We start from the raw sequence: 143,722 nt of genomic DNA, 5'->3' as shown, positions 1-143,722 counted from the left end.
TGAAATTGATATTATACTGCATGTGAACGGGAATGTAACTCACGGCTTGGAAAAGGAAAAGAAACTCTTAACTGTTTTCAAGAGTCAGCTCTATCATTTTCCATTCCCAACTGTGATGCGGGAGTGATCCAGTCATTCCACATCCTGCCTTGCATTTGGTGGTGGGGTCTCTCTCTCCCTCTCTGGCGCATTTGGTTTGAATCACTGTGATAGGTGTGCAGTGAGAGCTCACTGGAGTTTTCATTTGAATTGCCCCAATGGCAACGTTCTATGTGGTTTCCATCTGTCTACGCTTTGGTAAAGGTGGCAGGCCCTTTACTTTTTCCCCACCCCCCTTCTATTTCCTTTTGCTAACTAGATTGCATGCTTACTTGGGGATCAAATTCTGAGTTTCCATGCTTCAGACAGGAGTCCTCTATTAGCTATGTGATTTGGACCTATTTCCTCCAAGTTGGTAGCTTGTCTTTTGGGTCTTCTTAAGGAGGTCTTTCACACGGCACAGATTTACAATTCTGATTGTTGGAGAAAGTCTAATTAATCAACTTTACCTTAGGGAAAATAATTTGATGTTCGACTGGAGGATTCTTTACCTAGCTTTCCATTCTGGAAATTTTTCCCCACATTTTCCCTATAAGATTTATCATTTTCCATGTAAGGCAGTGATTAATTTTGAGCTACTTTTTAAAATACCCTTTTTTTCTTTTTTTCCTTTGGGAGAGTGAACATGTGCATGAGCGGGCAGGGTCCTGGAGGGAGAAGGGAAAAGAGCATCCTCAAGCAGCCTCGCCAGTGAGCTTGGAGCCTGACTTTGTCCCGGGACGCTGAGAGCTTGACAAGAGCCGAAATCAAGAGCTGGCTGCCGCACAGGTTGCCTCACCCAGGCAGCCTGAGTTAGTTTTGTATAGGGTTTGATACTTACATTGTGGTCCCCGGGCACCTGGTCCTCCAACTCCTCCTCCCCTCTCCCGCTCCCTCTTCTGCTTCTCCTTCTTCTTTGCCTATGCATGTCCACTTACTCTAGCACCATTTATTCAAAACGCTGTCACTCCTCCACTGAACGGCTTTTTACCTTTGTCAAGGCCCATTCGACATATGGGTGTAGTTCTCTTTCTGGGTCCCTGATTCTGTTCCACTTATCCATCTTTATTCTGTTCCATTGGTCTAGCTCTTCACCAACACCACGCACTTTTGATTACTGTAGACGAATATCTTGAAATGGGGTAGAAGGATTCTTCTGGTTTTCTCTTTAGTTTTAGTTTCTCCTCTTTTTCTAGGTTCTAAAATAGAAAGATTATAGTTTTGAGACTCCTTTTCTTTTTAGAGAGAGAGAGAGAGATAGACACAGAGACAGAGACAGAGACAGAGACAGAGAAAGGGAAGCGGTACAGAAAGAGAGAGAGATGATTAAGCAGCCACCAAGCCCAGCACCAGCACAATGCAGGTTCAGCCTTACTATCCCAAGGTTGACCATGACCCGAGTCAAAATCAAGAGTTGGACTAACTGACTGAGCCACCCCGATGCTCCTCCTCCTTTCTAATGTATGCATTGAGTGCTATAAATTAGCTCTCTGTTGATTTAGCTGTGTCCCACCAATTTTAATACGTTGTAGTTTTATTTTCCTTCGGGTCAGTGCACTGAAATTTTATATTTTGTCTCCGATAATCTAGAAAGTTACTTTCTACGTGTTTAGATTTTGTTATGTTTCTCCCTTTGATATCTAGTTTCATTTTTAACTTTTTTTTATTAGTGTCAAAGTTTAATTCCAAGACAATGCTACATAGGGTTGCATTTTTTTCAGGTACACAATATAGAGATTCTCCTCCGCTGCCCAACGCCTGTTAGCTCCTGTTGCCAGGCACTGATTTGCGTTGGAGTCTCGGGTGCACCTCCCCCACCCCTACTCCCTTCAGCTCCTGTTGCCAGGCACTGGTTTGCATTGGAGACGGAACCCTCGTAGGGGTTCCAAGCAGTTTCTAGTGGCCGAGAGGACACTGGTGATCAGAGACAAAGCCCCCAGGCTCTCTGGAGCCAGCTGGTGGCCATTACAATGTCTCCCCACACAGTTCTGGAGCCGCTGTGGGCTCTCCGGGAACAGCTGTGGGCTTCTGGGTTGCCGATAATCGAACGTTGGCCACATGGGCCACGAGACTCTGGGTTTGGCTGGGAGACCCTCGTGTGCACTGTGTTGCTGGTGTTCATTCCAGTAAAGTGAGGACTCCGCTTAAGAGGAAGAAAGGGGCACTGTGCCCAGAATGAAGTATCTGGAAAAGACATGGAGAAGACCGACCCGGATGCAACAGCCCATGGAGCCGTCGCATCATCGGAGCACAAGGCCAGTCCTCTCCCGCTACAGATCCTTGCTCTGGCTGCCCTGAATCAAGATGTCGGGTACTTTTCTGTGGCAGACGCTACGCAACTGCTGAAGGGAGTTCGGCAAAGGCTGTTGAAGAAGAGCCCTCACCAGCTCACCGATGAAAATCCCATCTGTGGAGCAGCCCAGGACGATGGAGAACCCCCTGCGAGGAATATGCCAGAAGACTTCAAGGACAGCCCTGATCTGCGGGGAAGTGCAGACCCTCTGTCTCAGGACATTGGCAGCTGTGGGCTGAGAGGGCAGGAAGAGGCAGGGGAGGCAGGCAGGCCAGAGCTTCCTGACGGAGGTGTGCCGTGGCAGGCCCCCGCTGAGGGCCAGAGCCAACACCACACCCTCAGCCAGATCCTACTGACGGTGATGCATCTGCTAGAGCTCCTTCGAGATCATCTGGAAGGTGGGGGCTCAAGGAGGCAGGTGCAGACTGGCTCCTCCTCCACTGATCACGTGCCCCGTGGGAGCCCCCTGAATCAAGGAAAGCCATCCAGGGCACTGAAGAAGGCACGTCAGGGGAATGAAGAGCTCCCAGGAAACACAACAATCCACCAAGCTGAGCAAGTATCTTTTCACCAGCGTAACAGCCTCCTGGAAAGGGAGATTCAGAAGCTGCACCTGAAGCTCGAGGCAGAGCCTAAGCTGTGCGAAGAGCACCTCAAACACCTGGAGAGGAAGATGATGGAGGAGAAGGCACGCTGCCTGCAAGTGAAGAACGAACTCGCCAAGGTGCGCAGGAAGGTGGATGCTGCCCACTGGAACTTAGGCCTCTACAAGAAGATGGCCGACGACCTGCACCGAGAATGGCAGAGAATCTCCTCCTTGCATGACCGAGAGCGCCTCCTGGTGGAGAACAGAAGTGAGGAGAGCCAGAAGGCTGTTCTGTGGGCAGAGAGGGAGTTCCAAAGGCTCAAGGAAGAAAACCATTGCCTCAGGCAGAAGCTGGCCAACTCTGGGCCCAAGGTCCAGCCTGTCTCCGGGGGGCCTCCTGCTCCTGCTCCTGCTCCTGCTCCAGCTCCAGCTCCTGCTCCTGCTCCTGCTCTTCTGGGCACAGCCTCCAAATGCCCTCAAGGGCCCCAGGCTCCCCTGAAAGCCCAGAAGCCCAAGAAGGGAGCAAGGGTGCACTGGCCAGACTCCAAGTTCTCGGGTCCCCTGCAGGTCTGATTCCCTTTCCCAGCAGCCACCAACACTCACAACCAGAGCACAAAAGCTCCTGTGCTTCCTTACCCCTTCAGCCACACCCATTGCTCCTTTGACTGGAGATCCACCCCATTCTTGAACTGATGCTACCTATTCCCTATAGCCATGTGAGAGAGCATTTCTCATTGTTAAGGACCAAAAAAATAAAACGATCAAATTGCTGATCCTACTGCGACTGAGAATTGATTGTATGAAGGGATTCTATGCCAAGCAACGAAGGGTTTTAAGTGTCCTTTACTGATCACTTAATTGTCCCAATAACCCAGTGTGTCATATACTACTGAGGTTCAGAGAGGGGACACAACTTGCCCCAAGATCACACAGCTAGTGAATTTCAGAGCTCCCATTCCAAGCCAAGGTTGTCTCATTACCCACTGATGTGAAAATAACTACCACTCCTACCACTACGATGACTTCTGCTTCTTCATTTCTGAGAGAGAGAAAGAGCGAGGGCACACACACATGCAAGCGGGGGATGAGCAGGGAGACAGACACTCCTAGACAGCCTTCCCACTCAAGTGCACAACCAGACGCTGGGCTGGATTTCACAGACCATGGGACCACGCCCTGAGCCAAAATCAAGTGTCAGACGTTGACCTGACTAAGCCACACAGGCACCCTTCCCTTGTGCAAGGAACTTCTAGGCAAGCTGCAGTATGGATCCCAGAAGGGCTTGACAAAATTTTCCCATAGGTCACGTTCTAGTTTGGATGCAAGGGTTATGGTGATGCCTAGCTGAGGTAAAGTCCCAGCAAAGCATGGAGGGCAGCCTTTCAGGGTCTCCTACGATTCCCTTCGTGGGTACACCTCGTTTTGTGTTCCATACTCTACCACTGGATTAGAGTCAGGAACTCCTGCCTCACTTCGAAAGGACAGAATATGGCCCGAGAGATAGATAGCATGTCCCTTCTGAGGCTCGTAGACAAAGACACTGGTCTCCTCTTGGGCTTGCTCTCGCTCCCTCACCATTGGTTTCGAGGGAAGCCGCCTGCTCCTTGTGGGCTCTATGATGGAGAGGCCCATGTGGCAAGGAATGAATATTTCTTGCTCACCGCAATGGAGGACCTCTGGCTGCTAGGAGCCACCCGAGTGAGCACACAAGCAGATTTCCCGCCAACAAGCCTGGAGATGACTGAAGACCCACATGACATCTTGACTGCAGCCTTGTGAGAGATCCTGAGACACAGGTCCCTGGCTAGATGCACCTGGATGCCTGGCCCACGGAAACCATATGCGGTTATCAATTGGTGTTGTCGGAAGCCCTCTGGGTTGCGGAAAACATTCAAAAAAGACACAAGGGTGAAGCCACAGTTCTGGCTGCTGACCCACCCCCCTCTCCTGGGCTTGAAATTCCAGGGAAGTCAAGCGATGGTAGCAACCACTGAGAGATTAGGGTAAACAATGCCAGAAAGAGGTCCTCTATTCTGTTCTCCATGTATCTCTCTGAGAGGACATGCCCTCACCTGATCCACCCGAGCCAATAGGTGGCCCATGCAGGAGGAGACAACTGGCCCTGTGGTCCAAGTAGGCTGAGAGCACTAGACCCAGCGTCGCAGAGCCTCCTTGAAGCCAGAAAAAGAGCCCAGAAGTTCCCTGGTGTCCCTAGAGAAGGCACAGAAATTAGATGAGTTGAAAGCCTGGGACCTGGTCATTGGGCTTCTGGGCAAGAGGGGAGATGGCCTGTGGAAGGGACACTGCCTGCAACCCCTCTTGGACCAGACCCCACCTGTCTGCTTTGGGATACTGAGGATTAAGACGAGAGTAAACTAGTGTAGAAGAGATGGTGTTCTAATGCTTGGCAGGTTTAAAGCGATTGAAATCGTTGACATTCCTATTCTCCTCGTCCTTAGGACCACCATTAAGGGGAAGGGGCCTTCAAAGAAGCAAGAGGTGTTTATCACTTACAGCAGCCCGGGCAAGTGTCAATATCCAACCACTCCAGTCCCTTCCACCCCTTTGGCAGCCCCACTGCTTTCATAAGGACACAGATACATTCCCCTACAGGCTTTGGAGCAAACGTTAAGTTTTGATTTCTCTAAGATAAATGCCATAGTGCCATGACCTGCTCCTATGGCGGTAGCAAGTCTAGTTCTCAAAGAATCTGTGTGGAAGGGTTGAGCCACTCTATTGGACACCTGAAATTGATATTATAATGCATGTGAACGGGAATGTAACTCACGGCTTGGAAAAGGAAAAGAAACTCTTAACTGTTTTCAAGAGTCAGCTCTATCATTTTCCATTCCCAACTGTGATGCGGGAGCGATCCATTCATTCCACATCCTGCCTTGCATTTGGTGGTGGGGTCTCTCTCTCCCTCTCTGGCGCATTTGGTTTGAATCACTGTGATAGGTGTGCAGTGAGAGCTCACTGGAGTTTTCATTTGAATTGCCCCAATGGCAACTTTCTATGTGGTTTCCATCTGTCTACGCTTTGGTAAAGGTGGCAGGCCCTTTACTTTTTCCCCACCCCCCCTTCTATTTCCTTTTGCTAACTAGATTGCATGCTTACTTGGGGATCAAATTCTGAGTTTCCATGCTTCAGACAGGAGTCCTCTATTAGCTATGTGATTTGGACCTATTTCCTCCAAGTTGGTAGCTTGTCTTTTGGGTCTTCTTAAGGAGGTCTTTCACACGGCACAGATTTACAATTCTGATTGTTGGATAAAGTCTAATTAATCAACTTTACCTTAGGGAAAATAATTTGATGTTCGACTGGAGGATTCTTTACCTAGATTTCCATTCTGGAAATTTTTCCCCACATTTTCCCTATAAGATTTATCATTTTCCATGTAAGGCAGTGATTAATTTTGAACTACTTTTTAAAATACTCTTTTTTTCTTTTTTTCCTTTGGGAGAGTGAACATGTGCATGAGCGGGCAGGGGCCTGGAGGGAGAAGGGAAAAGAGCATCCTCAAGCAGCCTCGCCAGTGAGCTTGGAGCCTGACTTTGTCCCGGGACGCTGAGAGCTTGACAAGAGCCGAAATCAAGAGCTGGCTGCCGCACAGGCTGCCTCACCCAGGCAGCCTGAGTTAAGTTTTGTATAGGGTTTGATACTTAGATTGTGGTCCCCGGCCTCCTCGTCCTCCAAGTCCTCCTCCCCTCTCCCGATCCCTCTTCTGCTTCTCCTTCTTCTTTGCCTATGCATGTCCACTTACTCTAGCACCATTTATTCAAAACGCTGTCACTCCTCCACTGAACGGCTTTTTACCTTTGTCAAGGCCCCATTCGACATATGGGTGTAGTTCTCTTTCTGGGTCCATGATACTGTTCCACTTATCCATCTTTATTCTGTCCATTGGTCTAGCTGTTCACCAACACCACGCACTTTTGATTACTGTAGACGAATATCTGGAAATGGGGTAGAAGGATTCTTCTGGTTTTCTCTTTAGTTTTAGTTTCTCCTCTTTTTCTAGGTTCTAAAATAGAAAGATTATAGTTTTGAGACTCCTTTTCTTTTTAGAGAAAGACAGAGACAGAGACAGAGACAGAGAAAGGGAAGCGGTGCAGAAAGAGAGAGATGATTAAGCAGCCACCATGCCCACCAACAGCACAATGTAGGTTCAGCCTCACTATCCCAACGTTGACCATGACCCGAGTCAAAATCAAGAGTTGGACTAACTGACTGAGCCACCCAGATGCTCCTCCTCCTTTCTAATGTATGCATTGAGTGCTAAAAATTTAGCTCTCTGTTGATTTAGCTGTGTCCCACCAATTTTAATACGTTGTAGTTTTATTTTCCTTCGGGTCAGTGCACCGAAATTTTATCTTTTGTCTCCGATAATCTAGAAAGTTACTTTCTACGTGTTTAGATTTTGTTATGTTTCTCCCTTTGATATCTAGTTTCATTTTTAACTTTTTTTTATAAGTGTCAACGTTTATTTCCAAGACAATGCTACATAGGGTTGCATTTTTTTCAGGTACACAATATAGAGATTCTCCTCCGCTGCCCAACGACTGTTAGCTCCTGTTGCCAGGCACTGATTTGCGTTGGAGTCTCGGGTGCACCTCCCCCACCCCTACTCCCTTCAGCTCCTGTTGCCAGGCACTGGTTTGCATTGGAGACGGAACCCTCGTAGGGGTTCCAAGCAGTTTCTAGTGGCCGAGAGGACACTGGTGATCAGAGACAAAGCCCCCAGGCTCTCTGGAGCCAGCTGGTGGCCATTACAATGTCTCCCCACACAGTTCTGGAGCCGCTGTGGGCTCTCCAGGAACAGCTGTGGGCTTCTGGGTTGCCGATAATCGAACGTTGGCCACATGGGCCACGAGTCTCTGGGTTTGGCTCGGAGATCCTCGTGTGCACTGTGTTGCTGGTGTTCATTCCAGTAAAGTGTGGACTCCGCTTAAGAGGAAGAAAGGGGCACTGTGCCCAGAATGAAGTATCTGGAAAAGACATGGAGAAGACCGACCCGGATGCACCAGCCCATGGAGCCGTCGCATCATCGGAGCACAAGGCCAGTCCTCTCCCGCTACAGATCCTTGCTCTGGCTGCCCTGAATCAAGATGTCGGGTACTTTTCTGTGGGAGACGCTACGCAACTGCTGAAGGGAGTTCGGCAAAGGCTGTTGAAGAAGAGCCCTCACCAGCTCACCGATGAAAATCCCATCTGTGGAGCAGCCCAGGACGATGGAGAACCCCCTGAGAGGAATATGCCAGAAGACTTCAAGGACAGCCCTGATCTGCGGGGAAGTGCAGACCCTCTGTCTCAGGACATTGGCAGCTGTGGACTGAGAGGGCAGGAAGAGGCAGGGGAGGCAGGCAGGCCAGAGCTTCCTGACGGAGGTGTGCCGTGGCAGGCCCCCGCTGAGGGCCAGAGCCAACACCACACCCTCAGCCAGATCCTACTGACGGTGATGCATCTGCTAGAGCTCTTTCGAGATCATCTGGAAGGTGGGGGCTAAAGGAGGCAGGTGCAGACTGGCTCCTCCTCCACTGATCACGTGCCCCGTGGGAGCCCCCTGAATCAAGGAAAGCCATCCAGGGCACTGAAGAAGGCACGTCAGGGGAATGAAGAGCTCCCAGGAAACACAACAATCCACCAAGCTGAGCAAGTATCTTTTCACCAGCGTAACAGCCTCCTGGAAAGGGAGATTCAGAAGCTGCACCTGAAGCTCGAGGCAGAGCCTAAGCTGTGCGAAGAGCACCTCAAACACCTGGAGAGGAAGATGATGGAGGAGAAGGCATGCTGCCTGCAAGTGAAGAACGAACTCGCCAAGGTGCGCAGGAAGGTGGATGCTGCCCACTGGAACTTAGGCCTCTACAAGAAGATGGCCGACGACCTGCACCGAGAATGGCAGAGAATCTCCTCCTTGCATGACCGAGAGCGCCTCCTGGTGGAGAACAGAAGTGAGGAGAGCCAGAAGGCTGTTCTGTGGGCAGAGAGGGAGTTCCAAAGGCTCAAGGAAGAAAATCATTGCCTCAGGCAGAAGCTGGCCAACTCTGGGCCCAAGGTCCAGCATGTCTCCGGGGGGCCTCCTGCTCCTGCTCCTGCTCCAGCTCCAGCTCCTGCTCCTGCTCCTGCTCTTCTGGGCACAGCCTCCAAATGCCCTCAAGGGCCACAGGCTCCCCTGAAAGCCCAGAAGCCCAAGAAGGGAGCAAGGGTGCACTGGCCAGACTCCAAGTTCTCGGGTCCCCTGCAGGTCTGATTCCCTTTCCCAGCAGCCACCAACACTCACAACCAGAGCACAAAAGCTCCTGTGCTTCCTTACCCCTTCAGCCACACCCATTGCTCCTTTGACTGGAGATCCACCCCATTCTTGAACTGATGCTACCTATTCCCTATAGCCATGTGAGAGAGCATTTCTCATTGTTAAGGACCAAAAAAATAAAACGATCCAATTGCTGATCCTACTGCGACTGAGAATTGATTGTATGAAGGGATTCTATGCAAAGCAACGAAGGGTTTTAAGTGTCCTTTACTGATCACTTAATTGTCCCAATAACCCAGTGTGTCATATACTACTGAGGTTCAGAGAGGGGACACAACTTGCCCCAAGATCACACAGCTAGTGAATTTCAGAGCTCCCATTCCAAGCCAAGGTTGTCTCATTACCCACTGATGTGAAAATAACTACCACTCCTACCACTACGATGACTTCTGCTTCTTCATTTCTGAGAGAGATAGAGCGAGGACACACACACATGCAAGCGGGGGAGGGGCAGGGAGACAGACACTCCTAGACAGCCTTCCGACTCAAGTGCACAACCAGACGCTGGGCTGGATTTCACAGACCATGGGACCACGCCCTGAGCCGAAATCAAGAGTCAGACGTTGACCTGACTAAGCCACACAAGCACCCTTCCCTTGTGCAAGGAACTTCTAGGCAAGCTGCTGTAAGGATCCCAGAAGGGCTTGACAAAATTTTCTCATAGGTCACGTTCTAGTTTGGATGCAAGGGTTATGGTGATGCCTAGCTGAGGTAAAGTCCCAGCAAAGCATGGAGGGCAGCCTTTCAGGGTCTCCAACGATTCCCTTCGTGGGTACACCTCGTTTTGTGTTCCATACTCTACCACTGGATTAGAGTCAGGAACTCCTGCCTCACTTCGAAAGGACAGAATATGGCCCGAGAGATAGATAGCATGTCCCTTCTGAGGCTCGTAGACAAAGACACTGGTCTCCTCTTGGGCTTGCTCTCGCTCCCTCACCATTGGTTTCGAGGGAAGCCGCCTGCTCCTTGTGGGCTGTATGATGGAGAGGCCCATGTGGCAAGGAATGAATATTTCTTGCTCACCGCAATGGAGGACCTCTGGCTGCTAGGAGCCACCCGAGTGAGCACACAAGCAGATTTCCCGCCAACAAGCCTGGAGATGACTGAAGACCCACATGACATCCTGACTGCAGCCTTGTGAGAGATCCTGAGACACAGGTCCTTGGCTAGATGCACCTGGATGCCTGGCCCACGGAAACCATATGCGGTTATCAATTGGTGTTGTCGGAAGCCCTCTGGGTTGCGGAAAACATTCAAAAAAGACACAAGGGTGAAGCCACAGTTCTGGCTGCTGACCCACCCCCCTCTCCTGGGCTTGAAATTCCAGGGAAGTCAAGCGATGGTAGCAACCACTGAGAGATTAGGGTAAACAATGCCAGAAAGAGGTCCTCTATTCTGTTCTCCATGTATCTCTCTGAGAGGACATGCCCTCACGTGATCCACCCGAGCCAATAGGTGGCCCATGCAGGAGGAGACAACTGGCCCTGTGGTCCAAGTCGGCTGAGAGCACTAGACCCAGCGTCGCAGAGCCTCCTTGAAGCCAGAAAAAGAGCCCAGAAGTTCCCTGGTGTCCCTAGAGAAGGCACAGAAATTAGATGAGTTGAAAGCCTGGGACCTGGTCATTGGGCTTCTGGGCAAGAGGGGAGATGGCCTGTGGAAGGGACACTGCCTGCAACCCCTCTTGGACCAGACCCCACCTGTCTGCTTTGGGATACTGAGGATTAAGACGAGAGTGAACTAGTGTAGAAGAGATGGTGTTCTAATGCTTGGCAGGTTTAAAGCGATTGAAATCGTTGACATTCCTATTCTCCTCGTCCTCAGGACCACCATTAAGGGGAAGGGGCCTTCAAAGGAGCAAGAGGAGTTTATCACTTACAGCAGCCCGGGCAAGTGTCAATATCCAACCACTCCAGTCCCTTCCACCCCCTTGGCAGCCCCACTGCTTTCATAAGGACACAGATACATTCCCCTACAGGCTTTGGAGCAAACGTTAAGTTTTGATTTCTCTAAGATAAATGCCATAGTGCCATGACCTGCTCCTATGGCGGTAGCAAGTCTAGTTCTCAAAGAATCTGTGTGGAAGGGTTGAGCCACTCTATTGGACACCTGAAATTGATATTATACTGCATGTGAACGGGAATGTAACTCACGGCTTGGAAAAGGAAAAGAAACTCTTAACTGTTTTCAAGAGTCAGCTCTATCATTTTCCATTCCCAACTGTGATGCGGGAGTGATCCAGTCATTCCACATCCTGCCTTGCATTTGGTGGTGGGGTCTCTCTCTCCCTCTCTGGCGCATTTGGTTTGAATCACTGTGATAGGTGTGCAGTGAGAGCTCACTGGAGTTTTCATTTGAATTGCCCCAATGGCAACTTTCTATGTGGTTTCCATCTGTCTACGCTTTGGTAAAGGTGGCAGGCCCTTTACTTTTTCCCCACCCCCCTTCTATTTCCTTTTGCTAACTAGATTGCATGCTTACTTGGGGATCAAATTCTGAGTTTCCATGCTTCAGACAGGAGTCCTCTATTAGCTATGTGATTTGGACCTATTTCCTCCAAGTTGGTAGCTTGTCTTTTGGGTCTTCTTAAGGAGGTCTTTCACACGGCACAGATTTACAATTCTGATTGTTGGATAAAGTCTAATTAATCAACTTTACCTTAGGGAAAATAATTTGATGTTCGACTGGAGGATTCTTTACCTAGCTTTCCATTCTGGAAATTTTCCCCCACATTTTCCCTATAAGATTTATCATTTTCCATGTAAGGCAGTGATTAATTTTGAGCTACTTTTTAAAATACTCTTTTTTTCTTTTTTTCCTTTGGGAGAGTGAACATGTGCATGAGCGGGCAGGGGCCTGGAGGGAGAAGGGAAAAGAGCATCCTCAAGCAGCCTCGCCAGTGAGCTTGGAGCCTGACTTTGTCCCGGGACGCTGAGAGCTTGACAAGAGCCGAAATCAAGAGCTGGCTGCCGCACAGGCTGCCTCACCCAGGCAGGCTGAGTTAAGTTTTGTATAGGGTTTGATACTTAGATTGTGTTCCCCGGCATCCTCGTCCTCCACCTCCTCCTCCCCTCTCCCGCTCCCTCTTCTGCTTCTCCTTCTTCTTTGCCTATGCATGTCCACTTGCTCTAGCACCATTTATTCAAAACGCTGTCACTCCTCCACTGAACGGCTTTTTACCTTTGTCAAGGCCCCATTCGACATATGGGTGTAGTTCTCTTTCTGGGTCCCTGATTCTGTTCCACTTATCCATCTTTATTCTGTTCCATTGGTCTAGCTCTTCACCAACACCACGCACTTTTATTACTGTAGACGAATATCTTGAAATAGGGTAGAAGGATTCTTCTGGTTTTCTTCTTTAGTTTTAGTTTCTCCTCTTTTTCTAGGTTCTAAAATAGAAAGATTATAGTTTTGAGACTCCTTTTCTTTTTAGAGAGAGAGAGAGAGATAGACACAGAGACAGAGACAGAGACAGAGACAGAGACAGAGAAAGGGAAGCGGTGCAGAAAGAGAGAGAGATGATTAAGCAGCCACCAAGCCCAGCACCAGCACAATGCAGGTTCAGCCTTACTATCCCAAGGTTGACCATGACCCGAGTCAAAATCAAGAGTTGGACTAACTGACTGAGCCACCCCGATGCTCCTCCTCCTTTCTAATGTATGCATTGAGTGCTATAAATTGAGCTCTCTGTTGATTTAGCTGTGTCCCACCAATTTTAATACATTGTAGTTTTATTTTCCTTCGGGTCAGTGCACTGAAATTTTATCTTTTGTCTCCGATAATCTAGAAAGTTACTTTCTACGTGTTTAGATTTTGTTATGTTTCTCCCTTTGATATCTAGTTTCATTTTTAACTTTTTTTTATAAGTGTCAAAGTTTAATTCCAAGACAATGCTACATAGGGTTGCATTTTTTTCAGGTCCACAATATAGAGATTCTCCTCCGCTGCCCAACGACTGTTAGCTCCTGTTGCCAGGCCCTGATTTGCGTTGGAGTCTCGGGTGCACCTCCCCCACCCCTACTCCCTTCAGCTCCTGTTGCCAGGCACTGGTTTGCATTGGAGACGGAACCCTCGTAGGGGTTCCAAGCAGTTTCTAGTGGCCGAGAGGACACTGGTGATCAGAGACAAAGCCCCCAGGCTCTCTGGAGCCAGCTGGTGGCCATTACAATGTCTCCCCCCACAGTTCTGGAGCCGCTGTGGGCTCTCCGGGAACAGCTGTGGGCTTCTGGGTTGCCGATAATCGAACGTTGGCCACATGGGCCACGAGACTCTGGGTTTGGCTGGGAGATCCTCGTGTGCACTGTGTTGCTGGTGTTCATTCCAGTAAAGTGTGGACTCCGCTTAAGAGGAAGAAAGGGGCACTGTGCCCAGAATGAAGTATCTGGAAAAGACATGGAGAAGACCGACCCGGATGCACCAGCCCATGGATCCGTCGCATCATCGGAGCACAAGGCCAGTCCTCTCCCGCTACAGATCCTTGCTCTGGCTGCCCTGAATCAAGATGTCGGGTACTTTTCTGTGGGAGACGCTACGCAACTGCTGAAGGGAGTTCGGCAAAGGCTGTTGAAGAAGAGCCCTCACCAGCTCACCGATGAAAATCCCATCTGTGGAGCAGCCCAGGACGATGGAGAACCCCCTGCGAGGAATATGCCAGAAGACTTCAAGGACAGCCCTGATCTGCGGGGAAGTGCAGACCCTCTGTCTCAGGACATTGGCAGCTGTGGACTGAGAGGGCAGGAAGAGGCAGGGGAGGCAGGCAGGCCAGAGCTTCCTGACGGAGGTGTGCCGTGGCAGGCCCCCGCTGAGGGCCAGAGCCAACACCACACCCTCAGCCAGATCCTACTGACGGTGATGCATCTGCTAGAGCTCCTTCGAGATCATCTGGAAGGTGGGGGCTCAAGGAGGCAGGTGCAGACTGGCTCCTCCTCCACTGATCACGTGCCCCGTGGGAGCCCCCTGAATCAAGGAAAGTCATCCAGGGCACTGAAGAAGGCACGTCAGGGGAATGAAGAGCTCCCAGGAAACACAACAATCCACCAAGCTGAGCAAGTATCTTTTCACCAGCGAAACAGCCTCCTGGAAAGGGAGATTCAGAAGCTGCACCTGTAGCTCGAGGCAGAGCCTAAGCTGTGCGAAGAGCACCTCAAACACCTGGAGAGGAAGATGATGGAGGAGAAGGCACGCTGCCTGCAAGTGAAGAACGAACTCGCCAAGGTGCGCAGGAAGGTGGATGCTGCCCACTGGAACTTAGGCCTCTACAAGAAGATGGCCGACGACCTGCACCGAGAATGGCAGAGAATCTCCTCCTTGCATGACCGAGAGCGCCTCCTGGTGGAGTACAGAATGGAGGAGAGCCAGAAGGCTGTTCTGTGGGCAGAGAGGGAGTTCCAAAGGCTCAAGGAAGAAAACCATTGCCTCAGGCAGAAGCTGGCCAACTCTGGGCCCAAGGTCCAGCCTGTCTCCGGGGGGCCTCCTGCTCCTGCTCCTGCTCCTGCTCCTGCTCCAGCTCCAGCTCCTGCTCCTGCTCCTGCTCTTCTGGGCACAGCCTCCAAATGCCCTCAAGGGCCACAGGCTCCCCTGAAAGCCCAGAAGCCCAAGAAGGGAGCAAGGGTGCACTGGCCAGACTCCAAGTTCTCGGGTCCCCTGCAGGTCTGATTCCCTTTCCCAGCAGCCACCAACACTCACAACCAGAGCACAAAAGCTCCTGTGCTTCCTTACCCCTTCAGCCACACCCATTGCTCCTTTGACTGGAGATCCACCCCATTCTTGAACTGATGCTACCTATTCCCTATAGCCATGTGAGAGAGCATTTTTCATTGTTAAGGACCAAAAAAATAAAACGATCAAATTGCTGATCCTACTGCGACTGAGAATTGATTGTATGAAGGGATTCTATGCCAAGCAACGAAGGGTTTTAAGTGTCCTTTACTGATCACTTAATTGTCCCAATAACCCAGTGTGTCATATACAACTGAGGTTCAGAGAGGGGACACAACTTGCCCCAAGATCACACAGCTAGTGAATTTCAGAGCTCCCATTCCAAGCCAAGGTTGTCTCATTACCCACTGATGTGAAAATAACTACCACTCCTACCACTACGATGACTTCTGCTTCTTCATTTCTGAGAGAGAGAAAGAGCGAGGGCACACACACATGCAAGCGGGGAAGGAGCAGGGAGACAGACACTCCTAGACAGCCTTCGACTCAAGTGCACAACCAGACGCTGGGCTGGATTTCACAGACCATGGGACCACGCCCTGAGCCAAAATCAAGTGTCAGACGTTGACCTGACTAAGCCACACAGGCACCCTTCCCTTGTGCAAGGAACTTCTAGGCAAGCTGCTGTAAGGATCCCAGAAGGGCTTGACAAAATTTTCTCATAGGTCACGTTCTAGTTTGGATGCAAGGGTTATGGTGATGCCTAGCTGAGGTAAAGTCCCAGCAAAGCATGGAGGGCAGCCTTTCAGGGTCTCCAACGATTCCCTTCGTGGGTACACCTCGTTTTGTGTTCCATACTCTACCACTGGATTAGAGTCAGGAACTCCTGCCTCACTTCGAAAGGACAGAATATGGCCCGAGAAATAGATAGCATGTCCCTTCTGAGGCTCGTAGACAAAGACACTGGTCTCCTCTTGGGCTTGCTCTCGCTCCCTCACCATTGGTTTCGAGGGAAGCCGCCTGCTCCTTGTGGGCTGTATGATGGAGAGGCCCATGTGGTAAGGAATGGATATTTCTTGCTCACCGCAATGGAGGACCTCTGGCTGCTAGGAGCCACCCGAGTGAGCACACAAGCAGATTTCCCGCCAACAAGCCTGGAGATGACTGAAGACCCACATGACATCTTGACTGCAGCCTTGTGAGAGATCCTGAGACACAGGTGCCTGGCTAGATGCACCTGGATGCCTGGCCCACGGAAACCATATGCGGTTATCAATTGGTGTTGTCGGAAGCCCTCTGGGTTGCGGAAAACATTCAAAAAAGACACAAGGGTGAAGCCACAGTTCTGGCTGCTGACCCACCCCCCTCTCCTGGGCTTGAAATTCCAGGGAAGTCAAGCGATGGTAGCAACCACTGAGAGATTAGGGTAAACAATGCCAGAAAGAGGTCCTCTATTCTGTTCTCCATGTATCACTCTGAGAGGTCATGCCCTCACCTGATCCACCCGAGCCAATAGGTGGCCCATGCAGGAGGAGACACCTGGCCCTGTGGTCCATGTCGGCTGAGAGCACTAGACCCAGCGTCGCAGAGCCTCCTTGAGGCCAGAAAAAGAGCCCAGAAGTTCCCTGGTGTCCCTAGAGAAGGCACAGAATTTAGATGAGTTGAAAGCCTGGGACCTGGTCATTGGGCTTCTGGGCAAGAGGGGAGATGGCCTGTGGAAGGGACACTGCCTGCAACCCCTCTTGGACCAGACCCCACCTGTCTGCTTTGGGATACTGAGGATTAAGACGAGAGTGAACTAGTGTAGAAGAGATGGTGTTCTAATGCTTGGCAGGTTGAAAGCGATTGAAATCATTGACATTCCTATTCTCCTCGTCCTCAGGACCACCATTAAGGGGAAGGGGCCTTCAAAGGAACAAGAGGAGTTTATCACTTACAGCAGCCCGGGCAAAGGTCAATATCCAACCACTCCAGTCCCTTCCACCCCCTTGGCAGCCCCACTGCTTTCATAAGGACACAGATACATTCCCCTACAGGCTTTGGAGCAAACGTTAAGTTTTGATTTCTCTAAGATAAATGCCATAGTGCCATGACCTGCTCCTATGGCGGTAGCAAGTCTAGTTCTCAAAGAATCTGTGTGGAAGGGTTGAGCCACTCTATTGGACACCTGAAATTGATATTATACTGCATGTGAACGGGAATGTAACTCACGGCTTGGAAAAGGAAAAGAAACTCTTAACTGTTTTCAAGAGTCAGCTCTATCATTTTCAATTCCCAACTGTGATGCGGGAGCGATCCATTCATTCCACATCCTGCCTTGCATTTGGTGGTGGGGTCTCTCTCTCCCTCTCTGGCGCATTTGGTTTGAATCACTGTGATAGGTGTGCAGTGAGAGCTCACTGGAGTTTTCATTTGAATTGCCCCAATGGAAACTTTCTATGTGGTTTCCATCTGTCTACGCTTTGGTAAAGGTGGCAGGCCCTTTACTTTTTCCCCACCCCCCTTCTATTTCCTTTTGCTAACTAGATTGCATGCTTACTTGGGGATCAAATTCTGAGTTTCCATGCTTCAGACAGGAGTCCTCTATTAGCTATGTGATTTGGACCTATTTCCTCCAAGTTGGTAGCTTGTCTTTTGGTTCTTCTTAAGGAGGTCTTTCACACGGCACAGATTTACAATTCTGATGTTGGATATAGTCTAATTAATCAACTTTACCTTAGGGAAAATAATTTGATGTTCGACTGGAGGATTCTTTACCTAGCTTTCCATTCTGGAAATTTTTCCCCACATTTTCCCTATAAGATTTATCATTTTCCATGTAAGGCAGTGATTAATTTTGATCTACTTTTTAAAATACTCTTTTTTTCTTTTTTTCCTTTGGGAGAGTGAACATGTGCATGAGCGGGCAGGGGCCTGGAGGGAGAAGGGAAAAGAGCATCCTCAAGCAGCCTCGCCAGTGAGCTTGGAGCCTGACTTTGTCCCGGGACGCTGAGAGCTTGACAAGAGCCGAAATCAAGAGCTGGCTGCCGCACAGGCTGCCTCACCCAGGCAGCCTGAGTTAAGTTTTGTATAGAGATTGATACTTAGATTGTGGTCCCCGGCCTCCTCGTCCTCCAACTCCTCCTCCCCTCTCCCGCTCCCTCTTCTGCTTCTCCTTCTTCTTTGCCTATGCATGTCCACTTACTCTAGCACCATTTATTCAAAACGCTGTCACTCCTCCACTCAACGGCTTTTTACCTTTGTCAAGGCCCCATTCGACATATGGGTGTAGTTCTCTTTCTGGGTCCCTGATACTGTTCCACTTATCCATCTTTATTCTGTTCCATTGGTCTAGCTCTTCACCAACACCACGCACTTTTGATTACTGTAGACGAATATCTTGAAATGGGGTAGAAGGATTCTTCTGGTTTTCTCTTTAGTTTTAGTTTCTCCTCTTTTACTAGGTTCTAAAATAGAAAGATTATAGTTTTGAGACTCCTTTTCTTTTTAGAGAAAGACAGAGACAGAGACAGATACAGAGAAAGGGAAGCGGTGCAGAAAGAGAGAGATGATTAAGCAGCCACCATGCCCAGCAACAGCACAATGCAGGTTCAGCCTCACTATCCCAACGTTGACCATGACCCGAGTCAAAATCAAGAGTTGGACTAACTGACTGAGCCACCCAGATGCTCCTCCTCCTTTCTAATGTATGCATTGAGTGCTATAAATTGAGCTCTCTTGATTTAGCTGTGTCCCACCAATTTTAATACGTTGTACTTTTATTTTGCTTCGGGTCAGTGCCCCGAAATTTTATCTTTTGTCTCCGATAATCTAGAAAGTTACTTTCTACGTGTTTAGATTTTGTTATGTTTCTCCCTTTGATATCTAGTTTCAGTTTTAACTTTTTTTTATAAGTGTCAAAGTTTAATTCCAAAACAATGCTACATAGGGTTGCATTTTTTTCAGGTACACAATATAGAGATTCTCCTCCGCTGCCCAACGACTGTTAGCTCCTGTTGCCAGGCACTGATTTGCGTTGGAGTCTCGGGTGCACCTCCCCCACCCCTACTCCCTTCAGCTCCTGTTGCCAGGCACTGGTTTGCATTGGAGACGGAACCCTCGTAGGGGTTCCAAGCAGTTTCTAGTGGCCGAGAGGACACTGGTGATCAGAGACAAAGCCCCCAGGCTCTCTGGAGCCAGCTGGTGGCCATTACAATGTCTCCCCACACAGTTCTGGAGCCGCTGTGGGCTCTCCAGGAACAGCTGTGGGCTTCTGGGTTGCCGATAATCGAACGTTGGCCACATGGGCCACGAGTCTCTGGGTTTGGCTCGGAGATCCTCGTGTGCACTGTGTTGCTGGTGTTCATTCCAGTAAAGTGTGGACTCCGCTTAAGAGGAAGAAAGGGGCACTGTGCCCAGAATGAAGTATCTGGAAAAGACATGGAGAAGACCGACCCGGATGCACCAGCCCATGGAGCCGTCGCATCATCGGAGCACAAGGCCAGTCCTCTCCCGCTACAGATCCTTGCTCTGGCTGCCCTGAATCAAGATGTCGGGTACTTTTCTGTGGGAGACGCTACGCAACTGCTGAAGGGAGTTCGGCAAAGGCTGTTGAAGAAGAGCCCTCACCAGCTCACCGATGAAAATCCCATCTGTGGAGCAGCCCAGGACGATGGAGAACCCCCTGAGAGGAATATGCCAGAAGACTTCAAGGACAGCCCTGATCTGCGGGGAAGTGCAGACCCTCTGTCTCAGGACATTGGCAGCTGTGGACTGAGAGGGCAGGAAGAGGCAGGGGAGGCAGGCAGGCCAGAGCTTCCTGACGGAGGTGTGCCGTGGCAGGCCCCCGCTGAGGGCCAGAGCCAACACCACACCCTCAGCCAGATCCTACTGACGGTGATGCATCTGCTAGAGCTCTTTCGAGATCATCTGGAAGGTGGGGGCTAAAGGAGGCAGGTGCAGACTGGCTCCTCCTCCACTGATCACGTGCCCCGTGGGAGCCCCCTGAATCAAGGAAAGCCATCCAGGGCACTGAAGAAGGCACGTCAGGGGAATGAAGAGCTCCCAGGAAACACAACAATCCACCAAGCTGAGCAAGTATCTTTTCACCAGCGTAACAGCCTCCTGGAAAGGGAGATTCAGAAGCTGCACCTGAAGCTCGAGGCAGAGCCTAAGCTGTGCGAAGAGCACCTCAAACACCTGGAGAGGAAGATGATGGAGGAGAAGGCATGCTGCCTGCAAGTGAAGAACGAACTCGCCAAGGTGCGCAGGAAGGTGGATGCTGCCCACTGGAACTTAGGCCTCTACAAGAAGATGGCCGACGACCTGCACCGAGAATGGCAGAGAATCTCCTCCTTGCATGACCGAGAGCGCCTCCTGGTGGAGAACAGAAGTGAGGAGAGCCAGAAGGCTGTTCTGTGGGCAGAGAGGGAGTTCCAAAGGCTCAAGGAAGAAAATCATTGCCTCAGGCAGAAGCTGGCCAACTCTGGGCCCAAGGTCCAGCATGTCTCCGGGGGGCCTCCTGCTCCTGCTCCTGCTCCAGCTCCAGCTCCTGCTCCTGCTCCTGCTCTTCTGGGCACAGCCTCCAAATGCCCTCAAGGGCCACAGGCTCCCCTGAAAGCCCAGAAGCCCAAGAAGGGAGCAAGGGTGCACTGGCCAGACTCCAAGTTCTCGGGTCCCCTGCAGGTCTGATTCCCTTTCCCAGCAGCCACCAACACTCACAACCAGAGCACAAAAGCTCCTGTGCTTCCTTACCCCTTCAGCCACACCCATTGCTCCTTTGACTGGAGATCCACCCCATTCTTGAACTGATGCTACCTATTCCCTATAGCCATGTGAGAGAGCATTTCTCATTGTTAAGGACCAAAAAAATAAAACGATCCAATTGCTGATCCTACTGCGACTGAGAATTGATTGTATGAAGGGATTCTATGCCAAGCAACGAAGGGTTTTAAGTGTCCTTTACTGATCACTTAATTGTCCCAATAACCCAGTGTGTCATATACTACTGAGGTTCAGAGAGGGGACACAACTTGCCCCAAGATCACACAGCTAGTGAATTTCAGAGCTCCCATTCCAAGCCAAGGTTGTCTCATTACCCACTGATGTGAAAATAACTACCACTCCTACCACTACGATGACTTCTGCTTCTTCATTTCTGAGAGAGATAGAGCGAGGACACACACACATGCAAGCGGGGGAGGGGCAGGGAGACAGACACTCCTAGACAGCCTTCCGACTCAAGTGCACAACCAGACGCTGGGCTGGATTTCACAGACCATGGGACCACGCCCTGAGCCGAAATCAAGAGTCAGACGTTGACCTGACTAAGCCACACAAGCACCCTTCCCTTGTGCAAGGAACTTCTAGGCAAGCTGCTGTAAGGATCCCAGAAGGGCTTGACAAAATTTTCTCATAGGTCACGTTCTAGTTTGGATGCAAGGGTTATGGTGATGCCTAGCTGAGGTAAAGTCCCAGCAAAGCATGGAGGGCAGCCTTTCAGGGTCTCCAACGATTCCCTTCGTGGGTACACCTCGTTTTGTGTTCCATACTCTACCACTGGATTAGAGTCAGGAACTCCTGCCTCACTTCGAAAGGACAGAATATGGCCCGAGAGATAGATAGCATGTCCCTTCTGAGGCTCGTAGACAAAGACACTGGTCTCCTCTTGGGCTTGCTCTCGCTCCCTCACCATTGGTTTCGAGGGAAGCCGCCTGCTCCTTGTGGGCTGTATGATGGAGAGGCCCATGTGGCAAGGAATGAATATTTCTTGCTCACCGCAATGGAGGACCTCTGGCTGCTAGGAGCCACCCGAGTGAGCACACAAGCAGATTTCCCGCCAACAAGCCTGGAGATGACTGAAGACCCACATGACATCCTGACTGCAGCCTTGTGAGAGATCCTGAGACACAGGTCCTTGGCTAGATGCACCTGGATGCCTGGCCCACGGAAACCATATGCGGTTATCAATTGGTGTTGTCGGAAGCCCTCTGGGTTGCGGAAAACATTCAAAAAAGACACAAGGGTGAAGCCACAGTTCTGGCTGCTGACCCACCCCCCTCTCCTGGGCTTGAAATTCCAGGGAAGTCAAGCGATGGTAGCAACCACTGAGAGATTAGGGTAAACAATGCCAGAAAGAGGTCCTCTATTCTGTTCTCCATGTATCTCTCTGAGAGGACATGCCCTCACGTGATCCACCCGAGCCAATAGGTGGCCCATGCAGGAGGAGACAACTGGCCCTGTGGTCCAAGTCGGCTGAGAGCACTAGACCCAGCGTCGCAGAGCCTCCTTGAAGCCAGAAAAAGAGCCCAGAAGTTCCCTGGTGTCCCTAGAGAAGGCACAGAAATTAGATGAGTTGAAAGCCTGGGACCTGGTCATTGGGCTTCTGGGCAAGAGGGGAGATGGCCTGTGGAAGGGACACTGCCTGCAACCCCTCTTGGACCAGACCCCACCTGTCTGCTTTGGGATACTGAGGATTAAGACGAGAGTGAACTAGTGTAGAAGAGATGGTGTTCTAATGCTTGGCAGGTTTAAAGCGATTGAAATCGTTGACATTCCTATTCTCCTCGTCCTCAGGACCACCATTAAGGGGAAGGGGCCTTCAAAGGAGCAAGAGGAGTTTATCACTTACAGCAGCCCGGGCAAGTGTCAATATCCAACCACTCCAGTCCCTTCCACCCCCTTGGCAGCCCCACTGCTTTCATAAGGACACAGATACATTCCCCTACAGGCTTTGGAGCAAACGTTAAGTTTTGATTTCTCTAAGATAAATGCCATAGTGCCATGACCTGCTCCTATGGCGGTAGCAAGTCTAGTTCTCAAAGAATCTGTGTGGAAGTGTTGAGCCACTCTATTGGACACCTGAAATTGATATTATACTGCATGTGAACGGGAATGTAACTCACGGCTTGGAAAAGGAAAAGAAACTCTTAACTGTTTTCAAGAGTCAGCTCTATCATTTTCCATTCCCAACTGTGATGCGGGAGTGATCCAGTCATTCCACATCCTGCCTTGCATTTGGTGGTGGGGTCTCTCTCTCCCTCTCTGGCGCATTTGGTTTGAATCACTGTGATAGGTGTGCAGTGAGAGCTCACTGGAGTTTTCATTTGAATTGCCCCAATGGCAACTTTCTATGTGGTTTCCATCTGTCTACGCTTTGGTAAAGGTGGCAGGCCCTTTACTTTTTCCCCACCCCCCTTCTATTTCCTTTTGCTAACTAGATTGCATGCTTACTTGGGGATCAAATTCTGAGTTTCCATGCTTCAGACAGGAGTCCTCTATTAGCTATGTGATTTGGACCTATTTCCTCCAAGTTGGTAGCTTGTCTTTTGGGTCTTCTTAAGGAGGTCTTTCACACGGCACAGATTTACAATTCTGATTGTTGGATAAAGTCTAATTAATCAACTTTACCTTAGGGAAAATAATTTGATGTTCGACTGGAGGATTCTTTACCTAGCTTTCCATTCTGGAAATTTTCCCCCACATTTTCCCTATAAGATTTATCATTTTCCATGTAAGGCAGTGATTAATTTTGAGCTACTTTTTAAAATACTCTTTTTTTCTTTTTTTCCTTTGGGAGAGTGAACATGTGCATGAGCGGGCAGGGGCCTGGAGGGAGAAGGGAAAAGAGCATCCTCAAGCAGCCTCGCCAGTGAGCTTGGAGCCTGACTTTGTCCCGGGACGCTGAGAGCTTGACAAGAGCCGAAATCAAGAGCTGGCTGCCGCACAGGCTGCCTCACCCAGGCAGGCTGAGTTAAGTTTTGTATAGGGTTTGATACTTAGATTGTGTTCCCCGGCATCCTCGTCCTCCACCTCCTCCTCCCCTCTCCCGCTCCCTCTTCTGCTTCTCCTTCTTCTTTGCCTATGCATGTCCACTTGCTCTAGCACCATTTATTCAAAACGCTGTCACTCCTCCACTGAACGGCTTTTTACCTTTGTCAAGGCCCCATTCGACATATGGGTGTAGTTCTCTTTCTGGGTCCCTGATTCTGTTCCACTTATCCATCTTTATTCTGTTCCATTGGTCTAGCTCTTCACCAACACCACGCACTTTTATTACTGTAGACGAATATCTTGAAATAGGGTAGAAGGATTCTTCTGGTTTTCTTCTTTAGTTTTAGTTTCTCCTCTTTTTCTAGGTTCTAAAATAGAAAGATTATAGTTTTGAGACTCCTTTTCTTTTTAGAGAGAGAGAGAGAGATAGACACAGAGACAGAGACAGAGACAGAGACAGAGACAGAGAAAGGGAAGCGGTGCAGAAAGAGAGAGAGATGATTAAGCAGCCACCAAGCCCAGCACCAGCACAATGCAGGTTCAGCCTTACTATCCCAAGGTTGACCATGACCCGAGTCAAAATCAAGAGTTGGACTAACTGACTGAGCCACCCCGATGCTCCTCCTCCTTTCTAATGTATGCATTGAGTGCTATAAATTGAGCTCTCTGTTGATTTAGCTGTGTCCCACCAATTTTAATACATTGTAGTTTTATTTTCCTTCGGGTCAGTGCACTGAAATTTTATCTTTTGTCTCCGATAATCTAGAAAGTTACTTTCTACGTGTTTAGATTTTGTTATGTTTCTCCCTTTGATATCTAGTTTCATTTTTAACTTTTTTTTATAAGTGTCAAAGTTTAATTCCAAGACAATGCTACATAGGGTTGCATTTTTTTCAGGTCCACAATATAGAGATTCTCCTCCGCTGCCCAACGACTGTTAGCTCCTGTTGCCAGGCCCTGATTTGCGTTGGAGTCTCGGGTGCACCTCCCCCACCCCTACTCCCTTCAGCTCCTGTTGCCAGGCACTGGTTTGCATTGGAGACGGAACCCTCGTAGGGGTTCCAAGCAGTTTCTAGTGGCCGAGAGGACACTGGTGATCAGAGACAAAGCCCCCAGGCTCTCTGGAGCCAGCTGGTGGCCATTACAATGTCTCCCCCCACAGTTCTGGAGCCGCTGTGGGCTCTCCGGGAACAGCTGTGGGCTTCTGGGTTGCCGATAATCGAACGTTGGCCACATGGGCCACGAGACTCTGGGTTTGGCTGGGAGATCCTCGTGTGCACTGTGTTGCTGGTGTTCATTCCAGTAAAGTGTGGACTCCGCTTAAGAGGAAGAAAGGGGCACTGTGCCCAGAATGAAGTATCTGGAAAAGACATGGAGAAGACCGACCCGGATGCACCAGCCCATGGATCCGTCGCATCATCGGAGCACAAGGCCAGTCCTCTCCCGCTACAGATCCTTGCTCTGGCTGCCCTGAATCAAGATGTCGGGTACTTTTCTGTGGGAGACGCTACGCAACTGCTGAAGGGAGTTCGGCAAAGGCTGTTGAAGAAGAGCCCTCACCAGCTCACCGATGAAAATCCCATCTGTGGAGCAGCCCAGGACGATGGAGAACCCCCTGCGAGGAATATGCCAGAAGACTTCAAGGACAGCCCTGATCTGCGGGGAAGTGCAGACCCTCTGTCTCAGGACATTGGCAGCTGTGGACTGAGAGGGCAGGAAGAGGCAGGGGAGGCAGGCAGGCCAGAGCTTCCTGACGGAGGTGTGCCGTGGCAGGCCCCCGCTGAGGGCCAGAGCCAACACCACACCCTCAGCCAGATCCTACTGACGGTGATGCATCTGCTAGAGCTCCTTCGAGATCATCTGGAAGGTGGGGGCTCAAGGAGGCAGGTGCAGACTGGCTCCTCCTCCACTGATCACGTGCCCCGTGGGAGCCCCCTGAATCAAGGAAAGTCATCCAGGGCACTGAAGAAGGCACGTCAGGGGAATGAAGAGCTCCCAGGAAACACAACAATCCACCAAGCTGAGCAAGTATCTTTTCACCAGCGAAACAGCCTCCTGGAAAGGGAGATTCAGAAGCTGCACCTGTAGCTCGAGGCAGAGCCTAAGCTGTGCGAAGAGCACCTCAAACACCTGGAGAGGAAGATGATGGAGGAGAAGGCACGCTGCCTGCAAGTGAAGAACGAACTCGCCAAGGTGCGCAGGAAGGTGGATGCTGCCCACTGGAACTTAGGCCTCTACAAGAAGATGGCCGACGACCTGCACCGAGAATGGCAGAGAATCTCCTCCTTGCATGACCGAGAGCGCCTCCTGGTGGAGTACAGAATGGAGGAGAGCCAGAAGGCTGTTCTGTGGGCAGAGAGGGAGTTCCAAAGGCTCAAGGAAGAAAACCATTGCCTCAGGCAGAAGCTGGCCAACTCTGGGCCCAAGGTCCAGCCTGTCTCCGGGGGGCCTCCTGCTCCTGCTCCTGCTCCTGCTCCTGCTCCAGCTCCAGCTCCTGCTCCTGCTCCTGCTCTTCTGGGCACAGCCTCCAAATGCCCTCAAGGGCCACAGGCTCCCCTGAAAGCCCAGAAGCCCAAGAAGGGAGCAAGGGTGCACTGGCCAGACTCCAAGTTCTCGGGTCCCCTGCAGGTCTGATTCCCTTTCCCAGCAGCCACCAACACTCACAACCAGAGCACAAAAGCTCCTGTGCTTCCTTACCCCTTCAGCCACACCCATTGCTCCTTTGACTGGAGATCCACCCCATTCTTGAACTGATGCTACCTATTCCCTATAGCCATGTGAGAGAGCATTTTTCATTGTTAAGGACCAAAAAAATAAAACGATCAAATTGCTGATCCTACTGCGACTGAGAATTGATTGTATGAAGGGATTCTATGCCAAGCAACGAAGGGTTTTAAGTGTCCTTTACTGATCACTTAATTGTCCCAATAACCCAGTGTGTCATATACAACTGAGGTTCAGAGAGGGGACACAACTTGCCCCAAGATCACACAGCTAGTGAATTTCAGAGCTCCCATTCCAAGCCAAGGTTGTCTCATTACCCACTGATGTGAAAATAACTACCACTCCTACCACTACGATGACTTCTGCTTCTTCATTTCTGAGAGAGAGAAAGAGCGAGGGCACACACACATGCAAGCGGGGAAGGAGCAGGGAGACAGACACTCCTAGACAGCCTTCGACTCAAGTGCACAACCAGACGCTGGGCTGGATTTCACAGACCATGGGACCACGCCCTGAGCCAAAATCAAGTGTCAGACGTTGACCTGACTAAGCCACACAGGCACCCTTCCCTTGTGCAAGGAACTTCTAGGCAAGCTGCTGTAAGGATCCCAGAAGGGCTTGACAAAATTTTCTCATAGGTCACGTTCTAGTTTGGATGCAAGGGTTATGGTGATGCCTAGCTGAGGTAAAGTCCCAGCAAAGCATGGAGGGCAGCCTTTCAGGGTCTCCAACGATTCCCTTCGTGGGTACACCTCGTTTTGTGTTCCATACTCTACCACTGGATTAGAGTCAGGAACTCCTGCCTCACTTCGAAAGGACAGAATATGGCCCAAGAAATAGATAGCATGTCCCTTCTGAGGCTCGTAGACAAAGACACTGGTCTCCTCTTGGGCTTGCTCTCGCTCCCTCACCATTGGTTTCGAGGGAAGCCGCCTGCTCCTTGTGGGCTGTATGATGGAGAGGCCCATGTGGTAAGGAATGGATATTTCTTGCTCACCGCAATGGAGGACCTCTGGCTGCTAGGAGCCACCCGAGTGAGCACACAAGCAGATTTCCCGCCAACAAGCCTGGAGATGACTGAAGACCCACATGACATCTTGACTGCAGCCTTGTGAGAGATCCTGAGACACAGGTGCCTGGCTAGATGCACCTGGATGCCTGGCCCACGGAAACCATATGCGGTTATCAATTGGTGTTGTCGGAAGCCCTCTGGGTTGCGGAAAACATTCAAAAAAGACACAAGGGTGAAGCCACAGTTCTGGCTGCTGACCCACCCCCCTCTCCTGGGCTTGAAATTCCAGGGAAGTCAAGCGATGGTAGCAACCACTGAGAGATTAGGGTAAACAATGCCAGAAAGAGGTCCTCTATTCTGTTCTCCATGTATCACTCTGAGAGGTCATGCCCTCACCTGATCCACCCGAGCCAATAGGTGGCCCATGCAGGAGGAGACACCTGGCCCTGTGGTCCATGTCGGCTGAGAGCACTAGACCCAGCGTCGCAGAGCCTCCTTGAGGCCAGAAAAAGAGCCCAGAAGTTCCCTGGTGTCCCTAGAGAAGGCACAGAATTTAGATGAGTTGAAAGCCTGGGACCTGGTCATTGGGCTTCTGGGCAAGAGGGGAGATGGCCTGTGGAAGGGACACTGCCTGCAACCCCTCTTGGACCAGACCCCACCTGTCTGCTTTGGGATACTGAGGATTAAGACGAGAGTGAACTAGTGTAGAAGAGATGGTGTTCTAATGCTTGGCAGGTTGAAAGCGATTGAAATCATTGACATTCCTATTCTCCTCGTCCTCAGGACCACCATTAAGGGGAAGGGGCCTTCAAAGGAACAAGAGGAGTTTATCACTTACAGCAGCCCGGGCAAAGGTCAATATCCAACCACTCCAGTCCCTTCCACCCCCTTGGCAGCCCCACTGCTTTCATAAGGACACAGATACATTCCCCTACAGGCTTTGGAGCAAACGTTAAGTTTTGATTTCTCTAAGATAAATGCCATAGTGCCATGACCTGCTCCTATGGCGGTAGCAAGTCTAGTTCTCAAAGAATCTGTGTGGAAGGGTTGAGCCACTCTATTGGACACCTGAAATTGATATTATACTGCATGTGAACGGGAATGTAACTCACGGCTTGGAAAAGGAAAAGAAACTCTTAACTGTTTTCAAGAGTCAGCTCTATCATTTTCAATTCCCAACTGTGATGCGGGAGCGATCCATTCATTCCACATCCTGCCTTGCATTTGGTGGTGGGGTCTCTCTCTCCCTCTCTGGCGCATTTGGTTTGAATCACTGTGATAGGTGTGCAGTGAGAGCTCACTGGAGTTTTCATTTGAATTGCCCCAATGGAAACTTTCTATGTGGTTTCCATCTGTCTACGCTTTGGTAAAGGTGGCAGGCCCTTTACTTTTTCCCCACCCCCCTTCTATTTCCTTTTGCTAACTAGATTGCATGCTTACTTGGGGATCAAATTCTGAGTTTCCATGCTTCAGACAGGAGTCCTCTATTAGCTATGTGATTTGGACCTATTTCCTCCAAGTTGGTAGCTTGTCTTTTGGTTCTTCTTAAGGAGGTCTTTCACACGGCACAGATTTACAATTCTGATGTTGGATATAGTCTAATTAATCAACTTTACCTTAGGGAAAATAATTTGATGTTCGACTGGAGGATTCTTTACCTAGCTTTCCATTCTGGAAATTTTTCCCCACATTTTCCCTATAAGATTTATCATTTTCCATGTAAGGCAGTGATTAATTTTGATCTACTTTTTAAAATACTCTTTTTTTCTTTTTTTCCTTTGGGAGAGTGAACATGTGCATGAGCGGGCAGGGGCCTGGAGGGAGAAGGGAAAAGAGCATCCTCAAGCAGCCTCGCCAGTGAGCTTGGAGCCTGACTTTGTCCCGGGACGCTGAGAGCTTGACAAGAGCCGAAATCAAGAGCTGGCTGCCGCACAGGCTGCCTCACCCAGGCAGCCTGAGTTAAGTTTTGTATAGAGATTGATACTTAGATTGTGGTCCCCGGCCTCCTCGTCCTCCAACTCCTCCTCCCCTCTCCCGCTCCCTCTTCTGCTTCTCCTTCTTCTTTGCCTATGCATGTCCACTTACTCTAGCACCATTTATTCAAAACGCTGTCACTCCTCCACTCAACGGCTTTTTACCTTTGTCAAGGCCCCATTCGACATATGGGTGTAGTTCTCTTTCTGGGTCCCTGATACTGTTCCACTTATCCATCTTTATTCTGTTCCATTGGTCTAGCTCTTCACCAACACCACGCACTTTTGATTACTGTAGACGAATATCTTGAAATGGGGTAGAAGGATTCTTCTGGTTTTCTCTTTAGTTTTAGTTTCTCCTCTTTTACTAGGTTCTAAAATAGAAAGATTATAGTTTTGAGACTCCTTTTCTTTTTAGAGAAAGACAGAGACAGAGACAGATACAGAGAAAGGGAAGCGGTGCAGAAAGAGAGAGATGATTAAGCAGCCACCATGCCCAGCAACAGCACAATGCAGGTTCAGCCTCACTATCCCAACGTTGACCATGACCCGAGTCAAAATCAAGAGTTGGACTAACTGACTGAGCCACCCAGATGCTCCTCCTCCTTTCTAATGTATGCATTGAGTGCTATAAATTGAGCTCTCTTGATTTAGCTGTGTCCCACCAATTTTAATACGTTGTACTTTTATTTTGCTTCGGGTCAGTGCCCCGAAATTTTATCTTTTGTCTCCGATAATCTAGAAAGTTACTTTCTACGTGTTTAGATTTTGTTATGTTTCTCCCTTTGATATCTAGTTTCAGTTTTAACTTTTTTTTATAAGTGTCAAAGTTTAATTCCAAAACAATGCTACATAGGGTTGCATTTTTTTCAGGTACACAATATAGAGATTCTCCTCCGCTGCCCAACGACTGTTAGCTCCTGTTGCCAGGCACTGATTTGCGTTGGAGTCTCGGGTGCACCTCCCCCACCCCTACTCCCTTCAGCTCCTGTTGCCAGGCACTGGTTTGCATTGGAGACGGAACCCTCGTAGGGGTTCCAAGCAGTTTCTAGTGGCCGAGAGGACACTGGTGATCAGAGACAAAGCCCCCAGGCTCTCTGGAGCCAGCTGGTGGCCATTACAATGTCTCCCCACACAGTTCTGGAGCCGCTGTGGGCTCTCCAGGAACAGCTGTGGGCTTCTGGGTTGCCGATAATCGAACGTTGGCCACATGGGCCACGAGACTCTGGGTTTGGCTGGGAGATCCTCGTGTGCACTGTGTTGCTGGTGTTCATTCCAGTAAAGTGTGGACTCCGCTTAAGAGGAAGAAAGGGGCACTGTGCCCAGAATGAAGTATCTGGAAAAGACATGGAGAAGACCGACCCGGATGCACCAGCCCATGGAGCCGTCGCATCATCGGAGCACAAGGCCAGTCCTCTCCCGCTACAGATCCTTGCTCTGGCTGCCCTGAATCAAGATGTCGGGTACTTTTCTGTGGGAGACGCTACGCAACTGCTGAAGGGAGTTCGGCAAAGGCTGTTGAAGAAGAGCCCTCACCAGCTCACCGATGAAAATCCCATCTGTGGAGCAGCCCAGGACGATGGAGAACCCCCTGCGAGGAATATGCCAGAAGACTTCAAGGACAGCCCTGATCTGCGGGGAAGTGCAGACCCTCTGTCTCAGGACATTGGCAGCTGTGGACTGAGAGGGCAGGAAGAGGCAGGGGAGGCAGGCAGGCCAGAGCTTCCTGACGGAGGTGTGCCGTGGCAGGCCCCCGCTGAGGGCCAGAGCCAACACCACACCCTCAGCCAGATCCTACTGACGGTGATGCATCTGCTAGAGCTCCTTCGAGATCATCTGGAAGGTGGGGGCTCAAGGAGGCAGGTGCAGACTGGCTCCTCCTCCACTGATCACGTGCCCCGTGGGAGCCCCCTGAATCAAGGAAAGTCATCCAGGGCACTGAAGAAGGCACGTCAGGGGAATGAAGAGCTCCCAGGAAACACAACAATCCACCAAGCTGAGCAAGTATCTTTTCACCAGCGAAACAGCCTCCTGGAAAGGGAGATTCAGAAGCTGCACCTGTAGCTCGAGGCAGAGCCTAAGCTGTGCGAAGAGCACCTCAAACACCTGGAGAGGAAGATGATGGAGGAGAAGGCACGCTGCCTGCAAGTGAAGAACGAACTCGCCAAGGTGCGCAGGAAGGTGGATGCTGCCCACTGGAACTTAGGCCTCTACAAGAAGATGGCCGACGACCTGCACTGAGAATGGCAGAGAATCTCCTCCTTGCATGACCGAGAGCGCCTCCTGGTGGAGTACAGAATGGAGGAGAGACAGAAGGCTGTTCTGTGGGCAGAGAGGGAGTTCCAAAGGCTCAAGGAAGAAAACCATTGCCTCAGGCAGAAGCTGGCCAACTCTGGGCCCAAGGTCCAGCCTGTCTCCGGGGGGCCTCCTGCTCCTGCTCCTGCTCCTGCTCCTGCTCCAGCTCCAGCTCCTGCTCCTGCTCCTGCTCTTCTGGGCACAGCCTCCAAATGCCCTCAAGGGCCACAGGCTCCCCTGAAAGCCCAGAAGCCCAAGAAGGGAGCAAGGGTGCACTGGCCAGACTCCAAGTTCTCGGGTCCCCTGCAGGTCTGATTCCCTTTCCCAGCAGCCACCAACACTCACAACCAGAGCACAAAAGCTCCTGTGCTTCCTTACCCCTTCAGCCACACCCATTGCTCCTTTGACTGGAGATCCACCCCATTCTTGAACTGATGCTACCTATTCCCTATAGCCATGTGAGAGAGCATTTTTCATTGTTAAGGACCAAAAAAATAAAACGATCAAATTGCTGATCCTACTGCGACTGAGAATTGATTGTATGAAGGGATTCTATGCCAAGCAACGAAGGGTTTTAAGTGTCCTTTACTGATCACTTAATTGTCCCAATAACCCAGTGTGTCATATACAACTGAGGTTCAGAGAGGGGACACAACTTGCCCCAAGATCACACAGCTAGTGAATTTCAGAGCTCCCATTCCAAGCCAAGGTTGTCTCATTACCCACTGATGTGAAAATAACTACCACTCCTACCACTACGATGACTTCTGCTTCTTCATTTCTGAGAGAGAGAAAGAGCGAGGGCACACACACATGCAAGCGGGGAAGGAGCAGGGAGACAGACACTCCTAGACAGCCTTCGACTCAAGTGCACAACCAGACGCTGGGCTGGATTTCACAGACCATGGGACCACGCCCTGAGCCAAAATCAAGTGTCAGACGTTGACCTGACTAAGCCACACAGGCACCCTTCCCTTGTGCAAGGAACTTCTAGGCAAGCTGCTGTAAGGATCCCAGAAGGGCTTGACAAAATTTTCTCATAGGTCACGTTCTAGTTTGGATGCAAGGGTTATGGTGATGCCTAGCTGAGGTAAAGTCCCAGCAAAGCATGGAGGGCAGCCTTTCAGGGTCTCCAACGATTCCCTTCGTGGGTACACCTCGTTTTGTGTTCCATACTCTACCACTGGATTAGAGTCAGGAACTCCTGCCTCACTTCGAAAGGACAGAATATGGCCCGAGAAATAGATAGCATGTCCCTTCTGAGGCTCGTAGACAAAGACACTGGTCTCCTCTTGGGCTTGCTCTCGCTCCCTCACCATTGGTTTCGAGGGAAGCCGCCTGCTCCTTGTGGGCTGTATGATGGAGAGGCCCATGTGGTAAGGAATGGATATTTCTTGCTCACCGCAATGGAGGACCTCTGGCTGCTAGGAGCCACCCGAGTGAGCACACAAGCAGATTTCCCGCCAACAAGCCTGGAGATGACTGAAGACCCACATGACATCTTGACTGCAGCCTTGTGAGAGATCCTGAGACACAGGTGCCTGGCTAGATGCACCTGGATGCCTGGCCCACGGAAACCATATGCGGTTATCAATTGGTGTTGTCGGAAGCCCTCTGGGTTGCGGAAAACATTCAAAAAAGACACAAGGGTGAAGCCACAGTTCTGGCTGCTGACCCACCCCCCTCTCCTGGGCTTGAAATTCCAGGGAAGTCAAGCGATGGTAGCAACCACTGAGAGATTAGGGTAAACAATGCCAGAAAGAGGTCCTCTATTCTGTTCTCCATGTATCACTCTGAGAGGTCATGCCCTCACCTGATCCACCCGAGCCAATAGGTGGCCCATGCAGGAGGAGACACCTGGCCCTGTGGTCCATGTCGGCTGAGAGCACTAGACCCAGCGTCGCAGAGCCTCCTTGAGGCCAGAAAAAGAGCCCAGAAGTTCCCTGGTGTCCCTAGAGAAGGCACAGAATTTAGATGAGTTGAAAGCCTGGGACCTGGTCATTGGGCTTCTGGGCAAGAGGGGAGATGGCCTGTGGAAGGGACACTGCCTGCAACCCCTCTTGGACCAGACCCCACCTGTCTGCTTTGGGATACTGAGGATTAAGACGAGAGTGAACTAGTGTAGAAGAGATGGTGTTCTAATGCTTGGCAGGTTGAAAGCGATTGAAATCATTGACATTCCTATTCTCCTCGTCCTCAGGACCACCATTAAGGGGAAGGGGCCTTCAAAGGAACAAGAGGAGTTTATCACTTACAGCAGCCCGGGCAAAGGTCAATATCCAACCACTCCAGTCCCTTCCACCCCCTTGGCAGCCCCACTGCTTTCATAAGGACACAGATACATTCCCCTACAGGCTTTGGAGCAAACGTTAAGTTTTGATTTCTCTAAGATAAATGCCATAGTGCCATGACCTGCTCCTATGGCGGTAGCAAGTCTAGTTCTCAAAGAATCTGTGTGGAAGGGTTGAGCCACTCTATTGGACACCTGAAATTGATATTATACTGCATGTGAACGGGAATGTAACTCACGGCTTGGAAAAGGAAAAGAAACTCTTAACTGTTTTCAAGAGTCAGCTCTATCATTTTCAATTCCCAACTGTGATGCGGGAGCGATCCATTCATTCCACATCCTGCCTTGCATTTGGTGGTGGGGTCTCTCTCTCCCTCTCTGGCGCATTTGGTTTGAATCACTGTGATAGGTGTGCAGTGAGAGCTCACTGGAGTTTTCATTTGAATTGCCCCAATGGAAACTTTCTATGTGGTTTCCATCTGTCTACGCTTTGGTAAAGGTGGCAGGCCCTTTACTTTTTCCCCACCCCCCTTCTATTTCCTTTTGCTAACTAGATTGCATGCTTACTTGGGGATCAAATTCTGAGTTTCCATGCTTCAGACAGGAGTCCTCTATTAGCTATGTGATTTGGACCTATTTCCTCCAAGTTGGTAGCTTGTCTTTTGGTTCTTCTTAAGGAGGTCTTTCACACGGCACAGATTTACAATTCTGATGTTGGATATAGTCTAATTAATCAACTTTACCTTAGGGAAAATAATTTGATGTTCGACTGGAGGATTCTTTACCTAGCTTTCCATTCTGGAAATTTTTCCCCACATTTTCCCTATAAGATTTATCATTTTCCATGTAAGGCAGTGATTAATTTTGATCTACTTTTTAAAATACTCTTTTTTTCTTTTTTTCCTTTGGGAGAGTGAACATGTGCATGAGCGGGCAGGGGCCTGGAGGGAGAAGGGAAAAGAGCATCCTCAAGCAGCCTCGCCAGTGAGCTTGGAGCCTGACTTTGTCCCGGGACGCTGAGAGCTTGACAAGAGCCGAAATCAAGAGCTGGCTGCCGCACAGGCTGCCTCACCCAGGCAGCCTGAGTTAAGTTTTGTATAGAGATTGATACTTAGATTGTGGTCCCCGGCCTCCTCGTCCTCCAACTCCTCCTCCCCTCTCCCGCTCCCTCTTCTGCTTCTCCTTCTTCTTTGCCTATGCATGTCCACTTACTCTAGCACCATTTATTCAAAACGCTGTCACTCCTCCACTCAACGGCTTTTTACCTTTGTCAAGGCCCCATTCGACATATGGGTGTAGTTCTCTTTCTGGGTCCCTGATACTGTTCCACTTATCCATCTTTATTCTGTTCCATTGGTCTAGCTCTTCACCAACACCACGCACTTTTGATTACTGTAGACGAATATCTTGAAATGGGGTAGAAGGATTCTTCTGGTTTTCTCTTTAGTTTTAGTTTCTCCTCTTTTACTAGGTTCTAAAATAGAAAGATTATAGTTTTGAGACTCCTTTTCTTTTTAGAGAAAGACAGAGACAGAGACAGATACAGAGAAAGGGAAGCGGTGCAGAAAGAGAGAGATGATTAAGCAGCCACCATGCCCAGCAACAGCACAATGCAGGTTCAGCCTCACTATCCCAACGTTGACCATGACCCGAGTCAAAATCAAGAGTTGGACTAACTGACTGAGCCACCCAGATGCTCCTCCTCCTTTCTAATGTATGCATTGAGTGCTATAAATTGAGCTCTCTTGATTTAGCTGTGTCCCACCAATTTTAATACGTTGTACTTTTATTTTGCTTCGGGTCAGTGCCCCGAAATGTTATCTTTTGTCTCCGATAATCTAGAAAGTTACTTTCTACGTGTTTAGATTTTGTTATGTTTCTCCCTTTGATATCTAGTTTCAGTTTTAACTTTTTTTTATAAGTGTCAAAGTTTAATTCCAAAACAATGCTACATAGGGTTGCATTTTTTTCAGGTCCACAATATAGAGATTCTCCTCCGCTGCCCAACGACTGTTAGCTCCTGTTGCCAGGCACTGATTTGCGTTGGAGTCTCGGGTGCACCTCCCCCACCCCTACTCCCTTCAGCTCCTGTTGCCAGGCACTGGTTTGCATTGGAGACGGAACCCTCGTAGGGGTTCCAAGCAGTTTCTAGTGGCCGAGAGGACACTGGTGATCAGAGACAAAGCCCCCAGGCTCTCTGGAGCCAGCTGGTGGCCATTACAATGTCTCCCCACACAGTTCTGGAGCCGCTGTGGGCTCTCCAGGAACAGCTGTGGGCTTCTGGGTTGCCGATAATCGAACGTTGGCCACATGGGCCACGAGTCTCTGGGTTTATCTCGGAGATCCTCGTGTGCACTGTGTTGCTGGTGTTCATTACAGTAAAGTGTGGACTACGCTTAAGAGGAAGAAAGGGGCACTGTGCCCAGAATGAAGTATCTGGAAAAGACATGGAGAAGACCGACCCGGATGCACCAGCCCATGGAGCCGTCGCATCATCGGAGCACAAGGCCAGTCCTCTCCCGCTACAGATCCTTGCTCTGGCTGCCCTGAATCAAGATGTCGGGTACTTTTCTGTGGGAGACGCTACGCAACTGCTGATGGGAGTTTGGCAAAGGCTGTTGAAGAAGAGCCCTCACCAGCTCACCGATGAAAATCCCATCTGTGGAGCAGCCCAGGACGATGGAGAACCCCCTGCGAGGAATATGCCAGAAGACTTCAAGGACAGCCCTGATCTGCGGGGAAGTGCAGACCCTCTGTCTCAGGACATTGGCAGCTGTGGACTGAGAGGGCAGGAAGAGGCAGGGGAGGCAGGCAGGCCAGAGCTTCCTGACGGAGGTGTGCCGTGGCAGGCCCCCGCTGAGGGCCAGAGCCAACACCACACCCTCAGCCAGATCCTACTGACGGTGATGCATCTGCTAGAGCTCCTTCGAGATCATCTGGAAGGTGGGGGCTCAAGGAGGCAGGTGCAGACTGGCTCCTCCTCCACTGATCACGTGCCCCGTGGGAGCCCCCTGAATCAAGGAAAGCCATCCAGGGCACTGAAGAAGGCACGTCAGGGGAATGAAGAGCTCCCAGGAAACACAACAATCCACCAAGCTGAGCAAGTATCTTTTCACCAGCGAAACAGCCTCCTGGAAAGAGAGATTCAGAAGCTGCACCTGTAGCTCGAGGCAGAGCCTAAGCTGTGCGAAGAGCACCTCAAACACCTGGAGAGGAAGATGATGGAGGAGAAGGCACGCTGCCTGCAAGTGAAGAACGACTCGCCAAGGTGCGCAGGAAGGTGGATGCTGCCCACTGGAACTTAGGTCTCTACAAGAAGATGGCCAACGACCGACCTGCACCAAGAATGGCAGAGAATTTCCTCCTTGCATGACCAAGAGCGCCTCCTGGTGGAGAACAGAAGTGAGGAGAGCCAGAAGGCTGTTCTGTGGGCAGAGAGGGAGTTCCAAAGGCTCAAGGAAGAAAACCATTGCCTCAGGCAGAAGCTGGCCAACTCTGGGCCCAAGGTCCAGCCTGTCTCCGGGGGGCCTCCTGCTCCTGCTCCTGCTCCTGCTCCAGCTCCAGCTCCTGCTCCTGCTCCTGCTCTTCTGGGCACAGACTCCAAATGCCCTCAAGGGCCACAGGCTCCCCTGAAAGCCCAGAAGCCCAAGAAGGGAGCAAGGGTGCACTGGCCAGACTCCAAGTTCTCGGGTCCCCTGCAGGTCTGATTCCCTTTCCCAGCAGCCACCAACACTCACAACCAGAGCACAAAAGCTCCTGTGCTTCCTTACCCCTTCAGCCACACCCATTGCTCCTTTGACTGGAGATCCACCCCATTCTTGAACTGATGCTACCTATTCCCTATAGCCATGTGAGAGAGCATTTCTCATTGTTAAGGACCAAAAAAATAAAACGATCAAATTGCTGATCCTACTGCGACTGAGAATTGATTGTATGAAGGGATTCTATGCCAAGCAACGAAGGGTTTTAAGTGTCCTTTACTGATCACTTAATTGTCCCAATAACCCAGTGTGTCATATACTACTGAGGTTCAGAGAGGGGACACAACTTGCCCCAAGATCACACAGCTAGTGAATTTCAGAGCTCCCATTCCAAGCCAAGGTTGTCTCATTACCCACTGATGTGAAAATAACTACCACTCCTACCACTACGATGACTTCTGCTTCTTCATTTCTGAGAGAGAGAAAGAGCGAGGGCACACACACATGCAAGCGGGGGAGGGGAAGGGAGACAGACACTCCTAGACAGCCTTCCCACTCAAGTGCACAACCAGACGCTGGGCTGGATTTCACAGACCATGGGACCACGCCCTGAGCCGAAATCAAGAGTCAGACGTTGACCTGACTAAGCCACACAGGCACCCTTCCCTTGTGCAAGGAACTTCTAGGCAAGCTGCTGTAAGGATCCCAGAAGGGCTTGACAAAATTTTCTCATAGGTCACGTTCTAGTTTGCATGCAAGGGTTATGGTGATGCCTAGCTGAGGTAAAGTCCCAGCAAAGCATGGAGGGCAGCCTTTCAGGGTCTCCAACGATTCCCTTCGTGGGTACACCTCGTTTTGTGTTCCATACTCTACCACTGGATTAGAGTCAGGAACTCCTGCCTCACTTCGAAAGGACAGAATATGGCCCGAGAGATAGATAGCATGTCCCTTCTGAGGCTCGTAGACAAAGACACTGGTCTCCTCTGGGGCTTGCTCTCGCTCCCTCACCATTGGTTTCGAGGGAAGCCGCCTGCTCCTTGTGGGCTGTATGATGGAGAGGCCCATGTGGCAAGGAATGAATATTTCTTGCTCACCGCAATGGAGGACCTCTGGCTGCTAGGAACCACCCGAGTGAGCACACAAGCAGATTTCCCGCCAACAAGCCTGGAGATGACTGAAGACCCACATGACATCTTGACTGCAGCCTTGTGAGAGATCCTGAGACACAGGTCCCTGGCTAGATGCACCTGGATGCCTGGCCCACGGAAACCATATGCGGTTATCAATTGGTGTTGTCGGAAGCCCTCTGGGTTGCGGAAAACATTCAAAAAAGACACAAGGGTGAAGCCACAGTGCTGACCCACCCCCCTCTCCTGGGCTTGAAATTCCAGGGAAGTCAAGCGATGGTAGCAAGCACTGAGAGATTAGGGTAAACAATGCCAGAAAGAGGTCCTCTATTCTGTTCTCCATGTATCTCTCTGAGAGGACATGCCCTCACCTGATCCACCCGAGCCAATAGGTGGCCCATGCAGGAGGAGACAACTGGCCCTGTGGTCCAAGTCGGCTGAGAGCACTAGACCCAGCGTCGCAGAGCCTCCTTGAAGCCAGAAAAAGAGCCCAGAAGTTCCCTGGTGTCCCTAGAGAAGGCACAGAAATTAGATGAGTTGAAACCCTGGGACCTGGTCATTGGGCTTCTGGGCAAGAGGGGAGATGGCCTGTGGAAGGGACACTGCCTGCAACCCCTCTTGGACCAGACCCCACCTGTCTGCTTTGGGATACTGAGGATTAAGACGAGAGTGAACTAGTGTAGAAGAGATGGTGTTCTAATGCTTGGCAGGTTTAAAGCGATTGAAATCGTTGACATTCCTATTCTCCTCGTCCTCAGGACCACCATTAAGGGGAAGGGGCCTTCAAAGGAGCAAGAGGAGTTTATCACTTACAGCAGCCCTGTCAAGTGTCAATATCCAACCACTCCAGTCCCTTCCACCCCCTCGGCAGCCCCACTGCTTTCATAAGGACACAGATACATTCCCCTACAGGCTTTGGAGCAAACGTTAAGTTTTGATTTCTCTAAGATAAATGCCATAGTGCCATGACCTGCTCCTATGGCGGTAGCAAGTCTAGTTCTCAAAGAATCTGTGTGGAAGGGTTGAGCCACTCTATTGGACACCTGAAATTGATATTATACTGCATGTGAACGGGAATGTAACTCACGGCTTGGAAAAGGAAAAGAAACTCTTAACTGTTTTCAAGAGTCAGCTCTATCATTTTCCATTCCCAACTGTGATGCGGGAGTGATCCAGTCATTCCACATCCTGCCTTGCATTTGGTGGTGGGGTCTCTCTCTCCCTCTCTGGCGCATTTGGTTTGAATCACTGTGATAGGTGTGCAGTGAGAGCTCACTGGAGTTTTCATTTGAATGGCCCAAATGGCAACTTTCTATGTGGTTTCCATCTGTCTACGCTTTGGTAAAGGTGGCAGGCCCTTTACTTTTTCCCCACCCCCCTTCTATTTCCTTTTGCTAACTAGATTGCATGCTTACTTGGGGATCAAATTCTGAGTTTCCATGCTTCAGACAGGAGTCCTCTATTAGCTATGTGATTTGGACCTATTTCCTCCAAGTTGGTAGCTTGTCTTTTGGGTCTTCTTAAGGAGGTCTTTCACACGGCACAGATTTACAATTCTGATTGTTGGAGAAAGTCTAATTAATCAACTTTACCTTAGGGAAAATAATTTGATGTTCGACTGGAAGATTCTTTACCTAGCTTTCCATTCTGGAAATTTTTCCCCACATTTTCCCTATAAGATTTATCATTTTCCATGTAAGGCAGTGATTAATTTTGAGCTACTTTTTAAAATACTCTTTTTTTCTTTTTTTCCTTTGGGAGAGTGAACATGTGCATGAGCGGGCAGGGTCCTGGAGGGAGAAGGGAAAAGAGCATCCTCAAGCAGCCTCGCCAGTGAGCTTGGAGCCTGACTTTGTCCCGGGACGCTGAGAGCTTGACAAGAGCCGAAATCAAGAGCTGGCTGCCGCACAGGCTGCCTCACCCAGGCAGCCTGAGTTAAGTTTTGTATAGGGTTTGATACTTAGATTGTGGTCCCCGGCCTCCTCATCCTCCACCTCCTCCTCCCCTCTCCCGCTCCCTCTTCTGCTTCTCCTTCTTCTTTGCCTATGCATGTCCACTTGCTCTAGCACCATTTATTCAAAACGCTGTCACTCCTCCACTGAACGGCTTTTTACCATTGTCAAGGCCCCATTCGACATATGGGTGTAGTTCTCTTTCTGGGTCCCTGAATCTGTTCCACTTATCCATCTTTATTCTGTTCCATTGGTCTAGCTCTTCACCAACACCACGCACTTTTGATTACTGTAGACGAATATCTTGAAATGGGGTAGAAGGATTCTTCTGGTTTTCTTCTTTAGTTTTAGTTTCTCCTCTTTTTCTAGGTTCTAAAATAGAAAGATTATAGTTTTGAGACTCCTTTTCTTTTTAGAGAGAGAGATAGACACAGAGACAGAGACAGAGACAGAGACAGAGTCAGAGAAACGGAAGCGGTGCAGAAAGAGAGAGAGATGATTAAGCAGCCACCATGCCCAGCACCAGCACAATGCAGGTTCAGCCTCACTATCCCAAGGTTGACCATGATCCGAGTCAAAATCAAGAGTTGGACTAACTGACTGAGCCACCCAGATGCTCCTCCTCCTTTCTAATGTATGCATTGAGTGCTAAAAATTGAGCTCTCTGTTGATTTAGCTGTGTCCCATCAATTTTAATACGTTGTAGTTTTATTTTCCTTCGGGTCAGTGCACTGAAATTTTATCTTTTGTCTCCGATAATCTAGAAAGTTACTTTCTACGTGTTTAGATTTTGTTATGTTTCTCCCTTTGATATCTAGTTTCATTTATAACTTTTTTTTATAAGTGTCAAAGTTTAATTCCAAGACAATGCTACATAGGGTTGCATTTTTTTCAGGTACACAATATAGAGATTCTCCTCCGCTGCCCAACGACTGTTAGCTCCTGTTGCCAGGCACTGATTTGCGTTGGAGTCTCGGGTGCACCTCCCCCACCCCGACTCCCTTCAGCTCCTGTTGCCAGGCACTGGTTTGCATTGGAGACGGAACCCTCGTAGGGGTTCCAAGCAGTTTCTAGTGGCCGAGAGGACACTGGTGATCAGAGACAAAGCCCCCAGGCTCTCTGGATCCAGCTGGTGGCCATTTCAATGTCTCCCCACACAGTTCTGGAGCCGCTGTGGGCTCTCCGGGAACAGCTGTGGGCTTCTGGGTTGCCGATAATCGAACGTTGGCCACATGGGCCACGAGACTCTGGGTTTGGCTGGGAGATCCTCGTGTGCACTGTGTTGCTGGTGTTCATTCCAGTAAAGTGTGGACTCCGCTTAAGAGGAAAAAGGGGCACTGTGCCCAGAATGAAGTATCTGGAAAAGACATGGAGAAGACCGACCCGGATGCACCAGCCCATGGAGCCGTCGCATCATCGGAGCACAAGGCCAGTCCTCTCCCGCTACAGATCCTTGCTCTGGCTGCCCTGAATCAAGATGTCGGGTACTTTTCTGTGGGAGACGCTACGCAACTGCTGAAGGGAGTTCGGCAAAGGCTGTTGAAGAAGAGCCCTCACCAGCTCACCGATGAAAATCCCATCTGTGGAGCAGCCCAGGACGATGGAGAACCCCCTGCGAGGAATATGCCAGAAGACTTCAAGGACAGCCCTGATCTGCGGGGAAGTGCAGACCCTCTGTCTCAGGACATTGGCAGCTGTGGACTGAGAGGGCAGGAAGAGGCAGGGGAGGCAGGCAGGCCAGAGCTTCCTGACGGAGGTGTGCCGTGGCAGGCCCCCGCTGAGGGCCAGAGCCAACACCACACCCTCAGCCAGATCCTACTGACGGTGATGCATCTGCTAGAGCTCCTTCGAGATCATCTGGAAGGTGGGGCTCAAGGAGGCAGGTGCAGACTGGCTCCTCCTCCACTGATCACGTGCCCCGTGGGAGCCCCCTGAATCAAGGAAAGCCATCCAGGGCACTGAAGAAGGCACGTCAGGGGAATGAAGAGCTCCCAGGAAACACAACAATCCACCAAGCTGAGCAAGTATCTTTTCACCAGCGAAACAGCCTCCTGGAAAGGGAGATTCAGAAGCTGCACCTGAAGCTCGAGGCAGAGCCTAAGCTGTGTGAAGAGCACCTCAAACACCTGGAGAGGAAGATGATGGAGGAGAAGGCACGCTGCCTGCAAGTGAAGAACGAACTCGCCAAGGTGCGCAGGAAGGTGGATGCTGCCCACTGGAACTTAGGCCTCTACAAGAAGATGGCCGACGACCTGCACCGAGAATGGCAGAGAATCTCCTCCTTGCATGACCGAGAGCGCCTCCTGGTGGAGAACAGAAGTGAGGAGAGCCAGAAGGCTGTTCTGTGGGCAGAGAGGGAGTTCCAAAGGCTCAAGGAAGAAAACCATTGCCTCAGGCAGAAGCTGGCCAACTCTGGGCCCAAGGTCCAGCCTGTCTCCGGGGGGCCTCCTGCTCCTGCTCCTGCTCCTGCTCCAGCTCCAGCTCCTACTCCTGCTCCTGCTCTTCTGGGCACAGCCTCCAAATGCCCTCAAGGGCCACAGGCTCCCCTGAAAGCCCAGAAGCCCAAGAAGGGAGCAAGGGTGCACTGGCCAGACTCCAAGTTCTCGGGTCCCCTGCAGGTCTGATTCCCTTTCCCAGCAGCCACCGACACTCACAACCAGAGCACAAAAGCTCCTGTGCTTCCTTACCCCTTCAGCCACACCCATTGCTCCTTTGACTGGAGATCCACCCCATTCTTGAACTGATGCTACCTATTCCCTATAGCCATGTGAGAGAGCATTTCTCATTGTTAAGGACCAAAAAAATAAAACGATCAAATTGCTGATCCTACTGCGACTGAGAATTGATTGTATGAAGGGATCTATGCCAAGCAACGAAGGGTTTTAAGTGTCCTTTACTGATCACTTCGTTGTCCCAATAACCCAGTGTGTCATATACTACTGAGGTTCAGAGAGGGGACACAACTTGCCCCAAGATCACACAGCTAGTGAATTTCAGAGCTCCCATTCCAAGCCAAGGTTGTCTCATTACCCACTGATGTGAAAATAACTACCACTCCTACCACTACGATGACTTCTGCTTCTTCATTTCTGAGAGAGAGAAAGAGCGAGGGCACACACACATGCAAGCGGGGGAGGGGCAGGGAGAGAGAGATTCCTAGACAGCCTTCGACTCAAGTGCACAACCAGACACTGGGCTGGATTTCACAGACCATGGGACCACGCCCTGAGCCAAAATCAAGAGTCAGACGTTGACCTGACTAAGCCACACAGGCACCCTTCCCTTGTGCAAGGAACTTCTAGGCAAGCTGCTGTAAGGATCCCAGAAGGGCTTGACAAAATTTTCTCATAGGTCACGTTCTAGTTTGCATGCAAGGGTTATGGTGATGCCTAGCTGAGGTAAAGTCCCAGCAAAGCATGGAGGGCAGCCTTTCAGGGTCTCCAACGATTCCCTTCGTGGGTACACCTCGTTTTGTGTTCCATACTCTACCACTGGATTAGAGTCAGGAACTCCTGCCTCACTTCGAAAGGACAGAATATGGCCCGAGAGATAGATAGCATGTCCCTTCTGAGGCTCGTAGACAAAGACACTGGTCTCCTCTGGGGCTTGCTCTCGCTCCCTCACCATTGGTTTCGAGGGAAGCCGCCTGCTCCTTGTGGGCTGTATGATGGAGAGGCCCATGTGGCAAGGAATGAATATTTCTTGCTCACCGCAATGGAGGACCTCTGGCTGCTAGGAGCCACCCGAGTGAGCACACAAGCAGATTTCCCGCCAACAGGCCTGGAGATGACTGAAGACACACATGACATCTTGACCGCAGCCTTGTGAGAGATCCCTGAGACACAGGTCCCTGGCTAGATGCACCTGGATGCCTGGCCCACGGAAACCATATGCGGTTATCAATTGGTGTTGTCGGAAGCCCTCTGGGTTGCGGAAAACATTCAAAAAAGACACAAGGGTGAAGCCACAGTTCTGGCTGCTGACCCACCCCCCTCTCCTGGGCTAGAAATTCCAGGGAAGTCAAGCGATGGTAGCAAGCACTGAGAGATTAGGGTAAACAATGCCAGAAAGAGGTCCTCTATTCTGTTCTCCATGTATCTCTCTGAGAAGACATGCCCTCACCTGATCCACCCGAGCCAATAGGTGGCCCATGCAGGAGGAGACAACTGGCCGTGTGGTCCAAGTCGGCTGAGAGCACTAGACCCAGCGTCGCAGAGCCTCCTTGAAGCCAGAAAAAGAGCCCAGAAGTTCTTTGGTGTCCCTAGAGAAGGCACAGAATTTAGATGAGTTGAAAGCCTGGGACCTGGTCATGGGCTTCTGGGCAAGAGGGGAGATGGCCTGTGGAAGGGACACTGCCTGCAACCCCTCTTGGACCAGACCCCACCTGTCTGCTTTGGGATACTGAGGATTAAGACGAGAGTGAACTAGTGTAGAAGAGATGGTGTTCTAATGCTTGGCAGGTTTAAAGCGATTGAAATCGTTGACATTCCTATTCTCCTCGTCCTCAGGACCACCATTAAGGGGAAGGGGCCTTCAAAGGAGCAAGAGGTGTTTATCACTTACAGCAGCCCTGTCAAGTGTCAATATCCAACCACTCCAGTCCCTTCCACCCCCTTGGCAGCCCCACTGCTTTCATAAGGACACAGATACATTCCCCTACAGGCTTTGGAGCAAACGTTAAGTTTTGATTTCTCTAAGATAAATGCCATAGTGCCATGACCTGCTCCTATGGCGGTAGCAAGTCTAGTTCTCAAAGAATCTGTGTGGAAGGGTTGAGCCACTCTATTGGACACCTGAAATTGATATTATACTGCATGTGAACGGGAATGTAACTCACGGCTTGGAAAAGGAAAAGAAACTCTTAACTGTTTTCAAGAGTCAGCTCTATCATTTTCCATTCCCAACTGTGATGCGGGAGTGATCCAGTCATTCCACATCCTGCCTTGCATTTGGTGGTGGGGTCTCTCTCTCCCTCTCTGGCGCATTTGGTTTGAATCACTGTGATAGGTGTGCAGTGAGAGCTCACTGGAGTTTTCATTTGAATTGCCCCAATGGCAACTTTCTATGTGGTTTCCATCTGTCTACGCTTTGGTAAAGGTGGCAGGCCCTTTACTTTTTCCCCACCCCCCTTCTATTTCCTTTTGCTAACTAGATTGCATGCTTACTTGGGGATCAAATTCTGAGTTTCCATGCTTCAGACAGGAGTCCTCTATTAGCTATGTGATTTGGACCTATTTCCTCCAAGTTGGTAGCTTGTCTTTTGGGTCTTCTTAAGGAGGTCTTTCACACGGCACAGATTTACAATTCTGATTGTTGGAGAAAGTCTAATTAATCAACTTTACCTTAGGGAAAATAATTTGATGTTCGACTGGAGGATTCTTTACCTAGCTTTCCATTCTGGAAATTTTTCCCCACATTTTCCCTATAAGATTTATCATTTTCCATGTAAGGCAGTGATTAATTTTGAGCTACTTTTTAAAATACTCTTTTTTTCTTTTTTTCCTTTGGGAGAGTGAACATGTGCATGAGCGGGCAGGGGCCTGGAGGGAGAAGGGAAAAGAGCATCCTCAAGCAGCCTCGCCAGTGAGCTTGGAGCCTGACTTTGTCCCGGGACGCTGAGAGCTTGACAAGAGCCGAAATCAAGAGCTGGCTGCCGCACAGGCTGCCTCACCCAGGCAGCCTGAGTTAAGTTTTGTATAGGGTTTGATACTTAGATTGTGGTCCCCGGCCTCCTCGTCCTCCACCTCCTCCTCCCCTCTCCGGCACCCTCTTCTGCTTCTCCTTCTTCTTTGCCTATGCATGTCCACTTGCTCTAGCACCATTTATTCAAAACGCTGTCACTCCTCCACTGAACGGCTTTTTACCTTTGTCAAGGCCCCATTCGACATATGGGTGTAGTTCTCTTTCTGGGTCCCTGATTCTGTTCCACTTATCCATCTTTATTCTGTTCCATTGGTCTAGCTCTTCACCAACACCACGCACTTTTGATTACTGTAGACGAATATCTTGAAATGGGGTAGAAGGATTCTTCTGGTTTTCTTCTTTAGTTTTAGTTTCTCCTCTTTTTCTAGGTTCTAAAATAGAAAGATTATAGTTTTGAGACTCCTTTTCTTTTTAGAGAGAGAGAGAGAGATAGACACAGAGACAGAGACAGAGACAGAGAAACGGAAGCGGTGCAGAAAGAGAGAGAGATGATTAAGCAGCCACCATGCCCAGCACCAGAACAATGCAGGTTCAGCCTCACTATCCCAAGTTTGACCATAACCCGAGTCAAAATCAAGAGTTGGACTAACTGACTGAGCCACCCAGATGCTCCTCCTCCTTTCTAATGTATGCATTGAGTTCTAAAAATTGAGCTCTCTGTTGATTTAGCTGTGTCCCACCAATTTTAATACGTTGTAGTTTTATTTTCCTTCGGGTCAGAGCACTGAAATTTTATCTTTTGTCTCCGATAATCTAGAAAGTTACTTTCTACGTGTTTAGATTTTGTTATGTTTCTCCCTTTGATATCTAGTTTCATTTTTAACTTTTTTTTATAAGTGTCAAAGTTTAATTCCAAGACAATGCTACATAGGGTTGCATTTTTTTCAGGTACACAATATAGAGATTCTCCTCCGCTGCCCAACGACTGTTTGCTCCTGTTGCCAGGCACTGATTTGCGTTGGAGTCTCGGGTGCACCTCCCCCACCCCGACTCCCTTCAGCTCCTGTTGCCAGGCACTGGTTTGCATTGGAGACGGAACCCTCGTAGGGGTTCCAAGCAGTTTCTAGTGGCCGAGAGGACACTGGTGATCAGAGACAAAGCCCCCAGGCTCTCTGGATCCAGCTGGTGGCCATTACAATGTCTCCCCACACAGTTCTGGAGCCGCTGTGGGCTCTCCGGGAACAGCTGTGGGCTTCTGGGTTGCCGATAATCGAACGTTGGCCACATGGGCCACGAGACTCTGGGTTTGGCTGGGAGATCCTCGTGTGCACTGTGTTGCTGGTGTTCATTCCAGTAAAGTGTGGACTCCGCTTAAGAGGAAGAAAGGGGCCCTGTGCCCAGAATGAAGTATCTGGAGAAGACCGACCCGGATGCACCAGCCCATGGAGCCGTCGCATCATCGGAGCACAAGGCCAGTCCTCTCCCGCTACAGATCCTTGCTCTGGCTGCCCTGAATCAAGATGTCGGGTACTTTTCTGTGGGAGACGCTACGCAACTGCTGAAGGGAGTTCGGCAAAGGCTGTTGAAGAAGAGCCCTCACCAGCTCACCGATGAAAATCCCATCTGTGGAGCAGCCCAGGACGATGGAGAACCCCCTGCGAGGAATATGCCAGAAGACTTCAAGGACAGCCCTGATCTGCGGGGAAGTGCAGACCCTCTGTCTCAGGACATTGGCAGCTGTGGACTGAGAGGGCAGGAAGAGGCAGGGGAGGCAGGCAGGCCAGAGCTTCCTGACGGAGGTGTGCCGTGGCAGGCCCCCGCTGAGGGCCAGAGCCAACACCACACCCTCAGCCAGATCCTACTGACGGTGATGCATCTGCTAGAGCTCCTTCGAGATCATCTGGAAGGTGGGGGCTCAAGGAGGCAGGTGCAGACTGGCTCCTCCTCCACTGATCACGTGCCCCGTGGGAGCCCCCTGAATCAAGGAAAGCCATCCAGGGCACTGAAGAAGGCACGTCAGGGGAATGAAGAGCTCCCAGGAAACACAACAATACACCAAGCTGAGCAAGTATCTTTTCACCAGCGAAACAGCCTCCTGGAAAGGGAGATTCAGAAGCTGCACCTGAAGCTCGAGGCAGAGCCTAAGCTGTGCGAAGAGCACCTCAAACACCTGGAGAGGAAGATGATGGAGGAGAAGGCACGCTGCCTGCAAGTGAAGAACGAACTCGCCAAGGTGCGCAGGAAGGTGGATGCTGCCCACTGGAACTTAGGCCTCTACAAGAAGATGGCCGACGACCTGCACCAAGAAGGGCAGAGAATCTCCTCCTTGCATGACCGAGAGCGCCTCCTGGTGGAGAACAGAAGTGAGGAGAGCCAGAAGGCTGTTCTGTGGGCAGAGAGGGAGTTCCAAAGGCTCAAGGAAGAAAACCATTGCCTCAGGCAGAAGCTGGCCAACTCTGGGCCCAAGGTCCAGCCTGTCTCTTGGGGGCCTTTTGCTCCTGCTCCTGATCCTGCTCCAGCTCCAGCTCCTACTCCTGCTCCTGCTCTTCTGGGCACAGCCTCCAAATGCCCTCAAGGGCCACAGGCTCCCCTGAAAGCCCAGAAGCCCAAGAAGGGAGCAAGGGTGCACTGGCCAGACTCCAAGATCTCGGGTCCCCTGCAGGTCTGATTCCCTTTCCCAGCAGCCACCGACACTCACAACCAGAGCACAAAAGCTCCTGTGCTTCCTTACCCCTTCAGCCACACCCATTGCTCCTTTGACTGGAGATCCACCCCATTCTTGAACTGATGCTACCTATTCCCTATAGCCATGTGAGAGAGCATTTCTCATTGTTAAGGACCAAAAAAATAAAACGATCAAATTGCTGATCCTACTGCGACTGAGAATTGACTGTATGAAGGGATTCTATGCCAAGCAACGAAGGGTTTTAAGTGTCCTTTACTGATCACTTAATTGTCCCAATAACCCAGTGTGTCATATACTACTGAGGTTCAGAGAGGGGACACAACTTGCCCCAAGATCACACAGCTAGTGAATTTCAGAGCTCCCATTCCAAGCCAAGGTTGTCTCATTACCCACTGATGTGAAAATAACTACCACTCCTACCACTACGATGACTTCTGCTTCTTCATTTCTGAGAGAGAGAAAGAGCGAGGGCACACACACATGCAAGCGGGGGAGGGGCAGGGAGAGAGAGATTCCTAGACAGCCTTCGACTCAAGTGCACAACCAGACGCTGGGCTGGATTTCACAGACCATGGGACCACGCCCTGAGCCAAAATCAAGAGTCAGACGTTCACCTGACTAAGCCACACAGGCACCCTTCCTTGTGCAAGGAACTTCTAGGCAAGCTGCTGTAAGGATCCCAGAAGGGCTTGACAAAATTTTCTCATAGGTCACGTTCTAGTTTGGATGCAAGGATTATGGTGATGCCTAGCTGAGGTAAAGTCCCAGCAAAGCATGGAGGGCAGCCTTTCAGGGTCTCCAACGATTCCCTTCGTGGGTACACCTCGTTTTGTGTTCCATACTCTACCACTGGATTAGAGTCAGGAACTCCTGCCTCACTTCGAAAGGACAGAATATGGCCCGAGAGATAGATAGCATGTCCCTTCTGAGGCTCGTAGACAAAGACACTGGTCTCCTCTTGGGCTTGCTCTCGCTCCCTCACCATTGGTTTCGAGGGAAGCCGCCTGCTCCTTGTGGGCTGTATGATGGAGAGGCCCATGTGGCAAGGAATGAATATTTCTTGCTCACCGCAATGGAGGACCTCTGGCTGCTAGGAGCCACCCGAGTGAGCACACAAGCAGATTTCCCGCCAACAAGCCTGGAGATGACTGAAGACCCACATGACATCTTGACTGCAGCCTTGTGAGAGATCCTGAGACACAGGTCCCTGGCTAGATGCACCTGGATGCCTGGCCCATGGAAACCATATGCGGTTATCAATTGGTGCTGTCGGAAGCCCTCTGGGTTGCGGAAAACATTCAAAAAAGACACAAGGGTGAAGCCACAGTTCTGGCTGCTGACCCACCCCCCTCTCCTGGGCTTGAAATTCCAGGGAAGTCAAGCGATGGTAGCAACCACTGAGAGATTAGGGTAAACAATGCCAGAAAGAGGTCCTCTATTCTGTTCTCCATGGATCTCTCTGAGAGGACATGCCCTCACCTGATCCACCCGAGCCAATAGGTGGCCCATGCAGGAGGAGACAACTGGCCGTGTGGTCCATGTCGGCTGAGAGCACTAGACCCAGCGTCGCAGAGCCTCCTTGAAGCCAGAAAAAGAGCCCAGAAGTTCCCTGGTGTCCCTAGAGAGGGCACAGAAATTAGATGAGTTGAAAGCCTGGTACCTGGTCATTGGGCTTCTGGGCAAGAGGGGAGATGGCCTGTGGAAGGGACACTGCCTGCAACCCCTCTTGGACCAGACCCCACCTGTCTGCTTTGGGATACTGAGGATTAAGACGAGAGTGAACTAGTGTAGAAGAGATGGTGTTCTAATGCTTGGCAGGTTGAAAGCGATTGAAATCGTTGACATTCCTATTCTCCTCGTCCTCAGGACCACCATTAAGGGGAAGGGGCCTTCAAAGAAGCAAGAGGAGTTTATCACTTACAGCAGCCATGTCAAGTGTCAATATCCAACCACTCCAGTCCCTTCCACCCCCTTGGCAGCCCCACTGCTTTCATAAGGACACAGATACATTCCCCTACAGGCTTTGGAGCAAACGTTAAGTTTTGATTTCTCTAAGATAAATGCCATAGTGCCATGACCTGCTCCTATGGCGGTAGCAAGTCTAGTTCTCAAAGAATCTGTGTGGAAGGGTTGAGCCACTCTATTGGACACCTGAAATTGATATTATACTGCATGTGAACGGGAATGTAACTCACGGCTTGGAAAAGGAAAAGAAACTCTTAACTGTTTTCAAGAGTCAGCTCTATCATTTTCCATTCCCAACTGTGATGCGGGAGTGATCCAGTCATTCCACATCCTGCCTTGCATTTGGTGGTGGGGTCTCTCTCTCCCTCTCTGGCGCATTTGGTTTGAATCACTGTGATAGGTGTGCAGTGAGAGCTCACTGGAGTTTTCCTTTGAATGGCCCCAATGGCAACTTTCTATGTGGTTTCCATCTGTCTACGCTTTGGTAAAGGTGGCAGGCCCTTTACTTTTTCCCCACCCCCCTTCTATTTCCTTTTGCTAACTAGATTGCATGCTTACTTGGGGATCAAATTCTGAGTTTCCATGCTTCAGACAGGAGTCCTCTATTAGCTATGTGATTTGGACCTATTTCCTCCAAGTTGGTAGCTTGTCTTTTGGGTCTTCTTAAGGAGGTCTTTCACACGGCACAGATTTACAATTGAGATTGTTGGAGAAAGTCTAATTAATCAACTTTACCTTAGGGAAAATAAGTTGATGTTCGACTGGAGGATTCTTTACCTAGCTTTCCATTCTGGAAATTGTTCCCCACATTTTCCCTATAAGATTTATCATTTTCCATGTAAGGCAGTGATTAATTTTGAGCTACTTTTTAAAATACTCTTTTTTTCTTTTTTTCCTTTGGGAGAGTGAACATGTGCATGAGCGGGCAGGGGCCTGGAGGGAGAAGGGAAAAGAGCATCCTCAAGCAGCCTCGCCAGTGAGCTTGGAGCCTGACTTTGTCCCGGGACGCTGAGAGCTTGACAAGAGCCGAAATCAAGAGCTGGCTGCCACACAGGCTGCCTCACCCAGGCAGCCTGAGTTAAGTTTTGTATAGGGTTTGATACTTAGATTGTGGTCCCCGGCCTCCTCGTCCTCCACCTCCTCCTCCCCTCTCCCGCTCCCTCTTCTGCTTCTCCTTCTTCTTTGCCTATGCATGTCCACTTGCTCTAGCACCATTTATTCAAAACGCTGTCACTCCTCCACTGAACGGCTTTTTACCTTTGTCAAGGCCCCATTCGACATATGGGTGTAGTTCTCTTTCTGGGTCCCTGATTCTGTTCCACTTATCCATCTTTATTCTGTTCCATTGGTCTAGCTCTTCACCAACACCACGCACTTTTGATTACTGTAGACGAATATCTTGAAATGGGGTAGAAGGATTCTTCTGGTTTTCCTCTTCAGTTTTAGTTTCTCCTCTTTTTCTAGGTTCTAAAATAGAAAGATTATAGTTTTGAGACTCCTTTTCTTTTTAGAGAGAGAGACAGAGACAGAGACAGAGACAGAGAAAGGGAAGCGGTGCAGAAAGAGAGAGAGATGATTAACCAGCCACTATGCCCAGCACCAGCACAATGTAGGTTCAGCCTCACTATCCCAAGGTTGACCATGACCCGAGTCAAAATCAAGAGTTGGACTAACTGACTGAGCCACCCAGATGCTCTTCCTCCTTTCTAATGTATGCATTGAGTGCTATAAATTGAGCTCTCTGTTGATTTAGCTGTGTCCCACCAATTTTAATACGTTGTAGTTTTATTTTCCTTCGGTTCAGTGCACTAAAATTTTATCTTTTGTCTCCGATAATCTAGAAAGTTATTTTCTACGTGTTTAGATTTTGTTATGTTTCTCCCTTTGATATCTAGTTTCATTTTTAACTTTTTTTTATAAGTGTCAAAGTTTAATTCCAAGACAATGCTACATAGGGTTGCATTTTTTTCAGGTACACAATATAGAGATTCTCCTCCGCTGCCCAAGGACTGTTAGCTCCTGTTGCCAGGCACTGATTTGCATTGGAGTCTCGGGTGCACCTCCCCCACCCCTACTCCCTTCAGCTCCTGTTGTTGCCAGGCACTGGTTTGCATTGGAGACGGAACCCTCGTAGGGGTTCCAAGCAGTTTCTAGTGGCCGAGAGGACACTGGTGATCAGAGACAAAGCCCCCAGGCTCTCTGGAGCCAGCTGGTGGCCATTACAATGTCTCCCCACACAGTTCTGGAGCCGCTGTGGGCTCTCCGGGAACAGCTGTGGGCTTCTGGGTTGCCGATAATCGAACGTTGGCCACATGGGCCACGAGACTCTGGGTTTGGCTGGGAGATCCTCGTGTGCACTGTGTTGCTGGTGTTCATTCCAGTAAAGTGTGGACTCCGCTTAAGAGGAAGAAAGGGGCCCTGTGCCCAGAATGAAGTATCTGGAAAAGACATGGAGAAGACCGACCCGGATGCACCAGCCCATGGAGCCGTCGCATCATCGGAGCACAAGGCCAGTCCTCTCCCGCTACAGATCCTTTCTCTGGCTGCCCTGAATCAAGATGTCGGGTACTTTTCTGTGGGAGACGCTACGCAACTGCTGAAGGGAGTTCGGCAAAGGCTGTTGAAGAAGAGCCCTCACCAGCTCACCGATGAAAATCCCATCTGTGGAGCAGCCCAGGACGATGGAGAACCCCCTGCGAGGAATATGCCAGAAGACATCAAGGACAGCCCTGATCTGCGGGGAAGTGCAGACCCTCTGTCTCAGGACATTGGCAGCTGTGGACTGAGAGGGCAGGAAGAGGCAGGGGAGGCAGGCAGGCCAGAGCTTCCTGACGGAGGTGTGCCGTGGCAGGCCCCCGCTGAGGGCCAGAGCCAACACCACACCCTCAGCCAGATCCTACTGACGGTGATGCATCTGCTAGAGCTCCTTCGAGATCATCTGGAAGGTGGGGGCTCAAGGAGGCAGGTGCAGACTGGCTCCTCCTCCACTGATCACGTGCCCCGTGGGAGCCCCCTGAATCAAGGAAAGCCATCCAGGGCACTGAAGAAGGCACGTCAGGGGAATGAAGAGCTCCCAGGAAACACAACAATCCACCAAGCTGAGCAAGTATCTTTTCACCAGCGAAACAGCCTCCTGGAAAGGGAGATTCAGAAGCTGCACCTGAAGCTCGAGGCAGAGCCTAAGCTGTGCGAAGAGCACCTCAAACACCTGGAGAGGAAGATGATGGAGGAGAAGGCACGCTGCCTGCAAGTGAAGAACGAACTCGCCAAGGTGCGCAGGAAGGTGGATGCTGCCCACTGGAACTTAGGCCTCTACAAGAAGATGGCCGACGACCTGCACAGAGAATGGCAGAGAATCTCCTCCTTGCATGACCGAGAGCGCCTCCTGGTGGAGAACAGAAGTGAGGAGAGCCAGAAGGCTGTTCTGTGGGCAGAGAGGGAGTTCCAAAGGCTCAAGGAAGAAAACCATTGCCTCAGGCAGAAGCTGGCCAACTCTGGGCCCAAGGTCCAGCCTGTCTCCGGGGGGCCTCCTGCTCCTGCTCCTGCTCTTCTGGGCACAGCCTCCAAATGCCCTCAAGGGCCACAGGCTCCCCTGAAAGCCCAGAAGCCCAAGAAGGGAGCAAGGGTGCACTGGCCAGACTCCAAGTTCTCGGGTCCCCTGCAGGTCTGATTCCCTTTCCCAGCAGCCACCAACACTCACAACCAGAGCACAAAAGCTCCTGTGCTTCCTTACCCCTTCAGCCACACCCATTGCTCCTTTGACTGGAGATCCACCCCATTCTTGAACTGATGCTACCTATTCCCTATAGCCATGTGAGAGAGCATTTTTCATTGCTAAGGACCAAAAAAATAAAACGATCAAATTGCTGATCCTACTGCGACTGAGAATTGATTGTATGAAGGGATTCTATGCCAAGTAACGAAGGGTTTTAAGTGTCCTTTACTGATCACTTAATTGTCCCAATAACCCAGTGTGTCATATACTACTGAGGTTCAGAGAGGGGACACAACTTGCCCCAAGATCACACAGCTAGTGAATTTCAGAGCTCCCATTCCAAGCCAAGGTTGTCTCATTACCCACTGATGTGAAAATAACTACCACTCCTACCACTACGATGACTTCTGCTTCTTCATTTCTGAGAGAGAGAAAGAGCGAGGGCACACACACATGCAAGCGGGGGAGGGGCAGGGAGAGAGAGATTCCTAGACAGCCTTCGACTCAAGTGCACAACCAGACGCTGGGCTGGATTTCACAGACCATGGGACCACGCCCTGAGCCAAAATCAAGAGTCAGACGGTGACCTGACTAAGCCACACAGGCACCCTTCCCTTGTGCAAGGAACTTCTAGGCAAGCTGCTGTAAGGATCCCAGAAGGGCTTGACAAAATTTTCTCATAGGTCACGTTCTAGTTTGGATGCAAGGATTATGGTGATGCCTAGCTGAGGTAAAGTCCCAGCAAAGCATGGAGGGCAGCCTTTCAGGGTCTCCAACGATTCCCTTCGTGGGTACACCTCGTTTTGTGTTCCATACTCTACCACTGGATTAGAGTCAGGAACTCCTGCCTCACTTCGAAAGGACAGAATATGGCCCGAGAGATAGATAGCATGTCCCTTCTGAGGCTCGTAGACAAAGACACTGGTCTCCTCTTGGGCTTGCTCTCGCTCCCTCACCATTGGTTTCGAGGGAAGCCGCCTGCTCCTTGTGGGCTGTATGATGGAGAGGCCCATGTGGCAAGGAATGAATATTTCTTGCTCACCGCAATGGAGGACCTCTGGCTGCTAGGAGCTACCCGAGTGAGCACACAAGCAGATATCCCGCCAACAAGCCTGGAGATGACTGAAGACCCACATGACATCTTGACTGCAGCCTTGTGAGAGATCCTGAGACACAGGTCCCTGGCTAGATGCACCTGGATGCCTGGCCCACGGAAACCATATGCGGTTATCAATTGGTGTTGTCCGAAGCCCACTGGGTTGCGGAAAACATTCAAAAAAGACACAAGGGTGAAGCCACAGTTCTGGCTGCTGACCCACCCCCCTCTCCTGGGCTTGAAATTCCAGGGAAGTCAAGCGATGGTAGCAACCACTGAGAGATTAGGGTAAACAATGCCAGAAAGAGGTCCTCTATTCTGTTCTCCATGTATCTCTCTGAGAGGACATGCCCTCACCTGATCCACCCGAGCCAATAGGTGGCCCATGCAGGAGGAGACAACTGGCCGTGTGGTCCATGTCGGCTGAGAGCACTAGACCCAGCGTCGCAGAGCCTCCTTGAAGCCAGAAAAAGAGCCCAGAAGTTCCCTGGTGTCCCTAGAGAGGGCACAGAAATTAGATGAGTTGAAAGCCTGGTACCTGGTCATTGGGCTTCTGGGCAAGAGGGGAGATGGCCTGTGGAAGGGACACTGCCTGCAATCCCTCTTGGACCAGACCCCACCTGTCTGCTTTGGGATACTGAGGATTAAGACGAGAGTGAACTAGTGTAGAAGAGATGGTGTTCTAATGCTTGGCAGGTTTAAAGCGATTGAAATCGTTGACATTCCTATTCTCCTCGTCCTCAGGACCACCATTAAGGGGAAGGGGCCTTCAAAGAAGCAAGAGGAGTTTATCACTTACAGCAGCCCTGTCAAGTGTCAATATCCAACCACTCCAGTCCCTTCCACCCCCTTGGCAGCCCCACTGCTTTCATAAGGACACAGATACATTCCCCTACAGGCTTTGGAGCAAACGTTAAGTTTTGATTTCTCTAAGATAAATGCCATAGTGCCATGACCTGCTCCTATGGCGGTAGCAAGTCTAGTTCTCAAAGAATCTGTGTGGAAGGGTTGAGCCACTCTATTGGACACCTGAAATTGATATTATACTGCATGTGAACGGGAATGTAACTCACGGCTTGGAAAAGGAAAAGAAACTCTTAACTGTTTTCAAGAGTCAGCTCTATCATTTTCCATTCCCAACTGTGATGCGGGAGTGATCCAGTCATTCCACATCCTGCCTTGCATTTGGTGGTGGGGTCTCTCTCTCCCTCTCTGGCGCATTTGGTTTGAATCACTGTGATAGGTGTGCAGTGAGAGCTCACTGGAGTTTTCATTTGAATTGCCCCAATGGCAACTTTCTATGTGGTTTCCATCTGTCTACGCTTTGGTAAAGGTGGCAGGCCCTTTACTTTTTCCCCACCCCCCTTCTATTTCCTTTTGCTAACTAGATTGCATGCTTACTTGGGGATCAAATTCTGAGTTTCCATGCTTCAGACAGGAGTCCTCTATTAGCTATGTGATTTGGACCTATTTCCTCCAAGTTGGTAGCTTGTCTTTTGGGTCTTCTTAAGGAGGACTTGCACATGGCACAGATTTACAATGGTGATTGTTGGAGAAAGTCTAATTAATCAACTTTACCTTAGGGAAAATAATTTGATGTTCGACTGGAGGATTCTTTACCTAGCTTTCCATTCTGGAAATTTTTCCCCACATTTTCCCTATAATATTTATCATTTTCCATGTAAGGCAGTGATTAATTTTGAGCTACTTTTTAAAATACTCTTTTTTTCTTTTTTTCCTTTGGGAGAGTGAACATGTGCATGAGCGGGCAGGGGCCTGGAGGGAGAAGGGAAAAGAGCATCCTCAAGCAGCCTCGCCAGTGAGCTTGGAGCCTGACTTTGTCCCGGGACGCTGAGAGCTTGACAAGAGCCGAAATCAAGAGCTGGCTGCCGCACAGGCTGCCTCACCCAGGCAGCCTGAGTTAAGTTTTGTATAGCGTTTGATACTTAGATTGTGGTCCCCGGCCTCCTCGTCCTCCACCTCCTCCTCCCCTCTCCCGCTCCCTCTTCGGCTTCTCCTTCTTCTTTGCCTATGCATGTCCACTTGCTCTAGCACCATTTATTCAAAACGCTGTCACTCCTCCACTGAACGGCTTTTTACCTTTGTCAAGGCCCCATTCGACATATGGGTGTATTTCTCTTTCTGGGTCCCTGATTCTGTTCCACTTATCCATCTTTATTCTGTTCCATTGGTCTAGCTCTTCACCAACACCACGCACTTTTGATTACTGTAGACGAATATCTTGAAATGGGGTAGAAGGATTCTTCTGGTTTTCTTCTTTAGTTTTAGTTTCTCCTCTTTTTCTAGGTTCTAAAATAGAAAGATTATAGTTTTGAGACTCCTTTTCTTTTTAGAGAGAGAGATAGACACAGAGACAGACACAGAGACAGAGAAACGGAAGCGGTGCAGAAAGAGAGAGCGATGATTAAGCAGCCACCATGCCCAGCACCAGCACAATGCAGGTTCAGCCTCACTATCCCAAGGTTGACCATGACCCGAGTCAAAATCAAGAGTTGGACTAACTGACTGAGCCAACCAGATGCTCCTCCTCCTTTTTAATGTATGCATTGAGTGCTAAAAATTGAGCTCTCTGTTGATTTAGCTGTGTCCCATCAATTTTAATACGTTGTAGTTTTATTTTCCTTCGGGTCAGTGCACTGAAATTTTATCTTTTGTCCCCGATAATCTAGAAAGTTACTTTCTACGTGTTTATATTTTGTTATGTTTCTCCCTTTGATATCTAGTTTCATTTTTAACTTTTTTTTATAAGTGTCAAAGTTTAATTCCAAGACAATGCTACATAGGGTTGCATTTTTTTCAGGTACACAATATAGAGATTCTCCTCCGCTGCCCAAGGACTGTTAGCTCCTGTTGCCAGGCACTGATTTGCGTTGGAGTCTCGGGTGCACCTCCCCCACCCCTACTCCCTTCATCTCCTGTTGCCAGGCACTGGTTTGCATTGGAGACGGAACCCTCGTAGGGGTTCCAAGCAGTTTCTAGTGGCCGAGAGGACACTGGTGATCAGAGACAAAGCCCCCAGGCTCTCTGGAGCCAGCTGGTGGCCATTTCAATGTCTCCCCACACATTTCTGGAGCCGCTGTGGGCTCTCCGGGAACAGCTGTGGGCTTCTGGGTCGCCGATAATCGAACGTTGGCCACTTGGGCCACGAGACTCTGGGTTTGGCTGGGAGATCCTCGTGTGCACTGTGTTGCTGGTGTTCATTCCAGTAAACTGTGGACTCCGCTTAAGAGGAAGAAAGGGTTACTGTGCCCAGAATGAAGTATCTGGAAAAGACATGGAGAAGACTGACCCGGATGCACCAGCCCATGGAGCCGTCGCATCATCGGAGCACAAGGCCAGTCCTCTCCCGCTACAGATCCTTGCTCTGGCTGCCCTGAATCAAGATGTCGGGTACTTTTCTGTGGGAGACGCTACGCAACTGCTGAAGGGAGTTCGGCAAAGGCTGTTGAAGAAGAGCCCTCACCAGCTCACCGATGAAAATCCCATCTGTGGAGCAGCCCAGGACGATGGAGAACCCCCTGCGAGGAATATGCCAGAAGACTTCAAGGACAGCCCTGATCTGCGGGGAAGTGCAGACCCTCTGTCTCAGGACATTGGCAGCTGTGGACTGAGAGGGCAGGAAGAGGCAGGGGAGGCAGGCAGGCCAGAGCTTCCTGACGGAGGTGTGCCGTGGCAGGCCCCCGCTGAGGGCCAGAGCCAACACCACACCCTCAGCCAGATCCTACTGACGGTGATGCATCTGCTAGAGCTCCTTCGAGATCATCTGGAAGGTGGGGGCTCAAGGAGGCAGGTGCAGACTGGCTCCTCCTCCACTGATCACGTGCCCCGTGGGAGCCCCCTGAATCAAGGAAAGCCATCCAGGGCACTGAAGAAGGCACGTCAGGGGAATGAAGAGCTCCCAGGAAACACAACAATACACCAAGCTGAGCAAGTATCTTTTCACCAGCGAAACAGCCTCCTGGAAAGGGAGATTCAGAAGCTGCACCTGAAGCTCGAGGCAGAGCCTAAGCTGTGCGAAGAGCACCTCAAACACCTGGAGAGGAAGATGATGGAGGAGAAGGCACGCTGCCTGCAAGTGAAGAACGAACTCGCCAAGGTGCGCAGGAAGGTGGATGCTGCCCACTGGAACTTAGGCCTCTACAAGAAGATGGCCGACGACCTGCACCGAGAATGGCAGAGAATCTCCTCCTTGCATGACCGAGAGCGCCTCCTGGTGGAGAACAGAAGTGAGGAGAGCCAGAAGGCTGTTCTGTGGGCAGAGAGGGAGTTCCAAAGGCTCAAGGAAGAAAACCATTGCCTCAGGCAGAAGCTGGCCAACTCTGGGCCCAAGGTCCAGCCTGTCTCCGGGGGGCCTCCTGCTCCTGCTCCTGCTCCTGCTCCAGCTCCAGCTCCTACTCCTGCTCCTGCTCTTCTGGGCCACAGGCTCCCCTCAAAGCCCAGAAGCCCAAGAAGGGAGCAAGGGTGCACTGGCCAGACTCCAAGTTCTCGGGTCCCCTGCAGGTCTGATTCCCTTTCCCAGCAGCCACCAACACTCACAACCAGAGCACAAAAGCTCCTGTGCTTCCTTACCCCTTCAGCCACACCCATTGCTCCTTTGACTGGAGATCCACCCCATTCTTGAACTGATGCTACCTATTCCCTATAGCCATGTGAGAGAGCATTTTTCATTATTAAGGACCAAAAAAATAAAATGATCAAATTGTTGATCCTACTGCGACTGAGAATTGATTGTATGAAGGGATTCTATGCCAAGCAACGAAGGGTTTTAAGTGTCCTTTACTGATCACTTAATTGTCCCAATAACCCAGTGTGTCATATACTACTGAGGTTCAGAGAGGGGACACAACTTGCCCCAAGATCACACAGCTAGTGAATTTCAGAGCTCCCATTCCAAGCCAAGGTTGTCTCATTACCCACTGATGTGAAAATAACTACCACTCCTACCACTACGATGACTTCTGCTTCTTCATTTCTGAGAGAGAGAAAGAGCGAGGGCACACACACATGCAAGCGGGGGAGGGGCAGGGAGAGAGAGATTCCTAGACAGCCTTCGACTCAAGTGCACAACCAGACGCTGGGCTGGATTTCACAGACCATGGGACCACGCCCTGAGCCAAAATCAAGAGTCAGACGTTGACCTGACTAAGCCACACAGGCACCCTTCCCTTGTGCAAGGAACTTCTAGGCAAGCTGCTGTAAGGATCCCAGAAGGGCTTGACAAAATTTTCTCATAGGTCACGTTCTAGTTTGGATGCAAGGATTATGGTGATGCCTAGCTGAGGTAAAGTCCCAGCAAAGCATGGAGGGCAGCCTTTCAGGGTCTCCAACGATTCCCTTCGTGGGTACACCTCGTTTTGTGTTCCATACTCTACCACTGGATTAGAGTCAGGAACTCCTGCCTCACTTCGAAAGGACAGAATATGGCCCGAGAGATAGATAGCATGTCCCTTCTGAGGCTCGTAGACAAAGACACTGGTCTCCTCTTGGGCTTGCTCTCGCTCCCTCACCATTGGTTTCGAGGGAAGCCGCCTGCTCCTTGTGGGCTGTATGATGGAGAGGCCCATGTGGCAAGGAATGAATATTTCTTGCTCACCGCAATGGAGGACCTCTGGCTGCTAGGAGCCACCCGAGTGAGCACACAAGCAGATTTCCCGCCAACAAGCCTGGAGATGACTGAAGACCCACATGACATCTTGACTGCAGCCTTGTGAGAGATCCTGAGACACAGGTCCCTGGCTAGATGCACCTGGATGCCTGGCCCACGGAAACCATATGCGGTTATCAATTGGTGTTGTCGGAAGCCCACTGGGTTGCGGAAAACATTCAAAAAAGACACAAGGGTGAAACCACAGTTCTGGCTGCTGACCCACCCACCTCTCCTGGGCTTGAAATTCCAGGGAAGTCAAGCGATGGTAGCAACCACTGAGAGATTAGGGTAAACAATGCCAGAAAGAGGTCCTCTATTCTGTTCTCCATGTATCTCTCTGAGAGGACATGCCCTCACCTGATCCACCCGAGCCAATAGGTGGCCCATGCAGGAGGAGACAACTGGCCGTGCGGTCCAAGTCGGCTGAGAGCACTAGACCCAGCGTCGCAGAGCCTCCTTGAAGCCAGAAAAAGAGCCCAAGAGCCCAGAAGTTCCCTGGTGTCCCTAGAGAAGGCACAGAAATTAGATGAGTTGAAAGCCTGGGACCTGGTCATTGGGCTTCTGGGCAAGAGGGGAGATGGCCTGTGGAAGGGACACTGCCTGCAACCCCTCTTGGACCAGACCCCACCTGTCTGCTTTGGGATACTGAGGATTAAGACGAGAGTGAACTAGTGTAGAAGAGATGGTGTTCTAATGCTTGGCAGGTTTAAAGCGATTGAAATCGTTGACATTCCTATTCTCCTCGTCCTCAGGACCACCATTAAGGGGAAGGGGCCTTCAAAGAAGCAAGAGGAGTTTATCACTTACAGCAGCCCGGGCAAGTGTCAATATCCAACCACTCCAGTCCCTTCCACCCCCTTGGCAGCCCCAATGCTTTCATAAGGACACAGATACATTCCCCTACAGGCTTTGGAGCAAACGTTAAGTTTTGATTTCTCTAAGATAAATGCCATAGTGCCATGACCTGCTCCTATGGCGGTAGCAAGTCTAGTTCTCAAAGAATCTGTGTGGAAGGGTTGAGCCACTCTATTGGACACCTGAAATTGATATTATACTGCATGTGAACGGGAATGTAACTCACGGCTTGGAAAAGGAAAAGAAACTCTTAACTGTTTTCAAGAGTCAGCTCTATCATTTTCCATTCCCAACTGTGATGCGGGAGTGATCCAGTCATTCCACATCCTGCCTTGCATTTGGTGGTGGGGTCTCTCTCTCCCTCTCTGGCGCATTTGGTTTGAATCACTGTGATAGGTGTGCAGTGAGAGCTCACTGGAGTTTTCATTTGAATTGCCCCAATGGCAACTTTCTATGTGGTTTCCATCTGTCTACGCTTTGGTAAAGGTGGCAGGCCCTTTACTTTTTCCCCACCCCCCTTCTATTTCCTTTTGCTAACTAGATTGCATGCTTACTTGGGGATCAAATTCTGAGTTTCCATGCTTCAGACAGGAGTCCTCTATTAGCTATGTGATTTGGACCTATTTCCTCCAAGTTGGTAGCTTGTCTTTTGGGTCTTCTTAAGGAGGTCTTTTACATGGCACAGATTTACAATGGTGATTGTTGGAGAAAGTCTAATTAATCAACTTTACCTTAGGGAAAATAATTTGATGTTCGACTGGAGGATTCTTTACCTAGCTTTCCATTCTGGAAATTGTTCCCCACATTTTCCCTATAAGATTTATCATTTTCCATGTAAGGCAGTGATTAATTTTGAGCTACTTTTTAAAATACTCTTTTTTTCTTTTTTTCCTTTGGGAGAGTGAACATGTGCATGAGCGGGCAGGGGCCTGGAGGGAGAAGGGAAAAGAGCATCCTCAAGCAGCCTCGCCAGTGAGCTTGGAGCCTGACTTTGTCCCGGGACGCTGAGAGCTTGACAAGAGCCGAAATCAAGAGCTGGCTGCCGCACAGGCTGCCTCACCCAGGCAGCCTGAGTTAAGTTTTGTATAGGGTTTGATACTTAGATTGTGGTCCCCGGCCTCCTCGTCCTCCACCTCCTCCTCCCCTCTCCCGCTCCCTCTTCTGCTTCTCCTTCTTCTTTGCCTATGCATGTCCACTTGCTCTAGCACCATTTATTCAAAACGCTGTCACTCCTCCACTGAACGGCTTTTTACCTTTGTCAAGGCCCCATTCGACATATGGGTGTAGTTCTCTTTCTGGGTCCCTGATTCTGTTCCAATTATCCATCTTTATTCTGTTCCATTGGTCTAGCTCTTCACCAACACCACGCACTTTTGATTAGTGTAGACGAATATCTTGAAATGGGGTAGAAGGATTCTTCTGGTTTTTTTCTTTAGTTTTAGTTTCTCCTCTTTTTCTAGGTTCTAAAATAGAAAGATTATAGTTTTGAGACTCCTTTTCTTTTTAGAGAGAGAGAGAGACACAGAGACAGAGACAGAGACAGAGAAACGGAAGCGGTGCAGAAAGAGAGAGAGATGATTAAGCAGCCACCATGCCCAGCACCAGCACAATGCAGGTTCAGCCTCACTATCCCAAGGTTGACCATGACCCGAGTCAAAATCAAGAGTTGGACTAACTGACTGAACCACCCAGATGCTCCTCCTCCTTTCTAATGTATGCATTGAGTGCTAAAAATTGAGCTCTCTGTTGATTTAGCTGTGTCCCATCAATTTTAATACGTTGTAGTTTTATTTTCCTTCGGGTCAGTGCACTGAAATTTTATCTTTTGTCTCCGATAATCTAGAAAGTTACTTTCTACGTGTTTAGATTTTGTTATGTTTCTCCCTTTGATATCTAGTTTCATTTTTAACTTTTTTTTATAAGTGTCAAAGTTTAATTCCAAGACAATGCTACATAGGGTTGCATTTTTTTCAAGTACACAATATAGAGATTCTCCTCCGCTGCCCAACGACTGTTAGCTCCTGTTGCCAGGCACTGATTTGCGTTGGAGTCTCGGGTGCACCTCCCCCACCCCTACTCCCTTCAGCTCCTGTTGCCAGGCACTGGTTTGCATTGGAGACGGAACCCTCGTAGGGGTTCCAAGCAGTTTCTAGTGGCCGAGAGGACACTGGTGATCAGAGACAAAGCCCCCAGGCTCTCTGGAGCCAGCTGGTGGCCATTTCAATGTCTCCCCACACAGTTCTGGAGCCGCTGTGGGCTCTCCGGGAACAGCTGTGGGCTTCTGGGTTGCCGATAATCGAACGTTGGCCACATGGGCCACGAGACTCTGGGTTTGGCTGGGAGATCCTCGTGTGCACTGTGTTGCTGGTGTTCATTCCAGTAAAGTGTGGACTCCGCTTAAGAGGAAGAAAGGGGCACTGTGCCCAGAATGAAGTATCTGGAAAAGACATGGAGAAGACCGACCCGGATGCACCAGCCCATGGAGCCGTCACATCATCGGAGCACAAGGCCAGTCCTCTCCCGCTACAGATCCTTGCTCTGGCTGCCCTGAATCAAGATGTCGGGTACTTTTCTGTGGGAGACGCTACGTAACTGCTGAAGGGAGTTCGGCAAAGGCTGTTGAAGAAGAGCCCTCACCAGCTCACCGATGAAAATCCCATCTGTGGAGCAGCCCAGGACGATGGAGAACCCCCTGCAAGGAATATGCCAGAAGACTTCAAGGACAGCCCTGATCTGCGGGGAAGTGCAGACCCTCTGTCTCAGGACATTTGCAGCTGTGGACTGAGAGGGCAGGAAGAAGCAGGGGAGGCAGGCAGGCCAGAGCTTCCTGACGGAGGTGTGCCGTGGCAGGTCCCCGCTGAGGGCCAGAGCCAACACCACACCCTCAGCCAGATCCTACTGACGGTGATGCATCTGCTAGAGCTCCTTCGATATCATCTGGAAGGTGGGGGCTCAAGGAGGCAGGTGCAGACTGGCTCCTCCTCCACTGATCACGTGCCCCGTGGGAGCCCCCTGAATCAAGGAAAGCCATCCAGGGCACTGAAGAAGGCACGTCAGGGGAATGAAGAGCTCCCAGGAAACACAACAATCCACCAAGCTGAGCAAGTATCTTTTCACCAGCGAAACAGCCTCCTGGAAAGGGAGATTCAGAAGCTGCACCTGAAGCTCGAGGCAGAGCCTAAGCTGTGCGAAGAGCACCTCAAACACCTGGAGAGGAAGATGATGGAGGAGAAGGCACGCTGCCTGCAAGTGAAGAACGAACTCGCCAAGGTGCGCAGGAAGGTGGATGCTGCCCACTGGAACTTAGGCCTCTACAAGAAGATGGCCGACGACCTGCACCGAGAATGGCAGAGAATCTCCTCCTTGCATGACCGAGAGCGCCTCCTGGTGGAGAACAGAAGTGAGGAGAGCCAGAAGGCTGTTCTGTGGGCAGAGAGGGAGTTCCAAAGGCTCAAGGAAGAAAACCATTGCCTCAGGCAGAAGCTGGCCAACTCTGGGCCCAAGGTCCAGCCTGTCTCCGGGGGGCCTCCTGCTCCTGCTCCTGCTCTTCTGGGCACAGCCTCCAAATGCCCTCAAGGGCCACAGGCTCCCCTGAAAGCCCAGAAGCCCAAAAAGGGAGCAAGGGTGCACTGGCCAAACTCCAAGTTCTCGGGTCCCCTGCAGGTCTGATTCCCTTTCCCAGCAGCCACCAACACTCACAACCAGAGCACAAAAGCTCCTGTGCTTCCTTACCCCTTCAGCCACACCCATTGCTCCTTTGACTGGAGATCCACCCCATTCTTGAACTGATGCTACCTATTCCCTATAGCCATGTGAGAGAGCATTTTTCATTGCTAAGGACCAAAAAAATAAAACGATCAAATTGCTGATCCTACTGCGACTGAGAATTGATTGTATGAAGGGATTCTATGCCAAGTAACGAAGGGTTTTAAGTGTCCTTTACTGATCACTTAATTGTCCCAATAACCCAGTGTGTCATATACTACTGAGGTTCAGAGAGGGGACACAACTTGCCCCAAGATCACACAGCTAGTGAATTTCAGAGCTCCCATTCCAAGCCAAGGTTGTCTCATTACCCACTGATGTGAAAATAACTACCACTCCTACCACTACGATGACTTCTGCTTCTTCATTTCTGAGAGAGAGAAAGAGCGAGGGCACACACACATGCAAGAGGGGGAGGGGCAGGGAGAGAGAGATTCCTAGACAGCCTTCGACTCAAGTGCACAACCAGACGCTGGGCTGGATTTCACAGACCATGGGACCACGCCCTGAGCCAAAATCAAGAGTCAGACGTTGACCTGACTAAGCCACACAGGCACCCTTCCCTTGTGCAAGGAACTTCTAGGCAAGCTGCTGTAAGGATCCCAGAAGGGCTTGACAAAATTTTCTCATAGGTCACGTTCTAGTTTGGATGCAAGGATTATGGTGATGCCTAGCTGAGGTAAAGTCCCAGCAAAGCATGGAGGGCAGCCTTTCAGGGTCTCCAACGATTCCCTTCGTGGGTACACCTCGTTTTGTGTTCCATACTCTACCACTGGATTAGAGTCAGGAACTCCTGCCTCACTTCGAAAGGACAGAATATGGCCCGAGAGATAGATAGCATGTCCCTTCTGAGGCTCGTAGACAAAGACACTGGTCTCCTCTTGGGCTTGCTCTCGCTCCCTCACCATTGGTTTCGAGGGAAGCCGCCTGCTCCTTGTGGGCTGTATGATGGAGAGGCCCATGTGGCAAGGAATGAATATTTCTTGCTCACCGCAATGGAGGACCTCTGGCTGCTAGGAGCCACCCGAGTGAGCACACAAGCAGATTTCCCGCCAACAAGCCTGGAGATGACTGAAGACCCACATGACATCTTGACTGCAGCCTTGTGAGAGATCCTGAGACACAGGTCCCTGGCTAGATGCACCTGGATGCCTGGCCCACGGAAACCATATGCGGTTATCAATTGGTGTTGTCGGAAGCACTCTGGGTTGCGGAAAACATTCAAAAAAGACACAAGGGTGAAGGCACAGTTCTGGCTGCTGACCCACCCCCCTCTCCTGGGCTTGAAATTCCAGGGAAGTCAAGCGATGGTAGCAACCACTGAGAGATTAGGGTAAACAATGCCAGAAAGAGGTCCTCTATTCTGTTCTCCATGGATCTCTCTGAGAGGACATGCCCTCACCTGATCCACCCGAGCCAATAGGTGGCCCATGCAGGAGGAGACAACTGGCCGTGTGGTCCAAGTCGGCTGAGAGCACTAGACCCAGCGTCGCAGAGCCTCCTTGAAGGCAGAAAAAGAGCCCAGAAGTTCCCTGGTGTCCCTAGAGAAGGCACAGAAATTAGATGAGTTGAAAGCCTGGTACCTGGTCATTGGGCTTCTGGGCAAGAGGGGAGATGGCCTGTGGAAGGGACACTGCCTGCAATCCCTCTTGGACCAGACCCCACCTGTCTGCTTTGGGATACTGAGGATTAAGACGAGAGTGAACTAGTGTAGAAGAGATGGTGTTCTAATGCTTGGCAGGTTGAAAGCGATTGAAATCGTTGACATTCCTATTCTCCTCGTCCTCAGGACCACCATTAAGGGGAAGGGGCCTTCAAAGAAGCAAGAGGAGTTTATCACTTACAGCAGCCCTGTCAAGTGTCAATATCCAACCACTCCAGTCCCTTCCACCCCCTTGGCAGCCCCAATGATTTCATAAGGACACAGATACATTCCCCTACAGGCTTTGGAGCAAACGTTAAGTTTTGATTTCTCTAAGATAAATGCCATAGTGCCATGACCTGCTCCTATGGCGGTAGCAAGTCTAGTTCTCAAAGAATCTGTGTGGAAGGGTTGAGCCACTCTATTGGACACCTGAAATTGATATTATACTGCATGTGAACGGGAATGTAACTCACGGCTTGGAAAAGGAAAAGAAACTCTTAACTGTTTTCAAGAGTCAGCTCTATCATTTTCCATTCCCAACTGTGATGCGGGAGTGATCCAGTCATTCCACATCCTGCCTTGCATTTGGTGGTGGGGTCTCTCTCTCCCTCTCTGGCGCATTTGGTTTGAATCACTGTGATAGGTGTGCAGTGAGAGCTCACTGGAGTTTTCATTTGAATTGCCCCAATGGCCACTTTCTATGTGGTTTCCATCTGTCTACGCTTTGGTAAAGGTGGCAGGCCCTTTACTTTTTCCCCACCCCCCTTCTATTTCCTTTTGCTAACTAGATTGCATGCTTACTTGGGGATCAAATTCTGAGTTTCCATGCTTCAGACAGGAGTCCTCTATTAGCTATGTGATTTGGACCTATTTCCTCCAAGTTGGTAGCTTGTCTTTTGGGTCTTCTTAAGGAGGTCTTTCACACGGCACAGATTTACAATTCTGATTGTTGGATAAAGTCTAATTAATCAACTTTACCTTAGGGAAAATAATTTGATGTTCGACTGGAGGATTCTTTACCTAGCTTTCCATTCTGGAAATTTTCCCCCACATTTTCCCTATAAGATTTATCATTTTCCATGTAAGGCAGTGATTAATTTTGAGCTACTTTTTAAAATACTCTTTTTTTCTTTTTTTCCTTTGGGAGAGTGAACATGTGCATGAGCGGGCAGGGGCCTGGAGGGAGAAGGGGAAAGAGCATCCTCAAGCAGCCTCGCCAGTGAGCTTGGAGCCTGACTTTGTCCCGGGACGCTGAGAGCTTGACAAGAGCCGAAATCAAGAGCTGGCTGCCGCACAGGCTGCCTCACCCAGGCAGCCTGAGTTAAGTTTTGTATAGGGTTTGATACTTAGATTGTGGTCCCCGGCCTCCTCGTCCTCCACCTCCTCCTCCCCTCTCCCGCTCCCTCTTCTGCTTCTCCTTCTTCTTTGCCTATGCATGTCCACTTGCTCTAGCACCATTTATTCAAAACGCTGTCACTCCTCCACTGAACGGCTTTTTACCTTTGTCAAGGCCCCATTCGACATATGGGTGTAGTTCTCTTTCTGGGTCCCTGATTCTGTTCCTCTTATCCATTTTTATTCTATTCCATTGGTCTAGCTCTTCACCAACACCACGCACTTTTGATTACTGTAGACGAATATCTTGAAATGGGGTAGAAGGATTCTTCTGGTTTTCTTCTTTAGTTTTAGTTTCTCCTCTTTTTCTAGGTTCTAAAATAGAAAGATTATAGTTTTGAGACTCCTTTTCTTTTTAGAGAGAGAGAGAGATATATACACAGAGACAGAGACAGAGACAGAGACAGAGAAACGGAAGCGGTGCAGAAAGAGAGAGAGATGATTAAGCAGCCACTATGCCCAGCACCAGCACAATGCAGGTTCAGCCTCACAATCCCAAGGTTGACCATGACCCGAGTCAAAATCAAGAGTTGGACTAACTGACTGAGCCACCCAGATGCTCCTCCTCCTTTCTAATGTATGCATTGAGTGCTAAAAATGGAGCTCTCTGTTGATTTACCTGTGTCCCATCAATTTTAATACGTTGTAGTTTTATTTTCCTTCGGGTCAGTGCACTGAAATTTTATCTTTTGTCTCCGATAATCTAGAAAGTTCCTTTCTACGTGTTTAGATTTTGTTATGTTTCTCCCTTTGATATCTAGTTTCATTTTTAACTTTTTTTTATAAGTGTCAAAGTTTAATTCCAAGACAATGCTACATAGGGTTGCATTTTTTTCAGGTACACAATATAGGGATTCTTCTCCGCTGCCCAAGGACTGTTAGCTCCTGTTGCCAGGCACTGATTTGCGTTGGAGTCTCGGGTGCACCTCCCCCACCCCTACTCCCTTCAGCTCCTGTTGTTGCCAGGCACTGGTTTGCATTGGAGACGGAACCCTCGTAGGGGTTCCAAGCAGTTTCTAGTGGCCGAGAGGACACTGGTGATCAGAGACAAAGCCCCCAGGCTCTCTGGAGCCAGCTGGTGGCCATTACAATGTCTCCCCACACAGTTCTGGAGCCGCTGTGGGCTCTCCGGGAACAGCTGTGGGCTTCTGGGTTGCCGATAATCGAACGTTGGCCACATGGGCCACGAGACTCTGGGTTTGGCTGGGAGATCCTCGTGTGCACTGTGTTGCTGGTGTTCATTCCAGTAAGTTGTGGACTCCGTTTAAGAGGAAGAAAGGGGCCCTGTGCCCAGAATGAAGTATCTGGAAAAGACATGGAGAAGACCGACCCGGATGCACCAGCCCATGGAGCCGTCGCATCATCGGAGCACAAGGCCAGTCCTCTCCCGCTACAGATCCTTGCTCTGGCTGCCCTGAATCAAGATGTCGGGTACTTTTCTGTGGGAGACGCTACGCAACTGCTGAAGGGAGTTCGGCAAAGGCTGTTGAAGAAGAGCCCTCACCAGCTCACCGATGAAAATCCCATCTGTGGAGCAGCCCAGGACGATGGAGAACCCCCTGCGAGGAATATGCCAGAAGACTTCAAGGACAGCCCTGATCTGCGGGGAAGTGCAGACCCTCTGTCTCAGGACATTGGCAGCTGTGGACTGAGAGGGCAGGAAGAGGCAGGGGAGGCAGGCAGGCCAGAGCTTCCTGACGGAGGTGTGCCGTGGCAGGCCCCCGCTGAGGGCCAGAGCCAACACCACACCCTCAGCCAGATCCTACTGACAACGATGCATCTGCTAGAGCTCCTTCGAGATCATCTGGAAGGTGGGGGCTCAAGGAGGCAGGTGCAGACTGGCTCCTCCTCCACTGATCACGTGCCCCGTGGGAGCCCCCTGAATCAAGGAAAGCCATCCAGGGCACTGAAGAAGGCACGTCAGGGGAATGAAGAGCTCCCAGGAAACACAACAATCCACCAAGTTGAGCAGCAAAACAGCCTCCTGGAAAGGGAGATTCAGAAGCTGCACCTGAAGCTCGAGGCAGAGCCTAAGCTGTGCGAAGAGCACCTCAAACACCTGGAGAGGAAGATGATGGAGGAGAAGGCACGCTGCCTGCAAGTGAAGAACGAACTCGCCAAGGTGCGCAGGAAGGTGGATGCTGCCCACTGGAACTTAGGCCTCTACAAGAAGATGGCCGACGACCTGCACCGAGAATGGCAGAGAATCTCCTCCTTGCATGACCGAGAGCGCCTCCTGGTGGAGAACAGAAGTGAGGAGAGCCAGAAGGCTGTTCTGTGGGCAGAGAGGGAGTTCCAAAGGCTCAAGGAAGAAAACCATTGCCTCAGGCAGAAGCTGGCCAACTCTGGGCCCAAGGTCCAGCCTGTCTCCGGGGGGGCTCCTGCTCCTGCTCCTGCTCCTGCTCCAGCTCCAGCTCCTGCTCCTGCTCTTCTGGGCACAGCCTCCAAATGCCCTCAAGGGCCACAGGCTCCCCTCAAAGCCCAGAAGCCCAAGAAGGGAGCAAGGGTGCACTGGCCAGACTCCAAGTTCTCGGGTCCCCTGCAGGTCTGATTCCCTTTCCCAGCAGCCACCGACACTCACAACCAGAGCACAAAAGCTCCTGTGCTTCCTTACCCCTTCAGCCACACCCATTGCTCCTTTGACTGGAGATCCACCCCATTCTTGAACTGATGCTACCTATTCCCTATAGCCATGTGAGAGAGCATTTTTCATTGTTAAGGACCAAAAAAATAAAACGATCAAATTGCTGATCCTACTGCGACTGAGAATTGATTGTATGAAGGGATTCTATGCCAAGAAACGAAGGGTTTTAAGTGTCCTTTACTGATCACTTAATTGTCCCAATAACCCAGTGTGTCATATACTACTGAGGTTCAGAGAGAGGACACAACTTGCCCCAAGATCACACAGCTAGTGAATTTCAGAGCTCCCATTCCAAGCCAAGGTTGTCTAATTACCCACTGATGTGAAAATAACTACCACTCCTACCACTACGATGACTTCTGCTTCTTCATTTCTGAGAGAGAGAAAGAGCGAGGGCACACACACATGCAAGCGGGGGAGGGGCAGGGAGAGAGAGATTCCTAGACAGCCTTCGACTCAAGTGCACAACCAGACGCTGGGCTGGATTTCACAGACCATGGGACCACGCCCTGAGCCAAAATCAAGAGTCAGACGTTGACCTGACTAAGCCACACAGGCACCCTTCCCTTGTGCAAGGAACTTCTAGGCAAGCTGCTGTAAGGATCCCAGAAGGGCTTGACAAAATTTTCTCATAGGTCACGTTCTAGTTTGGATGCAAGGATTATGGTGATGCCTAGCTGAGGTAAAGTCCCAGCAAAGCATGGAGGGCAGCCTTTCAGGGTCTCCAACGATTCCCTTCGTGGGTACACCTCGTTTTGTGTTCCATACTCTACCACTGGATTAGAGTCAAGAACTCCTGCCTCACTTCGAAAGGACAGAATATGGCCCGAGAGATAGATAGCATGTCCCTTCTGAGGCTCGTAGACAAAGACACTGGTCTCCTCTTGGGCTTGCTCTTGCTCCCTCACCATTGGTTTCGAGGGAAGCCGCCTGCTCCTTGTGGGCTGTATGATGGAGAGGCCCATGTGGCAAGGAATGAATATTTCTTGCTCACCGCAATGGAGGACCTCTGGCTGCTAGGAGCCACCCGAGTGAGCACACAAGCAGATTTCCCGCCAACAAGCCTGGAGATGACTGAAGACCCACATGACATCTTGACTGCAGCCTTGTGAGAGATCCTGAGACACAGGTCCCTGGCTAGATGCACCTGGATGCCTGGCCCACGGAAACCATATGCGGTTATCAATTGGTGTTGTCGGAAGCCCTCTGGGTTGCGGAAAACATTCAAAAAAGACACAAGGGTGAAGCCACAGTTCTGGCTGCTGACCCACCCCCCTCTCCTGGGCTTGAAATTCCAGGGAAGTCAAGCGATGGTAGCAACCACTGAGAGATTAGGGTAAACAATGCCAGAAAGAGGTCCTCTATTCTGTTCTCCATGTATCTCTCTGAGAGGACATGCCCTCACCTGATCCACCCGAGCCAATAGGTGGCCCATGCAGGAGGAGACAACTGGCCGTGTGGTCCATGTCGGCTGAGAGCACTAGACCCAGCGTCGCAGAGCCTCCTTGAAGCCAGAAAAAGAGCCCAGAAGTTCCCTGGTGTCCCTAGAGAGGGCACAGAAATTAGATGAGTTGAAAGCCTGGTACCTGGTCATTGGGCTTCTGGGCAAGAGGGGAGATGGCCTGTGGAAGGGACACTGCCTGCAATCCCTCTTGGACCAGACCCCACCTGTCTGCTTTGGGATACTGAGGATTAAGACGAGAGTGAACTAGTGTAGAAGAGATGGTGTTCTAATGCTTGGCAGGTTTAAAGCGATTGAAATCGTTGACATTCCTATTCTCCTCGTCCTCAGGACCACCATTAAGGGGAAGGGGCCTTCAAAGAAGCAAGAGGAGTTTATCACTTACAGCAGCCCTGTCAAGTGTCAATATCCAACCACTCCAGTCCCTTCCACCCCCTTGGCAGCCCCACTGCTTTCATAAGGACACAGATACATTCCCCTACAGGCTTTGGAGCAAACGTTAAGTTTTGATTTCTCTAAGATAAATGCCATAGTGCCATGACCTGCTCCTATGGCGGTAGCAAGTCTAGTTCTCAAAGAATCTGTGTGGAAGGGTTGAGCCACTCTATTGGACACCTGAAATTGATATTATACTGCATGTGAACGGGAATGTAACTCACGGCTTGGAAAAGGAAAAGAAACTCTTAACTGTTTTCAAGAGTCAGCTCTATCATTTTCCATTCCCAACTGTGATGCGGGAGTGATCCAGTCATTCCACATCCTGCCTTGCATTTGGTGGTGGGGTCTCTCTCTCCCTCTCTGGCGCATTTGGTTTGAATCACTGTGATAGGTGTGCAGTGAGAGCTCACTGGAGTTTTCATTTGAATTGCCCCAATGGCAACTTTCTATGTGGTTTCCATCTGTCTACGCTTTGGTAAAGGTGGCAGGCCCTTTACTTTTTCCCCACCCCCCTTCTATTTCCTTTTGCTAACTAGATTGCATGCTTACTTGGGGATCAAATTCTGAGTTTCCATGCTTCAGACAGGAGTCCTCTATTAGCTATGTGATTTGGACCTATTTCCTCCAAGTTGGTAGCTTGTCTTTTGGGTCTTCTTAAGGAGGACTTGCACATGGCACAGATTTACAATGGTGATTGTTGGAGAAAGTCTAATTAATCAACTTTACCTTAGGGAAAATAATTTGATGTTCGACTGGAGGATTCTTTACCTAGCTTTCCATTCTGGAAATTTTTCCCCACATTTTCCCTATAATATTTATCATTTTCCATGTAAGGCAGTGATTAATTTTGAGCTACTTTTTAAAATACTCTTTTTTTCTTTTTTTCCTTTGGGAGAGTGAACATGTGCATGAGCGGGCAGGGGCCTGGAGGGAGAAGGGAAAAGAGCATCCTCAAGCAGCCTCGCCAGTGAGCTTGGAGCCTGACTTTGTCCCGGGACGCTGAGAGCTTGACAAGAGCCGAAATCAAGAGCTGGCTGCCGCACAGGCTGCCTCACCCAGGCAGCCTGAGTTAAGTTTTGTATAGCGTTTGATACTTAGATTGTGGTCCCCGGCCTCCTCGTCCTCCACCTCCTCCTCCCCTCTCCCGCTCCCTCTTCGGCTTCTCCTTCTTCTTTGCCTATGCATGTCCACTTGCTCTAGCACCATTTATTCAAAACGCTGTCACTCCTCCACTGAACGGCTTTTTACCTTTGTCAAGGCCCCATTCGACATATGGGTGTATTTCTCTTTCTGGGTCCCTGATTCTGTTCCACTTATCCATCTTTATTCTGTTCCATTGGTCTAGCTCTTCACCAACACCACGCACTTTTGATTACTGTAGACGAATATCTTGAAATGGGGTAGAAGGATTCTTCTGGTTTTCTTCTTTAGTTTTAGTTTCTCCTCTTTTTCTAGGTTCTAAAATAGAAAGATTATAGTTTTGAGACTCCTTTTCTTTTTAGAGAGAGAGAGAGACACAGAGACAGACACAGAGACAGAGAAACGGAAGCGGTGCAGAAAGAGAGAGCGATGATTAAGCAGCCACCATGCCCAGCACCAGCACAATGCAGGTTCAGCCTCACTATCCCAAGGTTGACCATGACCCGAGTCAAAATCAAGAGTTGGACTAACTGACTGAGCCAACCAGATGCTCCTCCTCCTTTTTAATGTATGCATTGAGTGCTAAAAATTGAGCTCTCTGTTGATTTAGCTGTGTCCCATCAATTTTAATACGTTGTAGTTTTATTTTCCTTCGGGTCAGTGCACTGAAATTTTATCTTTTGTCCCCGATAATCTAGAAAGTTACTTTCTACGTGTTTATATTTTGTTATGTTTCTCCCTTTGATATCTAGTTTCATTTTTAACTTTTTTTTATAAGTGTCAAAGTTTAATTCCAAGACAATGCTACATAGGGTTGCATTTTTTTCAGGTACACAATATAGAGATTCTCCTCCGCTGCCCAAGGACTGTTAGCTCCTGTTGCCAGGCACTGATTTGCGTTGGAGTCTCGGGTGCACCTCCCCCACCCCTACTCCCTTCATCTCCTGTTGCCAGGCACTGGTTTGCATTGGAGACGGAACCCTCGTAGGGGTTCCAAGCAGTTTCTAGTGGCCGAGAGGACACTGGTGATCAGAGACAAAGCCCCCAGGCTCTCTGGAGCCAGCTGGTGGCCATTTCAATGTCTCCCCACACATTTCTGGAGCCGCTGTGGGCTCTCCGGGAACAGCTGTGGGCTTCTGGGTCGCCGATAATCGAACGTTGGCCACTTGGGCCACGAGACTCTGGGTTTGGCTGGGAGATCCTCGTGTGCACTGTGTTGCTGGTGTTCATTCCAGTAAACTGTGGACTCCGCTTAAGAGGAAGAAAGGGTTACTGTGCCCAGAATGAAGTATCTGGAAAAGACATGGAGAAGACTGACCCGGATGCACCAGCCCATGGAGCCGTCGCATCATCGGAGCACAAGGCCAGTCCTCTCCCGCTACAGATCCTTGCTCTGGCTGCCCTGAATCAAGATGTCGGGTACTTTTCTGTGGGAGACGCTACGCAACTGCTGAAGGGAGTTCGGCAAAGGCTGTTGAAGAAGAGCCCTCACCAGCTCACCGATGAAAATCCCATCTGTGGAGCAGCCCAGGACGATGGAGAACCCCCTGCGAGGAATATGCCAGAAGACTTCAAGGACAGCCCTGATCTGCGGGGAAGTGCAGACCCTCTGTCTCAGGACATTGGCAGCTGTGGACTGAGAGGGCAGGAAGAGGCAGGGGAGGCAGGCAGGCCAGAGCTTCCTGACGGAGGTGTGCCGTGGCAGGCCCCCGCTGAGGGCCAGAGCCAACACCACACCCTCAGCCAGATCCTACTGACGGTGATGCATCTGCTAGAGCTCCTTCGAGATCATCTGGAAGGTGGGGGCTCAAGGAGGCAGGTGCAGACTGGCTCCTCCTCCACTGATCACGTGCCCCGTGGGAGCCCCCTGAATCAAGGAAAGCCATCCAGGGCACTGAAGAAGGCACGTCAGGGGAATGAAGAGCTCCCAGGAAACACAACAATACACCAAGCTGAGCAAGTATCTTTTCACCAGCGAAACAGCCTCCTGGAAAGGGAGATTCAGAAGCTGCACCTGAAGCTCGAGGCAGAGCCTAAGCTGTGCGAAGAGCACCTCAAACACCTGGAGAGGAAGATGATGGAGGAGAAGGCACGCTGCCTGCAAGTGAAGAACGAACTCGCCAAGGTGCGCAGGAAGGTGGATGCTGCCCACTGGAACTTAGGCCTCTACAAGAAGATGGCCGACGACCTGCACCGAGAATGGCAGAGAATCTCCTCCTTGCATGACCGAGAGCGCCTCCTGGTGGAGAACAGAAGTGAGGAGAGCCAGAAGGCTGTTCTGTGGGCAGAGAGGGAGTTCCAAAGGCTCAAGGAAGAAAACCATTGCCTCAGGCAGAAGCTGGCCAACTCTGGGCCCAAGGTCCAGCCTGTCTCCGGGGGGCCTCCTGCTCCTGCTCCTGCTCCTGCTCCAGCTCCAGCTCCTACTCCTGCTCCTGCTCTTCTGGGCCACAGGCTCCCCTCAAAGCCCAGAAGCCCAAGAAGGGAGCAAGGGTGCACTGGCCAGACTCCAAGTTCTCGGGTCCCCTGCAGGTCTGATTCCCTTTCCCAGCAGCCACCAACACTCACAACCAGAGCACAAAAGCTCCTGTGCTTCCTTACCCCTTCAGCCACACCCATTGCTCCTTTGACTGGAGATCCACCCCATTCTTGAACTGATGCTACCTATTCCCTATAGCCATGTGAGAGAGCATTTTTCATTATTAAGGACCAAAAAAATAAAATGATCAAATTGTTGATCCTACTGCGACTGAGAATTGATTGTATGAAGGGATTCTATGCCAAGCAACGAAGGGTTTTAAGTGTCCTTTACTGATCACTTAATTGTCCCAATAACCCAGTGTGTCATATACTACTGAGGTTCAGAGAGGGGACACAACTTGCCCCAAGATCACACAGCTAGTGAATTTCAGAGCTCCCATTCCAAGCCAAGGTTGTCTCATTACCCACTGATGTGAAAATAACTACCACTCCTACCACTACGATGACTTCTGCTTCTTCATTTCTGAGAGAGAGAAAGAGCGAGGGCACACACACATGCAAGCGGGGGAGGGGCAGGGAGAGAGAGATTCCTAGACAGCCTTCGACTCAAGTGCACAACCAGACGCTGGGCTGGATTTCACAGACCATGGGACCACGCCCTGAGCCAAAATCAAGAGTCAGACGTTGACCTGACTAAGCCACACAGGCACCCTTCCCTTGTGCAAGGAACTTCTAGGCAAGCTGCTGTAAGGATCCCAGAAGGGCTTGACAAAATTTTCTCATAGGTCACGTTCTAGTTTGGATGCAAGGATTATGGTGATGCCTAGCTGAGGTAAAGTCCCAGCAAAGCATGGAGGGCAGCCTTTCAGGGTCTCCAACGATTCCCTTCGTGGGTACACCTCGTTTTGTGTTCCATACTCTACCACTGGATTAGAGTCAGGAACTCCTGCCTCACTTCGAAAGGACAGAATATGGCCCGAGAGATAGATAGCATGTCCCTTCTGAGGCTCGTAGACAAAGACACTGGTCTCCTCTTGGGCTTGCTCTCGCTCCCTCACCATTGGTTTCGAGGGAAGCCGCCTGCTCCTTGTGGGCTGTATGATGGAGAGGCCCATGTGGCAAGGAATGAATATTTCTTGCTCACCGCAATGGAGGACCTCTGGCTGCTAGGAGCCACCCGAGTGAGCACACAAGCAGATTTCCCGCCAACAAGCCTGGAGATGACTGAAGACCCACATGACATCTTGACTGCAGCCTTGTGAGAGATCCTGAGACACAGGTCCCTGGCTAGATGCACCTGGATGCCTGGCCCACGGAAACCATATGCGGTTATCAATTGGTGTTGTCGGAAGCCCACTGGGTTGCGGAAAACATTCAAAAAAGACACAAGGGTGAAACCACAGTTCTGGCTGCTGACCCACCCACCTCTCCTGGGCTTGAAATTCCAGGGAAGTCAAGCGATGGTAGCAACCACTGAGAGATTAGGGTAAACAATGCCAGAAAGAGGTCCTCTATTCTGTTCTCCATGTATCTCTCTGAGAGGACATGCCCTCACCTGATCCACCCGAGCCAATAGGTGGCCCATGCAGGAGGAGACAACTGGCCGTGCGGTCCAAGTCGGCTGAGAGCACTAGACCCAGCGTCGCAGAGCCTCCTTGAAGCCAGAAAAAGAGCCCAAGAGCCCAGAAGTTCCCTGGTGTCCCTAGAGAAGGCACAGAAATTAGATGAGTTGAAAGCCTGGGACCTGGTCATTGGGCTTCTGGGCAAGAGGGGAGATGGCCTGTGGAAGGGACACTGCCTGCAACCCCTCTTGGACCAGACCCCACCTGTCTGCTTTGGGATACTGAGGATTAAGACGAGAGTGAACTAGTGTAGAAGAGATGGTGTTCTAATGCTTGGCAGGTTTAAAGCGATTGAAATCGTTGACATTCCTATTCTCCTCGTCCTCAGGACCACCATTAAGGGGAAGGGGCCTTCAAAGAAGCAAGAGGAGTTTATCACTTACAGCAGCCCGGGCAAGTGTCAATATCCAACCACTCCAGTCCCTTCCACCCCCTTGGCAGCCCCAATGCTTTCATAAGGACACAGATACATTCCCCTACAGGCTTTGGAGCAAACGTTAAGTTTTGATTTCTCTAAGATAAATGCCATAGTGCCATGACCTGCTCCTATGGCGGTAGCAAGTCTAGTTCTCAAAGAATCTGTGTGGAAGGGTTGAGCCACTCTATTGGACACCTGAAATTGATATTATACTGCATGTGAACGGGAATGTAACTCACGGCTTGGAAAAGGAAAAGAAACTCTTAACTGTTTTCAAGAGTCAGCTCTATCATTTTCCATTCCCAACTGTGATGCGGGAGTGATCCAGTCATTCCACATCCTGCCTTGCATTTGGTGGTGGGGTCTCTCTCTCCCTCTCTGGCGCATTTGGTTTGAATCACTGTGATAGGTGTGCAGTGAGAGCTCACTGGAGTTTTCATTTGAATTGCCCCAATGGCAACTTTCTATGTGGTTTCCATCTGTCTACGCTTTGGTAAAGGTGGCAGGCCCTTTACTTTTTCCCCACCCCCCTTCTATTTCCTTTTGCTAACTAGATTGCATGCTTACTTGGGGATCAAATTCTGAGTTTCCATGCTTCAGACAGGAGTCCTCTATTAGCTATGTGATTTGGACCTATTTCCTCCAAGTTGGTAGCTTGTCTTTTGGGTCTTCTTAAGGAGGTCTTTTACATGGCACAGATTTACAATGGTGATTGTTGGAGAAAGTCTAATTAATCAACTTTACCTTAGGGAAAATAATTTGATGTTCGACTGGAGGATTCTTTACCTAGCTTTCCATTCTGGAAATTGTTCCCCACATTTTCCCTATAAGATTTATCATTTTCCATGTAAGGCAGTGATTAATTTTGAGCTACTTTTTAAAATACTCTTTTTTTCTTTTTTTCCTTTGGGAGAGTGAACATGTGCATGAGCGGGCAGGGGCCTGGAGGGAGAAGGGAAAAGAGCATCCTCAAGCAGCCTCGCCAGTGAGCTTGGAGCCTGACTTTGTCCCGGGACGCTGAGAGCTTGACAAGAGCCGAAATCAAGAGCTGGCTGCCGCACAGGCTGCCTCACCCAGGCAGCCTGAGTTAAGTTTTGTATAGGGTTTGATACTTAGATTGTGGTCCCCGGCCTCCTCGTCCTCCACCTCCTCCTCCCCTCTCCCGCTCCCTCTTCTGCTTCTCCTTCTTCTTTGCCTATGCATGTCCACTTGCTCTAGCACCATTTATTCAAAACGCTGTCACTCCTCCACTGAACGGCTTTTTACCTTTGTCAAGGCCCCATTCGACATATGGGTGTAGTTCTCTTTCTGGGTCCCTGATTCTGTTCCAATTATCCATCTTTATTCTGTTCCATTGGTCTAGCTCTTCACCAACACCACGCACTTTTGATTAGTGTAGACGAATATCTTGAAATGGGGTAGAAGGATTCTTCTGGTTTTTTTCTTTAGTTTTAGTTTCTCCTCTTTTTCTAGGTTCTAAAATAGAAAGATTATAGTTTTGAGACTCCTTTTCTTTTTAGAGAGAGAGAGAGACACAGAGACAGAGACAGAGACAGAGAAACGGAAGCGGTGCAGAAAGAGAGAGAGATGATTAAGCAGCCACCATGCCCAGCACCAGCACAATGCAGGTTCAGCCTCACTATCCCAAGGTTGACCATGACCCGAGTCAAAATCAAGAGTTGGACTAACTGACTGAACCACCCAGATGCTCCTCCTCCTTTCTAATGTATGCATTGAGTGCTAAAAATTGAGCTCTCTGTTGATTTAGCTGTGTCCCATCAATTTTAATACGTTGTAGTTTTATTTTCCTTCGGGTCAGTGCACTGAAATTTTATCTTTTGTCTCCGATAATCTAGAAAGTTACTTTCTACGTGTTTAGATTTTGTTATGTTTCTCCCTTTGATATCTAGTTTCATTTTTAACTTTTTTTTATAAGTGTCAAAGTTTAATTCCAAGACAATGCTACATAGGGTTGCATTTTTTTCAAGTACACAATATAGAGATTCTCCTCCGCTGCCCAACGACTGTTAGCTCCTGTTGCCAGGCACTGATTTGCGTTGGAGTCTCGGGTGCACCTCCCCCACCCCTACTCCCTTCAGCTCCTGTTGCCAGGCACTGGTTTGCATTGGAGACGGAACCCTCGTAGGGGTTCCAAGCAGTTTCTAGTGGCCGAGAGGACACTGGTGATCAGAGACAAAGCCCCCAGGCTCTCTGGAGCCAGCTGGTGGCCATTTCAATGTCTCCCCACACAGTTCTGGAGCCGCTGTGGGCTCTCCGGGAACAGCTGTGGGCTTCTGGGTTGCCGATAATCGAACGTTGGCCACATGGGCCACGAGACTCTGGGTTTGGCTGGGAGATCCTCGTGTGCACTGTGTTGCTGGTGTTCATTCCAGTAAAGTGTGGACTCCGCTTAAGAGGAAGAAAGGGGCACTGTGCCCAGAATGAAGTATCTGGAAAAGACATGGAGAAGACCGACCCGGATGCACCAGCCCATGGAGCCGTCACATCATCGGAGCACAAGGCCAGTCCTCTCCCGCTACAGATCCTTGCTCTGGCTGCCCTGAATCAAGATGTCGGGTACTTTTCTGTGGGAGACGCTACGTAACTGCTGAAGGGAGTTCGGCAAAGGCTGTTGAAGAAGAGCCCTCACCAGCTCACCGATGAAAATCCCATCTGTGGAGCAGCCCAGGACGATGGAGAACCCCCTGCAAGGAATATGCCAGAAGACTTCAAGGACAGCCCTGATCTGCGGGGAAGTGCAGACCCTCTGTCTCAGGACATTTGCAGCTGTGGACTGAGAGGGCAGGAAGAAGCAGGGGAGGCAGGCAGGCCAGAGCTTCCTGACGGAGGTGTGCCGTGGCAGGTCCCCGCTGAGGGCCAGAGCCAACACCACACCCTCAGCCAGATCCTACTGACGGTGATGCATCTGCTAGAGCTCCTTCGATATCATCTGGAAGGTGGGGGCTCAAGGAGGCAGGTGCAGACTGGCTCCTCCTCCACTGATCACGTGCCCCGTGGGAGCCCCCTGAATCAAGGAAAGCCATCCAGGGCACTGAAGAAGGCACGTCAGGGGAATGAAGAGCTCCCAGGAAACACAACAATCCACCAAGCTGAGCAAGTATCTTTTCACCAGCGAAACAGCCTCCTGGAAAGGGAGATTCAGAAGCTGCACCTGAAGCTCGAGGCAGAGCCTAAGCTGTGCGAAGAGCACCTCAAACACCTGGAGAGGAAGATGATGGAGGAGAAGGCACGCTGCCTGCAAGTGAAGAACGAACTCGCCAAGGTGCGCAGGAAGGTGGATGCTGCCCACTGGAACTTAGGCCTCTACAAGAAGATGGCCGACGACCTGCACCGAGAATGGCAGAGAATCTCCTCCTTGCATGACCGAGAGCGCCTCCTGGTGGAGAACAGAAGTGAGGAGAGCCAGAAGGCTGTTCTGTGGGCAGAGAGGGAGTTCCAAAGGCTCAAGGAAGAAAACCATTGCCTCAGGCAGAAGCTGGCCAACTCTGGGCCCAAGGTCCAGCCTGTCTCCGGGGGGCCTCCTGCTCCTGCTCCTGCTCTTCTGGGCACAGCCTCCAAATGCCCTCAAGGGCCACAGGCTCCCCTGAAAGCCCAGAAGCCCAAAAAGGGAGCAAGGGTGCACTGGCCAAACTCCAAGTTCTCGGGTCCCCTGCAGGTCTGATTCCCTTTCCCAGCAGCCACCAACACTCACAACCAGAGCACAAAAGCTCCTGTGCTTCCTTACCCCTTCAGCCACACCCATTGCTCCTTTGACTGGAGATCCACCCCATTCTTGAACTGATGCTACCTATTCCCTATAGCCATGTGAGAGAGCATTTTTCATTGCTAAGGACCAAAAAAATAAAACGATCAAATTGCTGATCCTACTGCGACTGAGAATTGATTGTATGAAGGGATTCTATGCCAAGTAACGAAGGGTTTTAAGTGTCCTTTACTGATCACTTAATTGTCCCAATAACCCAGTGTGTCATATACTACTGAGGTTCAGAGAGGGGACACAACTTGCCCCAAGATCACACAGCTAGTGAATTTCAGAGCTCCCATTCCAAGCCAAGGTTGTCTCATTACCCACTGATGTGAAAATAACTACCACTCCTACCACTACGATGACTTCTGCTTCTTCATTTCTGAGAGAGAGAAAGAGCGAGGGCACACACACATGCAAGAGGGGGAGGGGCAGGGAGAGAGAGATTCCTAGACAGCCTTCGACTCAAGTGCACAACCAGACGCTGGGCTGGATTTCACAGACCATGGGACCACGCCCTGAGCCAAAATCAAGAGTCAGACGTTGACCTGACTAAGCCACACAGGCACCCTTCCCTTGTGCAAGGAACTTCTAGGCAAGCTGCTGTAAGGATCCCAGAAGGGCTTGACAAAATTTTCTCATAGGTCACGTTCTAGTTTGGATGCAAGGATTATGGTGATGCCTAGCTGAGGTAAAGTCCCAGCAAAGCATGGAGGGCAGCCTTTCAGGGTCTCCAACGATTCCCTTCGTGGGTACACCTCGTTTTGTGTTCCATACTCTACCACTGGATTAGAGTCAGGAACTCCTGCCTCACTTCGAAAGGACAGAATATGGCCCGAGAGATAGATAGCATGTCCCTTCTGAGGCTCGTAGACAAAGACACTGGTCTCCTCTTGGGCTTGCTCTCGCTCCCTCACCATTGGTTTCGAGGGAAGCCGCCTGCTCCTTGTGGGCTGTATGATGGAGAGGCCCATGTGGCAAGGAATGAATATTTCTTGCTCACCGCAATGGAGGACCTCTGGCTGCTAGGAGCCACCCGAGTGAGCACACAAGCAGATTTCCCGCCAACAAGCCTGGAGATGACTGAAGACCCACATGACATCTTGACTGCAGCCTTGTGAGAGATCCTGAGACACAGGTCCCTGGCTAGATGCACCTGGATGCCTGGCCCACGGAAACCATATGCGGTTATCAATTGGTGTTGTCGGAAGCACTCTGGGTTGCGGAAAACATTCAAAAAAGACACAAGGGTGAAGGCACAGTTCTGGCTGCTGACCCACCCCCCTCTCCTGGGCTTGAAATTCCAGGGAAGTCAAGCGATGGTAGCAACCACTGAGAGATTAGGGTAAACAATGCCAGAAAGAGGTCCTCTATTCTGTTCTCCATGGATCTCTCTGAGAGGACATGCCCTCACCTGATCCACCCGAGCCAATAGGTGGCCCATGCAGGAGGAGACAACTGGCCGTGTGGTCCAAGTCGGCTGAGAGCACTAGACCCAGCGTCGCAGAGCCTCCTTGAAGGCAGAAAAAGAGCCCAGAAGTTCCCTGGTGTCCCTAGAGAAGGCACAGAAATTAGATGAGTTGAAAGCCTGGTACCTGGTCATTGGGCTTCTGGGCAAGAGGGGAGATGGCCTGTGGAAGGGACACTGCCTGCAATCCCTCTTGGACCAGACCCCACCTGTCTGCTTTGGGATACTGAGGATTAAGACGAGAGTGAACTAGTGTAGAAGAGATGGTGTTCTAATGCTTGGCAGGTTGAAAGCGATTGAAATCGTTGACATTCCTATTCTCCTCGTCCTCAGGACCACCATTAAGGGGAAGGGGCCTTCAAAGAAGCAAGAGGAGTTTATCACTTACAGCAGCCCTGTCAAGTGTCAATATCCAACCACTCCAGTCCCTTCCACCCCCTTGGCAGCCCCAATGATTTCATAAGGACACAGATACATTCCCCTACAGGCTTTGGAGCAAACGTTAAGTTTTGATTTCTCTAAGATAAATGCCATAGTGCCATGACCTGCTCCTATGGCGGTAGCAAGTCTAGTTCTCAAAGAATCTGTGTGGAAGGGTTGAGCCACTCTATTGGACACCTGAAATTGATATTATACTGCATGTGAACGGGAATGTAACTCACGGCTTGGAAAAGGAAAAGAAACTCTTAACTGTTTTCAAGAGTCAGCTCTATCATTTTCCATTCCCAACTGTGATGCGGGAGTGATCCAGTCATTCCACATCCTGCCTTGCATTTGGTGGTGGGGTCTCTCTCTCCCTCTCTGGCGCATTTGGTTTGAATCACTGTGATAGGTGTGCAGTGAGAGCTCACTGGAGTTTTCATTTGAATTGCCCCAATGGCCACTTTCTATGTGGTTTCCATCTGTCTACGCTTTGGTAAAGGTGGCAGGCCCTTTACATTTTCCCCACCCCCCTTCTATTTCCTTTTGCTAACTAGATTGCATGCTTACTTGGGGATCAAATTCTGAGTTTCCATGCTTCAGACAGGAGTCCTCTATTAGCTATGTGATTTGGACCTATTTCCTCCAAGTTGGTAGCTTGTCTTTTGGGTCTTCTTAAGGAGGTCTTTCACACGGCACAGATTTACAATTCTGATTGTTGGATAAAGTCTAATTAATCAACTTTACCTTAGGGAAAATAATTTGATGTTCGACTGGAGGATTCTTTACCTAGCTTTCCATTCTGGAAATTTTCCCCCACATTTTCCCTATAAGATTTATCATTTTCCATGTAAGGCAGTGATTAATTTTGAGCTACTTTTTAAAATACTCTTTTTTTCTTTTTTTCCTTTGGGAGAGTGAACATGTGCATGAGCGGGCAGGGGCCTGGAGGGAGAAGGGGAAAGAGCATCCTCAAGCAGCCTCGCCAGTGAGCTTGGAGCCTGACTTTGTCCCGGGACGCTGAGAGCTTGACAAGAGCCGAAATCAAGAGCTGGCTGCCGCACAGGCTGCCTCACCCAGGCAGCCTGAGTTAAGTTTTGTATAGGGTTTGATACTTAGATTGTGGTCCCCGGCCTCCTCGTCCTCCACCTCCTCCTCCCCTCTCCCGCTCCCTCTTCTGCTTCTCCTTCTTCTTTGCCTATGCATGTCCACTTGCTCTAGCACCATTTATTCAAAACGCTGTCACTCCTCCACTGAACGGCTTTTTACCTTTGTCAAGGCCCCATTCGACATATGGGTGTAGTTCTCTTTCTGGGTCCCTGATTCTGTTCCTCTTATCCATTTTTATTCTATTCCATTGGTCTAGCTCTTCACCAACACCACGCACTTTTGATTACTGTAGACGAATATCTTGAAATGGGGTAGAAGGATTCTTCTGGTTTTCTTCTTTAGTTTTAGTTTCTCCTCTTTTTCTAGGTTCTAAAATAGAAAGATTATAGTTTTGAGACTCCTTTTCTTTTTAGAGAGAGAGAGAGATATATACACAGAGACAGAGACAGAGACAGAGACAGAGAAACGGAAACGGTGCAGAAAGAGAGAGAGATGATTAAGCAGCCACCATGCCCAGCACCAGCACAATGCAGGTTCAGCCTCACTATCCCAAGGTTGACCATGACCCGAGTCAAAATCAAGAGTTGGACTAACTGACTGAGCCACCCAGATGCTCCTCCTCCTTTCTAATGTATGCATTGAGTGCTAAAAATGGAGCCCTCTGTTGATTTACCTGTGTCCCATCAATTTTAATACGTTGTAGTTTTATTTTCCTTCGGGTCAGTGCACTGAAATTTTATCTTTTGTCTCCGATAATCTAGAAAGTTCCTTTCTACGTGTTTAGATTTTGTTATGTTTCTCCCTTTGATATCTAGTTTCATTTTTAACTTTTTTTTATAAGTGTCAAAGTTTAATTCCAAGACAATGCTACATAGGGTTGCATTTTTTTCAGGTACACAATATAGGGATTCTTCTCCGCTGCCCAAGGACTGTTAGCTCCTGTTGCCAGGCACTGATTTGCGTTGGAGTCTCGGGTGCACCTCCCCCACCCCTACTCCCTTCAGCTCCTGTTGTTGCCAGGCACTGGTTTGCATTGGAGACGGAACCCTCGTAGGGGTTCCAAGCAGTTTCTAGTGGCCGAGAGGACACTGGTGATCAGAGACAAAGCCCCCAGGCTCTCTGGAGCCAGCTGGTGGCCATTACAATGTCTCCCCACACAGTTCTGGAGCCGCTGTGGGCTCTCCGGGAACAGCTGTGGGCTTCTGGGTTGCCGATAATCGAACGTTGGCCACATGGGCCACGAGACTCTGGGTTTGGCTGGGAGATCCTCGTGTGCACTGTGTTGCTGGTGTTCATTCCAGTAAGTTGTGGACTCCGTTTAAGAGGAAGAAAGGGGCCCTGTGCCCAGAATGAAGTATCTGGAAAAGACATGGAGAAGACCGACCCGGATGCACCAGCCCATGGAGCCGTCGCATCATCGGAGCACAAGGCCAGTCCTCTCCCGCTACAGATCCTTGCTCTGGCTGCCCTGAATCAAGATGTCGGGTACTTTTCTGTGGGAGACGCTACGCAACTGCTGAAGGGAGTTCGGCAAAGGCTGTTGAAGAAGAGCCCTCACCAGCTCACCGATGAAAATCCCATCTGTGGAGCAGCCCAGGACGATGGAGAACCCCCTGCGAGGAATATGCCAGAAGACTTCAAGGACAGCCCTGATCTGCGGGGAAGTGCAGACCCTCTGTCTCAGGACATTGGCAGCTGTGGACTGAGAGGGCAGGAAGAGGCAGGGGAGGCAGGCAGGCCAGAGCTTCCTGACGGAGGTGTGCCGTGGCAGGCCCCCGCTGAGGGCCAGAGCCAACACCACACCCTCAGCCAGATCCTACTGACAACGATGCATCTGCTAGAGCTCCTTCGAGATCATCTGGAAGGTGGGGGCTCAAGGAGGCAGGTGCAGACTGGCTCCTCCTCCACTGATCACGTGCCCCGTGGGAGCCCCCTGAATCAAGGAAAGCCATCCAGGGCACTGAAGAAGGCACGTCAGGGGAATGAAGAGCTCCCAGGAAACACAACAATCCACCAAGTTGAGCAGCAAAACAGCCTCCTGGAAAGGGAGATTCAGAAGCTGCACCTGAAGCTCGAGGCAGAGCCTAAGCTGTGCGAAGAGCACCTCAAACACCTGGAGAGGAAGATGATGGAGGAGAAGGCACGCTGCCTGCAAGTGAAGAACGAACTCGCCAAGGTGCGCAGGAAGGTGGATGCTGCCCACTGGAACTTAGGCCTCTACAAGAAGATGGCCGACGACCTGCACCGAGAATGGCAGAGAATCTCCTCCTTGCATGACCGAGAGCGCCTCCTGGTGGAGAACAGAAGTGAGGAGAGCCAGAAGGCTGTTCTGTGGGCAGAGAGGGAGTTCCAAAGGCTCAAGGAAGAAAACCATTGCCTCAGGCAGAAGCTGGCCAACTCTGGGCCCAAGGTCCAGCCTGTCTCCGGGGGGGCTCCTGCTCCTGCTCCTGCTCCTGCTCCAGCTCCAGCTCCTGCTCCTGCTCTTCTGGGCACAGCCTCCAAATGCCCTCAAGGGCCACAGGCTCCCCTCAAAGCCCAGAAGCCCAAGAAGGGAGCAAGGGTGCACTGGCCAGACTCCAAGTTCTCGGGTCCCCTGCAGGTCTGATTCCCTTTCCCAGCAGCCACCGACACTCACAACCAGAGCACAAAAGCTCCTGTGCTTCCTTACCCCTTCAGCCACACCCATTGCTCCTTTGACTGGAGATCCACCCCATTCTTGAACTGATGCTACCTATTCCCTATAGCCATGTGAGAGAGCATTTTTCATTGTTAAGGACCAAAAAAATAAAACGATCAAATTGCTGATCCTACTGCGACTGAGAATTGATTGTATGAAGGGATTCTATGCCAAGAAACGAAGGGTTTTAAGTGTCCTTTACTGATCACTTAATTGTCCCAATAACCCAGTGTGTCATATACTACTGAGGTTCAGAGAGAGGACACAACTTGCCCCAAGATCACACAGCTAGTGAATTTCAGAGCTCCCATTCCAAGCCAAGGTTGTCTAATTACCCACTGATGTGAAAATAACTACCACTCCTACCACTACGATGACTTCTGCTTCTTCATTTCTGAGAGAGAGAAAGAGCGAGGGCACACACACATGCAAGCGGGGGAGGGGCAGGGAGAGAGAGATTCCTAGACAGCCTTCGACTCAAGTGCACAACCAGACGCTGGGCTGGATTTCACAGACCATGGGACCACGCCCTGAGCCAAAATCAAGAGTCAGACGTTGACCTGACTAAGCCACACAGGCACCCTTCCCTTGTGCAAGGAACTTCTAGGCAAGCTGCTGTAAGGATCCCAGAAGGGCTTGACAAAATTTTCTCATAGGTCACGTTCTAGTTTGGATGCAAGGATTATGGTGATGCCTAGCTGAGGTAAAGTCCCAGCAAAGCATGGAGGGCAGCCTTTCAGGGTCTCCAACGATTCCCTTCGTGGGTACACCTCGTTTTGTGTTCCATACTCTACCACTGGATTAGAGTCAAGAACTCCTGCCTCACTTCGAAAGGACAGAATATGGCCCGAGAGATAGATAGCATGTCCCTTCTGAGGCTCGTAGACAAAGACACTGGTCTCCTCTTGGGCTTGCTCTTGCTCCCTCACCATTGGTTTCGAGGGAAGCCGCCTGCTCCTTGTGGGCTGTATGATGGAGAGGCCCATGTGGCAAGGAATGAATATTTCTTGCTCACCGCAATGGAGGACCTCTGGCTGCTAGGAGCCACCCGAGTGAGCACACAAGCAGATTTCCCGCCAACAAGCCTGGAGATGACTGAAGACCCACATGACATCTTGACTGCAGCCTTGTGAGAGATCCTGAGACACAGGTCCCTGGCTAGATGCACCTGGATGCCTGGCCCACGGAAACCATATGCGGTTATCAATTGGTGTTGTCGGAAGCCCTCTGGGTTGCGGAAAACATTCAAAAAAGACACAAGGGTGAAGCCACAGTTCTGGCTGCTGACCCACCCCCCTCTCCTGGGCTTGAAATTCCAGGGAAGTCAAGCGATGGTAGCAACCACTGAGAGATTAGGGTAAACAATGCCAGAAAGAGGTCCTCTATTCTGTTCTCCATGTATCTCTCTGAGAGGACATGCCCTCACCTGATCCACCCGAGCCAATAGGTGGCCCATGCAGGAGGAGACAACTGGCCGTGTGGTCCAAGTCGGCTGAGAGCACTAGACCCAGCGTCGCAGAGCCTCCTTGAAGCCAGAAAAAGAGCCCAGAAGTTCCCTGGTGTCCCTAGAGAAGGCACAGAAATTAGATGAGTTGAAAGCCTGGGACCTGGTCATTGGGCTTCTGGGCAAGAGGGGAGATGGCCTGTGGAAGGGACACTGCCTGCAACCCCTCTTGGACCAGACCCCACCTGTCTGCTTTGGGATACTGAGGATTAAGACGAGAGTGAACTAGTGTAGAAGAGATGGTGTTCTAATGCTTGGCAGGTTTAAAGCGATTGAAATCGTTGACATTCCTATTCTCCTCGTCCTCAGGACCACCATTAAGGGGAAGCGGCCTTCAAAGAAGCAAGAGGAGTTTATCACTTACAGCAGCCCTGTCAAGTGTCAATATCCAACCACTCCAGTCCCTTCCACCCCCTTGGCAGCCCCACTGCTTTCATAAGGACACAGATACATTCCCCTACAGGCTTTGGAGCAAACGTTAAGTTTTGATTTCTCTAAGATAAATGCCATAGTGCCATGACCTGCTCCTATGGCGGTAGCAAGTCTAGTTCTCAAAGAATCTGTGTGGAAGGGTTGAGCCACTCTATTGGACACCTGAAATTGATATTTTACTGCATGTGAACGGGAATGTAACTCACGGCTTGGAAAAGGAAAAGAAACTCTTAACTGTTTTACAAGAGTCAGCTCTATCATTTTCCATTCCCAACTGTGATGCGGGAGTGATCCAGTCATTCCACATCCTGCCTTGCATTTGGTGGTGGGGTCTCTCTCTCCCTCTCTGGCGCATTTGGTTTGAATCACTGTGATAGGTGTGCAGTGAGAGCTCACTGGAGTTTTCATTTGAATTGCCCCAATGGCAACTTTCTATGTGGTTTCCATCTGTCTACGCTTTGGAAAAGGTGGCAGGCCCTTTACTTTTTCCCCACCCCCCTTCTATTTCCTTTTGCTAACTAGATTGCATGCTTACTTGGGGATCAAATTCTGAGTTTCCATGCTTCAGACAGGAGTCCTCTATTAGCTATGTGATTTGGACCTATTTCCTCCAAGTTGGTAGCTTGTCTTTTGGGTCTTCTTAAGGAGGTCTTTCACATGGCACAGATTTACAATTCTGATTGTTGGATAAAGTCTAATTAATCAACTTTACCTTAGGGAAAATAATTTGATGTTCGACTGGAGGATTCTGTACCTAGCTTTCCATTCTGGAAATTTTCCCCCACATTTTCCCTATAAGATTTATCATTTTCCATGTAAGGCAGTGATTAATTTTGAGCTACTTTTTAAAATACTCTTTTTTTCTTTTTTTCCTTTGGGAGAGTGAACATGTGCATGAGCGGGCAGGGGCCTGGAGGGAGAAGGGAAAAGAGCATCCTCAAGCAGCCTCGCCAGTGAGCTTGGAGCCTGACTTTGTCCCGGGACGCTGAGAGCTTGACAAGAGCCGAAATCAAGAGCTGGCTGCCGCACAGGCTGCCTCACCCAGGCAGCCTGAGTTAAGTTTTGTATAGGGTTTGATACTTAGATTGTGGTCCCCGGCCTCCTCGTCCTCCACCTCCTCCTCCCCTCTCCCGCTCCCTCTTCTGCTTCTCCTTCTTCTTTGCCTATGCATGTCCACTTGCTCTAGCACCATTTATTCAAAACGCTGTCACTCCTCCACTGAACGGCTTTTTACCTTTGTCAAGGCCCCATTCGACATATGGGTGTAGTTCTCTTTCTGGGTCCCTGATTCTGTTCCTCTTATCCATTTTTATTCTATTCCATTGGTCTAGCTCTTCACCAACACCACGCACTTTTGATTACTGTAGACGAATATCTTGAAATGGGGTAGAAGGATTCTTCTGGTTTTCTTCTTTAGTTTTAGTTTCTCCTCTTTTTCTAGGTTCTAAAATAGAAAGATTATAGTTTTGAGACTCCTTTTCTTTTTAGAGAGAGAGAGAGAGATAGACACAGAGACAGAGACAGAGACAGAGACAGAGAAAGGGAAGCGGTGCAGAAAGAGAGAGAGATGATTAAGCAGCCACTATGCCCAGCACCAGCACAATGCAGGTTCAGCCTCACTATCCCAAGGTTGACCATGACCCGAGTCAAAATCAAGAGTTGGACTAACTGACTGAGCCACCCAGATGCTCCTCCTCCTTTCTAATGTATGCATTGAGTGCTAAAAATGGAGCCCTCTGTTGATTTACCTGTGTCCCATCAATTTTAATACGTTGTAGTTTTATTTTCCTTCGGGTCAGTGCACTGAAATTTTATCTTTTGTCTCCGATAATCTAGAAAGTTCCTTTCTACGTGTTTAGATTTTGTTATGTTTCTCCCTTTGATATCTAGTTTCATTTTTAACTTTTTTTTATAAGTGTCAAAGTTTAATTCCAAGACAATGCTACATAGGGTTGCATTTTTTTCAGGTACACAATATAGGGATTCTCCTCCGCTGCCCAAGGACTGTTAGCTCCTGTTGCCAGGCACTGATTTGCGTTGGAGTCTCGGGTGCACCTCCCCCACCCCTACTCCCTTCAGCTCCTGTTGTTGCCAGGCACTGGTTTGCATTGGAGACGGAACCCTCGTAGGGGTTCCAAGCAGTTTCTAGTGGCCGAGAGGACACTGGTGATCAGAGATAAAGCCCCCAGGCTCTCTGGAGCCAGCTGGTGGCCATTACAATGTCTCCCCACACAGTTCTGGAGCCGCTGTGGGCTCTCCGGGAACAGCTGTGGGCTTCTGGGTTGCCGATAATCGAACGTTGGCCACATGGGCCACGAGACTCTGGGTTTGGCTGGGAGATCCTCGTGTGCACTGTGTTGCTGGTGTTCATTCCAGTAAAGTGTGGACTCCGCTTAAGAGGAAGAAAGGGGCCCTGTGCCCAGAATGAAGTGTCTGGAAAAGACATGGAGAAGACCGACCCGGATGCACCAGCCCATGGAGCCGTCGCATCATCGGAGCACAAGGCCAGTCCTCTCCCGCTACAGATCCTTGCTCTGGCTGCCCTGAATCAAGATGTCGGGTACTTTTCTGTGGGAGACGCTACGCAACTGCTGAAGGGAGTTCGGCAAAGGCTGTTGAAGAAGAGCCCTCACCAGCTCACCGATGAAAATCCCATCTGTGGAGCAGCCCAGGACGATGGAGAACCCCCTGCGAGGAATATGCCAGAAGACTTCAAGGACAGCCCTGATCTGCGGGGAAGTGCAGACCCTCTGTCTCAGGACATTGGCAGCTGTGGACTGAGAGGGCAGGAAGAGGCAGGGGAGGCAGGCAGGCCAGAGCTTCCTGACGGAGGTGTGCCGTGGCAGGCCCCCGCTGAGGGCCAGAGCCAACACCACACCCTCAGCCAGATCCTACTGACGGTGATGCATCTGCTAGAGCTCCTTCGAGATCATCTGGAAGGTGGGGGCTCAAGGAGGCAGGTGCAGACTGGCTCCTCCTCCACTGATCACGTGCCCCGTGGGAGCCCCCTGAATCAAGGAAAGCCATCCAGGGCACTGAAGAAGGCACGTCAGGGGAATGAAGAGCTCCCAGGAAACACAACAATCCACCAAGTTGAGCAGCAAAACAGCCTCCTGGAAAGGGAGATTCAGAAGCTGCACCTGAAGCTCGAGGCAGAGCCTAAGCTGTGCGAAGAGCACCTCAAACACCTGGAGAGGAAGATGATGGAGGAGAAGGCACGCTGCCTGCAAGGGAAGAACGAACTCGCCAAGGTGCGCAGGAAGGTGGATGCTGCCCACTGGAACTTAGGCCTCTACAAGAAGATGGCCGACGACCTGCACCGAGAATGGCAGAGAATCTCCTCCTTGCATGACCGAGAGCGCCTCCTGGTGGAGAACAGAAGTGAGGAGAGCCAGAAGGCTGTTCTGTGGGCAGAGAGGGAGTTCCAAAGGCTCAAGGAAGAAAACCATTGCCTCAGGCAGAAGCTGGCCAACTCTGGGCCCAAGGTCCAGCCTGTCTCCGGGGGGGCTCCTGCTCCTGCTCCTGCTCCTGCTCCAGCTCCAGCTCCTGCTCCTGCTCTTCTGGGCACAGCCTCCAAATGCCCTCAAGGGCCACAGGCTCCCCTCAAAGCCCAGAAGCCCAAGAAGGGAGCAAGGGTGCACTGGCCAGACTCCAAGTTCTCGGGTCCCCTGCAGGTCTGATTCCCTTTCCCAGCAGCCACCGACACTCACAACCAGAGCACAAAAGCTCCTGTGCTTCCTTACCCCTTCAGCCACACCCATTGCTCCTTTGACTGGAGATCCACCCCATTCTTGAACTGATGCTACCTATTCCCTATAGCCATGTGAGAGAGCATTTCTCATTGTTAAGGACCAAAAAAATAAAACGATCCAATTGCTGATCCTACTGCGACTGAGAATTGATTGTATGAAGGGATTCTATGCCAAGCAACGAAGGGTTTTAAGTGTCCTTTACTGATCACTTAATTGTCCCAATAACCCAGTGTGTCATATACTACTGAGGTTCAGAGAGGGGACACAACTTGCCCCAAGATCACACAGCTAGTGAATTTCAGAGCTCCCATTCCAAGCCAAGGTTGTCTCATTACCCACTGATGTGAAAATAACTACCACTCCTACCACTACGATGACTTCTGCTTCTTCATTTCTGAGAGAGAGAAAGAGCGAGGGCACACACACATGCAAGCGGGGGAGGGGCAGGGAGAGAGAGATTCCTAGACAGCCTTCGACTCAAGTGCACAACCAGACGCTGGGCTGGATTTCACAGACCATGGGACCACGCCCTGAGCCAAAATCAAGAGTCAGACGTTGACCTGACTAAGCCACACAGGCACCCTTCCCTTGTGCAAGGAACTTCTAGGCAAGCTGCTGTAAGGATCCCAGAAGGGCTTGACAAAATTTTCTCATAGGTCACGTTCTAGTTTGGATGCAAGGATTATGGTGATGCCTAGCTGAGGTAAAGTCCCAGCAAAGCATGGAGGGCAGCCTTTCAGGGTCTCCAACGATTCCCTTCGTGGGTACACCTCGTTTTGTGTTCCATACTCTACCACTGGATTAGAGTCAAGAACTCCTGCCTCACTTCGAAAGGACAGAATATGGCCCGAGAGATAGATAGCATGTCCCTTCTGAGGCTCGTAGACAAAGACACTGGTCTCCTCTTGGGCTTGCTCTCGCTCCCTCACCATTGGTTTCGAGGGAAGCCGCCTGCTCCTTGTGGGCTGTATGATGGAGAGGCCCATGTGGCAAGGAATGAATATTTCTTGCTCACCGCAATGGAGGACCTCTGGCTGCTAGGAGCCACCCGAGTGAGCACACAAGCAGATTTCCCGCCAACAAGCCTGGAGATGACTGAAGACCCACATGACATCTTGACTGCAGCCTTGTGAGAGATCCTGAGACACAGGTCCCTGGCTAGATGCACCTGGATGCCAGGCCCACGGAAACCATATGCGGTTATCAATTGGTGTTGTCGGAAGCCCTCTGGGTTGCGGATAACATTCAAAAAAGACACAAGGGTGAAGCCACAGTTCTGGCTGCTGACCCACCCCCCTCTCCTGGGCTTGAAATTCCAGGGAAGTCAAGCGATGGTAGCAACCACTGAGAGATTAGGGTAAACAATGCCAGAAAGAGGTCCTCTATTCTGTTCTCCATGTAGCTCTCTGAGAGGACATGCCCTCACCTGATCCACCCGAGCCAATAGGTGGCCCATGCAGGAGGAGACAACTGGCCGTGTGGTCCAAGTCGGCTGAGAGCACTAGACCCAGCGTCGCAGAGCCTCCTTGAAGCCAGAAAAAGAGTCCAGAAATTCCCTGGTGTCCCTAGAGAAGGCACAGAAATTAGATGAGTTGAAAGCCTGGTACCTGGTCATTGGGCTTCTGGGCAAGAGGGGAGATGGCCTGTGGAAGGGACACTGCCTGCAACCCCTCTTGGACCAGACCCCACCTGTCTGCTTTGGGATACTGAGGATTAAGACGAGAGTGAACTAGTGTAGAAGAGATGGTGTTCTAATGCTTGGCAGGTTTAAAGCGATTGAAATCGTTGACATTCCTATTCTCCTCGTCCTCAGGACCACCATTAAGGGGAAGCGGCCTTCAAAGAAGCAAGAGGAGTTTATCACTTACAGCAGCCCTGTCAAGTGTCAATATCCAACCACTCCAGTCCCTTCCACCCCCTTGGCAGCCCCACTGCTTTCATAAGGACACAGATACATTCCCCTACAGGCTTTGGAGCAAACGTTAAGTTTTGATTTCTCTAAGATAAATGCCATAGTGCCATGACCTGCTCCTATGGCGGTAGCAAGTCTAGTTCTCAAAGAATCTGTGTGGAAGGGTTGAGCCACTCTATTGGACACCTGAAATTGATATTTTACTGCATGTGAACGGGAATGTAACTCACGGCTTGGAAAAGGAAAAGAAACTCTTAACTGTTTTCAAGAGTCAGCTCTATCATTTTCCATTCCCAACTGTGATGCGGGAGTGATCCTGTCATTCCACATCCTGCCTTGCATTTGGTGGTGGGGTCTCTCTCTCCCTCTCTGGCGCATTTGGTTTGAATCACTGTGATAGGTGTGCAGTGAGAGCTCACTGGAGTTTTCATTTGAATTGCCCCAATGGCAACTTTCTATGTGGTTTCCATCTGTCTACGCTTTGGTAAAGGTGGCAGGCCCTTTACTTTTTCCCCACCCCCCTTCTATTTCCTTTTGCTAACTAGATTGCATGCTTACTTGGGGATCAAATTCTGAGTTTCCATGCTTCAGACAGGAGTCCTCTATTAGCTATGTGATTTGGACCTATTTCCTCCAAGTTGGTAGCTTGTCTTTTGGGTCTTCTTAAGGAGGTCTTTCACACGGCACAGATTTACAATTCTGATTGTTGGATAAAGTCTAATTAATCAACTTTACCTTAGGGAAAATAATTTGATGTTCGACTGGAGGATTCTTTACATAGCTTTCCATTCTGGAAATTTTCCCCCACATTTTCCCTATAAGATTTATCATTTTCCATGTAAGGCAGTGATTAATTTTGAGCTACTTTTTAAAATACTCTTTTTTTCTTTTTTTCCTTTGGGAGAGTGAACATGTGCATGAGCGGGCAGGGGCCTGGAGGGAGAAGGGAAAAGAGCATCCTCAAGCAGCCTCGCCAGTGAGCTTGGAGCCTGACTTTGTCCCGGGACGCTGAGAGCTTGACAAGAGCCGAAATCAAGAGCTGGCTGCCGCACAGGCTGCCTCACCCAGGCAGCCTGAGTTAAGTTTTGTATAGGGTTTGATACTTAGATTGTGGTCCCCGGCCTCCTCGTCCTCCACCTCCTCCTCCCCTCTCCCGCTCCCTCTTCTGCTTCTCCTTCTTCTTTGCCTATGCATGTCCACTTGCTCTAGCACCATTTATTCAAAACGCTGTCACTCCTCCACTGAACGGCTTTTTACATTTGTCAAGGCCCCATTCGACATATGGGTGTAGTTCTCTTTCTGGGTCCCTGATTCTGTTCCTCTTATCCATTTTTATTCTATTCCATTGGTCTAGCTCTTCACCAACACCACGCACTTTTGATTACTGTAGACGAATATCTTGAAATGGGGTAGAAGGATTCTTCTGGTTTTCTTCTTTAGTTTTAGTTTCTCCTCTTTTTCTAGGTTCTAAAATAGAAAGATTATAGTTTTGAGACTCCTTTTCTTTTTAGAGAGAGAGAGAGATATTTACACAGAGACAGAGACAGAGACAGAGACAGAGACAGAGAAACGGAAGCGGTGCAGAAAGAGAGAGAGATGATTAAGCAGCCACCATGCCCAGCACCAGCACAATGCAGGTTCAGCCTCACTATCCCAAGGTTGACCATGACCCGAGTCAAAATCAAGAGTTGGACTAACTGACTGAGCCACCCAGATGCTCCTCCTCCTTTCTAATGTATGCATTGAGTGCTAAAAAAGGAGCCCTCTGTTGATTTACCTGTGTCCCATCAATTTTAATACGTTGTAGTTTTATTTTCCTTCGGGTCAGTGCACTGAAATTTTATCTTTTGTCTCCGATAATCTAGAAAGTTCCTTTCTACGTGTTTAGATTTTGTTATGTTTCTCCCTTTGATATCTAGTTTCATTTTTAACTTTTTTTTATAAGTGTCAAAGTTTAATTCCAAGACAATGCTACATAGGGTTGCATTTTTTTCAGGTACACAATATAGGGATTCTCCTCCGCTGCCCAAGGACTGTTAGCTCCTGTTGCCAGGCACTGATTTGCGTTGGAGTCTCGGGTGCACCTCCCCCACCCCTACTCCCTTCAGCTCCTGTTGTTGCCAGGCACTGGTTTGCATTGGAGACGGAACCCTCGTAGGGGTTCCAAGCAGTTTCTAGTGGCCGAGAGGACACTGGTGATCAGAGACAAAGCCCCCAGGCTCTCTGGAGCCAGCTGGTGGCCATTACAATGTCTCCCCACACAGTTCTGGAGCCGCTGTGGGCTCTCCGGGATGGCTGTGGGCTTCTGGGTTGCCGATAATCGAACGTTGGCCACATGGGCCACGAGACTCTGGGTTTGGCTGGGAGATCCTCGTGTGCACTGTGTTGCTGGTGTTCATTCCAGTAAAGTGTGGACTCCGCTTAAGAGGAAGAAAGGGGCCCTGTGCCCAGAATGAAGTATCTGGAAAATACATGGAGAAGACCGACCCGGATGCACCAGCCCATGGAGCCGTCGCATCATCGGAGCACAAGGCCAGTCCTCTCCCGCTACAGATCCTTGCTCTGGCTGCCCTGAATCAAGATGTCGGGTACTTTTCTGTGGGAGACGCTACGCAACTGCTGAAGGGAGTTCGGCAAAGGCTGTTGAAGAAGAGCCCTCACCAGCTCACCGATGAAAATCCCATCTGTGGAGCAGCCCAGGACGATGGAGAACCCCCTGCGAGGAATATGCCAGAAGACTTCAAGGACAGCCCTGATCTGCGGGGAAGTGCAGACCCTCTGTCTCAGGACATTGGCAGCTGTGGACTGAGAGGGCAGGAAGAGGCAGGGGAGGCAGGCAGGCCAGAGCTTCCTGACGGAGGTGTGCCGTGGCAGGCCCCCGCTGAGGGCCAGAGCCAACACCACACCCTCAGCCAGATCCTACTGAGGGTGATGCATCTGCTAGAGCTCCTTCGAGATCATCTGGAAGGTGGGGGCTCAAGGAGGCAGGTGCAGACTGGCTCCTCCTCCACTGATCACGTGCCCCGTGGGAGCCCCCTGAATCAAGGAAAGCCATCCAGGGCACTGAAGAAGGCACGTCAGGGGAATGAAGAGCTCCCAGGAAACACAACAATCCACCAAGCTGAGCAGCGAAACAGCCTCCTGGAAAGGGAGATTCAGAAGCTGCACCTGAAGCTCGAGGCAGAGCCTAAGCTGTGCGAAGAGCACCTCAAACACCTGGAGAGGAAGATGATGGAGGAGAAGGCATGCTGCCTGCAAGTGAAGAACGAACTCGCCAAGGTGCGCAGGAAGGTAGATGCTGCCCACTGGAACTTAGGCCTCTACAAGAAGATGGCCGACGACCTGCACCGAGAATGGCAGAGAATCTCCTCCTTGCATGACCGAGAGCGCCTCCTGGTGGAGAACAGAAGTGAGGAGAGCCAGAAGGCTGTTCTGTGGGCAGAGAGGGAGTTCCAAAGGCTCAAGGAAGAAAACCATTGCCTCAGGCAGAAGCTGGCCAACTAAGGGCCCAAGGTCCAGCCTGTCTCCGGGGGGCCTCCTGCTCCTGCTCCTGCTCCTGCTCCAGCTCCAGCTCCTGCTCCTGCTCTTCTGGGCACACCCTCCAAATGCCCTCAAGGGCCACAGGCTCCCCTCAAAGCCCAGAAGCCCAAGAAGGGAGCAAGGGTGCACTGGCCAGACTCCAAGTTCTCGGGTCCCCTGCAGGTCTGATTCCCTTTCCCAGCAGCCACCGACACTCACAACCAGAGCACAAAAGCTCCTGTGCTTCCTTACCCCTTCAGCCACACCCATTGCTCCTTTGACTGGAGATCCACCCCATTCTTGAACTGATGCTACCTATTCCCTATAGCCATGTGAGAGAGCATTTCTCATTGTTAAGGACCAAAAAAATAAAACGATCCAATTGCTGATCCTACTGCGACTGAGAATTGATTGTATGAAGGGATTCTATGCCAAGCAACGAAGGGTTTTAAGTGTCCTTTACTGATCACTTAATTGTCCCAATAACCCAGTGTGTCATATACTACTGAGGTTCAGAGAGGGGACACAACTTGCCCCAAGATCACACAGCTAGTGAATTTCAGAGCTCCCATTCCAAGCCAAGGTTGTCTAATTACCCACTGATGTGAAAATAACTACCACTCCTACCACTACGATGACTTCTGCTTCTTCATTTCTGAGAGAGAGAAAGAGCGAGGGCACACACACATGCAAGCGGGGGAGGGGCAGGGAGACAGAGATTCCTAGACAGCCTTCGACTCAAGTGCACAACCAGACGCTGGGCTGGATTTCACAGACCATGGGACCACGCCCTGAGCCAAAATCAAGAGTCAGACGTTGACCTGACTAAGCCACACAGGCACCCCTTCCCTTGTGCAAGGAACTTCTAGGCAAGCTGCTGTAAGGATCCCAGAAGGGCTTGACAAAATTTTCTCATAGGTCACGTTCTAGTTTGGATGCAAGGATTATGGTGATGCCTAGCTGAGGTAAAGTCCCAGCAAAGCATGGAGGGCAGCCTTTCAGGGTCTCCAACGATTCCCTTCGTGGGTACACCTCGTTTTGTGTTCCATACTCTACCACTGGATTAGAGTCAGGAACTCCTGCCTCACTTCGAAAGGACAGAATATGGCCCGAGAGATAGATAGCATGTCCCTTCTGAGGCTCGTAGACAAAGACACTGGTCTCCTCTTGGGCTTGCTCTCGCTCCCTCACCATTGGTTTCGAGGGAAGCCGCCTGCTCCTTGTGGGCTGTATGATGGAGAGGCCCATGTGGCAAGGAATGAATATTTCTTGCTCACCGCAATGGAGGACCTCTGGCTGCTAGGAGCCACCCGAGTGAGCACACAAGCAGATTTCCCGCCAACAAGCCTGGAGATGACTGAAGACCCACATGACATCTTGACTGCAGCCTTGTGAGAGATCCTGAGACACAGGTCCCTGGCTAGATGCACCTGGATGCCTGGCCCACGGAAACCATATGCGGTTATCAATTGGTGTTGTCGGAAGCCCTCTGGGTTGCGGAAAACATTCAAAAAAGACACAAGGGTGAAGCCACAGTTCTGGCTGCTGACCCACCCCCCTCTCCTGGGCTTGAAATTCCAGGGAAGTCAAGCGATGGTAGCAACCACTGAGAGATTAGGGTAAACAATGCCAGAAAGAGGTCCTCTATTCTGTTCTCCATGTAGCTCTCTGAGAGGACATGCCCTCACCTGATCCACCCGAGCCAATAGGTGGCCCATGCAGGAGGAGACAACTGGCCGTGTGGTCCAAGTCGGCTGAGAGCACTAGACCCAGCGTCGCAGAGCCTCCTTGAAGCCAGAAAAAGAGTCCAGAAATTTCCTGGTGTCCCTAGAGAAGGCACAGAAATTAGATGAGTTGAAAGCCTGGGACCTGGTCATTGGGCTTCTGGGCAAGATGGGAGATGGCCTGTGGAAGGGACACTGCCTGCAACCCCTCTTGGACCAGACCCCACCTGTCTGCTTTGGGATACTGAGGATTAAGACGAGAGTGAACTAGTGTAGAAGAGATGGTGTTCTAATGCTTGGCAGGTTTAAAGCGATTGAAATCGTTGACATTCCTATTCTCCTCGTCCTCAGGACCACCATTAAGGGGAAGCGGCCTTCAAAGAAGCAAGAGGAGTTTATCACTTACAGCAGCCCTGTCAAGTGTCAATATCCAACCACTCCAGTCCCTTCCACCCCCTTGGCAGCCCCACTGCTTTCATAAGGACACAGATACATTCCCCTACAGGCTTTGGAGCAAACGTTAAGTTTTGATTTCTCTAAGATAAATGCCATAGTGCCATGACCTGCTCCTATGGCGGTAGCAAGTCTAGTTCTCAAAGAATCGGTGTGGAAGGGTTGAGCCACTCTATTGGACACCTGAAACTGATATTATACTGCATGTGAACGGGAATGTAACTCATGGCTTGGAAAAGGAAAAGAAACTCTTAACTGTTTTCAAGAGTCAGCTCTATCATTTTCCATTCCCAACTGTGATGCGGGATTGATCCAGTCATTCCACATCCTGCCTTGCATTTGGTGGTGGGGTCTCTCTCTCCCTCTCTGGCGCATTTGGTTTGAATCACTGTGATAGGTGTGCAGTGAGAGCTCACTGGAGTTTTCATTTGAATTGCCCCAATGGCAACTTTCTATGTGGTTTCCATCTGTCTACGCTTTGGTAAAGGTGGCAGGCCCTTTACTTTTTCCCCACCCCCCTTCTATTTCCTTTTGCTAACTAGATTGCATGCTTACTTGGGGATCAAATTCTGAGTTTCCATGCTTCAGACAGGAGTCCTCTATTAGCTATGTGATTTGGACCTATTTCCTCCAAGTTGGTAGCTTGTCTTTTGGGTCTTCTTAAGGAGGTCTTTCACACGGCACAGATTTACAATTCTGATTGTTGGATAAAGTCTAATTAATCAACTTTACCTTAGGGAAAATAATTTGATGTTCGACTGGAGGATTCTGTACCTAGCTTTCCATTCTGGAAATTTTCCCCCACATTTTCCCTATAAGATTTATCATTTTCCATGTAAGGCAGTGATTAATTTTGAGCTACTTTTTAAAATACTCTTTTTTTCTTTTTTTCCTTTGGGAGAGTGAACATGTGCATGAGCGGGCAGGGGCCTGGAGGGAGAAGGGAAAAGAGCATCCTCAAGCAGCCTCGCCAGTGAGCTTGGAGCCTGACTTTGTCCCGGGACGCTGAGAGCTTGACAAGAGCCGAAATCAAGAGCTGGCTGCCGCACAGGCTGCCTCACCCAGGCAGCCTGAGTTAAGTTTTGTATAGGGTTTGATACTTAGATTGTGGTCCCCGGCCTCCTCGTCCTCCACCTCCTCCTCCCCTCTCCCGCTCCCTCTTCTGCTTCTCCTTCTTCTTTGCCTATGCATGTCCACTTGCTCTAGCACCATTTATTCAAAACGCTGTCACTCCTCCACTGAACGGCTTTTTACCTTTGTCAAGGCCCCATTCGACATATGGGTGTAGTTCTCTTTCTGGGTCCCTGATTCTGTTCCACTTATCCATCTTTATTCTGTTCCATTGGTCTAGCTCTTCACCAACACCACGCACTTTTGATTACTGTAGACGAATATCTTGAAATGGGGTAGAAGGATTCTTCTGGTTTTCTTCTTTAGTTTTAGTTTCTCCTCTTTTTCTAGGTTCTAAAATAGAAAGATTATAGTTTTGAGACTCCTTTTCTTTTTAGAGAGAGAGACAGAGACAGAGACAGAGAAAGGGAAGCGGTGCAGAAAGAGAGAGAGATGATTAAGCAGCCACTATGCCCAGCACCAGCACAATGTAGGTTCAGCCTCACTATCCCAAGGTTGACTATGACCCGAGTCAAAATCAAGAGTTGGACTAACTGACTGAGCCACCCAGATGCTCCTCCTCCTTTCTAATGTATGGATTGAGTGCTAAAAATTGAGCTCTCTGTTGATTTAGCTGTGTCCCACCAATTTTAATACGTTGTAGTTTTATTTTCCTTCGGGTCAGTGCACTGAAATTTTATCTTTTGTCTCCGATAATATAGAAAGTTACTTTCTACGTGTTTAGATTTTGTTATGTTTCTCCCTTTGATATCTAGTTTCATTTTTAACTTTTTTTTATAAGTGTCAAAGTTTAATTCCAAGACAATGCTACATAGGGTTGCATTTTTTTCAAGTACACAATATAGAGATTCTCCTCCGCTGCCCAAGGACTCTTAGCTCCTGTTGCCAGGCACTGATTTGCGTTGGAGTCTCGGGTGCACCTCCCCCACCCCTACTCCCTTCAGCTCCTGTTGTTGCCAGGCACTGGTTTGCATTGGAGACGGAACCCTCGTAGGGGTTCCAAGCAGTTTCTAGTGGCCGAGAGGACACTGGTGATCAGAGACAAAGCCCCCAGGCTCTCTGGAGCCAGCTGGTGGCCATTACAATGTCTCCCCACACAGTTCTGGAGCCGCTGTGGGCTCTCCGGGAACAGCTGTGGGCTTCTGGGTTGCCGATAATCGAACGTTGGCCACATGGGCCACGAGACTCTGGGTTTGGCTGGGAGATCCTCGTGTGCACTGTGTTGCTGGTGTTCATTCCAGTAAAGTGTGGACTCCGCTTAAGAGGAAGAAAGGGGCCCTGTGCCCAGAATGAAGTATCTGGAAAAGACATGGAGAAGACCGACCCGGATGCACCAGCCCATGGAGCCGTCGCATCATCGGAGCACAAGGCCAGTCCTCTCCCGCTACAGATCCTTGCTCTGGCTGCCCTGAATCAAGATGTCGGGTACTTTTCTGTGGGAGACGCTACGCAACTGCTGAAGGGAGTTCGGCAAAGGCTGTTGAAGAAGAGCCCTCACCAGCTCACCGATGAAAATCCCATCTGTGGAGCAGCCCAGGACGATGGAGAACCCCCTGCGAGGAATATGCCAGAAGACTTCAAGGACAGCCCTGATCTGCGGGGAAGTGCAGACCCTCTGTCTCAGGACATTGGCAGCTGTGGACTGAGAGGGCAGGAAGAGGCAGGGGAGGCAGGCAGGCCAGAGCTTCCTGACGGAGGTGTGCCGTGGCAGGCCCCCGCTGAGGGCCAGAGCCAACACCACACCCTCAGCCAGATCCTACTGACGGTGATGCATCTGCTAGAGCTCCTTCAAGATCATCTGGAAGGTGGGGGCTCAAGGAGGCAGGTGCAGACTGGCTCCTCCTCCACTGATCACGTGCCCCGTGGGAGCCCCCTGAATCAAGGAAAGCCATCCAGGGCACTGAAGAAGGCACGTCAGGGGAATGAAGAGCTCCCAGGAAACACAACAATCCACCAAGCTGAGCAAGTATCTTTTCACCAGCGAAACAGCCTCCTGGAAAGGGAGATTCAGAAGCTGCACCTGAAGCTCGAGGCAGAGCCTAAGCTGTGCGAAGAGCACCTCAAACACCTGGAGAGGAAGATGATGGAGGAGAAGGCACGCTGCCTGCAAGTGAAGAACGAACTCGCCAAGGTGCGCAGGAAGGTGGATGCTGCCCACTGGAACTTAGGCCTCTACAAGAAGATGGCCGACGACCTGCACCGAGAATGGCAGAGAATCTCCTCCTTGCATGACCGAGAGCGCCTCCTGGTGGAGAACAGAAGTGAGGAGAGCCAGAAGGCTGTTCTGTGGGCAGAGAGGGAGTTCCAAAGGCTCAAGGAAGAAAACCATTGCCTCAGGCAGAAGCTGGCCAACTCTGGGCCCAAGGTCCAGCCTGTCTCCGGGGGGCCTCCTGCTCCTGCTCCTGCTCCTGCTCCAGCTCCAGCTCCTGCTCCTGCTCTTCTGGGCACAGCCTCCCAATGCCCTCAAGGGCCACAGGCTCCCCTCAAAGCCCAGAAGCCCAAGAAGGGAGCAAGGGTGCACTGGCCAGACTCCAAGTTCTCGGGTCCCCTGCAGGTCTGATTCCCTTTCCCAGCAGCCACCAACACTCACAACCAGAGCACAAAAGCTCCTGTGCTTCCTTACCCCTTCAGCCACACCCATTGCTCCTTTGACTGGAGATCCACCCCATTCTTGAACTGATGCTACCTATTCCCAATAGCCATGTGAGAGAGCATTTTTCATTGTTAAGGACCAAAAAAATAAAACGATCAAATTGCTGATCCTACTGCGACTGAGAATTGATTGTATGAAGGGATTCTATGCCAAGCAACGAAGGGTTTTAAGTGTCCTTTACTGATCACTTAATTGTCCCAATAACCCAGTGTGTCATATACTACTGAGGTTCAGAGAGGGGACACAACTTGCCCCAAGATCACACAGCTAGTGAATTTCAGAGCTCCCATTCCAAGCCAAGGTTGTCTAATTACCCACTGATGTGAAAATAACTACCACTCCTACCACTACGATGACTTCTGCTTCTTCATTTCTGAGAGAGAGAAAGAGCGAGGGCACACACACATGCAAGAGGGGGAGGGGCAGGGAGACAGAGATTCCTAGACAGCCTTCGACTCAAGTGCACAACCAGACGCTGGGCTGGATTTCACAGACCATGGGACCACGCCCTGAGCCAAAATCAAGAGTCAGACGTTGACCTGACTAAGCCACACAGGCACCCTTCCCTTGTGCAAGGAACTTCTAGGCAAGCTGCTGTAAGGATCCCAGAAGGGCTTGACAAAATTTTCTCATAGGTCACGTTCTAGTTTGGATGCAAGGATTATGGTGATGCCTAGCTGAGGTAAAGTCCCAGCAAAGCATGGAGGGCAGCCTTTCAGGGTCTCCAACGATTCCCTTCGTGGGTACACCTCGTTTTGTGTTCCATACTCTACCACTGGATTAGAGTCAGGAACTCCTGCCTCACTTCGAAAGGACAGAATATGGCCCGAGAGATAGATAGCATGTCCCTTCTGAGGCTCGTAGACAAAGACACTGGTCTCCTCTTGGGCTTGCTCTCGCTCCCTCACCATTGGTTTCGAGGGAAGCCGCCTGCTCCTTGTGGGCTGTATGATGGAGAGGCCCATGTGGCAAGGAATGAATATTTCTTGCTCACCGCAATGGAGGACCTCTGGCTGCTAGGAGCCACCCGAGTAGCACACAAGCAGATTTCCCGCCAACAAGCCTGGAGATGACTGAAGACCCACATGACATCTTGACTGCAGCCTTGTGAGAGATCCTGAGACACAGGTCCCTGGCTAGATGCACCTGGATGCCTGGCCCACGGAAACCATATGCGGTTATCAATTGGTGTTGTCGGAAGCCCTCTGGGTTGCGGAAAACATTCATAAAAGACAGAAGGGTGAAGCCACAGTTCTGGCTGCTGACCCACCCCACTCTCCTGGGCTTGAAATTCCAGGGAAGTCAAGCGATGGTAGCAACCACTGAGAGATTAGGGTAAACAATGCCAGAAAGAGGTCCTCTATTCTGTTCTCCATGTATCTCTCTGAGGGACATGCCCTCACCTGATCCACCCGAGCCAATAGGTGGCCCATGCAGGAGGAGACAACTGGCCGTGTGGTCCAAGTCGGCTGAGAGCACTAGACCCAGAGTCGCAGAGCCTCCTTGAAGCCAGAAAAAGAGCCCAGAAGTTCCCTGGTGTCCCTAGAGAAGGCACAGAAATTAGATGAGTTGAAAGCCTGGGACCTGGTCATTGGGCTTCTGGGCAAGAGGGGAGATGGCCTGTGGAAGGGACACTGCCTGCAACCCCTCTTGGACCAGACCCCACCTGTCTGCTTTGGGATACTGAGGATTAAGACGAGAGTGAACTAGTGTAGAAGAGATGGTGTTCTAATGCTTGGCAGGTTTAAAGCGATTGAAATCGTTGACATTCCTATTCTCCTCGTCCTCAGGACCACCATTAAGGGGAAGCGGCCTTCAAAGAAGCAAGAGGAGTTTATCACTTACAGCAGCCCTGTCAAGTGTCAATATCCAACCACTCCAGTCCCTTCCACCCCCTTGGCAGCCCCACTGCTTTCATAAGGACACAGATACATTCCCCTACAGGCTTTGGAGCAAACGTTAAGTTTTGATTTCTCTAAGATAAATGCCATAGTGCCATGACCTGCTCCTATGGCGGTAGCAAGTCTAGTTCTCAAAGAATCTGTGTGGAAGGGTTGAGCCACTCTATTGGACACCTGAAAATGATATTATACTGCATGTGAACGGGAATGTAACTCACGGCTTGGAAAAGGAAAAGAAACTCTTAACTGTTTTCAAGAGTCAGCTCTATCATTTTCCATTCCCAACTGTGATGCGGGATTGATCCAGTCATTCCACATCCTGCCTTGCATTTGGTGGTGGGGTCTCTCTCTCCCTCTCTGGCACATTTGGTTTGAATCACTGTGATAGGTGTGCAGTGAGAGCTCACTGGAGTTTTCATTTGAATTGCCCCAATGGCAACTTTCTATGTGGTTTCCATCTGTCTACGCTTTGGAAAAGGTGGCAGGCCCTTTACTTTTTCCCCACCCCCCTTCTATTTCCTTTTGCTAACTAGATTGCATGCTTACTTGGGGATCAAATTCTGAGTTTCCATGCTTCAGACAGGAGTCCTCTTTTAGCTATGTGATTTGGACCTATTTCCTCCAAGTTGGTAGCTTGTCTTTTGGGTCTTCTTAAGGAGGTCTTTCACACGGCACAGATTTACAATTCTGATTGTTGGAAAAAGTCTAATTAATCAACTTTACCTTAGGGAAAATAATTTGATGTTCGACTGGAGGATTCTGTACCTAGCTTTCCATTCTGGAAATTTTCCCCCACATTTTCCCTATAAAATTTATCATTTTCCATGTAAGGCAGTGATTAATTTTGAGCTACTTTTTAAAATACTCTTTTTTTCTTTTTTTCCTTTGGGAGAGTGAACATGTGCATGAGCGGGCAGGGGCCTGGAGGGAGAAGTTAAAAGAGCATCCTCAAGCAGCCTCGCCAGTGAGCTTGGAGCCTGACTTTGTCCCGGGACGCTGAGAGCTTGACAAGAGCCGAAATCAAGAGCTGGCTGCCGCACAGGCTGCCTCACCCAGGCAGCCTGAGTTAAGTTTTGTATAGGGTTTGATACTTAGATTGTGGTCCCCGGCCTCCTCGTCCTCCACCTCCTCCTCCCCTCTCCCGCTCCCTCTTCTGCTTCTCCTTCTTCTTTGCCTATGCATGTCCACTTGCTCTAGCACCATTTATTCAAAACGCTGTCACTCCTCCACTGAACGGCTTTTTACCTTTGTCAAGGCCCCATTCGACATATGGGTGTAGTTCTCTTTCTGGGTCCCTGATTCTGTTCCACTTATCCATCTTTATTCTGTTCCATTGGTCTAGCTCTTCACCAACACCACGCACTTTTGATTACTGTAGACGAATATCTTGAAATGGGCTAGAAGGATTCTTCTGGTTTTCTTCTTCAGTTTTAGTTTCTCCTCTTTTTCTAGGTTCTAAAATAGAAAGATTATAGTTTTGAGACTCCTTTTCTTTTTAGAGAGAGAGACAGAGACAGAGACAGAGAAAGGGAAGCGGTGCAGAAAGAGAGAGAGATGATTAAGCAGCCACTATGCCCAGCACCAGCACAATGTAGGTTCAGCCTCACTATCCCAAGGTTGACTATGACCCGAGTCAAAATCAAGAGTTGGACTAACTGACTGAGCCACCCAGATGCTCCTCCGCCTTTCTAATGTATGCATTGAGTGCTAAAAATTGAGCTCTCTGTTGATTTAGCTGTGTCCCATCAATTTTAATACGTTGTAGTTTTATTTTCCTTCGGGTCAGTGCACTGAAAATTTATCTTTTGTCTCCGATAATCTAGAAAGTTACTTTCTACGTGTTTAGATTTTGTTATGTTTCTCCCTTTGATATCTAGTTTCATTTTTAACTTTTTTTTATAAGTGTCAAAGTTTAATTCCAAGACAATGCTACATAGGGTTGCATTTTTTTCAGGTACACAATATAGAGATTCTCCTCCGCTGCCCAAGGACTGTTAGCTCCTGTTGCCAGGCACTGATTTGCGTTGGAGTCTCGGGTGCACCTCCCCCACCCCTACTCCCTTCAGCTCCTGTTGTTGCCAGGCACTGGTTTGCATTGGAGACGGAACCCTCGTAGGGGTTCCAAGCAGTTTCTAGTGGCCGAGAGGACACTGGTGATCAGAGACAAAGCCCCCAGGCTCTCTGGAGCCAGCTGGTGGCCATTACAATGTCTCCCCACACAGTTCTGGAGCCGCTGTGGGCTCTCCGGGAACAGCTGTGGGCTTCTGGGTTGCCGATAATCGAACGTTGGCCACATGGGCCACGAGACTCTGGGTTTGGCTGGGAGATCCTCGTGTGCACTGTGTTGCTGGTGTTCATTCCAGTAAAGTGTGGACTCCGCTTAAGAGGAAGAAAGGGGCCCTGTGCCCAGAATGAAGTATCTGGAAAAGACATGGAGAAGACCGACCCGGATGCACCAGCCCATGGAGCCGTCGCATCATCGGAGCACAAGGCCAGTCCTCTCCCGCTACAGATCCTTGCTCTGGCTGCCCTGAATCAAGATGTCGGGTACTTTTCTGTGGGAGACGCTACGCAACTGCTGAAGGGAGTTCGGCAAAGGCTGTTGAAGAAGAGCCCTCACCAGCTCACCGATGAAAATCCCATCTGTGGAGCAGCCCAGGACGATGGAGAACCCCCTGCGAGGAATATGCCAGAAGACTTCAAGGACAGCCCTGATCTGCGGGGAAGTGCAGACCCTCTGTCTCAGGACATTGGCAGCTGTGGACTGAGAGGGCAGGAAGAGGCAGGGGAGGCAGGCAGGCCAGAGCTTCCTGACGGAGGTGTGCCGTGGCAGGCCCCCGCTGAGGGCCAGAGCCAACACCACACCCTCAGCCAGATCCTACTGACGGTGATGCATCTGCTAGAGCTCCTTCGAGATCATCTGGAAGGTGGGGGCTCAAGGAGGCAGGTGCAGACTGGCTCCTCCTCCACTGATCACGTGCCCCGTGGGAGCCCCCTGAATCAAGGAAAGCCATCCAGGGCACTGAAGAAGGCACGTCAGGGGAATGAAGAGCTCCCAGGAAACACAACAATCCACCAAGCTGAGCAGCGAAACAGCCTCCTGGAAAGGGAGATTCAGAAGCTGCACCTGAAGCTCGAGGCAGAGCCTAAGCTGTGCGAAGAGCACCTCAAACACCTGGAGAGGAAGATGATGGAGGAGAAGGCACGCTGCCTGCAAGTGAAGAACGAACTCGCCAAGGTGCGCAGGAAGGTGGATGCTGCCCACTGGAACTTAGGCCTCTACAAGAAGATGGCCGACGACCTGCACAGAGAATGGCAGAGAATCTCCTCCTTGCATGACCGAGAGCGCCTCCTGGTGGAGAACAGAAGTGAGGAGAGCCAGAAGGCTGTTCTGTGGGCAGAGAGGGAGTTCCAAAGGCTCAAGGAAGAAAACCATTGCCTCAGGCAGAAGCTGGCCAACTCTGGGCCCAAGGTCCAGCCTGTCTCCGGGGGGTCTCCTGCTCCTGCTCCTGCTCCTGCTCCAGCTCCAGCTCCTGCTCCTGCTCTTCTGGGCACAGCCTCCAAATGCCCTCAAGGGCCACAGGCTCCCCTCAAAGCCCAGAAGCCCAAGAAGGGAGCAAGGGTGCACTGGCCAGACTCCAAGTTCTCGGGTCCCCTGCAGGTCTGATTCCCTTTCCCAGCAGCCACCGACACTCACAACCAGAGCACAAAAGCTCCTGTGCTTCCTTACCCTTTCAGCCACACCCATTGCTCCTTTGACTGGAGATCCACCCCATTCTTGAACTGATGCTACCTATTCCCAATAGCCATGTGAGAGAGCATTTTTCATTGTTAAGGACCAAAAAAATAAAACGATCAAATTGCTGATCCTACTGCGACTGAGAATTGATTGTATGAAGGGATTCTATGCCAAGCAACGAAGGGTTTTAAGTGTCCTTTACTGATCACTTAATTGTCCCAATAACCCAGTGTGTCATATACTACTGAGGTTCAGAGAGGGGACACAACTTGCCCCAAGATCACACAGCTAGTGAATTTCAGAGCTCCCATTCCAAGCCAAGGTTGTCTAATTACCCACTGATGTGAAAATAACTACCACTCCTACCACTACGATGACTTCTGCTTCTTCATTTCTGAGAGAGAGAAAGAGCGAGGGCACACACACATGCAAGCGGGGGAGGGGCAGGGAGAGAGAGATTCCTAGACAGCCTTCGACTCAAGTGCACAACCAGACGCTGGGCTGGATTTCACAGACCATGGGACCATGCCCTGAGCCAAAATCAAGAGTCAGACGTTGACCTGACTAAGCCACACAGGCACCCTTCCCTTGTGCAAGGAACTTCTAGGCAAGCTGCTGTAAGGATCCCAGAAGGGCTTGACAAAATTTTCTCATAGGTCACGTTCTAGTTTGGATGCAAGGATTATGGTGATGCCTAGCTGAGGTAAAGTCCCAGCAAAGCATGGAGGGCAGCCTTTCAGGGTCTCCAACGATTCCCTTCGTGGGTACACCTCGTTTTGTGTTCCATACTCTACCACTGGATTAGAGTCAGGAACTCCTGCCTCACTTCGAAAGGACAGAATATGGCCCGAGAGATAGATAGCATGTCCCTTCTGAGGCTCGTAGACAAAGACACTGGTCTCCTCTTGGGCTTGCTCTCGCTCCCTCACCATTGGTTTCGAGGGAAGCCGCCTGCTCCTTGTGGGCTGTATGATGGAGAGGCCCATGTGGCAAGGAATGAATATTTCTTGCTCACCGCAATGGAGGACCTCTGGCTGCTAGGAGCCACCCGAGTGAGCACACAAGCAGATTTCCCGCCAACAAGCCTGGAGATGACTGAAGACCCACATGACATCTTGACTGCAGCCTTGTGAGAGATCCTGAGACACAGGTCCCTGGCTAGATGCACCTGGATGCCTGGCCCACGGAAACCATATGCGGTTATCAATTGGTGTTGTCGGAAGCCCTCTGGGTTGCGGAAAACATTCAAAAAAGACACAAGGGTGAAGCCACAGTTCTGGCTGCTGACCCACCCCCCTCTCCTGGGCTTGAAATTCCAGGGAAGTCAAGCGATGGTAGCAACCACTGAGAGATTAGGGTAAACAATGCCAGAAAGAGGTCCTCTATTCTGTTCTCCATGTAGCTCTCTGAGAGGACATGCCCTCACCTGATCCACCCGAGCCAATAGGTGGCCCATGCAGGAGGAGACAACTGGCCCTGTGGTCCAAGTCGGCTGAGAGCACTAGACCCAGCGTCGCAGAGCCTCCTTGAAGCCAGAAAAAGAGCCCAGAAGTTCCCTGGTGTCCCTAGAGAAGGCACAGAAATTAGATGAGTTGAAAGCCTGGGACCTGGTCATTGGGCTTCTGGGCAAGAGGGGAGATGGCCTGTGGAAGGGACACTGCCTGCAACCCCTCTTGGACCAGACCCCACCTGTCTGCTTTGGGATACTGAGGATTAAGACGAGAGTGAACTAGTGTAGAAGAGATGGTGTTCTAATGCTTGGCAGGTTTAAAGCGATTGAAATCGTTGACATTCCTATTCTCCTCGTCCTCAGGACCACCATTAAGGGGAAGCGGCCTTCAAAGAAGCAAGAGGAGTTTATCACTTACAGCAGCCCTGTCAAGTGTCAATATCCAACCACTCCAGTCCCTTCCACCCCCTTGGCAGCCCCACTGCTTTCATAAGGACACAGATACATTCCCCTACAGGCTTTGGAGCAAACGTTAAGTTTTGATTTCTCTAAGATAAATGCCATAGTGCCATGACCTGCTCCTATGGCGGTAGCAAGTCTAGTTCTCAAAGAATCTGTGTGGAAGGGTTGAGCCACTCTATTGGACACCTGAAATTGATATTTTACTGCATGTGAACGGGAATGTAACTCACGGCTTGGAAAAGGAAAAGAAACTCTTAACTGTTTTCAAGAGTCAGCTCTATCATTTTCCATTCCCAACTGTGATGCGGGAGTGATCCAGTCATTCCACATCCTGCCTTGCATTTGGTGGTGGGGTCTCTCTCTCCCTCTCTGGCGCATTTGGTTTGAATCACTGTGATAGGTGTGCAGTGAGAGCTCACTGGAGTTTTCATTTGAATTGCCCCAATGGCAACTTTCTATGTGGTTTCCATCTGTCTACGCTTTGGTAAAGGTGGCAGGCCCTTTACTTTTTCCCCACCCCCCTTCTATTTCCTTTTGCTAACTAGATTGCATGCTTACTTGGGGATCAAATTCTGAGTTTCCATGCTTCAGACAGGAGTCCTCTATTAGCTATGTGATTTGGACCTATTTCCTCCAAGTTGGTAGCTTGTCTTTTGGGTCTTCTTAAGGAGGTCTTTCACACGGCACAGATTTACAATTCTGATTGTTGGATAAAGTCTAATTAATCAACTTTACCTTAGGGAAAATAATTTGATGTTCGACTGGAGGATTCTGTACCTAGCTTTCCATTCTGGAAATTTTCCCCCACATTTTCCCTATAAGATTTATCATTTTCCATGTAAGGCAGTGATTAATTTTGAGCTACTTTTTAAAATACTCTTTTTTTCTTTTTTTCCTTTGGGAGAGTGAACATGTGCATGAGCGGGCAGGGGCCTGGAGGGAGAAGGGAAAAGAGCATCCTCAAGCAGCCTCGCCAGTGAGCTTGGAGCCTGACTTTGTCCCGGGACGCTGAGAGCTTGACAAGAGCCGAAATCAAGAGCTGGCTGCCGCACAGGCTGCCTCACCCAGGCAGCCTGAGTTAAGTTTTGTATAGGGTTTGATACTTAGATTGTGGTCCCCGGCCTCCTCGTCCTCCACCTCCTCCTCCCCTCTCCCGCTCCCTCTTCTGCTTCTCCTTCTTCTTTGCCTATGCATGTCCACTTGCTCTAGCACCATTTATTCAAAACGCTGTCACTCCTCCACTGAACGGCTTTTTACCTTTGTCAAGGCCCCATTCGACATATGGGTGTAGTTCTCTTTCTGGGTCCCTGATTCTGTTCCACTTATCCATCTTTATTCTGTTCCATTGGTCTAGCTCTTCACCAACACCACGCACTTTTGATTACTGTAGACGAATATCTTGAAATGGGCTAGAAGGATTCTTCTGGTTTTCTTCTTCAGTTTTAGTTTCTCCTCTTTTTCTAGGTTCTAAAATAGAAAGATTATAGTTTTGAGACTCCTTTTCTTTTTAGAGAGAGAGACAGAGACAGAGACAGAGAAAGGGAAGCGGTGCAGAAAGAGAGAGAGATGATTAAGCAGCCACTATGCCCAGCACCAGCACAATGTAGGTTCAGCCTCACTATCCCAAGGTTGACTATGACCCGAGTCAAAATCAAGAGTTGGACTAACTGACTGAGCCACCCAGATGCTCCTCCTCCTTTCTAATGTATGCATTGAGTGCTAAAAATTGAGCTCTCTGTTGATTTAGCTGTGTCCCATCAATTTTAATACGTTGTAGTTTTATTTTCCTTCGGGTCAGTGCACTGAAAATTTATCTTTTGTCTCCGATAATCTAGAAAGTTACTTTCTACGTGTTTAGATTTTGTTATGTTTCTCCCTTTGATATCTAGTTTCATTTTTAACTTTTTTTTATAAGTGTCAAAGTTTAATTCCAAGACAATGCTACATAGGGTTGCATTTTTTTCAGGTACACAATATAGAGATTCTCCTCCGCTGCCCAAGGACTGTTAGCTCCTGTTGCCAGGCACTGATTTGCGTTGGAGTCTCGGGTGCACCTCCCCCACCCCTACTCCCTTCAGCTCCTGTTGTTGCCAGGCACTGGTTTGCATTGGAGACGGAACCCTCGTAGGGGTTCCAAGCAGTTTCTAGTGGCCGAGAGGACACTGGTGATCAGAGACAAAGCCCCCAGGCTCTCTGGAGCCAGCTGGTGGCCATTACAATGTCTCCCCACACAGTTCTGGAGCCGCTGTGGGCTCTCCGGGAACAGCTGTGGGCTTCTGGGTTGCCGATAATCGAACGTTGGCCACATGGGCCACGAGACTCTGGGTTTGGCTGGGAGATCCTCGTGTGCACTGTGTTGCTGGTGTTCATTCCAGTAAAGTGTGGACTCCGCTTAAGAGGAAGAAAGGGGCCCTGTGCCCAGAATGAAGTATCTGGAAAAGACATGGAGAAGACCGACCCGGATGCACCAGCCCATGGAGCCGTCGCATCATCGGAGCACAAGGCCAGTCCTCTCCCGCTACAGATCCTTGCTCTGGCTGCCCTGAATCAAGATGTCGGGTACTTTTCTGTGGGAGACGCTACGCAACTGCTGAAGGGAGTTCGGCAAAGGCTGTTGAAGAAGAGCCCTCACCAGCTCACCGATGAAAATCCCATCTGTGGAGCAGCCCAGGACGATGGAGAACCCCCTGCGAGGAATATGCCAGAAGACTTCAAGGACAGCCCTGATCTGCGGGGAAGTGCAGACCCTCTGTCTCAGGACATTGGCAGCTGTGGACTGAGAGGGCAGGAAGAGGCAGGGGAGGCAGGCAGGCCAGAGCTTCCTGACGGAGGTGTGCCGTGGCAGGCCCCCGCTGAGGGCCAGAGCCAACACCACACCCTCAGCCAGATCCTACTGACGGTGATGCATCTGCTAGAGCTCCTTCGAGATCATCTGGAAGGTGGGGGCTCAAGGAGGCAGGTGCAGACTGGCTCCTCCTCCACTGATCACGTGCCCCGTGGGAGCCCCCTGAATCAAGGAAAGCCATCCAGGGCACTGAAGAAGGCACGTCAGGGGAATGAAGAGCTCCCAGGAAACACAACAATCCACCAAGCTGAGCAGCGAAACAGCCTCCTGGAAAGGGAGATTCAGAAGCTGCACCTGAAGCTCGAGGCAGAGCCTAAGCTGTGCGAAGAGCACCTCAAACACCTGGAGAGGAAGATGATGGAGGAGAAGGCACGCTGCCTGCAAGTGAAGAACGAACTCGCCAAGGTGCGCAGGAAGGTGGATGCTGCCCACTGGAACTTAGGCCTCTACAAGAAGATGGCCGACGACCTGCACAGAGAATGGCAGAGAATCTCCTCCTTGCATGACCGAGAGCGCCTCCTGGTGGAGAACAGAAGTGAGGAGAGCCAGAAGGCTGTTCTGTGGGCAGAGAGGGAGTTCCAAAGGCTCAAGGAAGAAAACCATTGCCTCAGGCAGAAGCTGGCCAACTCTGGGCCCAAGGTCCAGCCTGTCTCCGGGGGGTCTCCTGCTCCTGCTCCTGCTCCTGCTCCAGCTCCAGCTCCTGCTCCTGCTCTTCTGGGCACAGCCTCCAAATGCCCTCAAGGGCCACAGGCTCCCCTCAAAGCCCAGAAGCCCAAGAAGGGAGCAAGGGTGCACTGGCCAGACTCCAAGTTCTCGGGTCCCCTGCAGGTCTGATTCCCTTTCCCAGCAGCCACCGACACTCACAACCAGAGCACAAAAGCTCCTGTGCTTCCTTACCCTTTCAGCCACACCCATTGCTCCTTTGACTGGAGATCCACCCCATTCTTGAACTGATGCTACCTATTCCCAATAGCCATGTGAGAGAGCATTTTTCATTGTTAAGGACCAAAAAAATAAAACGATCAAATTGCTGATCCTACTGCGACTGAGAATTGATTGTATGAAGGGATTCTATGCCAAGCAACGAAGGGTTTTAAGTGTCCTTTACTGATCACTTAATTGTCCCAATAACCCAGTGTGTCATATACTACTGAGGTTCAGAGAGGGGACACAACTTGCCCCAAGATCACACAGCTAGTGAATTTCAGAGCTCCCATTCCAAGCCAAGGTTGTCTAATTACCCACTGATGTGAAAATAACTACCACTCCTACCACTACGATGACTTCTGCTTCTTCATTTCTGAGAGAGAGAAAGAGCGAGGGCACACACACATGCAAGCGGGGGAGGGGCAGGGAGAGAGAGATTCCTAGACAGCCTTCGACTCAAGTGCACAACCAGACGCTGGGCTGGATTTCACAGACCATGGGACCATGCCCTGAGCCAAAATCAAGAGTCAGACGTTGACCTGACTAAGCCACACAGGCACCCTTCCCTTGTGCAAGGAACTTCTAGGCAAGCTGCTGTAAGGATCCCAGAAGGGCTTGACAAAATTTTCTCATAGGTCACGTTCTAGTTTGGATGCAAGGATTATGGTGATGCCTAGCTGAGGTAAAGTCCCAGCAAAGCATGGAGGGCAGCCTTTCAGGGTCTCCAACGATTCCCTTCGTGGGTACACCTCGTTTTGTGTTCCATACTCTACCACTGGATTAGAGTCAGGAACTCCTGCCTCACTTCGAAAGGACAGAATATGGCCCGAGAGATAGATAGCATGTCCCTTCTGAGGCTCGTAGACAAAGACACTGGTCTCCTCTTGGGCTTGCTCTTGCTCCCTCACCATTGGTTTCGAGGGAAGCCGCCTGCTCCTTGTGGGCTGTATGATGGAGAGGCCCATGTGGCAAGGAATGAATATTTCTTGCTCACCACAATGGAGGACCTCTGGCTGCTAGGAGCCACCCGAGTGAGCACACAAGCAGATTTCCCGCCAACAAGCCTGGAGATGACTGAAGACCCACATGACATCTTGACTGCAGCCTTGTGAGAGATCCTGAGACACAGGTCCCTGGCTAGATGCACCTGGATGCCTGGCCCACGGAAACCATATACGGTTATCAATTGGTGTTGTCGGAAGCCCTCTGGGTTGCGGAAAACATTCAAAAAAGACACAAGGGTGAAGCCACAGTTCTGGCTGCTGACCCACCCCCCTCTCCTGGGCTTGAAATTCCAGGGAAGTCAAGCGATGGTAGCAACCACTGAGAGATTAGGGTAAACAATGCCAGAAAGAGGTCCTCTATTCTGTTCTCCATGTAGCTCTCTGAGAGGACATGCCCTCACCTGATCCACCCGAGCCAATAGGTGGCCCATGCAGGAGGAGACAACTGGCCGTGTGGTCCAAGTCGGCTGAGAGCACTAGACCCAGCGTCGCAGAGCCTCCTTGAAGCCAGAAAAAGAGCCCAGAAGTTCCCTGGTGTCCCTAGAGAAGGCACAGAAATTAGATGAGTTGAAAGCCTGGGACCTGGTCATTGGGCTTCTGGGCAAGAGGGGAGATGGCCTGTGGAAGGGACACTGCCTGCAACCCCTCTTGGACCAGACCCCACCTGTCTGCTTTGGGATACTGAGGATTAAGACGAGAGTGAACTAGTGTAGAAGAGATGGTGTTCTAATGCTTGGCAGGTTTAAAGCGATTGAAATCGTTGACATTCCTATTCTCCTCGTCCTCAGGACCACCATTAAGGGGAAGCGGCCTTCAAAGAAGCAAGAGGAGTTTATCACTTACAGCAGCCCTGTCAAGTGTCAATATCCAACCACTCCAGTCCCTTCCACCCCCTTGGCAGCCCCACTGCTTTCATAAGGACACAGATACATTCCCCTACAGGCTTTGGAGCAAACGTTAAGTTTTGATTTCTCTAAGATAAATGCCATAGTGCCATGACCTGCTCCTATGGCGGTAGCAAGTCTAGTTCTCAAAGAATCGGTGTGGAAGGGTTGAGCCACTCTATTGGACACCTGAAATTGATATTTTACTGCATGTGAACGGGAATGTAACTCACGGCTTGGAAAAGGAAAAGAAACTCTTAACTGTTTTCAAGAGTCAGCTCTATCATTTTCCATTCCCAACTGTGATGCGGGAGTGATCCAGTCATTCCACATCCTGCCTTGCATTTGGTGGTGGGGTCTCTCTCTCCCTCTCTGGCGCATTTGGTTTGAATCACTGTGATAGGTGTGCAGTGAGAGCTCACTGGAGTTTTCATTTGAATTGCCCCAATGGCAACTTTCTATGTGGTTTCCATCTGTCTACGCTTTGGTAAAGGTGGCAGGCCCTTTACTTTTTCCCCACCCCCCTTCTATTTCCTTTTGCTAACTAGATTGCATGCTTACTTGGGGATCAAATTCTGAGTTTCCATGCTTCAGACAGGAGTCCTCTATTAGCTATGTGATTTGGACCTATTTCCTCCAAGTTGGTAGCTTGTCTTTTGGGTCTTCTTAAGGAGGTCTTTCACACGGCACAGATTTACAGTTCTGATTGTTGGATAAAGTCTAATTAATCAACTTTACCTTAGGGAAAATAATTTGATGTTCGACTGGAGGATTCTGTACCTAGCTTTCCATTCTGGAAATTTTCCCCCACATTTTCCCTATAAGATTTATCATTTTCCATGTAAGGCAGTGATTAATTTTGAGCTACTTTTTAAAATACTCTTTTTTTCTTTTTTTCCTTTGGGAGAGTGAACATGTGCATGAGCGGGCAGGGGCCTGGAGGGAGAAGGGAAAAGAGCATCCTCAAGCAGCCTCGCCAGTGAGCTTGGAGCCTGACTTTGTCCCGGGACGCTGAGAGCTTGACAAGAGCCGAAATCAAGAGCTGGCTGCCGCACAGGCTGCCTCACCCAGGCAGCCTGAGTTAAGTTTTGTATAGGGTTTGATACTTAGATTGTGGTCCCCGGCCTCCTCGTCCTCCACCTCCTCCTCCCCTCTCCCGCTCCCTCTTCTGCTTCTCCTTCTTCTTTGCCTATGCATGTCCACTTGCTCTAGCACCATTTATTCAAAACGCTGTCACTCCTCCACTGAACGGCTTTTTACCTTTGTCAAGGCCCCATTCGACATATGGGTGTAGTTCTCTTTCTGGGTCCCTGATTCTGTTCCACTTATCCATCTTTATTCTGTTCCATTGGTCTAGCTCTTCACCAACACCACGCACTTTTGATTACAGTAGACGAATATCTTGAAATGGGGTAGAAGGATTCTTCTGGTTTTCTTCTTTAGTTTTAGTTTCTCCTCTTTTTCTAGGTTCTAAAATAGAAAGATTATAGTTTTGAGACTCCTTTTCTTTTTAGAGAGAGAGAGAGAGATAGACACAGAGACAGAGACAGAGACAGAGACAGAGACAGAGAAACGGAAACGGTGCAGAAAGAGAGAGAGATGATTAAGCAGCCACCATGCCCAGCACCAGCACAATGCAGGTTCAGCCTCACTATCCCAAGGTTGACCATGACCCGAGTCAAAATCAAGAGTTGGACTAACTGACTGAGCCACCCAGATGCTCCTCCTCCTTTCTAATGTATGCATTGAGTGCTAAAAATGGAGCCCTCTGTTGATTTACCTGTGTCCCATCAATTTTAATACGTTGTAGTTTTATTTTCCTTCGGGTCAGTGCACTGAAATTTTATCTTTTGTCTCCGATAATCTAGAAAGTTACTTTCTACGTGTTTAGATTTTGTTATGTTTCTCCCTTTGATATCTAGTTTCATTTTTAACTTTTTTTTATAAGTGTCAAAGTTTAATTCCAAGACAATGCTACATAGGGTTGCATTTTTTTCAGGTACACAATATAGAGATTCTCCTCCGCTGCCCAAGGACTGTTAGCTCCTGTTGCCAGGCACTGATTTGCGTTGTAGTCTCGGGTGCACCTCCCCCAGCCCTACTCCCTTCAGCTCCTGTTGTTGCCAGGCACTGGTTTGCATTGGAGACGGAACCCTCGTAGGGGTTCCAAGCAGTTTCTAGTGGCCGAGAGGACACTGGTGATCAGAGACAAAGCCCCCAGGCTCTCTGGAGCCAGCTGGTGGCCATTACAATGTCTCCCCACACAGTTCTGGAGCCGCTGTGGGCTCTCCGGGAACAGCTGTGGGCTTCTGGGTTGCCGATAATCGAACGTTGGCCACATGGGCCACGAGACTCTGGGTTTGGCTGGGAGATCCTCGTGTGCACTGTGTTGCTGGTGTTCATTCCAGTAAAGTGTGGACTCCGCTTAAGAGGAAGAAAGGGGCCCTGTGCCCAGAATGAAGTATCTGGAAAAGACATGGAGAAGACCGACCCGGATGCACCAGCCCATGGAGCCGTCGCATCATCGGAGCACAAGGCCAGTCCTCTCCCGCTACAGATCCTTGCTCTGGCTGCCCTGAATCAAGATGTCGGGTACTTTTCTGTGGGAGACGCTACGCAACTGCTGAAGGGAGTTCGGCAAAGGCTGTTGAAGAAGAGCCCTCACCAGCTCACCGATGAAAATCCCATCTGTGGAGCAGCCCAGGACGATGGAGAACCCCCTGCGAGGAATATGCCAGAAGACTTCAAGGACAGCCCTGATCTGCGGGGAAGTGCAGACCCTCTGTCTCAGGACATTGGCAGCTGTGGACTGAGAGGGCAGGAAGAGGCAGGGGAGGCAGGCAGGCCAGAGCTTCCTGACGGAGGTGTGCCGTGGCAGGCCCCCGCTGAGGGCCAGAGCCAACACCACACCCTCAGCCAGATCCTACTGACGGTGATGCATCTGCTAGAGCTCCTTCGAGATCATCTGGAAGGTGGGGGCTCAAGGAGGCAGGTGCAGACTGGCTCCTCCTCCACTGATCACGTGCCCCGTGGGAGCCCCCTGAATCAAGGAAAGCCATCCAGGGCACTGAAGAAGGCACGTCAGGGGAATGAAGAGCTCCCAGGAAACACAACAATCCACCAAGCTGAGCAAGTATCTTTTCACCAGCGAAACAGCCTCCTGGAAAGGGAGATTCAGAAGCTGCACCTGAAGCTCGAGGCAGAGCCTAAGCTGTGCGAAGAGCACCTCAAACACCTGGAGAGGAAGATGATGGAGGAGAAGGCACGCTGCCTGCAAGTGAAGAACGAACTCGCCAAGGTGCGCAGGAAGGTGGATGCTGCCCACTGGAACTTAGGCCTCTACAAGAAGATGGCCGACGACCTGCACCGAGAATGGCAGAGAATCTCCTCCTTGCATGACCGAGAGCGCCTCCTGGTGGAGAACAGAAGTGAGGAGAGCCAGAAGGCTGTTCTGTGGGCAGAGAGGGAGTTCCAAAGGCTCAAGGAAGAAAACCATTGCCTCAGGCAGAAGCTGGCCAACTCTGGGCCCAAGGTCCAGCCTGTCTCCGGGGGGCCTCCTGCTCCTGCTCCTGCTCCTGCTCCAGCTCCAGCTCCTGCGCCTGCTCTTCTGGGCACAGCCTCCAAATGCCCTCAAGGGCCACAGGCTCCCCTCAAAGCCCAGAAGCCCAAGAAGGGAGCAAGGGTGCACTGGCCAGACTCCAAGTTCTCGGGTCCCCTGCAGGTCTGATTCCCTTTCCCAGCAGCCACCGACACTCACAACCAGAGCACAAAAGCTCCTGTGCTTCCTTACCCCTTCAGCCACACCCATTGCTCCTTTGACTGGAGATCCACCCCATTCTTGAACTGATGCTACCTATTCCCTATAGCCATGTGAGAGAGCATTTTTCATTGTTAAGGACCAAAAAAATAAAACGATCAAATTGCTGATCCTACTGCGACTGAGAATTGATTGTATGAAGGGATTCTATGCCAAGCAACGAAGGGTTTTAAGTGTCCTTTACTGATCACTTAATTGTCCCAATAACCCAGTGTGTCATATACTACTGAGGTTCAGAGAGGGGACACAACTTGCCCCAAGATCACACAGCTAGTGAATTTCAGAGCTCCCATTCCAAGCCAAGGTTGTCTAATTACCCACTGATGTGAAAATAACTACCACTCCTACCACTACGATGACTTCTGCTTCTTCATTTCTGAGAGAGAGAAAGAGCGAGGGCACACACACATGCAAGAGGGGGAGGGGCAGGGAGACAGAGATTCCTAGACAGCCTTCGACTCAAGTGCACAACCAGATGCTGGGCTGGATTTCACAGACCATGGGACCACGCCCTGAGCCAAAATCAAGAGTCAGACGTTGACCTGACTAAGCCACACAGGCACCCTTCCCTTGTGCAAGGAACTTCTAGGCAAGCTGCTGTAAGGATCCCAGAAGGGCTTGACAAAATTTTCTCATAGGTCACGTTCTAGTTTGGATGCAAGGATTATGGTGATGCCTAGCTGAGGTAAAGTCCCAGCAAAGCATGGAGGGCAGCCTTTCAGGGTCTCCAACGATTCCCTTCGTGGGTACACCTCGTTTTGTGTTCCATACTCTACCACTGGATTAGAGTCAGGAACTCCTGCCTCACTTCGAAAGGACAGAATATGGCCCGAGAGATAGATAGCATGTCCCTTCTGAGGCTCGTAGACAAAGACACTGGTCTCCTCTTGGGCTTGCTCTCGCTCCCTCACCATTGGTTTCGAGGGAAGCCGCCTGCTCCTTGTGGGCTGTATGATGGAGAGGCCCATGTGGCAAGGAATGAATATTTCTTGCTCACCGCAATGGAGGACCTCTGGCTGCTAGGAGCCACCCGAGTGAGCACACAAGCAGATTTCCCGCCAACAAGCCTGGAGATGACTGAAGACCCACATGACATCTTGACTGCAGCCTTGTGAGAGATCCTGAGACACAGGTCCCTGGCTAGATGCACCTGGATGCCTGGCCCACGGAAACCATATGCGGTTATCAATTGGTGTTGTCGGAAGCCCTCTGGGTTGCGGAAAACATTCATAAAAGACACAAGGGTGAAGCCACAGTTCTGGCTGCTGACCCACCCCCCTCTCCTGGGCTTGAAATTCCAGGGAAGTCAAGCGATGGTAGCAACCACTGAGAGATTAGGGTAAACAATGCCAGAAAGAGGTCCTCTATTCTGTTCTCCATGTATCTCTCTGAGAGGACATGCCCTCACCTGATCCACCCGAGCCAATAGGTGGCCCATGCAGGAGGAGACAACTGGCCGTGTGGTCCAAGTCGGCTGAGAGCACTAGACCCAGCGTCGCAGAGCCTCCTTGAAGCCAGAAAAAGAGCCCAGAAGTTCCCTGGTGTCCCTAGAGAAGGCACAGAAATTAGATGAGTTGAAAGCCTGGGACCTGGTCATTGGGCTTCTGGGCAAGAGGGGAGATGGCCTGTGGAAGGGACACTGCCTGCAACCCCTCTTGGACCAGACCCCACCTGTCTGCTTTGGGATACTGAGGATTAAGACGAGAGTGAACTAGTGTAGAAGAGATGGTGTTCTAATGCTTGGCAGGTTTAAAGCGATTGAAATCGTTGACATTCCTATTCTCCTCGTCCTCAGGACCACCATTAAGGGGAAGCGGCCTTCAAAGAAGCAAGAGGAGTTTATCACTTACAGCAGCCCTGTCAAGTGTCAATATCCAACCACTCCAGTCCCTTCCACCCCCTTGGCAGCCCCACTGCTTTCATAAGGACACAGATACATTCCCCTACAGGCTTTGGAGCAAACGTTAAGTTTTGATTTCTCTAAGATAAATGCCATAGTGCCATGACCTGCTCCTATGGCGGTAGCAAGTCTAGTTCTCAAAGAATCTGTGTGGAAGGGTTGAGCCACTCTATTGGACACCTGAAATTGATATTTTACTGCATGTGAACGGGAATGTAACTCACGGCTTGGAAAAGGAAAAGAAACTCTTAACTGTTTTCAAGAGTCAGCTCTATCATTTTCCATTCCCAACTGTGATGCGGGATTGATCCAGTCATTCCACATCCTGCCTTGCATTTGGTGGTGGGGTCTCTCTCTCCCTCTCTGGCGCATTTGGTTTGAATCACTGTGATAGGTGTGCAGTGAGAGCTCACTGGAGTTTTCATTTGAATTGCCCCAATGGCAACTTTCTATGTGGTTTCCATCTGTCTACGCTTTGGTAAAGGTGGCAGGCCCTTTACTTTTTCCCCACCCCCCTTCTATTTCCTTTTGCTAACTAGATTGCATGCTTACTTGGGGATCAAATTCTGAGTTTCCATGCTTCAGACAGGAGTCCTCTATTAGCTATGTGATTTGGACCTATTTCCTCCAAGTTGGTAGCTTGTCTTTTGGGTCTTCTTAAGGAGGTCTTTCACACGGCACAGATTTACAGTTCTGATTGTTGGATAAAGTCTAATTAATCAACTTTACCTTAGGGAAAATAATTTGATGTTCGACTGGAGGATTCTGTACCTAGCTTTCCATTCTGGAAATTTTCCCCCACATTTTCCCTATAAGATTTATCATTTTCCATGTAAGGCAGTGATTAATTTTGAGCTACTTTTTAAAATACTCTTTTTTTCTTTTTTTCCTTTGGGAGAGTGAACATGTGCATGAGCGGGCAGGGGCCTGGAGGGAGAAGGGAAAAGAGCATCCTCAAGCAGCCTCGCCAGTGAGCTTGGAGCCTGACTTTGTCCCGGGACGCTGAGAGCTTGACAAGAGCCGAAATCAAGAGCTGGCTGCCGCACAGGCTGCCTCACCCAGGCAGCCTGAGTTAAGTTTTGTATAGGGTTTGATACTTAGATTGTGGTCCCCGGCCTCCTCGTCCTCCACCTCCTCCTCCCCTCTCCCGCTCCCTCTTCTGCTTCTCCTTCTTCTTTGCCTATGCATGTCCACTTGCTCTAGCACCATTTATTCAAAACGCTGTCACTCCTCCACTGAACGGCTTTTTACCTTTGTCAAGGCCCCATTCGACATATGGGTGTAGTTCTCTTTCTGGGTCCCTGATTCTGTTCCACTTATCCATCTTTATTCTGTTCCATTGGTCTAGCTCTTCACCAACACCACGCACTTTTGATTACTGTAGACGAATATCTTGAAATGGGGTAGAAGGATTCTTCTGGTTTTCTTCTTTAGTTTTAGTTTCTCCTCTTTTTCTAGGTTCTAAAATAGAAAGATTATAGTTTTGAGACTCCTTTTCTTTTTAGAGAGAGAGAGAGAGATAGACACAGAGACAGAGACAGAGACAGAGACAGAGAAACGGAAGCGGTGCAGAAAGAGAGAGAGATGATTAAGCAGCCACCATGCCCAGCACCAGCACAATGCAGGTTCAGCCTCACTATCCCAAGGTTGACCATGACCCGAGTCAAATTCAAGAGTTGGACTAACTGACTGAGCCACCCAGATGCTCCTCCTCCTTTCTAATGTATGCATTGAGTGCTAAAAATGGAGCTCTCTGTTGATATAGCTTTGTCCCATCAATTTTAATACGTTGTAGTTTTATTTTCCCTCGGGTCAGTGCACTGAAATTTTATCTTTTGTCTCCGATAATCTAGAAAGTTACTTTCTACATGTTTAGATTTTGTTATGTTTCTCCCTTTGATATCTAGTTTCATTTTTAACTTTTTTTTATAAGTGTCAAAGTTTAATTCCAAGACAATGCTACATAGGGTTGCATTTTTTTCAGGTACACAATATAGAGATTCTCCTCCGCTGCCCAACGACTGTTAGCTCCTGTTGCCAGGCACTGATTTGCGTTGGAGTCTCGGGTGCACCTCCCCCACCCCTACTCCCTTCAGCTCCTGTTGTTTCCAGGCACTGGTTTGCATTGGAGACGGAACCCTCTTAGGGGTTCCAAGCAGTTTCTAGTGGCCGAGAGGACACTGGTGATCAGAGACAAAGCCCCCAGGCTCTCTGGAGCCAGCTGGTGGCCATTACAATGTCTCCCCACACAGTTCTGGAGCCGCTGTGGGCTCTCCGGGAACAGCTGTGGGCTTCTGGGTTGCCGATAATCGAACGTTGGCCACATGGGCCACGAGACTCTGGGTTTGGCTGGGAGATCCTCGTGTGCACTGTGTTGCTGGTGTTCATTCCAGTAAAGTGTGGACTCCGCTTAAGAGGAAGAAAGGGGCCCTGTGCCCAGAATGAAGTATCTGGAAAAGACATGGAGAAGACCGACCCGGATGCACCAGCCCATGGAGCCGTCGCATCATCGGAGCACAAGGCCAGTCCTCTCCCGCTACAGATCCTTGCTCTGGCTGCCCTGAATCAAGATGTCGGGTACTTTTCTGTGGGAGACGCTACGCAACTGCTGAAGGGAGTTCGGCAAAGGCTGTTGAAGAAGAGCCCTCACCAGCTCACCGATGAAAATCCCATCTGTGGAGCAGCCCAGGACGATGGAGAACCCCCTGCGAGGAATATGCCAGAAGACTTCAAGGACAGCCCTGATCTGCGGGGAAGTGCAGACCCTCTGTCTCAGGACATTGGCAGCTGTGGACTGAGAGGGCAGGAAGAGGCAGGGGAGGCAGGCAGGCCAGAGCTTCCTGACGGAGGTGTGCCGTGGCAGGCCCCCGCTGAGGGCCAGAGCCAACACCACACCCTCAGCCAGATCCTACTGACGGTGATGCATCTGCTAGAGCTCCTTCGAGATCATCTGGAAGGTGGGGGCTCAAGGAGGCAGGTGCAGACTGGCTCCTCCTCCACTGATCACGTGCCCTGTGGGAACCCCCTGAATCAAGGAAAGCCATCCAGGGCACTGAAGAAGGCACGTCAGGGGAATGAAGAGCTCCCAGGAAACACAACAATCCACCAAGCTGAGCAGCGAAACAGCCTCCTGGAAAGGGAGATTCAGAAGCTGCACCTGAAGCTCGAGGCAGAGCCTAAGCTGTGCGAAGAGCACCTCAAACACCTGGAGAGGAAGATGATGGAGGAGAAGGCATGCTGCCTGCAAGTGAAGAACGAACTCGCCAAGGTGCGCAGGAAGGTGGATGCTGCCCACTGGAACTTAGGCCTCTACAAGAAGATGGCCGACGACCTGCACCGAGAATGGCAGAGAATCTCCTCCTTGCATGACCGAGAGCGCCTCCTGGTGGAGAACAGAAGTGAGGAGAGCCAGAAGGCTGTTCTGTGGGCAGAGAGGGAGTTCCAAAGGCTCAAGGAAGAAAACCATTGCCTCAGGCAGAAGCTGGCCAACTCTGGGCCCAAGGTCCAGCCTGTCTCCGGGGGGCCTCCTGCTCCTGCTCCTGCTCCTGCTCCAGCTCCAGCTCCTGCTCCTGCTCTTCTGGGCACAGCCTCCAAATGCCCTCAAGGGCCACAGGCTCCCCTCAAAGCCCAGAAGCCCAAGAAGGGAGCAAGGGTGCACTGGCCAGACTCCAAGTTCTCGGGTCCCCTGCAGGTCTGATTCCCTTTCCCAGCAGCCACCGACACTCACAACCAGAGCACAAAAGCTCCTATGCTTCCTTACCCCTTCAGCCACACCCATTGCTCCTTTGACTGGAGATCCACCCCATTCTTGAACTGATGCTACCTATTCCCTATAGCCATGTGAGAGAGCATTTTTCATTGTTAAGGACCAAAAAAATAAAACGATCAAATTGCTGATCCTACTGCGACTGAGAATTGATTGTATGAAGGGATTCTATGCCAAGCAACGAAGGGTTTTAAGTGTCCTTTACTGATCACTTAATTGTCCCAATAACCCAGTGTGTCATATACTACTGAGGTTCAGAGAGGGGACACAACTTGCCCCAAGATCACACAGCTAGTGAATTTCAGAGCTCCCATTCCAAGCCAAGGTTGTCTAATTACCCACTGATGTGAAAATAACTACCACTCCTACCACTACGATGACTTCTGCTTCTTCATTTCTGAGAGAGAGAAAGAGCGAGGGCACACACACATGCAAGCGGGGGAGGGGCAGGGAGACAGAGATTCCTAGACAGCCTTCGACTCAAGTGCACAACCAGACGCTGGGCTGGATTTCACAGACCATGGGACCACGCCCTGAGCCAAAATCAAGAGTCAGACGTTGACCTGACTAAGCCACACAGGCACCCTTCCCTTGTGCAAGGAACTTCTAGGCAAGCTGCTGTAAGGATCCCAGAAGGGCTTGACAAAATTTTCTCATAGGTCACGTTCTAGTTTGGATGCAAGGATTATGGTGATGCCTAGCTGAGGTAAAGTCCCAGCAAAGCATGGAGGGCAGCCTTTCAGGGTCTCCAACGATTCCCTTCGTGGGTACACCTCGTTTTGTGTTCCATACTCTACCACTGGATTAGAGTCAGGAACTCCTGCCTCACTTCGAAAGGACAGAATATGGCCCGAGAGATAGATAGCATGTCCCTTCTGAGGCTCGTAGACAAAGACACTGGTCTCCTCTTGGGCTTGCTCTCGCTCCCTCACCATTGGTTTCGAGGGAAGCCGCCTGCTCCTTGTGGGCTGTATGATGGAGAGGCCCATGTGGCAAGGAATGAATATTTCTTGCTCACCGCAATGGAGGACCTCTGGCTGCTAGGAGCCACCCGAGTGAGCACACAAGCAGATTTCCCGCCAACAAGCCTGGAGATGACTGAAGACCCACATGACATCTTGACTGCAGCCTTGTAAGAGATCCTGAGACACAGGTCCCTGGCTAGATGCACCTGGATGCCTGGCCCACGGAAACCATATGCGGTTATCAATTGGTGTTGTCGGAAGCCCTCTGGGTTGCGGAAAACATTCATAAAAGACACAAGGGTGAAGCCACAGTTCTGGCTGCTGACCCACCCCCCTCTCCTGGGCTTGAAATTCCAGGGAAGTCAAGCGATGGTAGCAACCACTGAGAGATTAGGGTAAACAATGCCAGAAAGAGGTCCTCTATTCTCTTCTCCATGTAGCTCTCTGAGAGGACATGCCCTCACCTGATCCACCCGAGCCAATAGGTGGCCCATGCAGGAGGAGACAACTGGCCGTGTGGTCCAAGTCGGCTGAGCCACTAGACCCAGCGTCGCAGAGCCTCCTTGAAGCCAGAAAAAGAGCCCAGAAGTTCCCTGGTGTCCCTAGAGAAGGCACAGAAATTAGATGAGTTGAAAGCCTGGGACCTGGTCATTGGGCTTCTGGGCAAGAGGGGAGATGGCCTGTGGAAGGGACACTGCCTGCAACCCCTCTTGGACCAGACCCCACCTGTCTGCTTTGGGATACTGAGGATTAAGACGAGAGTGAACTAGTGTAGAAGAGATGGTGTTCTAATGCTTGGCAGGTTTAAAGCGATTGAAATCGTTGACATTCCTATTCTCCTCGTCCTCAGGACCACCATTAAGGGGAAGCGGCCTTCAAAGAAGCAAGAGGAGTTTATCACTTACAGCAGCCCTGTCAAGTGTCAATATCCAACCACTCCAGTCCCTTCCAGCCCCTTGGCAGCCCCACTGCTTTCATAAGGACACAGATACATTCCCCTACAGGCTTTGGAGCAAACGTTAAGTTTTGATTTCTCTAAGATAAATGCCATAGTGCCATGACCTGCTCCTATGGCGGTAGCAAGTCTAGTTCTCAAAGAATCGGTGTGGAAGGGTTGAGCCACTCTATTGGACACCTGAAATTGATATTTTACTGCATGTGAACGGGAATGTAACTCACGGCTTGGAAAAGGAAAAGAAACTCTTAACTGTTTTCAAGAGTCAGCTCTATCATTTTCCATTCCCAACTGTGATGCGGGAGTGATCCAGTCATTCCACATCCTGCCTTGCATTTGGTGGTGGGGTCTCTCTCTCCCTCTCTGGCGCATTTGGTTTGAATCACTGTGATAGGTGTGCAGTGAGAGCTCACTGGAGTTTTCATTTGAATTGCCCCAATGGCAACTTTCTATGTGGTTTCCATCTGTCTACGCTTTGGTAAAGGTGGCAGGCCCTTTACTTTTTCCCCACCCCCCTTCTATTTCCTTTTGCTAACTAGATTGCATGCTTACTTGGGGATCAAATTCTGAGTTTCCATGCTTCAGACAGGAGTCCTCTATTAGCTATGTGATTTGGACCTATTTCCTCCAAGTTGGTAGCTTGTCTTTTGGGTCTTCTTAAGGAGGTCTTTCACACGGCACAGATTTACAGTTCTGATTGTTGGATAAAGTCTAATTAATCAACTTTACCTTAGGGAAAATAATTTGATGTTCGACTGGAGGATTCTGTACCTAGCTTTCCATTCTGGAAATTTTCCCCCACATTTTCCCTATAAGATTTATCATTTTCCATGTAAGGCAGTGATTAATTTTGAGCTACTTTTTAAAATACTCTTTTTTTCTTTTTTTCCTTTGGGAGAGTGAACATGTGCATGAGCGGGCAGGGGCCTGGAGGGAGAAGGGAAAAGAGCATCCTCAAGCAGCCTCGCCAGTGAGCTTGGAGCCTGACTTTGTCCCGGGACGCTGAGAGCTTGACAAGAGCCGAAATCAAGAGCTGGCTGCCGCACAGGCTGCCTCACCCAGGCAGCCTGAGTTAAGTTTTGTATAGGGTTTGATACTTAGATTGTGGTCCCCGGCCTCCTCGTCCTCCACCTCCTCCTCCCCTCTCCCGCTCCCTCTTCTGCTTCTCCTTCTTCTTTGCCTATGCATGTCCACTTGCTCTAGCACCATTTATTCAAAACGCTGTCACTCCTCCACTGAACGGCTTTTTACCTTTGTCAAGGCCCCATTCGACATATGGGTGTAGTTCTCTTTCTGGGTCCCTGATTCTGTTCCACTTACCCATCTTTATTCTGTTCCATTGGTCTAGCTCTTCACCAACACCACGCACTTTTGATTACTGTAGACGAATATCTTGAAATGGGGTAGAAGGATTCTTCTGGTTTTCTTCTTTAGTTTTAGTTTCTCCTCTTTTTCTAGGTTCTAAAATAGAAAGATTATAGTTTTGAGACTCCTTTTCTTTTTAGAGAGAGAGAGAGAGATAGACACAGAGACAGAGACAGAGACAGAGACAGAGACAGAGAAACGGAAGCGGTGCAGAAAGAGAGAGAGATGATTAAGCAGCCACCATGCCCAGCACCAGCACAATGCAGGTTCAGCCTCACTATCCCAAGGTTGACCATGACCCGAGTCAAAATCAAGAGTTGGACTAACTGACTGAGCCACCCAGATGCTCCTCCTCCTTTCTAATGTATGCATTGAGTGCTAAAAATGGAGCTCTCTGTTGATATAGCTTTGTCCCATCAATTTTAATACGTTGTAGTTTTATTTTCCCTCGGGTCAGTGCACTGAAATTTTATCTTTTGTCTCCGATAATCTAGAAAGTTACTTTCTACGTGTTTAGATTTTGTTATGTTTCTCCCTTTGATATCTAGTTTCATTTTTAACTTTTTTTTATAAGTGTCAAAGTTTAATTCCAAGACAATGCTACATAGGGTTGCATTTTTTTCAGGTACACAATATAGAGATTCTCCTCCGCTGCCCAACGACTGTTAGCTCCTGTTGCCAGGCACTGATTTGCGTTGGAGTCTCGGGTGCACCTCCCCCACCCCTACTCCCTTCAGCTCCTGTTGTTGACAGGCACTGGTTTGCATTGGAGACGGAACCCTCGTAGGGGTTCCAAGCAGTTTCTAGTGGCCGAGAGGACACTGGTGATCAGAGACAAAGCCCCCAGGCTCTCTGGAGCCAGCTGGTGGCCATTACAATGTCTCCCCACACAGTTCTGGAGCCGCTGTGGGCTCTCCGGGAACAGCTGTGGGCTTCTGGGTTGCCGATAATCGAACGTTGGCCACATGGGCCACGAGACTCTGGGTTTGGCTGGGAGATCCTCGTGTGCACTGTGTTGCTGGTGTTCATTCCAGTAAAGTGTGGACTCCGCTTAAGAGGAAGAAAGGGGCCCTGTGCCCAGAATGAAGTATCTGGAAAAGACATGGAGAAGACCGACCCGGATGCACCAGCCCATGGAGCCGTCGCATCATCGGAGCACAAGGCCAGTCCTCTCCCGCTACAGATCCTTGCTCTGGCTGCCCTGAATCAAGATGTCGGGTACTTTTCTGTGGGAGACGCTACGCAACTGCTGAAGGGAGTTCGGCAAAGGCTGTTGAAGAAGAGCCCTCACCAGCTCACCGATGAAAATCCCATCTGTGGAGCAGCCCAGGACGATGGAGAACCCCCTGCGAGGAATATGCCAGAAGACTTCAAGGACAGCCCTGATCTGCGGGGAAGTGCAGACCCTCTGTCTCAGGACATTGGCAGCTGTGGACTGAGAGGGCAGGAAGAGGCAGGGGAGGCAGGCAGGCCAGAGCTTCCTGACGGAGGTGTGCCGTGGCAGGCCCCCGCTGAGGGCCAGAGCCAACACCACACCCTCAGCCAGATCCTACTGAAGGTGATGCATCTGCTAGAGCTCCTTCGAGATCATCTGGAAGGTGGGGGCTCAAGGAGGCAGGTGCAGACTGGCTCCTCCTCCACTGATCACGTGCCCTGTGGGAGCCCCCTGAATCAAGGAAAGCCATCCAGGGCACTGAAGAAGGCACGTCAGGGGAATGAAGAGCTCCCAGGAAACACAACAATCCACCAAGCTGAGCAGCGAAACAGCCTCCTGGAAAGGGAGATTCAGAAGCTGCACCTGAAGCTCGAGGCAGAGCCTAAGCTGTGCGAAGAGCACCTCAAACACCTGGAGAGGAAGATGATGGAGGAGAAGGCATGCTGCCTGCAAGTGAAGAACGAACTCGCCAAGGTGCGCAGGAAGGTGGATGCTGCCCACTGGAACTTAGGCCTCTACAAGAAGATGGCCGACGACCTGCACCGAGAATGGCAGAGAATCTCCTCCTTGCATGACCGAGAGCGCCTCCTGGTGGAGAACAGAAGTGAGGAGAGCCAGAAGGCTGTTCTGTGGGCAGAGAGGGAGTTCCAAAGGCTCAAGGAAGAAAACCATTGCCTCAGGCAGAAGCTGGCCAACTCTGGGCCCAAGGTCCAGCCTGTCTCCGGGGGGCCTCCTGCTCCTGCTCCTGCTCCTGCTCCAGCTCCAGCTCCTGCTCCTGCTCTTCTGGGCACAGCCTCCAAATGCCCTCAAGGGCCACAGGCTCCCCTCAAAGCCCAGAAGCCCAAGAAGGGAGCAAGGGTGCACTGGCCAGACTCCAAGTTCTCGGGTCCCCTGCAGGTCTGATTCCCTTTCCCAGCAGCCACCGACACTCACAACCAGAGCACAAAAGCTCCTGTGCTTCCTTACCCCTTCAGCCACACCCATTGCTCCTTTGACTGGAGATCCACCCCATTCTTGAACTGATGCTACCTATTCCCTATAGCCATGTGAGAGAGCATTTTTCATTGTTAAGGACCAAAAAAATAAAACGATCAAATTGCTGATCCTACTGCGACTGAGAATTGATTGTATGAAGGGATTCTATGCCAAGCAACGAAGGGTTTTAAGTGTCCTTTACTGATCACTTAATTGTCCCAATAACCCAGTGTGTCATATACTACTGAGGTTCAGAGAGGGGACACAACTTGCCCCAAGATCACACAGCTAGTGAATTTCAGAGCTCCCATTCCAAGCCAAGGTTGTCTAATTACCCACTGATGTGAAAATAACTACCACTCCTACCACTACGATGACTTCTGCTTCTTCATTTCTGAGAGAGAGAAAGAGCGAGGGCACACACACATGCAAGCGGGGGAGGGGCAGGGAGACAGAGATTCCTAGACAGCCTTTGACTCAAGTGCACAACCAGACGCTGGGCTGGATTTCACAGACCATGGGACCACGCCCTGAGCCAAAATCAAGAGTCAGAGGTTGACCTGACTAAGCCACACAGGCACCCTTCCCTTGTGCAAGGAACTTCTAGGCAAGCTGCTGTAAGGATCCCACAAGGGCTTGACAAAATTTTCTCATAGGTCACGTTCTAGTTTGGATGCAAGGATTATGGTGATGCCTAGCTGAGGTAAAGTCCCAGCAAAGCATGGAGGGCAGCCTTTCAGGGTCTCCAACGATTCCCTTCGTGGGTACACCTCGTTTTGTGTTCCATACTCTACCACTGGATTAGAGTCAGGAACTCCTGCCTCACTTCGAAAGGACAGAATATGGCCCGAGAGATAGATAGCATGTCCCTTCTGAGGCTCGTAGACAAAGACACTGGTCTCCTCTTGGGCTTGCTCTCGCTCCCTCACCATTGGTTTCGAGGGAAGCCGCCTGCTCCTTGTGGGCTGTATGATGGAGAGGCCCATGTGGCAAGGAATGAATATTTCTTGCTCACCGCAATGGAGGACCTCTGGCTGCTAGGAGCCACCCGAGTGAGCACACAAGCAGATTTCCCGCCAACAAGCCTGGAGATGACTGAAGACCCACATGACATCTTGACTGCAGCCTTGTAAGAGATCCTGAGACACAGGTCCCTGGCTAGATGCACCTGGATGCCTGGCCCACGGAAACCATATGCGGTTATCAACTGGTGTTGTCGGAAGCCCTCTGGGTTGCGGAAAACATTCATAAAAGACACAAGGGTGAAGCCACAGTTCTGGCTGCTGACCCACCCCCCTCTCCTGGGCTTGAAATTCCAGGGAAGTCAAGCGATGGTAGCAACCACTGAGAGATTAGGGTAAACAATGCCAGAAAGAGGTCCTCTATTCTGTTCTCCATGTATCTCTCTGAGAGGACATGCCCTCACCTGATCCACCCGAGCCAATAGGTGGCCCATGCAGGAGGAGACAACTGGCCGTGTGGTCCAAGTCGGCTGAGCCACTAGACCCAGCGTCGCAGAGCCTCCTTGAAGCCAGAAAAAGAGCCCAGAAGTTCCCTGGTGTCCCTAGAGAAGGCACAGAAATTAGATGAGTTGAAAGCCTGGGACCTGGTCATTGGGCTTCTGGGCAAGAGGGGAGATGGCCTGTGGAAGGGACACTGCCTGCAACCCCTCTTGGACCAGACCCCACCTGTCTGCTTTGGGATACTGAGGATTAAGACAAGAGTGAACTAGTGTAGAAGAGATGGTGTTCTAATGCTTGGCAGGTTTAAAGCGATTGAAATCGTTGACATTCCTATTCTCCTCGTCCTCAGGACCACCATTAAGGGGAAGCGGCCTTCAAAGAAGCAAGAGGAGTTTATCACTTACAGCAGCCCTGTCAAGTGTCAATATCCAACCACTCCAGTCCCTTCCAGCCCCTTGGCAGCCCCACTGCTTTCATAAGGACACAGATACATTCCCCTACAGGCTTTGGAGCAAACGTTAAGTTTTGATTTCTCTAAGATAAATGCCATAGTGCCATGACCTGCTCCTATGGCGGTAGCAAGTCTAGTTCTCAAAGAATCTGTGTGGAAGGGTTGAGCCACTCTATTGGACACCTGAAATTGATATTATACTGCATGTGAACGGGAATGTAACTCACGGCTTGGAAAAGGAAAAGAAACTCTTAACTGTTTTCAAGAGTCAGCTCTATCATTTTCCATTCCCAACTGTGATGCGGGAGTGATCCTGTCATTCCACATCCTGCCTTGCTTTTGGTGGTGGGGTCTCTCTCTCCCTCTCTGGCGCATTTGGTTTGAATCACTGTGATAGGTGTGCAGTGAGAGCTCACTGGAGTTTTCATTTGAATTGCCCCAATGGCAACTTTCTATGTGGTTTCCATCTGTCTACGCTTTGGTAAAGGTGGCAGGCCCTTTACATTTTCCCCACCCCCCTTCTATTTCCTTTTGCTAACTAGATTGCATGCTTACTTGGGGATCAAATTCTGAGTTTCCATGCTTCAGACAGGAGTCCTCTATTAGCTATGTGATTTGGACCTATTTCCTCCAAGTTGGTAGCTTGTCTTTTGGGTCTTCTTAAGGAGGTCTTTCACACGGCACAGATTTACAATTCTGATTGTTGGATAAAGTCTAATTAATCAACTTTACCTTAGGGAAAATAATTTGATGTTCGACTGGAGGATTCTGTACCTAGCTTTCCATTCTGGAAATTTTCCCCCACATTTTCCCTATAAGATTTATCATTTTCCATGTAAGGCAGTGATTAATTTTGAGCTACTTTTTAAAATACTCTTTTTTTCTTTTTTTCCTTTGGGAGAGTGAACATGTGCATGAGCGGGCAGGGGCCTGGAGGGAGAAGGGAAAAGAGCATCCTCAAGCAGCCTCGCCAGTGAGCTTGGAGCCTGACTTTGTCCCGGGACGCTGAGAGCTTGACAAGAGCCGAAATCAAGAGCTGGCTGCCGCACAGGCTGCCTCACCCAGGCAGCCTGAGTTAAGTTTTGTATAGGGTTTGATACTTAGATTGTGGTCCCCGGCCTCCTCGTCCTCCACCTCCTCCTCCCCTCTCCCGCTCCCTCTTCTGCTTCTCCTTCTTCTTTGCCTATGCATGTCCACTTGCTCTAGCACCATTTATTCAAAACGCTGTCACTCCTCCACTGAACGGCTTTTTACCTTTGTCAAGGCCCCATTCGACATATGGGTGTAGTTCTCTTTCTGGGTCCCTGATTCTGTTCCACTTATCCATCTTTATTCTGTTCCATTGGTCTAGCTCTTCACCAACACCACGCACTTTTGATTACTGTAGACGAATATCTTGAAATGGGGTAGAAGGATTCTTCTGGTTTTCTTCTTCAGTTTTAGTTTCTCCTCTTTTTCTAGGTTCTAAAATAGAAAGATTATAGTTTTGAGACTCCTTTTCTTTTTAGAGAGAGAGACAGAGACAGAGACAGAGACAGAGAAAGGGAAGCAGTGCAGAAAGAGAGAGAGATGATTAAGCAGCCACTATGCCCAGCACCAGCACAATGTAGGTTCAGCCTCACTATCCCAAGGTTGACTATGACCCGAGTCAAAATCAAGAGTTGGAATAACTGACTGAGCCACCCAGATGCTCCTCCTCCTTTCTAATGTATGCATTGAGTGCTAAAAATGGTGCTCTCTGTTGATTTAGCTGTGTCCCACCAATTTTAATACGTTGTAGTTTTATTTTCCTTCGGGTCAGTGCACTGAAATTTTATCTTTTGTCTCCGATAATCTAGAAAGTTACTTTCTACGTGTTTAGATTTTGTTATGTTTCTCCCTTTGATATCTAGTTTCATTTTTAACTTTTTTTTATAAGTGTCAAAGTTTAATTCCAAGACAATGCTACATAGGGTTGCATTTTTTTCAGGTACACAATATAGAGATTCTCCTCCGCTGCCCAACGACTGTTAGCTCCTGTTGCCAGGCACTGATTTGCGTTGGAGTCTCGGGTGCACCTCCCCCACCCCTACTCCCTTCAGCTCCTGTTGTTGCCAGGCACTGGTTTGCATTGGAGACGGAACCCTCGTAGGGGTTCCAAGCAGTTTCTAGTGGCCGAGAGGACACTGGTGATCAGAGACAAAGCCCCCAGGCTCTCTGGAGCCAGCTGGTGGCCATTACAATGTCTCCCCACACAGTTCTGGAGCCGCTGTGGGCTCTCCGGGAACAGCTGTGGGCTTCTGGGTTGCCGATAATCGAACGTTGGCCACATGGGCCACGAGACTCTGGGTTTGGCTGGGAGATCCTCGTGTGCACTGTGTTGCTGGTGTTCATTCCAGTAAAGTGTGGACTCCGCTTAAGAGGAAGAAAGGGGCCCTGTGCCCAGAATGAAGTATCTGGAAAAGACATGGAGAAGACCGACCCGGATGCACCAGCCCATGGAGCCGTCGCATCATCGGAGCACAAGGCCAGTCCTCTCCCGCTACAGATCCTTGCTCTGGCTGCCCTGAATCAAGATGTCGGGTACTTTTCTGTGGGAGACGCTACGCAACTGCTGAAGGGAGTTCGGCAAAGGCTGTTGAAGAAGAGCCCTCACCAGCTCACCGATGAAAATCCCATCTGTGGAGCAGCCCAGGACGATGGAGAACCCCCTGCGAGGAATATGCCAGAAGACTTCAAGGACAGCCCTGATCTGCGGGGAAGTGCAGACCCTCTGTCTCAGGACATTGGCAGCTGTGGACTGAGAGGGCAGGAAGAGGCAGGGGAGGCAGGCAGGCCAGAGCTTCCTGACGGAGGTGTGCCGTGGCAGGCCCCCGCTGAGGGCCAGAGCCAACACCACACCCTCAGCCAGATCCTACTGACGGTGATGCATCTGCTAGAGCTCCTTCGAGATCATCTGGAAGGTGGGGGCTCAAGGAGGCAGGTGCAGACTGGCTCCTCCTCCACTGATCACGTGCCCCGTGGGAGCCCCCTGAATCAAGGAAAGCCATCCAGGGCACTGAAGAAGGCACGTCAGGGGAATGAAGAGCTCCCAGGAAACACAACAATCCACCAAGCTGAGCAAGTATCTTTTCACCAGCGAAACAGCCTCCTGGAAAGGGAGATTCAGAAGCTGCACCTGAAGCTCGAGGCAGAGCCTAAGCTGTGCGAAGAGCACCTCAAACACCTGGAGAGGAAGATGATGGAGGAGAAGGCACGCTGCCTGCAAGTGAAGAACGAACTCGCCAAGGTGCGCAGGAAGGTGGATGCTGCCCACTGGAACTTAGGCCTCTACAAGAAGATGGCTGACGACCTGCACCGAGAAGGGCAGAGAATCTCCTCCTTGCATGACCGAGAGCGCCTCCTGGTGGAGAACAGAAGTGAGGAGAGCCAGAAGGCTGTTCTGTGGGCAGAGAGGGAGTTCCAAAGGCTCAAGGAAGAAAACCATTGCCTCAGGCAGAAGCTGGCCAACTCTGGGCCCAAGGTCCAGCCTGTCTCCGGGGGGCCTCCTGCTCCTGCTCCTGCTCCTGCTCCAGCTCCAGCTCCTACTCCTACTCCTGCTCTTCTGGGCAGAGCCTCCAAATGCCCTCAAGGGCCACAGGCTCCCCTCAAAGCCCAGAAGCCCAAGAAGGGAGCAAGGGTGCACTGGCCAGACTCCAAGTTCTCGGGTCCCCTGCAGGTCTGATTCCCTTTCCCAGCAGCCACCGACACTCACAACCAGAGCACAAAAGCTCCTGTGCTTCCTTACCCCTTCAGCCACACCCATTGCTCCTTTGACTGGAGATCCACCCCATTCTTGAACTGATGCTACCTATTCCCTATAGCCATGTGAGAGAGCATTTTTCATTGTTAAGGACCAAAAAAATAAAACGATCAAATTGCTGATCCTACTGCGACTGAGAATTGATTGTATGAAGGGATTCTATGCCAAGCAACGAAGGGTTTTAAGTGTCCTTTACTGATCACTTAATTGTCCCAATAACCCAGTGTGTCATATACTACTGAGGTTCAGAGAGGGGACACAACTTGCCCCAAGATCACACAGCTAGTGAATTTCAGAGCTCCCATTCCAAGCCAAGGTTGTCTAATTACCCACTGATGTGAAAATAACTACCACTCCTACCACTACGATGACTTCTGCTTCTTCATTTCTGAGAGAGAGAAAGAGCGAGGGCACACACACATGCAAGCGGGGGAGGGGCAGGGAGACAGAGATTCCTAGACAGCCTTCGACTCAAGTGCACAACCAGACGCTGGGCTGGATTTCACAGACCATGGGACCACGCCCTGAGCCAAAATCAAGAGTCAGACGTTGACCTGACTAAGCCACACAGGCACCCTTCCCTTGTGCAAGGAACTTCTAGGCAAGCTGCTGTAAGGATCCCAGAAGGGCTTGACAAAATTTTCTCATAGGTCACGTTCTAGTTTGGATGCAAGGATTATGGTGATGCCTAGCTGAGGTAAAGTCCCAGCAAAGCATGGAGGGCAGCCTTTCAGGGTCTCCAACGATTCCCTTCGTGGGTACACCTCGTTTTGTGTTCCATACTCTACCACTGGATTAGAGTCAGGAACTCCTGCCTCACTTCGAAAGGACAGAATATGGCCCGAGAGATAGATAGCATGTCCCTTCTGAGGCTCGTAGACAAAGACACTGGTCTCCTCTTGGGCTTGCTCTCGCTCCCTCACCATTGGTTTCGAGGGAAGCCGCCTGCTCCTTGTGGGCTGTATGATGGAGAGGCCCATGTGGCAAGGAATGAATATTTCTTGCTCACCGCAATGGAGGACCTCTGGCTGCTAGGAGCCACCCGAGTGAGCACACAAGCAGATTTCCCGCCAACAAGCCTGGAGATGACTGAAGACCCACATGACATCTTGACTGCAGCCTTGTGAGAGATCCTGAGACACAGGTCCCTGGCTAGATGCACCTGGATGCCTGGCCCACGGAAACCATATGCGGTTATCAACTGGTGTTGTCGGAAGCCCTCTGGGTTGCGGAAAACATTCATAAAAGACACAAGGGTGAAGCCACAGTTCTGGCTGCTGACCCACCCCCCTCTCCTGGGCTTGAAATTCCAGGGAAGTCAAGGGATGGTAGCAACCACTGAGAGATTAGGGTAAACAATGCCAGAAAGAGGTCCTCTATTCTGTTCTCCATGTATCTCTCTGAGAGGACATGCCCTCACCTGATCCACCCGAGCCAATAGGTGGCCCATGCAGGAGGAGACAACTGGCCGTGTGGTCCACGTCGGCTGAGAGCACTAGACCCAGCGTCGCAGAGCCTCCTTGAAGCCAGAAAAAGAGCCCAGAAGTTCCCTGGTGTCCCTAGAGAAGGCACAGAAATTAGATGAGTTGAAAGCCTGGGACCTGGTCATTGGGCTTCTGGGCAAGAGGGGAGATGGCCTGTGGAAGGGACACTGCCTGCAACCCCTCTTGGACCAGACCCCACCTGTCTGCTTTGGGATACTGAGGATTAAGACGAGAGTGAACTAGTGTAGAAGAGATGGTGTTCTAATGCTTGGCAGGTTTAAAGCGATTGAAATCGTTGACATTCCTATTCTCCTCGTCCTCAGGACCACCATTAAGGGGAAGCGGCCTTCAAAGAAGCAAGAGGAGTTTATCACTTACAGCAGCCCTGTCAAGTGTCAATATCCAACCACTCCAGTCCCTTCCACCCCCTTGGCAGCCCCACTGCTTTCATAAGGACACAGATACATTCCCCTACAGGCTTTGGAGCAAACGTTAAGTTTTGATTTCTCTAAGATAAATGCCATAGTGCCATGACCTGCTCCTATGGCGGTAGCAAGTCTAGTTCTCAAAGAATCTGTGTGGAAGGGTTGAGCCACTCTATTGGACACCTGAAATTGATATTATACTGCATGTGAACGGGAATGTAACTCATGGCTTGGAAAAGGAAAAGAAACTCTTAACTGTTTTCAAGACAGCTCTATCATTTTCCATTCCCAACTGTGATGCGGGAGTGATCCAGTCATTCCACATCCTGCCTTGCATTTGGTGGTGGGGTCTCTCTCTCCCTCTCTGGCGCATTTGGTTTGAATCACTGTGATAGGTGTGCAGTGAGAGCTCACTGGAGTTTTCATTTGAATTGCCCCAATGGCAACTTTCTATGTGGTTTCCATCTGTCTACGCTTTGGTAAAGGTGGCAGGCCCTTTACTTTTTCCCCACCCCCCTTCTATTTCCTTTTGCTAACTAGATTGCATGCTTACTTGGGGATCAAATTCTGAGTTTCCATGCTTCAGACAGGAGTCCTCTATTAGCTATGTGATTTGGACCTATTTCCTCCAAGTTGGTAGCTTGTCTTTTGGGTCTTCTTAAGGAGGTCTTTCACATGGCACAGATTTACAATTCTGATTGTTGGATAAAGTCTAATTAATCAACTTTACCCTAGGGAAAATAATTTGAAGTTCGACTGGAGGATTCTGTACCTAGCTTTCCATTCTGGAAATTTTCCCCCACATTTTCCCTATAAGATTTATCATTTTCCATGTAAGGCAGTGATTAATTTTGAGCTTTTTTAAAATACTCTTTTTTTCTTTTTTTCCTTTGGGAGAGTGAACATGTGCATGAGCGGGCAGGGGCCTGGAGGGAGAAGGGAAAAGAGCATCCTCAAGCAGCCTCGCCAGTGAGCTTGGAGCCTGACTTTGTCCCGGGACGCTGAGAGCTTGACAAGAGCCGAAATCAAGAGCTGGCTGCCGCACAGGCTGCCTCACCCAGGCAGCCTGAGTTAAGTTTTGTATAGGGTTTGATACTTAGATTGTGGTCCCCGGCCTCCTCGTCCTCCACCTCCTCCTCCCCTCTCCCGCTCCCTCTTCTGCTTCTCCTTCTTCTTTGCCTATGCATGTCCACTTGCTCTAGCACCATTTATTCAAAACGCTGTCACTCCTCCACTGAACGGCTTTTTACCTTTGTCAAGGCCCCATTCGACATATGGGTGTAGTTCTCTTTCTGGGTCCCTGATTCTGTTCCACTTATCCATCTTTATTCTGTTCCATTGGTCTAGCTCTTCACCAACACCACGCACTTTTGATTACTGTAGACGAATATCTTGAAATGGGGTAGAAGGATTCTTCTGGTTTTCTTCTTTAGTTTTAGTTTCTCCTCTTTTTCTAGGTTCTAAAATAGAAAGATTATAGTTTTGAGACTCCTTTTCTTTTAAGAGAGAGAGAGAGAGATAGACACAGAGACAGAGACAGAGACAGAGAAACGGAAGCGGTGCAGAAAGAGAGAGAGATGATTAAGCAGCCACCATGCCCAGCACCAGTACAATGCATGTTCAGCCTCACTATCCCAAGGTTGACCATGACCCGAGTCAAAATCAAGAGTTGGACTAACTGACTGAGCCACCCAGATGCTCCTCCTCCTTTCTAATGTATGCATTGAGTGCTATAAATTGAGCTCTCTGTTGATTTAGCTGTGTCCCATCAATTTTAATACGTTGTAGTTTTATTTTCCTTCGGGTCAGTGCACTGAAATTT

Source organism: Mustela nivalis (assembly GCF_964662115.1).
Source record: "Mustela nivalis genome assembly, chromosome: 2".
In the NCBI taxonomy this organism is placed as follows: domain Eukaryota; kingdom Metazoa; phylum Chordata; class Mammalia; order Carnivora; family Mustelidae; genus Mustela; species Mustela nivalis.
This window is presented reverse-complemented; position numbering follows the sequence as displayed.